The 104156-nt window shown below is 41.2% G+C and overlaps 1 protein-coding gene across 7 annotated transcripts; it reads left to right on the plus strand.

Moving 5' to 3' along the window:
* Positions 1 to 792: 792 nt before the first annotated feature.
* Positions 793 to 102413, plus strand: LOC119808869 (general transcription factor IIH subunit 2). Of its 7 annotated transcripts, none has more exons than XM_038321374.1 (17): positions 793 to 937; positions 4931 to 5016; positions 5466 to 5543; positions 5844 to 5880; positions 6072 to 6158; positions 8034 to 8084; positions 8428 to 8482; positions 11365 to 11470; positions 12462 to 12552; positions 12698 to 12785; positions 13206 to 13313; positions 15611 to 15674; positions 17576 to 17679; positions 18255 to 18357; positions 20195 to 20234; positions 23399 to 23510; positions 54759 to 54938. In XM_038321374.1, exons 2-17 carry the CDS (start codon positions 4961 to 4963, stop codon positions 54785 to 54787), a joined length of 1209 nt encoding a protein of 402 aa, XP_038177302.1. In that variant the 5' UTR covers positions 793 to 937; positions 4931 to 4960; the 3' UTR covers positions 54788 to 54938. The 7 variants fall into 7 exon arrangements, with proteins under 7 accessions (XP_038177302.1, XP_038177295.1, XP_038177301.1 ...); XM_038321367.1 differs by lacking the exons at positions 793 to 937; positions 4931 to 5016; positions 5466 to 5543; ... (8 more) ...; positions 15611 to 15674; positions 17576 to 17679 and adding exons at positions 56154 to 56253; positions 59658 to 59739; positions 60551 to 60602; ... (8 more) ...; positions 92923 to 93087; positions 100896 to 102413 and having other exon boundaries at positions 18256 to 18357; positions 54759 to 55326; XM_038321368.1 differs by lacking the exons at positions 793 to 937; positions 4931 to 5016; positions 5466 to 5543; ... (11 more) ...; positions 20195 to 20234; positions 23399 to 23510 and adding exons at positions 41811 to 43028; positions 46951 to 47030; positions 48481 to 48513; ... (11 more) ...; positions 92923 to 93087; positions 100896 to 102413 and having other exon boundaries at positions 54759 to 55326.
* Positions 102414 to 104156: the final 1743 nt, after the last annotated feature.

A 104156-nucleotide genomic window follows, 5' to 3' on the forward strand; every position in this document is an offset into this window, starting at 1 on the left:
ATTATAGGTAATTGCCCTTGTTTGGGAGGAGTTTTGGCTTCTTGTCATAAAGATGTTTACAGATCAGTCTTGTCATTCCTGGAATCCAAGAGAACTGCAGAAGGGAGTGAGTTAGCAGGAAAAATGTTTAAAAAAATGAAAGAGCCAGAAGGCATATGGTTAGAAACCAGGGGACGTGACTGGAGAGATGGCTCAGCTTTCAAAAGCCTTGTTGCTCTTCCAGAGGGCCTGGATTTGATTCCCAGCATTCACATCGCGGATAACGTCTGTAACTTCAGTTCCATGGGATCCGATGCCATATTCTGTAGCCCGCCCCAACTAGGCACGTACATAGTGCACAGACATTCAGGCAAAAACACCCACACACTTAAAATTTAAAAACAGACTCCCTAAACCGATGTATAACACATCCAGAACTTGTCGTTTTAACCGTTTGCAGAAATGGACCCCACAGTAGAAATCTTGGCGTCACCACTAAGTTAGTTTTTTAGCTACAAGTTCAGCTGCTCCGGTGCTCACACGGGCGGTCCTCAACCACACCAATATGCCTTTGCCTCCGAGGCTGCACGCGGTTTCCTTTATCCGTAGAGCGTTCCCCCATCGGCTGGCTAAACATTCCTGTTCTGGATGATTCCTCAGCTGTCTTCTCTTTAGAAGATACCCCTAGCCTTGTTCTCCTAGAGCCGGCACAGTAAGCTGGTGGGTACTATCCCTCCCCAGCTCCCTCATCTGGCAGGCGCTTCCCGCAGCCGCCGGAACGTTTTTTTGCGTGGCTCCAGCGCGCTGCGGAGGAATTTTGACAGCGCTCCCTGTCAACGCTTCCGGTGAGGGTCGTCTCCCCAGGGCCCGTGAGTGCACAGCTAGGGGCCTGCGCGGGCAGCACCGAGGCTTTGGAGGTTGGAGTGTAGACCGGAGGGACCTGGAGGAGAAGACCGAGGTGCGATGTCGGGGCTGGCCTCGGGGGGACCTGGAAGGCGGAGGGAGGGGCGTGTGCAGGGGGGGGCAACTTCCGCCTGCCCAGCCTGGCTGCAGGCCGAGGAAGGTTCTCGCTGCCTGGACTTACCGCATCCCTCTCTCTGCCCGTGTGTCCTGGAGCGAGCGTCCAGCACCAGAGCTGGTCATTTCTAAGAAACACGGGCAGGGATCGCCCTTGTCAATCATCCTCGTGCCAGGCAGGGTAAGGTGAGGCAGACTCTCGCCAGGTGCCATGCGCGCGGCGGCTCTCGTGTTTGCTGAAAGCGTTTCCAGCCCCTTCGACAGCAAACACTCCGTGGACTCCGTGGACCTACTTTTAGCTTTTCGGGGGGAAGGGGGATGGGTGTGGTGACTGAGATTCCAGGAACTGGATTAGTGTATCTGCAGTTTGGGGAGTTTTAACTCTTCCCCATTGTAAGAGTTTTAATTAAGTTGCCCTGTTAAATGCCCTTTTAAGAGCCAAAATTGGTGCAATTTTTATCTATTGGCTTTTATTTTCACAGAACGTCAAAGAATAATAAAGAGATAAATAATAAAAAGTAAATAGTATAATAAAATGTATATAAGCATAAAATAATATATAAAATGTAGTAAAAATAATAAAGAAAAATACAAAGTATTTTTGATGTGGTGGAACCACATTATAAAAGTTTAAAAGCAAGGTTATGCGAAGCGTGTGTGCACTCAATCCTATTTGTCCTGGGTTCACCGGCGTACTCCACTAGGCCCATCTCAAGCAGGATTTCCATTTTTAGTATTCGCATTAAGTGCAGAAAACAAGGTATCGGAATGTTGGTTTTTAGTCACTTTATTTCCTGCTCGAGTACATTCACCAGATAGATGGCCCCAAGATAGTGTTGAAATAGCTCATGTTGTGAAATACTGTCCCTTTAGGTTTTCAAGAGATGAAGGCTGTTAAATTGGGATAGAGGGAGACAAAGTGAAATAAAAGATAGGAGACAGGCATCTCCAGAAGCGGGATTATCCTTTATTCAGAGCAAGGGAAGGGTCATCAAGCTCTTTGTGGAAGTGGAGACTGCCCTGTGGCAGCTGGGCTTGAGAGGGAAAGGAGGGTATATCAGGGCGAGTGGTTCAGTGGATCATTTTCTGGCCTTACTTCTGCCCTTGCAGTTTCAGATAGGAACTGTCTGTGCTGGCAGTTAATCTTGGCATGGGGGCTTCTAGGCAAGCATTTGCCAGATAGATGTTTTTACCCTTTGTAGGCAAATTGTCAGGTTTTCTGAGACAAATGAATCTCTTACAGAGATAATAAAAGACTTCTAAATTAAGTGGGAAATAAACAGAATTTAAGTAATAACATTCGATTGTGGCAGGTTTCGGAAAAAAAAAAAAAAGTCCCTTGGAAGTAATTTCCAGCCCTCTAACCTATCAATAGATTCTAAATTCCAGAAGTCCATGTATAGGTCTAGATCTTTAGTGAGCAATTTTTTGGTGTGTGTTTCTTGTTTTTTCTGAGACAAAGTCAGCTATGTCTGTCACACACTGTCTTCAACATGGAGCTGGGCACACACCTTTAATCCCAGCACTTGGGAGACAAGAGGCAGACAGATTCTATGAGTTTGAGGCTAACCTGGTGTATATACTATGTAGCTAGCAGGGCTACATAGAGAGACCCTGTTTGAACGAAACAAAGTAGAGACCCTCCTGCTTCTGCCTCCTGAATGTGGGCCAGCTCACTCACCTCAGTTCTGTAGATTAAAAAAAAAGTTTCCAAGTCAAGTACTCATACCTGTAACCTCAGCACTTGGGAGGCTGAGTGAGTTCCCTCCTGCCCAGTAAGGCTACATAGTCTTAAACAGTCACCGCATTACCATGACCCCTCCATATGTATGTATATATTTTCTGTTTTTGGTGAAGATGTGTTGTGTGTGTATGGTTTATTTGTGTGTACCCTAGAAATTGATGTCTATTGTCTTTGTGTAGTTTACATCTTTTTTGAGATAGGGTCTCTTACTGAGCCTGGAGCATGTTGGTTTGCTAGACTGGGTGGCCATCAAGATCCTTTACCCTCCCCCCCATCCTGCCTCTGTCTCCTAGGGCAGGAATTACAGCTGTGTCTGTCTGTGAGTAGTGCTGAGGATAAGAGCTCAGGTCATTGAATCTGCAGGAACCTTCTTCCCCTTGAGACAAGGTCTCACACACCCCAAGCTGGCCTTGAACTCACCAAGACCCACCTGCTTCTGCCTTTCAAGATCTTTGATAAAAGGAGTTCATCACTGCCTTGAATTTGACACTTCTGTCTCCACTGAGTTACAAACCTGTGCCACCTTTCTCAAACTGAGGGCTTTGTGCATACTAGACAGTACTCTCTCAACTGAGCTACACCCCTAGCCTTTTTCTTTTCTGTAGAAACAATGTTATAAAAGGAGGATAAAGTATTGCTTGTAGTCCTCATTACCTTTGTCCTGGTGGTTGGTGTTAGAGGATATGCTTTTGTCCTTATAGGCATGTGGTGGGGAGGGAACCTCCCCCTGCAATCTAATGTCAATTTTTCACTTTTTTAAAAAGAGATTTATTTATTTATTACATATACAGTGTTCTGCTTACATGTATGCCTGCAGGCCAGAAGAGGGCACCAGATCTCATTACAGATGGTTGTGAGCCACCATGTGGTTGCTGGGAATTGAACTCAGGTCCTCTGGAAGAGCTGCCAGTGCTCTTAACCTCTGAGCCATCTCTCCAGCGCCCGCCCCCCCTTTTTGGAGATTGCATCTTGTTTTGTAGCCAGGCTGGCCTGGAGCTCATTGTGTGGGCCACACTGGTCTTAGACTTGCTGCTATCCTCCAGCCGAGATTATACTTGTGAGCTATCATCATCCCCAGCAATTTTGTCTTTAATTATTAAGGAAATAGATGTAATGTGAATATATATAGCAGAAGAGTCCAACTAATCTTAAATCTATCATGCAGATGAAATCATTTGTAATACTTACTATGTAGAGCAGACTGGCCCTCAAAATCATAGATCGGTGCTTTTGTCTGTGGAGTGCAGTGTTGAGATTAAAGGCATATACTACCATACCCATCTAATACTTATTGAATGATCAAAAAATTCCTTTTATATTTTTTCCTTTAATAGTTGAGATCATATTCCATATGTAATTTTGTGTCTCATTGAATTATGAGTTATAGCATTTACCAATTTATAAATGATAAATTTCTATTCTCCTACCCTGCCCCGAGACAGTTTCTCTGTGTAGCCCTGGTTGTCCTGGAACTGGATCTGTAGGACAGGCTGGCTTCAAACTCAGAGATCTGCCTGCCTCTGTCTGGGATTAAAGGTATACATCATCCCTGACTGGGTGATAAATTTCATTTTGCTTGAGAATTTTTTTTTCTGGTTTTTTGGGACAGGGTTTCTCTGTGTAACAGCCCTAGCTGTCCTGGAACTAGCTCTTGTAGACCAGGTTGGTCTCAAATTCACAGCGATCTGCTTGTCTCCTGAGTGTTGGGATTAAAGGTGTGTGCCACCACCACCTGGATAAATTTCATTTTAAAACATGTCCTGAGACAATTCAAGCTTACAAAAAGGAGAGAAAGAACAATGAATTGGTCTCTCAGCTGTAATAGTTGTTGATTATGGTTAATCTTATTCTTATTTCTCAGAATTCCTGTCAAGTGACATGTTCATGAAACAGTTTTTATTTTTTTACATGTTTCTTTTGTTTGTTTGTTTTTGCTTTTTTGTTTTTGTTTTTCAAGACAGGGTTTCTCTGAGCCTCTCCTGGAACTAGCTCTTGTAGACCGGGCTGACCTCAAACTCACAGAGATCCACCTGCCTCTGCCTCCTGAGGGCTGGGATTAAAGGCGTGTGCCACCACTGCCTGGCTAAAATGTTTTCTTATATTCTGATATTTTAACTTTGTCCTTAACTATCACATAATTAGATTCATTTTGTAATAACCATTTTTAGAAAACGTGTGGTTTGTTTACAGTGTTGAATAAGCACATATCATTACACAAGCATGGACGAAGAGCCCGAGAGAACTAAGCGGTGGGAAGGAGGCTACGAGAGAACCTGGTAGGTAGAGTGTAACCGTCGCATGCTGTGGACCTTGTCGCTTTCCCTTCCGCTTCAGTTCACAGGCACCTCATGGAGAACCGGATGGGTTACACATGGTAGACTTCTTTTGTGTAGCTTCTGCGTTAATCCCTTCGCACTCACTCCGTTTCTACCGCCTGTAGACAACTGTGAATCTGTGACCTATAGACTCACCTTTCTTGTACGTTTTATATAAATTTCAAAGCTCATGTATGTTTCTTTGTAATTGCTGTATAGTATCCCATGTACTATTCTGCTACATTTTTGTTTATACATTCAGCATTTGATGGTCATTTAGATCAGTTCCAGCTTTTGGCTATTGTGGATTGTACTGTTACAAAATTATATATACACATTTTTACACATTTTAATTTTTGGGGGTTAGTACTTTTAGCTTATCTTTTCAAACCAATAAATATCGATTACAGGGAAATTCTTAAAGAAGATGAAAGCGGATCACTTAAAGCCACGATAGAAGACATTCTCTTCAAGGCGAAGAGGAAAAGGTATGAGATGCCTCTGTGAAAGAGTTACAGGAGGGGAGATGGATTCCTGAAGCCTCCTGTCCGCTCCAGCCGTCTTTAACCCTTCCTTTTACCTGTGTGCTTAGTCGGAAGCTCATCCATAGTTGTCTGACCAGAGTAAAGAACTAGCAACTAGCCCTGCCCCCAGGAAAGTAGTTTTCAGAAATGGTCCGTGTGTATTCCAAATTTAATAATTCACTAAAAGGTACAGATTACTTGTTTTATTGGGTTTTTGGTAGCGTACGGTGTTGAAATGAAGTATTTTTTTTATGATTTTAACAGAGTGTTTGAGCACCATGGACAAGTCCGACTTGGAATGGTATGTTATGATTTTTTCCTTGACTTGTGCAGAACTAGTTTCTATCAGAGGAATATTCTGACTTGATACAATAAATGGTAAAACAACCACTTCTTAAAAATATATTTAAAATATATGGGATATTTGAATATTAAATGATATTTTTGCTTCTTCTCAAAAATGTACTTGGGAATTTCATTTGTATTTGGTAGATGCGCCACCTTTATGTGGTAGTAGACGGTTCGAGAACAATGGAGGATCAAGATTTAAAGCCCAATAGGCTGACTTGCACTTTAAAGGTAGAGTAAAACTATTTAAATCTGTGCTAAGTGTAGGGAAAGCATTTATATACACACATGTATATGTGTTTAAGGATGTAGGAAATGTTGTTTTGCTTTGTTTTTCCAACTAATAACAAATGCTAGCTATGTAGAAATGCTGCTAGGTCATTTTCTAAAGTGATTCTTTTACCCCAAGAACTAGTCTATAAATATGTTTTGAAATCTCCAACAATTTTTAAAAATTTTTTTTTTAAAAAAATATTTATTTATTATGTGTACAATATTCTGTCTGTGTGTATGTCTGCAGGCCAGAAGAGGGCACCAGACCTCATTACAGATGGTTGTGAGCCACCATGTGGTTGCTGGGAATTGAACTCAGGACTTTTGGAAGAGCAGGCAATGCTCTTAACCGCTGAGCCATCTCTCCAGCCCTCTCCAACAATTTTTAAAAATTATGTATGTACATTGGTGTTTTGTCTACATGTATATGTGTGTCGGATCCTCTGGACCTGGAGTTACAGACAGGTGTAAGCTGACATGTTGGTGCTGGAAATTGAACCCAGGTCCTCTGTAAGAGTAGCTAGTGTTCTTAACCACTGAGCCATCTCTCCAGCCCATTTTTTAAAAAATAACTATTTATTTATTTATTATGTATACAATATTCTGTCTATGTGTATGACTGCAGGCCAGAAGAGGGCACCAGACCTCATTACAGATGGTTGTGAGCCACCATGTGGTTGCTGGGAATCGAACTCAGGACCTTTGGAAGAGCAGGCAATGCTCTTAACCACTGAGCCATCTCTCCAGCCCATTTTTTTTTTTAAACAAAGATATGAGCTAGCAAGATGGCTCCAAATTGTTTGCAGTACAAGACTGACAACCTGAGTACCACTAGTTGCTCTTCCAGAGGACCCAGGCTCAATTTCCTGTGCCAATATGGCAGTTCATAACTGGCCATAACTTATTGTTTCAGGAATCCAGCACCATTTTCTGACCTCCACAGGCATCAGGCACACAGGTCATGCACAGGTACACATGCAGGCAAAACACCCATATACATAAAATAAAATAAAAATGGTGAAAGGAGAAAACTGACTAACTAGAAAGTTACCCTCTGACCTCCACATGTACACTATGGTTCTTTTTCTCTCTTTCTCTGTCTGTGTCTCTCTGAGACACACACACACACACACACACCATGATAATAAGAAATTAACTTGTTTTAAAAAAAGACTTGAAGCCATGAAATGGTGGCTCACACTGGTGGCATACACCTTTAATCCCAGCACTCAGGAGGCAGGCCAGCCTGGTCTGGTTTGAGACCAGAGTGAGTTCCAGGACAGCCAGGGCTATACAGATGAATCCTGTCTGAGAAAACAAAAACAAGATCGAAAAAACAAAACAAAATAAAAGACTTGAATAAGTAATTGTTTTGGTTTATTATTTCCCTAAATCACTGGTTCTTAACTTTCCTAATGGTCTTAGGTGACCTCTGTGAAAGTGTCATTTGCCCCAAACAGGTCACAACCCTCAGGTTGAGAACCGCTTTCTTGAGGCCTCTTATCCCCTGCCTCCCCAAAAGATTTTTATTCTCCCTTGACTTTTGAATCTGTGTTTTCAATTTAACAGATTAGATTAACAATATTCTAACTTATTTATTTAGGTTTTTCCAGACAGAGTTTCTGTGAGGTCCTGGCCGTCCTAGAGCTAATTATGTAGAACAGACTCAGAGATCTGTTAGTTAGGGCTGCGCAGTGAAACACCGTCTCACCAACACCTTCTATCTCTTAAAAAAGTGCTGCTTAATAAATAGATTCTACAGAATATTGAAATGTTCTTTATTGTTGTTATTTTGCCTTTATATAATATTTCCTTTTAATTTTCTTTTAACAGTTGTTGGAATACTTTGTAGAAGAATATTTTGATCAAAATCCTATTAGTCAGGTATGTAGATAAATGGTAGGATTCAAAACTAGATTCCCTGCTGCCAAATATAGTTTATTTTCAGAAGATGAGGCATATATTTTATGAGGTATTAAGGAAACCAGATCATGTGCCTGTTTTTGGTGTACTTGATAGTGAAGAACAAGCTAGTTCAGGGTTAGACATGTGCTGGGTTAATAGTGTGTAGTCAGTTCATACCCAAATTGTCAGAAACACCATGAGGAAAAAGTTCATGTGTGTTCCTTGTTTCTTTTGCAGTTACTAATTGATAGTTCATGTATTTCTTTATGAAGAGAAAATAATTTGTTATATTAAAATAATTATTTTTTGTTTTCATTTTGAGATTGGAATAATTATAACTAAGAGTAAAAGAGCTGAAAAACTGACTGAACTCTCAGGTATGTATAAAAGTATCTTTACAAGGCTCACGGACTTTCTTACCTAACTCTGTAATCTTCCCGTGTGGCTTGCTGATAAAGTGAAACTTTCCTCTGCATTTTAGGTGAACAACTTACTGTCTTTTTATTGAACTCTTGGGACTTACTGTTAATTGTTTCAAATTGAGTTCTGAAGTGTTGGATGATTGCACTGAAATACACATTCTTATCCTGAAAATAATAAGTTAGCCTAATTGTTAGCAATTCTTAAAATTAATATAATGTTGAAATTAAATGTCTAATTAAGAAAGCAAAAATTATAAAAATTGAATTGGGCTATTTATGAATAGCTATAGAAGTGGCTCAGAGTGCTTGTTCTTTCAGGGGATCTGAGTTTAGTTCTCAGCACTCACATAGGGACTCCCAACTGTTACTCCAGTTCCAGGGGATCTGACACCCTTTTCTGACCACATGTGCAGGTGAAACTGTCATACACATAAGTAAATAAATAAAAATTTAAAAAATTAGTGGCAGTTTCTTTTGCCTTTATTATACATGTTGTTACAAATTTGTATCACTGTTTTTTTGTAAAATATACTATCCCTTAAATTAGGTTCTCAGTCTTTTCTGTTAGTACACATAAGGAGATGGCGTACTTTGTTCACTAATAGTTCTTCCTCTAGCCACAAGGAATCAAATGTACATTTGCCAAAAGTGTGCCAGGAAATCAGCTGACAATAATCCCCACTAAATAGTCCTAGAGAATGTTAGGGATGTAGCTTAATAAATAAGACCCTGGGTTTGAATACCAATACCATAAGAAGCAAAACCAGGGGCAGGAGAGATGGCTTAGTAGTTAAGAGCATTGGCTGCTCTTCCAGAGGATCCAAGTTCAATTGCTAGCACCCACATTGGCCCATAATCATCTGTAACTCCAGTTCTTGCAGATGTGATGTTGTCTTCTGGTTTGTAGGGACACCAGGCATACACATGGTGCATAGATATACGTGTAGCCAAAACAGCCATTCACATGAAAAAAAAAAAAAACCCAAAAAACAAAAATGCAAACCAACTCAAAGTAATTTCACTGCAAAAAGGAAATTGGAATATATTCAAAAGTGGACTGATTTCTCATGTAATGTTTCTAGGGATGCCAACTTTGTCTGACTTTTTTCCCTTAAGAGAAGTGTTTTAATAACCCTAAATTTGTATGGCCAGTGTAGTCCATAGCTTCAGTGTAACTTCAGTAGGATTCCTATTGGCCTTACTCCTGATTTGTGTATCCAACAGCTGTTTGAGCAGCCAGGGAGATGAAATGTTTTGTTGGTTGGCTTAGATTACATGCTGTGCCCAAACAGAATGGGAGGTCAGCATCATGGACTCAATAGGATTATCATGTGATTGAGGAAGAAGTGTTCCTCTAAGGAAGAAGATAAGTCAACTTTCTTTTCTTTCTCTCCTGGCCTCATGTTCACAGCAGTATTCTATAGATGCCATGAGTGCACATGTTGAAAGATGACGTATCCTTTAGAGATCATAATAAGCCTCCTGGACAACTTCTCCCCTTACAGTCAGACCATTGCTGTAAGCCACACTGACACTGAGGTGCTCTGCATTTCCCCCGTGCCAACCAAACTGGATTTATTAATATATTGTGTGGGATGGTAGTGGGGACAGCAAATGGAGAACCAGGAGGTCTGGGTCTGGGTGTTGTTGGTACTCCTACCGCTAGGTAGGTCTGTGTCTTTCAACACATCATTTCACCTGTTTGAATTTTGTTAGAAAATGAAAGTAAACAGTTTATACGAGAAAAGACCAAAACCATTTCAAAAATAAGTCAGGTGCTATGCAGACCTGTATTCCCAATACTCAGGAGACTGAGACAGAAGAATTACAAGTTCCAGGCCACCTGGATTAGTGAGTTTGAAGTTCTCCTGAGCTGTGTAATAGGATCTAGTCTCAGGTCCTTAAAACACAGCAAAGCAAAGCAGGAAAAGGTGGGAAAGCCTAGCAGTTACCTGTGAGTTGGCCAAGGTGGTGTCGTGGTGCTTTGTGTCAGCTGTTGTAGAGTCACTGGTGGGGCATAGACAGTTCACAGTCTTACAAGCCTCTCAGATGCTGCAGAAGCAATGCGGCTGCTTATTGGTTGAATCCTCCTTGTGTAGGTCTTTGTGAAAGCTTGTTTTCTTCCCCCAAGAAAAATAAGGAATTATGATATTTTTATATGAATATTTACTTCACTGATATAAATTTATATCTCCTTGGAATTAATCTTTTATGTCAATAATCTTTCTAGAAACTTTTTTTTACTGTTGTTTTTTGACACTATGAAGCCTAGGCTGGCTTAGAACCTGCAATCCTCCTGCTTTCAGAGATGCTTAAATATGAAAATACTGATCTTACAAATGATAAAATATAGGGATACTAAGAATAAAAAATAAGCCAGGTAGTGGTGGTGCATGCCTTTAATCCCAGCACTCAGGAGGCAGAGGCAGGGGGATCTCTGAGTTCGAGGCCAGCCTGGTCTACAGAGCTAATTCCAGGACAGCTAGGGCTACACAGAAAAACCCTGTCTTGAAAAACCAAAAAAAAAAAAAAAAAAAAAAAATATTCACTATAGGTTAATATTAATTTTAAATGTATATTAATGGATAAAGATTTTTATCTCTATAAAGTAAAATATATAGTAATATATGTGAATAAATAATACACACACACACACACACATATATTCTTTTCAGTATGAAACGAAACTGTCTACCAGATATCTCTGATAAAAATGTAAACTGATAGAAATCAAAGGCATTCTGTTCTTTAAAATCATAAATTTGTAGTTTGGAAACAACATGCTTTTTAATATTTATATAGAGAATTTTATTGAAAGTTATTTTATTTTACTTTAGGAAACCCAAGGAAACACATAACATCTTTGAAGAAAGCTGTAGATATGACCTGCAGTGGAGAACCATCTCTCTATAATTCCTTAAGCATGGCTATGCAAACCCTGAAGTTAGTATTTTAAAATTTATTTTGTTTTTGAATATGTGTCTGTGTATGTATATGTGTGTGTGTACATGAGTACAGCATGCCAGAAGAGAGTGTCAGATCCCTTGGAATGGAGTTACAGGCATTTGTAAACTGCCCAACATGGCTGCTGAGACTTGAGCTTTGTGCCTCTGCAGGAACATATCTTCTTGTAGTTGCTGAGCTATTTCTCCAGGCCCCATTTCTTTCTTTGTTTCTTCCTTCCTTTTTTGCTCCTTATCTTCGCCTTTCCCTTCTTCTCCTTACCCTTCCTTCCTTTCTCAAGATAGTATTTTCCCATGTTGCCCAGGCTGCCCTCCAGCTTGCTGTGTATCTGAGGATGACCTGAACTCCTGATTCTTCTGTCTCCACCTCCTCAATGCTGAGATTACAGGCATGCACAACCGTAGCCAGTTTATATTGTTATTTATAATTGTTTCAGAATTTTTTTCTGTGAGTTGTATTGGGTTTCATGAAGCCTGTTTCAACAAGAGTTAAGTAGGAAAAAATCTGAAATGTCATGTATGATGTTTATTTTGATGTTGCTTATTTTTAATTTATATTTTATCAGTTAAAAATGTATCTGCAATGGATTTAGAAAAATACAACGAAATTCACAGTAGTGTACAAGAGTTTGAACTATATAGTAAGACTGTTGAGAGAGAGATTGAAATTAGAATTTTTTTCTTTTTCTTGTTTTTTTGAGACATGGTTTCTTTGTGTAGTCCTAGCTGTCCTAGAACTCACTCTGTAGACCAGGTTGGCCTTGGTCTCAGAGATCCGTCTGCCTCTGCCTTCTGAAATTTAGAATTGAATACCAAATAATAATTGTGAATTGACTATAACTTTTTTTAACATTTATTACCTCATTTTGTAGCTTAGATGTATAAACCATATGTATTCCTCATTTTGGATGAATTTTTAGCTAGTATAATTTGTTTGATTTTCTGTAATGTATCTTTGCCTCTCTTTATAGACATATGCCTGGACATACAAGTAGAGAAGTACTAATTATCTTTAGTAGCCTGACAACCTGTGATCCGTCTAATATTTATGATCTCATCAAGGTAGGACCTCAACTGAAGCTAGACACTAAAGAAAATGTTGTAGTAAATTTATCACTAGTTTTCAGAACACTATTTTTCAAAGTTATTATTCATAAATACTTTTCTTTTTCTTATGAAATATTTTATCTTTCTGGATCTTATGAAGACCCTGAAGGCAGCTAAAATCAGAGTGTCTGTTATTGGATTGTCTGCAGAGGTTCGAGTTTGCACTGTGCTTGCTCGTGAAACTGGTGGTATATATCTTCATTCTCCAATAATTATAGTTACTATGTAAGAAAAAATTTATTAATTAAGTAGGATGTTTTGCACTATTAAACTGAAACCATTTTATGTCTGTAGTTGAGAATATAGCTGTAATCTTAAGCATATTGATTTTACTAAGCAAACACTTAAAATGCACGGAACTTTCAGTAGGTCAGTGTTTAGAGTTATAGCTTTCAAAAGCTATAAACTTTGTAAAGACTGTAGCTTGACTTTAATTTTAGTTACTATTATGCCTAGAGAATTTGATTGAGAAATTTATTTCAATTATTTTTAAATGATAATTTGCTTAAAATGGTTATGAAATGTATATTTTCACATGATGAGACTTCCATAGACTGACAGAGAAGCTCTTGTCTTTATAACTGCTGTGTTTTGCTTTTGCTTGTTAGGCACATACCATGTTATTTTAGATGAAACCCATTACAAAGAGTTGTTAACACATCATGTTAGCCCTCCTCCTGCCAGCTCAAGCTCCGAATGCTCACTCATTCGTATGGGTACGTGTTTCTTCTGTGTCGGTTTACGTGTTTGCCTTTGGTTCAAACTAAGCATTCTGCTTTCATTTGTGCAAGTTATCATTTTAACATTTAAGATTTTTCTTACTTAAATCCTTTATAATAAAAAATTGCATGCTGAAGTGTGTTTATAAAATGAAGAGAATTGATAGTTACCTATAGTCATGTCATATGAAAACACTTCTGGCCTTCTTTTTTTAGCTAGGAAGGTACAAAGGTGTTTTATTTAATGAAAAGTACTTGTAAAAAATTTCTTAAATAAGTTACAAAATCTTTATTATATAATCAAAGTATGTCATACAAACTGCAAAGACGAAAGTTGGCAATGAGTACACCAAGTTACTCATTGATTCTCCCTCCCCCCAGGAAACAGGAAATGATTGGTCATAAAAATGATCATTTAATGCTTTTTGTTTTCTTTCTTTCTTTCTTTTTCTTTTCTTTTTTTTTTTTTTTTTTTTTTTTGAGACAGGGTTTCTCTATATAGCTAGCCCTGGCTGGCCTGCTTCAAACTCATTGATATCTGCCTGCTTCTTCCTCCGATGTGCTGGGTTTAAAGGTGTACATCACTATGCCTGGCATTTATAAGAATTTTTTGCTTTTATTTTCTAAAAAATTTATAATGAACACGTTATATTTGATGTTTTTAGAAGGTCTACATATATTTTTTTAAACATTAAAAAAGAATCTCCTTGCTTAATTTGCCTTTTTAAAATACCAGTGAAATGAAATGGTTTTCTACCTTTGTTTTGGCTGTATTTGTGAACTAGTAACTTCTTTTTCCTGTGGGTATTTTTTCTTCTGTTGTTTTTGTTTTTGTAAACTATGTTAATATATACTTAACTGTGTGTTGGAAAGATTGAGAGATTGAGTTAATATAGATGAAGCATTTAGAAATTTTTTCGTGTAAAGTGTATTTTAGATTTGCTAATTTATATATATGGGTACTTTATCTGCATGTACATCTGGATACCAGAAGATGGCATCAGACAGTTGTGAACTACCATGTGGGTTCTGGGAATTGAACTCAGGACTTTTGGAATAGCAGTGAGTGCTCTTAACCACTGAGCCATCTCTTCAGCCCTAGAATAAATTTTATTTTTATGTGCATTGGTATTTTGCCTGCATGTGTGTCAGTGTGAAGGCACCAGATTCCCTGGAACTGGAGTTACAGAATTGCTGGGAATTGAGCCCAGTTCCTCAGCCAGTATTCTTAACTGCTGAATCATCTCTCCAGCTCCTAGAATAATTCATGATGTAAATATTTAGTATATTTTTCAGTGATATGTTTGCCAGTCTTTTAAATTTAGTGATATATTTTTTACTCCATTTGAAATTTATTATTTAACTTATAGTTTATTTGAAATACTTTCTCTTCATGTATCTAATGCAAATAATTGACCTTACTTTAAAACAAAAACTCTCTATGATGCTCACACTGGCCTCAAATTCCAGGGTTCATGAAATCTTCCTGCCTTCGCCTCCTAAGTAGCTGGAACTGCTGGTGTGTTGTATTGCACTACCCTTGCTGTTTTTTGTGCATTTGTTTAACTATTTTGTGATGCTGGAGATTAAACCTCAGGCCTTGTACATACTAAATACATGCCATACATACTTAAGTTTTTCTTAAGTTTGTTTTTATTTGTAGATCCATTTTTCAGTTTTTTGTAATGATCTCTCTTGCTCTCATCTTTCTGGTTTCTGCTTTTCCTAAATTTGTATTCAAATTTTTAAATTATATATGGAAAGTAAATTAAATGAAAAGTTTGTGCATTTCAAAAAATTATTAATATTTTGAGAATTTCACGCACATATGCAAAATACAATTTATTTGGTGATATTTATGTCCTATTCTTCCACTAATTTCTTCCATATCTATTCCCTTAAATTTCAAAAATTTAAAATTTAAAACAAATATGTACTTAAAGAGAAACTATATCATGTAATGTATATTTATTTCTATTAGGAGCTATATAAAATGTGTGAACCGTTTCTTTTTAGATGCAGTATTAGTAAATTAAAATATAGATATACATTTTGGAATGTGAGGTCATATGTGTAGCTAGATCATTTCCCTTTTCCTCTACTTTTTCTTATACCTTTGAATTAGAGTTTCATCATTTTATGATTGGCAGATATGTACCTGAGAGGTAGGAAAGAGCTTTCATACAACTTTGTTGATTTCCTAGTAGGACTATTTTTAGATTCATAGTTCTAAAATTCTGTTCTTTGTCCATAAAAAGAAATTAATACTTTAATTTTTTTTTTAATTTATAAAGGATTTCCTCAGCATACCGTTGCTTCTTTGTCTGATCAGGATGCAAAACCATCCTTCAGCATGGCGTAAGTAGAGAGCAATTGTCAATGATATTTTAGCATTCAAAATTTATTCCTCTAAGTTTTAGCTTAGATAGAAGGTCTTAAAACACAATGATTTTTATAAACTAATAACATGTACATGGCCATAAAAAGAAATGATCCTCTTGTATATGTGTATCCTATGATAGTCGGGATATATTACTAAATAAAATGGCAAGGCTGGGTGGTGGTGGCGCATGCCTTTAATCCCAGCACTCGGGAGGCAGAGGCAGGCGGATCTCTGAGTTCGAGGCCAGCCTGGTCTACAAGAGCTAGTTCCAGGACAGGCTCTAAAAGCTACAGAGAAACCCTGTCTCGAAAACAAAACAAAACAGACAAAGACAAGGTAGAAATGTATACTACATTACCAGTCATCTTATTAAAGGTGGGGAGGGATACTGGCTCACACCTGTAATTCCAGGACTCAGGGAGACTGAGGCAAGATGATAGTGTTTACTTTGAGGTCACTCTGGTCTGTAGAATGAGATCCTGTGTCAAAAAGCCATAAAGAATAAATAAAATAAAAATGCAGATATGAGTAAATGTATATACTTGTTTATTCTAAGGATAAAAATTAATAGTGGGAATAGAAATTAAAAATACCGTTAACCTTGGTGGGTGCTTGGGTAACTTAGGGAGGCTCTTCTCAGAATAAAAAGGGAAAGGAAGGTTGGATAGAGCTAAATGCTTAACTATTCTGCATAAGACTGCACAAAGGACATTTGATAGAGCCCATAGTAATGGGGTCACATTAGGATAGTGGCTGATCTAGACCAGACAAGTGATACTAAAAACAAATTTTGAGTAGATCAGTAAGTATCTCAATTACTTTGTTCTAAAGCAAAGCTCTGAATGTTAATGGAGAAAAAAGTTAGCACCCAGAACAGCACAATTTATAGTATCTGAGAGCATGCAGAAATGACTGTGCTGATGTATTGTCATATGCCAGCCAGCACTTGGGGATGAGATAGGAGGATCATGGCAAATTTAAGGCTAGCTTGGGTTGTAAAGAAAACTGGGAAGAGAGGGAAGGAATAAAGGAGAGGGTGGGAAGGAGGCAGGGAAATTGGTGGTGGTGGTAGGGATTTCCCTAGAGAGAGAATATGAGATAATGAGAAAAGATACAGATAAAGAAAAAACAAAGAATGGAAAACACTAGAATCAGGAGATGACTATTAAAATAGCCAATGTAAATACACTTTATAATTCTCTAAGCGAAAGAGAACTTGACAATGTATTGAAAGACTTCTAGAAATGAAATCAAACTTCTAGAAATGAGGAATATAATGTCTGTGATGAAAAGTGCATTGGAGGGCCTGAAGAGATGGCTCAGTGGTTAAGAGCACATAACTTTCCTCCACAGGACCAAAGTTTGGTTCCTAGTACCTACATTGGGCAGCCCACAGCTGCCGGTAGCTCCAGGTCTGGGGGATCTAACACCTCTGGTCTCTGAAGGCACCTGTTCTCATGTGCACATACCCATTCACAGACATACACATACACACGAAATTAAAAATAAAATAAATCTTAAGAAAAGCACAGTGGTTGGTATGAACAGAGTAGTTAGTGCAGCAGAAAGGAAAAAAAAAAAACGATGAATTCAGAGACAGCAAGAGAAACTTCAAAATAAAGACAGAAAAAAGTCAAGCGTTAGTGAGCAATGATACATACATGTTTTCAAGTAAAATTTTACTCATTTATCTAATTCATATTTTTTAAGACCTGATCTCATTATGTAGCCCTGGCTGGCCTAGAACTCACTGTTAGACCAGGCTGGCCTTGAACTCACAGATCTCTGCCTGCCTTTGTCTTCTGAGTGCTGGGATTGAGTTACATACTTTCTTTAGCTTTTTTCACCTTTTAAAAATAACTGTTTTCTCCCACAGGCATTTGGATAATAGCACTGAGCCAGGACTTACATTGGGAGGCTATTTCTGCCCACAGTGTCGAGCAAAGTACTGTGAGCTTCCTGTTGAATGTAAAATATGTGGTAAGAGCTCCACTATTTTTCACTCAATACATTGGTGTTGAGTGACTTCCTATCTATATATCTGCTAAAATAAACATAGAGTCCTGCTTATTATGAATTTAATTTGTACATAGAAAGTAGAAGTAATCCACTTCTAAGAATAAACATATCATTATAGATGTTTCCTTATTCTCTTTCTGATAAGTATATTTTTTAAAAGCATCTTAATAGACAATTTTGGGCTCTTAGTATTATATATAAATAGAATAAGGAATTAATATAATTCTAAGACCTTTCATTTTTAAGTAAGCAAATTGTTTTCTAAGAGGGGGGTTGCATTTAGTGACAGAATAAATTCTATCCTGGAATCTTTTTTTATGGCTACAGGTAAAAAACACTCAAGGTCCTAAAAATACTGAGTGCTGAGTGTGTAGCATAGTGTCAGGTTTTTAGTGTGTGTGAAGCCCTAGATTTGATTCCTCACTAGAAAAATAGAAATAAAAACACTTGAAAATACCTTTTCTAAGTGTGTTGTTTGACTTTTCAGCTATTATCTTAATGAGGTTGTGCTTATTATTTCTGTCTTTATGCATCAGGTCTTACTTTGGTGTCTGCTCCTCACTTGGCACGATCTTACCATCATTTATTTCCTTTGGATGCTTTTCAAGAAATTTCTCTAGAAGAATATAATGGAGAAAGGTATATGAGTTTTGATTAATTTTTATGTTACAGTTGTAAACTAATATTTGAAACAGTTACTACCTAAAGTTATATTAATTTGTGCAGAACAACATCTAATATAGAAAATGACATGTAGAGTTCTCTGTGTTTCTAGAAATCTGTTTATTGTAGTTGAGAGTGATGTTGTACTGTTTGGGGGGAGTAGGGGTTGGGTGGGGCCTAGAAAAATGGCTCAGCGTTTAGGAGCGTGTACTGCTCATGGAGAGGACCCTGATTGGGTTCCCAGCACCTTGGAGCTGCCTGTACTTCCAGCTCTAGGAGATTCTAAGTGTTCTATCCTACATGGGCATCTGCACTCACCTGCATATATATACCCATACATATACATAATTAAAATTAATCTTTTCTCTTTTTTGGTTTTTTGAGACAGGGTTTCTCTGTAACTTTAGAGTCTGTTCTAGAACTCACTCTGTAGACCAGGCTGGCCCCAAACTCACAGAGATCCGCCTGCTTCTGCCTCCTGAGTCCTGGGATTAAACACATGCACCACCATTGCCAGCTAATATGGCTGTTTTGTAATAAATTCTGAGAACCTGTGGGCAGGGTTGATGCTATGCATTGATTTTAGGGCCTTGTACCTGCTGAGGTTGTATTCTACCACTGAGGTATATGAGGTGTATACCAGCCCCAGTTCCAAGAACTCTTACCTCTTTTTTTTTTTAATGTTTAAATGCTGTGTGTTTTCAAATTTTAAACAACAGATACAACATTAAATTAAAATTACGTCAGCTAAACATAAGCCTCAGTCATTCAAGACTGTCTCTGGATCTTTTTCTTTTTGCAAATGTGTGGGGTCATACTTTGTAAGTAATTGTTTTTTTTTTTTTTTTTTTTTTGTTTTTCAAGACAGGGTTTCTCTGTAGCTTTGGAGCCTGTCTTGGAACTAGCTCTTGTAGATCAGGCTAGCCTCGAACTCACAGAGATTTGCCTGCCTCTGCTGGAATTAAAAGCGTACGCCACCACTGCCCGGCATAATTGCTTTTTAAAATTGTTTTTATTGAGCTACACATATTTCTCCATTCCCCTTCCTTCCTCCCCTAAACTCTTAACTCTTACAACCAGTCCTGGAAAACAAAGCCACAGGCATCCATTATATGTAACAAATTCCTTGGTGCCCTCTAGGATTCTCTGCTATTCACTGTATTTTGGAGAACTGAAAAATAATAATTCAAATATTTTCTGTAGGGATCAAATTCTCATAAAATTTTAGTTCAGAAAGCATGTGTTTATTTAATCATAATGAAAATAATAACTAAGCTTTGGGTTATGTGATGACCTGGGACATATTGTATAATTTTTCTTGTTGTTCTGAGGAATTATAAACAGGGTTTATTAGATATACTGCAAGGGACACAGACTAGACTATAACAAGAGTTCCGTAACCCATACTATATGTTTAAAAGAACTATTGACTTCTTTTTTTTTTTTTTTCCTCAACTATTGACTTCTTAAAATGCTCCCTAAAAGTCATGTGTAAATACAATTACTTATTAAGGGATTCTAGGTTCTAAGATTTTGCTAAGTCATTTTATTTATTTATTTATTTATTTATTAGATTTTATTTATTATTTTTTAACATAGGGATATTTTGTCTGCCTGTATGCTTACAGGCTAGAAGAGGGTATCAGATTCCATTATAGATGGTTGTGAGCCACCATGTGGTTGCTGGGAATTGAACTCAGGACCTCTAGAAGAGCAGTCAGTGCCCTTAACCACTTAGCTACCTCTCCAGCCCGCTAAATTACTTTAATGAGTGAGAGCAAGTAATGATTGCCAAACTTTTTTTTTCCCCCAGGTTTTGTTATGGATGTCAAGGGGAATTGAAAGACCAACATGTAAGTTCATTGGCTTTATCAGCATTAAGTAATACATTAGAAATATTGAGACAGTGACACTGTAATAAGTTGTAAATAGATTGGTGAGGGTCAGGCTTGTATCAGGTTGTTCCCTATAAGACAATAAGAAGAAAGAGTTAAAATGGGAACAAAGTGGTTTAAATAAGTCTGTCATTCTCATTCTCACTTACTGCAGGGGATTTTAATACCGGTGCTTCAGGTTTTCAAGCTAAAGCACCTTTACTTTAGAAATATTGTACTATTATACTTTAGGATCTATTATAATTTATTTTGAAATTAGAACTATGGTTCATAAACAAAACATTGTGCTAATAAGAAAATACTTTAAACTTTTTTTTTTCTGATGACAGAGCCAGGTGTAGTGGCATGTGCCTATAATTTCAGCTATTGGGATGGTAAGGCCAAGAAATACTTGAGCTAAGAATTCAAGGTCACCCTGGGCAGCATAGTGAACTGTCATCTTAAGACATAGCAGAGTTTAGAGCTGAGCTCACAGGCTTGTGCTCCCATGTCCTGCTTGCTTTCACAAATAGGTACCATAGCAAGTGTATAATAAGTGTATAATGTCATAGCTGTTCGTTCAGGAGGCTGAGGCAGGAGGGTCTGAAGTTTAGGACCAATGTGGGTAATGTAGTCCCATTTCTCAAAAATAAATAAGTAATAATAAAGAAAACAAGTAGAAAGAGAAATGTTTTTTTTTTCTTTTCATTAAATTTTATACCCTTAGTACCAGTGGAGCAGGTCAGTGGTAGAGCACCTACCCATCATCCATCAAAGCCCTGGCTTTGAAGCCCTGCACCGAACAAAAAGGGTTTGCATTTTCTTTGTCATTAGTAGCTTTGTTCTCACCAGAACCATGTTAAAAAATCATTTGGTGGTATTAAAATTTATTATTATTATTGCGTGTGAGAGTATAATGTATATGTAAGAGTGTGAGCACATGTGCCAAGTGCATGTGTGGAGGTCAGAGGACAACTTCTGGGAGCCATTTTTCTCCTACAGTTCTTATATGGGTTTTGGGGATCAAATTCAGGTTTGCATGGTGCTTTATGCTTTGAGCTCCATCCATCCATCCATCCATCCATCCATCCATCCATCCATCTATCTTTAAATAAACAAGTACAACCTTCTCTGTCCATATAATGCTATGTATGTATGTTTTCTGAGCTGACCACTAGTCCTGGATAGCCCATTGGGAAGACCATTTCTCCCACTCTCAGTGTTCCGTGGTTGCTTATAGTTCTTTGTGTTGTTGGGTTGATGTGCCATGGTCTTTCCTACATTCATGTTAGCATGTCTTCAGGTGTCCTTGTTCAGCTAATGTTTAGTCAGTCACATTAGTGAGACTTCATGGGTGTAGCTTTTTTAAACATTTCTAGGAGATAGAATCTCACAACATACTCTCTGTTCCTCTGGCTCTTAGAATCTTTCTATGCTCTCTTTTGCAATGATTCCTGAACCTTAGGTGTAGGAGTTGTATTGTATCAGTTGGGATTGGGTTCCATAACTCTGCATTTTGATTGGTTGTGGTTTTCTGTAATGGTCTCTTATCTGTTGCAGAGAGAAGTTTTTATAGCTGGAGAGTTCTCTGTCCTGCCTGATCCTATTGGACCGGTTTCTCTCCCGTCTCTGGTCTCCACAGCCACTTACAAAATAATCATTTGGAGGCTTAATATTAATTATAACTATTTGTTGGTCAATGGTTCAGGCTTCTTACTGGCTAGCTCTGCATATAAATTAACCCATTTCTAATAATCTGTGCATCGCCACGTGTCCCATGGCTTACCAGTAATGTTCTGGCATCTTACTCCTCCTATGACTGCTGGCATCTCCACAACTCCTCCTTTTTCCCTGTCTCTCTGCTTGGATTTCTCATCTAGCTGCATTCTGCCCTACCAGAGGCCAAAGCAGCTTCTTTTTTAACCAGTGGTAATAAAACATATTTACAGCATACAGAGGGGCATCCCACATCATGTTTCCTTGATGATGTTTCCAATTATCTGTGGATATAAGGACAAATATTTAGAATTAGTTAGTGTTTTTGCTAGTTTAGTAAGCTGGTGATTGTATATTCTCCTCCAAGATTTAACTAACTCTGGTAGACTACGTTTCTAGTACCAGGCATAATTTCTCTCTTGTTGAGTGGCCCTTAAATCCAATTAGAGAGCTGTTGATTACTACTAAAGTATGCATGCTACTATTACACCTTAGGGCTGTCGTGCCTTGCTGGTTATTCTTGCATCGCTGGGTAGGACTGTTGGTTCTTAACAGTGCCATGAAAACTGGGTTGCTGAGGATTAGCCATCATGCTACCAGAAGGTGCTCCATTGTCAGTTTTACTATACTTTTTTTTTTTTTTTTTTTTTTTTTGGTTTTTCGAGACAGGGGTTTTCCATTGTCAGTTTTAAAGAACACATCTTAGTGATTTGGAATCTGTTGTTGCCCTAGAAATCTTAGACCAAAGTGCAAGGATCCCCATATGTAATGTTGACAAAATAATGTATTTTTTATATGTCTTATATGTTTCATTTGACATACTCTTTGTTTTTGTGCTTTGCTTTTTTGAGATAGGATCTTGTAGCCCAGGCTGGCTTGGACCTTGATTCATAGGCTAGGATGACTTTGAGTTTGTGATCTTCCTGCCTCCACTTCCCAAGTGCTTTAATTATAGGTGTGTATCTACCCTCCTTCCCAGATGTTTGCCGTATTCCTTAAAGGTTTAATGGGGGAATATAGCTTTTGTAATTGAGAGTTCATTCCCTAAGAATAACTAATCTGTAGTAAGTTTTTGTGCTTTTCTTTTTATTTTAATTGTCAGATGCATTCAAATCTAGTACTGGTTTTAGATTCATGTGTCTTCCCCAAGCTGTAATTTAAAAGCAAGTAATTGTGACTGTCCTATAATAGAATAGACTTTAAGGTCTCAAAACAGAGTAGCTCCTTACTCCTAAGGGCCAACGAGGAAAATATGTATTAGATTTGAGAAAACTAATGTATTTAATACATTGGAAGTAATACAGTGTATAGGTATGTAGGAAAAATTGATAAGACTAGAGAGCAAGGCTTCAAATGACTTCTGGCTATGCTGCACTTAACTTTTGGAAACTAGCTTGGTTCATTCACTTTTCTCCTTTTCATTGCAGGTCTATGTTTGCACAGTGTGCCGAAACGTTTTCTGTGTGGATTGTGATGTTTTTGTTCATGACTCTCTCCACTGTTGTCCTGGCTGTATTCATAAGATCCCAACTCCTGCAGGTATTTGATTCCAACATGTAGGACACACCCTGAGTGGGTTAAGAAAGCCTGTAACTTAAATAAAATGATTCTTTGAATAAATCAATTCTCTAATTAAAACATGAAAACACTTTGAAAGAAGAATCTGACTTAAGAAACTTTTTGCTATGAAAGAATATTTTTATTTATATTCTATCAGAAATATGTATATAAATTCAATTAATTTTGTTTTATTTTGAGTCTTATTTTCAGTTTAACTCAGTATTATATATAAATTACTTACAGTGATTAATGTCATAGTCTCAATTTTTTGTTTTTAGATTTTTATTTAAATGTTTGTGTGAGTGTATACATGAGTTTATGTTCATTATAACGTGTGTAGATGCCCACAGGGGTTAGAAGAGGGGTCAGATCTCCTGGAATTGGAGTTAAAAGGCATCTGTAAACTGCGCAGTGTGGGTACTGGGAACCAAACCCAGGTCCCGTGCAAGAGCAGCAAGTGCTTTAATCACTGAGCCATCTCTCCAGCTCCAGAGTATGTTCTTGAAGTAAAAAAAAAAAAACATGCACACAGACAGACAGACAGACAGAGACACACACACACACACACACACACACACACATATGTGTTCAGAGTCATACTAAATGTACCAAGGTAATTGATGTTTCTCTCTCAGGATTCATATTCATTGAGGCTAGACTCAGATTCTTTTTTAAAAATTTATTTTGTTTTATGTATATTGGCTTTTGCCTGCATGTATGTCTGTGTGAGGGTATAAGAAGCCCTGGAACTGGAGTTACAGACAGGTGTGAACTGCCATGTGGGTGCTGGGAATTTGTGGTGATTTGAAAGAAAATGGCCCCCAAAGGGAGTGGCACTATTAGGAGGTATGGTCTTGTTTGAGTAGGTGTGGCCTTTTTAGAGGAAGTGTGTCACTGTGGAGGTGGGCTTTGAGGCCTCATATATGCTTGAGTCATAGCCAGTGAGATAGTTCACTTCCTGTTGCCTTTGGATCAAGATGTAAGGACTCTGAGCTCCAGCACAATGTCTGCCTGTGTACTGACCCCTCCCCCCCCCCATGATGATAATGAACTAAACCTCTGAACTGTAAACCAGCCCCAGTTAAATGTTTTCTTTATAAGCATTGCCTTGGTCATGGTGTCTCTTTGAATTGAACCCCGGTCCTCTCGAAGAACATTTTGCTCTACTGATTGTTTTGTGTGGAACCGATTTCTGTTACAGATAACCTGGTAACTATCTTTTTTCCTTGTCAACAGAGCTGTTAGCTACTTGTAAGACATAGTTCTAGCACTGTCAGAGTATTCTCTACCCCTACTCCATACTTAGAAAGGCCTTGAATGTCTCCTCTTGAAGTCACCAGAGCTAGCCACAGTAAACCCAGCACTTGGGAGGTAGAGGCAGGTGGATCTCTCTGAGTTCAAGGCCAGCTTGGTCTACAAAGTGAGCTCCAGGACAGCCAGGGCTATTACATAGTTAAACCCCTCTTGAAAAACAAAACAAAACAAAACAAACAACAACAGCAACAAAAAACTCAACAATAAAAAGAAAAAGAAAGAAAGAAAGAAAGAAAGAAAGAAAGAAAGAAAGAAAGAAAGAAAGAAAGAAAGGTCACCAGACTGTTTTAGAGACTGTGGAAGATAGTTTTTGTTCTGTTTCATTTAGGTCTTTTTTTTTTAATTTTAATTCTTTTCTCATACATTACATCCTGACAGCAGTTTCCTCTCCCTCTACTCTTCCCAGTTCCTCTCTTCTCCCCCAGATCCGCTCCTTCTTGGTTTCCCTTCAGAAAAGAGCAGGCCTCCCAGGGATATCTACTGAATACAGCATAACAAATTACAAGACTAGGCACAAACCCTCATATCAAGGCTGAGTGAGGTAACCAGAATAGGAGGAAAAAGGTCCCCAGAGCTGGTGAAAGAGTCAGAGACAGCCCCACTCCCACTTTGAGGAGTCCCACAAGAGCGCTGAGCTACACAGCCATAACGTTTTTGCAGAGGACCCAGGCAGACCCATCAGGCTCCGAAACTGTTGCTTCAATCTCTGTGAACCCCCTTGGGTTCTGCTTAGTTGATTCTGTGGACCATGTTCTAATATGTTCTAGATCCTTCTGGCTCGTACTTCCTTCTCTGCTTCCATGGGGTTCCCTGAACTCCACCTAATGTTTGGCTGTGGGTCTGCATCTCCTCCCATCAGTTGCTGGATGCAGCCTTTCTGATGACAACTGGGCTAGGCACTGATATAAGAGGATAGCAGAATATCGTTAGGAATCATTTCGTTGACTTGTTTGTTTTTTTGTTTGTTTGTTTTTGTTTTTGGCCGGTTGTGTTTGGTTCTGTCTAGGTCTCTGGGCTATCCAGCCAGTGCTAGGCATGGGCTCCCTCTCATGGCGTGGGCTCCTAGTCTTTTTTAGCTTTCTGAAACCTGGAGTAGAAGATAGACAACTCTGAAAAGAAGGGATTCAAGGGACTCTGAGATGGTGTCAGGAGTTTGTGATCATCATAAAGTACAAAAATCTAAAGTTAGTATGTTCCATACTCTCCCTACAGGAAATAAAAGGACCAAAATAATCTTAATTCATCTAATTCTACCCTCAAATAAGTTGTTATATATTTCATTTTTTTTCTGTTTCACAAAACATTACTATTTGTTTTTAATCAGTTACCATTTGTTAAGATGCAATAAAAAAATTTACCACTTTCTTGGCTCTTCGTTTTTTTCTTTCATTTGAGGTCCATTTAGGATCATTTTTCTTTTCCTTGAATTACATTTTTTTAGAATATAGTACCATTCACAGCCTTGAACACATGGGCACAGGAGACCACTTTCTAAATATAACCCCAGTAGCACAGACACTGAGAGCAACAATAAATGAATGGCACCTCCTGAAACAGAAGCTTCTGTAAGGCAAAGGGCACAGTCAATAAAACAAAACGGCAGCCTACTGAATGGAAAAGATCTTCACCAACGTCACATCAGACAGAGGACTGATCTTCAAAATATATAAAGAATTCAAGAAACTAGACATCAAAATACCAAATAATCCAATTAAAAAATGGGGTACAGATCTAAACAATTCTCAACAGAAGAATCTCAAAGATGGACAAAAGATACTTCAAAAGCTGCTTAGCATCCTTAGCCATCAGGGAAATGCAGATCAAAATGCCTGTGAGGTACCATCTTAGACCAATCAGAATGGCTAAGATCAAATGAAAACACCAATGACAGCTTATGCTGGAGAGAATGCAGAGTAAGGGGAACACTCTGCCATTGTTGGTGGGAGTGCAGACTTGTTTAGCTACTTTGGAAATCAGTATGGCAGTTTCTCAGAAAATTGAGAATCACAGTGTAGTTTATGTCATATTTTTTTTTTTTTGAGTGAGTAAAGATAGCATAAGCAAAAGGAAATACTGGGAACTAGTAGAAATCATGAAGTCCATATACAAGATCAACACAATTTTTAATTTTTAGTAGATTGGCCAATAAAAAAGAAGACCAGATTACTAACATCAAATAAGATGAAGGCTGGTGAAAAAGCTCAGGCAAGGGCCACTAAGCCCGTGACACAAGTGCAACCTCGGGCCCACGAGGTGGAACAGGGAAGTGATTGCTACAAATTGTCATCTGGCCGCACATGTGACATGTGCATACACACAAACACACTGAAAATGTAGGGAAGAGTTAACAGAAGTAAAAGATGATCCAGGTGAGATGGTACACTCCTGTAATTCCAGGGCTTGGGAAGCTGAGACGAGAGTTGCCTCAAGTTCAAAGCCAGCTTGAACTACAAAGCAAAACCTTGTCTCAGAAACAGACCAAACCAAACAGGAAATGGGAGCTATTCTAAAATGTTAGAATTCACATATTTACCCTCCAAAGAAATACTCATTTCCTAAAACAGTGCAGTGACACATGTCTTTAATTGCCAGCACTTGGGCAGCAGAGACATATAGTCCTTTGCCAGTTTGCAGCCAACCTGATCTATACAGTTAGTTCCAGGACAGCCATGGCTATGTAGACAGACTGTCTCAAACAGGACAAAAAAAAGTCATTTCTTTCTATTCTCTCTCAGGTTCTGTTATAATCCTTTTAAGCTGAGAAATTGTTTGAACTAATATCTCAATAAAATGGGATTTTTGAGGGGGGATATGTTGTGTTTTCCCCCCTTCAATACCTGGTCACATATACATGCTAGGCAAGAGCTCTGTCATTGACCTACATCCTCACCATTCCCCTCCCTTTATTTTAAAGAGACTCAGTATGGGCTGGGTCTAATCCCAACACTGGGGAGGCAGAGTCAGAGGCAGGTGGATCTCTTGAGTTTCTGGCCAGCCTGGTCTATAAGAGCTAGTTCCAGGACAGCTAGGGCTGTTACACAGAGAAACAGTGTCTTGGGGGAAAAAAAAAAAGATTATTAATGAGGTTAGAATGGTTAAACAGCAGTTTCAGGAATCCTCCTGCTTCTGCCTTCCCAAAACTAGGGTTATGGGTGCATGCATTATATCCAGCATTTTTTTTTAAAGATTTATTTATTATGTACACAACATTCTGTCTTGATGTATGCCCGCACGCCAGAAAAGGGCATCAGATCTCAGTACAGATGGTTGTGAGCTACCATGTGGTTGCTGGGAATTGAACTCAGGACCTCTGGAAGAGCAGCCAGTGCTCTTAACCTCTGAGCCATCTCTCCAGCCCTATATCCAGCATTTTTATGTGGGTTCTTGGACTTGGAGCTAAGGTCCTTATGTGCGTGTGCGCACACACACACACACACACACACACACACACACACACACACACACAAAGTTCGAGGTCAGCCTGGTCTACAAAGTGAGTTCTAGGACAGCCAAGGCTACATGGAGGAAATTCTGTCTGGAAGTTTATTTATTTATTTATTTGTTATGTATCCTATATTCTGTCTGTGTGTATGTCTGCAGGCCAGAAGAGGGCACCAGACCTCATTACAGATGGTTGTGAGCCACCATATGGTTGCTGGGAATTGAACTCAGGACCTTTGAAAGAGTAATGCTCTTAACCACTGAGCCATCTCTCCAGTTCCCCACGAAGATTTTTTTTAAAAAAATTGTTAGAATAAAAACACAAACTAAAAATATATTTTAATTGTAGATGTCTGACAAAGGAATGATCTAAAATATAGAAAAAATATAGAAAATTACCATAATTTAGTAATATAAAGGTAAATAATTTTGAAATGAGTACGATGGGACTAGGAGTCTTGAGCATGTGGCATGTGCTGGTAATGGGTGGCTGTGCAGGTGTGTGGGCAGCAGTGGGGGCACCCTCTTCACTGGTACAGAAGCCCTTAGCCCTCTCTGCTCAGTGTACCAGGTGTAGGAGCCCACTTCTATAAAGTCAGCTAGGATTTTTGGAAAGGGATCCTCAAGGTCAAAGGAAAGTCAGATGAAAGAAACAGAAGAAGACAGGATAGAATTGGTAGGTCCATCTCGTTATGCTGAAGCAGCCAAATAGCCCAGAGTTATTTTAGAACTTGTTTATGTACAAAAGCAGAACAAAGCACAGCACAGACGGTCACTCAGTATCTAACCACAAGACCATTTCTGTCCTTGAGTGAGCAGCCTCCTCTCTAATATGTGTTTGCTGCTTGGAAGCAGCCTTACTTTTTATCTTGGTGTTTTTGGAATTTGTTGTCAGCTGTAAGCAGTCAATTTTTTGCCACACCGTTTACATGAGCATGTCTCTCTGTAGTATCATCTCTGCCCATGGTCATGCACACCCCTTGCCCTCTGCAGGAGCTGTTGGCTGGCCGTAGACCAGAGAACAACGAAGGAAGGTGGCCCTTGCCACGCCTCTCTTAGAAGTTTTTTTCTTTTTTCGGAACCCAAAGTTCTGAAACTGATCCATAAAAAATGTACTGGAGGCTAGAGGCAGAGGTTGCCTGCCTCATCTCCTCCAGGATAACAAAGTCAGTAGACAAAAACTGACAATAATGACAGACAAACAGGTACTGGTATTACTTAAACGTTTTAGGGATATGATCACATAAACAACAACACAGTAACAGTCAAAAAACAGACTGAGACAGTATTTATTTACATATTTTTAAAAAAATTTAGACTTATACGCCCTTCTGCAGGGAACCAGTGGCACACATCCTTTACATATTTTCAAAACCAAAGCAATTGTTGTCCTTTTTTAGTACCCCAACCATAAAAATATTTATAAATAAATGTATAAATCTTAAACATTTAACATCTTAAACACAGTTGTTGATGTCCTGTCTTAACGTCTCTAGCTTTTAAAGTATCTTTAAGTAAATTTACAGACAGCTGTTTGTTGTGTTTTTGGCCCATATTTACTTTTTACATTTATATTTAAGTTACTTTTTAGTTTACAATTATATTTGAGTTATTTTTTATTTATTTTTTTACATTGTGCAGCTAACCTTTTTTGTATTTACACCACATGACTGTTGATACTCCCAGAATGTATTTACTGTGCTCTTGGAATCTGGGTATCCCTACAAAGATATCCCTCCCCAGAAAGCCCCACGTTGGGTGCTACCTGTAGGAGCCTGCTTTTACAAACTTAGCTAGGGATTCTGGATGGGGGATCCTCAAGGCCAAAGGAAAGTCAGATGAAAGAAACAAAAGACAGGATAGAACTAGGAGGTCTATCTGGTCATTCTGAAGCAGCCAAATAGCCCAGAGTTTGTTTTAGAACTTGTTTATATACAAAGGCAGAAGAAAGCACAGCACAGGTAATGGCACCATTGACATTCCAGGATTCCACTGTGGTGGAAAAAAAAAAAAAAAAAAAAAAAAAAGCTGTAACTCACAAAGAGGAAATCTACAAAGTATTCCAAGTCTTAGACAAAGATGGGAGTCATTTCTTAAGTGCAGCAAAACTGGGTCAAGTCAGGACAAACTAAGGAGAGAACTACCAGGTGAAGTCTGAATGATTGGAGGGGTAGGTAATGATGGAGACGGATGAGTCAGCTGGGAAGAAATCACATGACAGAAAAATGGAGACTGACTTTCAACTAACTGTATTCCCCCCAGAAGAATCAAACTGAATCTTTTACTTGAAATGAAAAAAACTCATTTATTCCTTCTGTTCTTATATTAGCATCATTGAATGTCAAAGATCTGTCTGCATATATAAACTCTGTGTAATGGTGGGTAGTCCCTGCTTCCAAAGCTACATGCAAGTTTTACAATATAAATATTTGGAATAGCTGGATGATGAGGAAACTCTTGGTGGATGGACTCTTTATAAAGTTCTGTATTCAGGCTGCAGAGTTGGCACATGGGGTAAGAGCACTTACTGTACAAGCAAGAGAACTGGATCAGATCCAAGAGCACCCAATTAATCCAGATGTTGCCCCACAGGCTTGTAATCCCAACACTGCAGAGAATGGAGACAGGAGATCTGAGGGGCTTGTTGGCTGCTATCTCAGCTTTATGTTCAATTAGATAATCTGTATTGAGAGAATAAGGCTGAGAGAGAGAGAGAGAGAGAGAGAGAGAGAGAGAGAGAGAGAGAGAGAGAGAGAGAGAGAGAGCAGGATGCCCACCTTCTAGTTTCCATACGTGTAAAGTTATGACTACCCCATGCACATGTGCACATATGCCACACATATCCACCAAAAGGTCTCTTTGCTAATGATCAATACATAAGACTGACCAGCGTTTGTGCATTTAGCTTAGTTACGATGTATTAAAGTGGAAAATTTTTAGTGGAAAATATAAATAACATTTGTATTAAAGTGGAAAAATGAAATGGAAAAACAAATACAAAGCCTGTTTAGAAGGATTATGGTCCAGTACAAATTGTCATAGCTGGTTTACTAAAAATGGACACATATAAAAATTGGTTTACCTCAGGATGATATGCAAAAAATAGTGAAGGATAAAACTTTAACTGATTTTATTAAGTTGATTATCTTCTTTTTTTGTTTAAGGTTTTTTCTTTTTATTGATATTTATTGAGCTCTACATTTTTCTATGCTCCCCTCCCTGCCTCTCCCCTCCCCCTTTGAATCCTCCCCCAAAGTCCCCATGCTCCCAATTTGCTCAGGAGATCTTGTCTATTTCTACTTTCCCATATAGATTAGATCTATGTAAGTCTCTCTTAGTGTCCGCATTGTTGTCTAAGTTCTCTGGGATTGTGGTTTGTAGGCTGGCTTTCTTTATGTTTAAAAACCACCTATGAATGAGTACATGTGATAATTTTCTTTCTGTGTCTGGATTACCTCACTCAAAATAATGTTTTCTAACTCCTTCCATTTTCCTGCAAAATTCAAGCTGTTGTTATTATTTTCTGCTGTGTAGTACACCATTGTGTAAATGTGCCACATTTTTCTTATTCATTCTTCGATCGAGGGACATTTAGGTCATTTCCAGGTTCTGGCTATGACAAACAAAGCTGCTATGAACATAGTTGAGCACATGTCCTTGTGGCACGATTGAGCATCCTTTGGATATATACCCCAAAGTGGTATTGCTGGGTCTTGTGGAAGGCTGTTTCCTAATTTTCTGAGAAATCAGCACACTGACATCTAAAGAGGTTGTACCAGCTTGCATTCCCACCAGCAATGCAGGAGTGTTCCCTTTTCCCCACAACCTTGCCAGCATAAGTTGTCATCAGTATTTTTGATCTTGACCGTTCTTTCAGGTGTAAGATGGAATCTCAGAGTTGCTTTGATTTGCATTTCTCTGATGACTAAGGATGTTGAACATTTCCTTAAGTGTCTTTCAGTTATTTTAGATTCCTCTGTTGAGAGTCCTCTGTTTAGGTCTGTACATCATTTTTTTTTAAATTGGATTATGTGATCTTTTGGTGTCCAATTTCTTGAGTTCTTTGTATATTTTGGAGATCATATCTCTGTCTGATGTGGGGTTAGTGAAGATCTTAAGTTGATTGTCTCCCAACTAGAGAATATAAGATTAATATTTATAGCTTAGAATGGAAACTTCTTTAGTGTCGGTATGGATGGCTGTGCTGTAGTCCACAGTCACAGTACAGTTCATCTTTGGGCTGGAAATTTGGCTATAGCAGCCCTGGAGTACACCATGGGATAGGACTTTTGGCTCTAGTCCTAGCATTGACCATTGTGCCTGGGCTTTGGCCCTAGAGGTTCTTAGATGTCACTACAGGACCCTGCTTACCACCATTTTAGAGTTCGTGTGAAATTGGCATTTTGGCTCCAGCTACTAGCAGACTCACAGAATTAAGCACATCACTATCTGGTCACTCTTGTCATCAGTGTGTGGCGGTCCTGTTGTCACCTGCCAAGTCTAGGTTACCCTTTCGGTAGACTCACTTTGAAATCAATACGAGGCACCACCAGTCTCCACGGCTTAGATTCATGAAGACTCACACAAAACAAGGCGACCAGAGAGTTGGAGAAATATGAGAAAGCTGTTAGAGAAGTCTAATAAACATATGCACAAACACAAAAAAATAAAAATAAAAAATGACACAACTCCCCATCATAATACCCATTCAAGCCCCCCGATCCCCGTATAATGGAAGCCAAAGCCACAGAAAGCTGGAATGTCTTTTATGAGAATTAATGGCCATACAGAAGTCTCAACAGGATGGATGAGTTAATTACATCTAAACTACAAGAGAGTCTCCAAAGGGAATGAAAATTTAGCAAATTGGAGAAAGTCCAATATATGAATGGAAAGTGCAACAAGGGAACTGAAACATTAAAAACCAAGTAGGAATACCGAAAGGGAGGGAAATGGTCAAATAATAACCATATCAGAAAACATCATCAACAGAAGAAACTGAAGGGATGGGAAAACAGAGGGGAGGCAGTTATGCAAACAGATCTATAAGGAACAATTAAGGAACATGAACAATAGCTCCATGAAATCTGGAATTTATTCCTGAGGGGATACCTGAGAAGGAGCAAAAGGAATAGAGCATTTAATGAAATTATATAAGAAATGTGATGGGGCTGGAGAGATGGCTCAGTGGTTAAGAGCATTGCCTGCTCTTCCAAAGGTCCTGAGTTCAATTCCCAGCAACCACATGGTGGCTCATAACCATCTGTAATGGGGTCTGGTGCCCTCTTCTGGCCTGCAGGCATACACACAGACAGAATATCATATATATATATAATAAATAAGTAAATATTAAAAAAGAAATGTGATAAGCACAGAGAATGAAGTAGACATCCAAACACAAGAAGCATTCAGAATATGAACCGATGCAGCCAGAGAAGGAATTCAGCACACATCTAGTTAAGATTTCAGAAATATAAAGAAATAATATTAATGAGGTATGAAAAAACAACTCATGAAATCAGGAGCATCTAAATAACAGACCATTCATCTGCACCCATAAAAGCCAGAGAAGCATGAAATGATGTATTTCAAGTTCTGAAAGTAAGTTACTCTGAACCAAGAGTGCTATACCCAGAAAAGTTAACTTTCACAATTGATGGAGAATAAGGATATTTCAAGACAAACACAAATTGATGCTATTTGTGACAGTCAAACCAGCACTGCAGGACACTGTCAAAGGATTGCTGTAGAGCAGTGGTTCTCAATCTTCATAATGCTACAATTCTTTAATACAGTTCCTTGTGTTCTGGTGACCCCAATCATAAAATTACTTTCATTGCTACTTCATCGCTATAATCTTGCTACTGTTATGAATCATAATGTAAATATTTGATTTGTGGGATATCTGATATGTGACTCCCATAAAAGGGTCAATCAACCCCAGAGGAGTTGTAGATGGAAGTTTCTGGCCCACCTGGTCCCAAAGCCATTCAGTCCCAAATAAACATATAGAAGATTATATTAACTATAAACTGTTAGGCCTATTAGCTCAGGCTTATTATTAACTAGCTCTTGCAACACAAATTAACCCCTAATTCTTTTCTATGTTTAGTTATATGACTTGGTAGTTTTTCTCAGTAAGGCATTCTTGTCTTGCTTCTTCTTGCATCTGACTGGTGACTGACTCTCAGCTTTTCTTCTTCTCAGAATTCTCTTAGCCTGGCCACTCTGCCTATACTTCCTGCCTGCTACTGGTCAATCAACATTTTATTAAGCCAATATGAGTGACAAATCTTTACAGTGTTCAAGAACTTTATTCCATAGCAAGGGGTTGTGAGCCACAAGTTGAGAACCACTACTATAGATGCAGGAAAAAGAAAGACAGCCCCTTCTATGGCAGCACATGGAAGCATATGTTCCGTGTAAGAAACAGATTAACAGCAACAAATTGGGAAAGAATCAAAACATGTCCATCATGGCAAAATAACAAATTTCCAAAACTAATAGGGGAAAAAGAAAAGAAATAGTAATCCAGCAAACTAAAACATTACCTAGCTAGTTCATAGGCAATAACAAACCCTTTTCAATAATAATTTTAATATAAGGGGAGTCATATCACCAATAAAAATATACAGACTCAATGAGTGGAATAAAGAAAAAGGTCTAGGGCTGGAGAGATGGCTCAGAGGGTAAGAGCACTGGCTGCTCTTCCAGAGGTCCCGAGTTCAATTCCCAGCAACCACATGGTGGCTCACAACCATCTGTAATGAGATCTGGTGCCTTCCTTGCCAGCAGTACATTGTATGCTTAATAAATAAATAAATCTTAAAAAAAGAAAAAAGGTCTGTCAGGTGTAATAGTTCACAACTTTAAACCCAGCATTGTGGAGGCAGAGCAGGCAGATCTCTTTGAGATCAAGGCTAGCCTGGTCTATGTTGAGAGTTCTAGGCCCTCCAGGGTTAGAACAAAACAAGATATCAGTAATTAACTACCCCTTTGTACCATTGTATGAAATATCTGATGGTGGAGCAGAGGAACTGACTACTTGGCAGACTGAATTAGTTCTTCATTTTCTCCCCTCGTGCCATTCCTCCCCACTTCATCCTTGCATGCTGAGTTTTCTCCTTTTCGGGACTGAGTTTCCTGTAAAATCAGAGTGCTCAGCCTGTGGTTTCTTCTGGCTTGCTTCGTGGCTTACTACTATTTAGTTTCTACCTTCCAAAACTGTGTTAAAATGTTCTGTGTGCTGATGGTTACTTTGCTGTTTCTTAATTTGTATGCACTTATAATTTAAAATCTCTTCAATAATACGCAACAATTTCCCATAGTAAGAAGCTCAATTTATTTAAAGCCTATAAAGAAGAAAGTGTACTCACAAAATTTCTTGGCATCAAATGAATGTTTTCTATGCCAGTTGTCCAGTTCTCTGTGGACACCAGCAAGGTGACTCGTGATTTCAATTCTAGTACTACCCAGAGACAGTTTATGCCAAAGGACTATTCCGAATGAGCTTTCAGCTTCTGGCTTCAAAGCACTTCATTTTCTGAAGTGCTTCTCTGATATCTAGCCCTTTTCCAGGTAAATCTTACAGGTAAACAGATTCTTTAATCTGTTATCCACAGAATAGAAGGCATGAAAACATTCAAATCACACAAGAGACTGTTTATAGTCAGAGGACCACATAGTCTAGGCTGGCCGCAAACTTGCTATGTTAGCCAGAGATAATCTTGAACTTCTGATCTTTTTGTCCCCACCTCCTGAGTGCTGGGATTGCAGGTGTATGCTTCCTCACCTGGTTTTTGTTGGTGTTAGGGATTGAATCTAGAAGTTTATTCGTGTTAGTCAGTCTACCAGATGAGCTATACCCCCAGAGCCTTCATTTGATTTTTTTTCTCTTCAGTACAGGACATGGAACCTAGGGCTGCCCATGTGCTAGAAAACTTTAGCACTAGACTTCATCAGCAGACCAAATTTTGCCTGACCTGCTTTGAAATTGCCCAGTTGTTAAACCAAGGATCACTACCTATGTGAGGATAGCCAATAAACTGAGAAATCAACACCGAGGCAAATGGCATCAATCTTGGAAGAAACAGTCAATTCTGGAAACACATGAACTTAAATAGTATCACAGGAGAGAATCACGAAGATATTATTACTGGCTGGAAGAAAATTAGATGAGGGGTTGAGGAGATGGCTCAGTCTGTACAGTGATTCCTGGGCAAGCATGAGGATCACCATCATCTATGTAAAAGCAGGGCGGGGCAGGACAGGGCCTCTGAAATCCTGCACTGTGGAGGTGAAGGCAGGATTCACTGTGGTGGGTCCATGGTGTAATACCTTCATAGGCAGGAGTGGAGAGAATCACCATGTAGAGTCCTTTCCAACTTGGTTTTAATGCCCCTTTGGTTACCTGCCTGACCCAGACAGGATCACTAGACTGGAACAGGGGAAACTGGTGATGGACTTGGAGGTTGATTGGGTCTCTCAGATAGTTCAATGAAAAGTCTTTGCAGAGGACTTGAATGCCGGGAGTGATTTGAGAAAGGAATGGTTAGATATTTCTGCCAACTGCTGGTCTCCGAGCCTGGGAAACAGTAGGGGAGAGCTTCCAAACAAAATCTCATATAGGGGTAAATCCCTCCCTACATAGAGTACAGTGGGCTGAAGCAAAGCAAAGGAAGGAGGCCTCTCCATCCTTCACTGGTCTTTTGTTAGAGTTTCTTTTAACATCCTGTTTATTCTTTCTACCTGACCATAACTCTGAGGTCTATGTGCACAATGAAGTTTTCAATTTATGCCTAAATCTTTGACTATTTATTGAGAGGTTTTGACTGTGAAAGTCAGACCCTATTGCTAGGGGAAGGCCAAATCAGAGATCTGGTTCCTATAGGAGCCTTTTAGATTTGAGCAGTTTCAGTCTGGATGGGGAACACTTTTACCCACTCTGAAAAGATAAAAATCAGCAAGTACTTTTGATCTTTCCCTAGCAGACTGGATCTTGGTGAAGTCAGTTTTCCCGGAGTTCACTGGGGTGTTTGTTTCACTTTTACCCCTTCCTAGGTAAGGATTCTCTGTTTTGGTTTTACTTGAGCCCAAATCTGGCATCTGGCTGAGACATCCCTCATTAGGCTGTCCAGTCTAGGTATAACATACCTTGGTTTGAGCATCTCAGAAAGTTGTGTGGACCCCAGATGAGTAGCCCAGGGAAGGTCAGTTACCAGAGTCCTGCCAGCTGTTTCTGGGAGAATGATCTTTCCCTCTGGGGTCCTCCATCAAACCTGTGGGTTTGAGCTGTCTGTTTCTTCTTTACCATGGGATCTGAAGTGTGTCATCAGAATATGAACAGGCCCCACTGGTCTTAGGGCCATCTGTTGACAGCCAGGTAAGTGACCTGACAGTAGAGGACAGAAATTCATAGGGGAAGCCAAAGAGCCTCTAGCAGGGTTTTAAAATATTCTTTTCCCAGTGGTGAGAAGCCCTCTTCCTCTGTAGATCACACCATGAACATGGCTGGTCATAAAAGCATCCTGACTGGCAGTCTGTGTACGTGATCAAGAGCCTGGGTCAGGTTAATAAGTTCTGATCTCTGGGCCTGGGCTCGAATTCTTTATGTGAAAGACCCACTGCAGCGCCCGCGGCCCTGGTTTCATCTTTCGTCTCCTGACAGTCATGGACGAGTACCTCTGTCATCAGGCAAGAGGGTCGTTGAATTGATGGCAGTGGCTTTCTCAACCTTGACTTGAGGGTGGGCCAGGAGTAGAGCCTGCTACTGGGTCACAGAGTCATTAGGCAGCCAGTATTCTGGGGCTCCTCAGAGGAGGGCCTCAGCCATGTCATGAGGTGCTGTGAGTGTAAGATCTTGACCCAGAGTTAACATGTTTGCTTTCTTTCATTAAACCAGCAGTAACCACCACAGCTCTTGGACAGATGGGCCTTCCTGTGGCTGCAGGGTTCTGTCGTTTGGACAGGTATGCCAGAGGGCATTTCCATGGCACCAAAGTCCAGATTGAAGGCTTGGTGCCCCCCACTTGGTGCTGGTGTGTAGAGGCCTTGCTCTATCCACAAACTGGTATTCAGAGACAGCAGCATAGGGACTCCCAAACCTATCTCGGTCACTAGAGTTGGGATCTGAAGGATCCTACTCTGAGATAGGCTCCTTTTATCTCTTTTTAGCTGGTAGCCAGGGTGGGTAGCCTCTGATGTGCAAAGTTGGGCTTTCTTAACTGACATTCTGTAGCCCAAGGTCTTCAGTTCTGGCAGCATGCCCTCAGTGACCCTTTTATAACCTATTTACCCAGGAAACCTCTGGCAGAAGAACTACAAGTCTGCATTTATTGTCTTTAAGTCCTTGGGACCGCCTGGTCCAGGTGTGTTGCTCACTGTCACCTCCCAGTGAGTTTGTCCATTTAAAAAAAAAAGATGTGTGTGATGGCACACACCTTTAGTCCCAGTACTCGGGAGGCAGAGGCAGGCGGGTCTCTGTGAGTTCGAGGCCAGCCTGGTCTACAAGAGCTAGTTCCAGGACAGGTACCAAAGCTACAAAAACAAAAAACAAACAAAAAAAGATGGGTTGGCTCACTTCTGCTAATGGGAGGCTGAAGAATGCCTCTTTTAGGCCCAAAAGAGTGTGCAGTTATTTCTCTGGAAGAGTCTGACTCATGAGAATCCAAGGTCCCAGGTTTCTTCATAGGCAGGAGAGGCACATTCCAGGTGACTGGCAGGGTACCAGGATGCCTGTCTCTTCAAGCCAGGCAATATAGACTGAAAGTTCCTCTTTGTTTTCAGGGTCACAGGCTATTGTTTAATCTGGATGGAGGTAGCTGAACAATTATAGAAGCTTCATGTTGGGCCAGTCCTGGGGGGTTGGTTTCTTCTGATCAAAATTTTGCTGGTCATCTGTAAGTCTAGTTTCATCTCATCATCAGAGGTGGTGACGGTGGCTTTCCGTTTATGTAGAATGCCTTGTTCCCATCACTTCTCTATTGTGAAATACCCTGTAAGCTACCAGCTGGGACCAACTAATACTCTGTGTGTGTGTGTGTGTGTGTGTGTGTGTGTGTGTGTGTGTGTGTGTGTATTAACTTTTATCACTTTTCCCCAATATGTGGGGCCTAAAAGGAACAAAGGAAATGTTTTTAGTATCTTTCTTTAATCCTTCTAAAGGGACCTAGCGAAAATCTCCTTGGTCATTGTTGGACAGAAGGAAAAATCTGTTTTGTTCAGGCCATGTTGCCTGCAGCAATGTCCCTCCCAAAAAAAGGGTCATTTTTTTTGTTGTTGTTTTTTGTTGTTGATTTTTAACGAGAATGGTGGTTTTATAGATCATTGGTTTAAAAGGAGACATCAATTCATAAACGAGAAAGGAGTGGAACTTCTCTTTTCCTTCAGACTCTGCCCAGGGAAATTTTCTCCCTTCTTTGTGGCTGCTTAAAGCAGGCGCAGAGCACAGCAGAAGAAATGCTCATCTGGGCAGAACTATTTTCCCCTTCCTGTGTGCATTCTGCTTAGTCATGGGACCCTGGATGAGAGGACCGGCCTCTCTCGACCTCCACACAGGGACCAACCCTGACCATGAGCAGGAGTCAAGTAACAAAACAAGCAAGTGTTCCTGCTCCCAGAGTGGGACAGTGGGGTTTTTTTGGGTTTCTCTGGGTAACCTGGCAGAGCCAAAATGATTTGGGTTCCCAGTAGCACAGGTGTTAAGCCAGGGATTCTCACACTAGATAAAGCTAGTGGTCAATACAGGAATACAAAACTGACAGAAATACACAGAAAGAAACATAGAGACACAGTAAAGACAACCAGGGGTGGCCACCACACACCCATACACCTAAACAGACAGCATCCAGGGACGTCTCACTTAGATCCTGCACACTGGATCAGCAGTTGTGTTGAGCTCTCCTGTGTGTCCAAATGGAAGGTTCCTTAACCAGACTAACCCCTGGGAGTTGACAGACCAGGCTACTTTCTAATTTGCTTTTTTTTTTTTTTTTGGCTGGAGGTGTCAGATCCCTCTTAAGAGTTAGGCAGCAACTGATCTAAGAGAACCCTGGGGATCTGGAACATTTCAGGTTGCACACCCCCTAGAAGCCTCCTGACTGTTGTACTCTTCCTTGCCCCAAGGGGTTCTGAGACCCCCCAGTGTCTCCAAATCTGGTCTCTGGGATCTCAGTGGAACTTCCAGAAATGTTGTGGGGGCCTTCACCAGAGAAGACTACTCGAACATGGGTTTAAGTCAGTAGAAAGTCTTTATTAGCTGGGCAGCAACTAGACTGGGTGTTAGGCATCCAGTGTAGCACTGAGCCTTTTTTAGAATGAGCTTTTAAGCATAAAATCCATGTTCTGGGTTGACATACTTCAGTTAATAAAACATCCGAAAGTGGAACAACAAGAGTTAAAAAATTTAGAGACTTTCCCAGAACTATATGGACTTTGCCTTTGTTTTGGTTTTGTCTACGAGCTGGGATGGGCTTTTGTTGATACAACTCTGAGTCATTTCTGTTCCTGTAAGTAACTCCTCACTCATTTTCCTGTAAGGAACCCCAGTAAAACTTACTGGTTCACCAAGTTGGACTTTTCTTTTTTTAAAGACAGAATTCACCTGTATAGCTCTGGCTTGCCTGGAATGTGTTTTGTAGATCAGGCTGCCTGCCTCTGCCTCCCAAGTCCTGGGACTAAAGTTATGCACCATCATCTCTGGCCCCAGGTAGGACTTTGTATTCTTATTTTTGGCTGTGTCTGTGTCTCCTTACTTGGGGTGAGTAAATGTTTGTTCATGTCTCCCAAAAAATAGTGTCACAAAAAGCTATGACAGTCTTAAACTGTTCAAAATGAAATCCTGCTTTATGGGACTTACTCTTCCTCCTGGGTCCTGACTAGCATGCTAATGCAATTCAGAGCCTTAACTGGTGGCTTCCCTAACTGTGCAATTTGAGTTTTAGTTCCTCAAATATTTTCTTGGTTTCTCATTAAAGGGCTTCTATGGGATTCTGGGCCAAAACAAAAGAATCAGATCAGGAGATAACCATCCCCAAGATTCACCTTGCTGAAGGAGAGAGCTGACCTCTGCTATATGGCATGTGTGCACCTCACTACAAACACACACAATAAGGAAAATCTAATAAGACATTTTTAATAAAAGACAGAGGAACATAAGGATGAGGTGGGAGAGGAAATTGTTCAGATATGAATGAAGTTAGTGTGACTACTGGTTCTTGATTACTGTGATACAATTGGAAAATAACCCTTTTAGGCAGCTCATGTGTTTGACTATTGTCGTCCTGCTTCTAGTGCTGCTTGGGCAGTTTGTGAAACCTTTAGGAGGCGGAGCCTCACTGCAGGAAGTGAGTACTTCTGGGTTTATAGCCTGGCACAGCTTCTTATTTTCTCTGCTTCTTTCCTGAGGATGCCATATGACCAGAAGCCTCTGCTCCCTCTACCACACCTTCCTTGCTTCGTTGGAATTTATGCCTTCAAACTGTAAGCTGGAATGGACTTTGTCTCTTTTAAGTTGCTTCTGTCAGGGCATCTTATCCCAGCAAAAGGAATAATGCAGCTTGTGTTGGCAAACATGAAGTAACTAAGCAAAGCTGCCAAGCCATGGCCAGTTCCTTCTGTAAAGAGGAGGAACAGGAAGCTAGTCCTGGTAGGGCTTCAGAGGGATAATTCCTGGGGGATTTTATATAGTAGTGATAAGGAGTTTGTTTATTTGTTTGTTTTTTAAGTCTTATTAAGTATTGTTAAATGTGATCATTTCTACATGATTGCCAGTTGTACCTTTAAATGAAAAGGTGAACTTCACCTTAAAGGTCTATCATTTGGCACACACTCAGGAGACTGAGGCAGGATGATATCAACTTTGAGGCTGATTTGGGCTTATAACAGGACTCTGTCCCCAAAACAAAACGGAAACAAATGGAATAAATTAAAAACTTTAGGTTGCTGAAGTTTTTGCAGAAATATAGGTAGTAGACAAATTCCAAACTAGATGAGACAGATCAAGGTAGAGTATGTGAAATGTTAGAAAGAGAGTCTGTTCAATCTACCCAAAGGTATTAAACTAGGATAATTGAAATGCTGAGAATGCAGGCAAGGGTCTGTGGTTAGTGAGCTGTTTGTTTTATGCCTTTGGTTTAAGTAATGATTCATTTCTCAGAAGTTCTCCAAATGAATGAACTTTATATGTGACCCAGTAGTTGAGGAAATAAATGAGAGAGGCTGCTGTAGACTAACTTGGTCATTTGCTCTGAATTGTGTGGAATGATGACCTGAAGATCAATGCCATCCATAAGGAAGGAAATAATGAGAACAGAAAGATCTCAAGTCTAGTAAAAAATTAGACATGATACCCAAAAAGGAGGAAAGAGATGGAGTTACTTCTGAAATTTCAAAATATGATAATTTATGCCAATGTTCCACCAATTTATAGTCTGTTCCACCAACTCCTCAGATTGTCAAAGCACCATAGTAAGTCTCTCATTTGTTGAATTAAAGGAAACATTCTGGGGGGCTGGAGAGATGGCTCAGTGGTTAAGAGCACTGGCTTAACTTCCAGAGGACCAGGGTTCAATTCCCAGCACCCACATGGCAGTTCATAACTGTCTGCAACTCCTGTTCCAGGGTACCCAATACCCTCATGGAGGCAGAGACCTTCTGATGACACCAAAGCAGAATCCGCAGTCTCTTTACAACAGTTACGCATGGTGGGAAACGCCCATTATCCCAGCATTCAAGATATGGAGGGTGAGAACTGTTGTGGACTCCCTTAGGTCCCTGTGTCAAATGCACATATCAAAGAAACAAAATACCCAAGTAGGCAGTTGCTCTGAGAGTGCCATGCCTGCTGCTGTCTTTACAGTGTACTAAGAAACTTCTTTTCTTTCTAAATAAACTAAAACAATGAAGAATGTGGTGTAATGAAGGTCTTGGGCTTGAAATGAGGACCTAAGAGCATTTGTAGTGATCTGGATAAAATAGTCGGAAGGTAGTGAGAAAACTTTAATGGTGTGATTAGACCATGGCGCATAACATATTGCCATATCTAAACCTGATAATTAGAAGCAAAGGACAATTAAATTGTCTGTATGAAAATGCACTTACAGATTTTAGAGTGAAAAATGCCCACACTTGAACAGTAATGTGTACACTAGCATTATTTGTAAAATCTAAAACAGTATAATCAAATCAAATGAATGGATAACTATGAGTGGATAAATAAGATACTGTCTGTATGAGTATGGGGAACTTACAACTGGTCACACCTCTGGAAAAAAAGACTGTCCTATAGCCGCCATAAACTGCCTCTGAGCTGTTCAGTTGCAACCTTATGAGCCACTTCCCTGTCTGTGCCAAGAATGTTGACTGACTTAGTTTTATGAGGTCTTGTGAAGTTAACCACAGTTGCTATGAGTTCATGGGTTCAACGTCCATGTCATATTCAGAAAACATTTTACAGCTTTCCTCCTTGTTTTTAAACTCTTATTTTCTTTCTGTCCTCTCATCCATGATGTTCCCTAAGGTAAGGTTGACATAGCTGTCTCATTGAGGGCTGATCATTCTCAGCTACTTATCCTGAGAACTTTGACCTGAGGAGTCTATACATGACTTCTACCCTCTGCAGAAGGAACTTCTTTGACCAAGACTGAGAGCAGCACTAATCTATGGGAATAAACATTAATATTCAGAGAGCAGCTTGGCAACATAACCACAGAGCAAAGCATCAGTAATATGTTGCTGCCCTGGTTGGCTTTGGAGGTCAGCTTGATACAGCCTAGAATTATCTGAGAGGAGAAGCTCAGTTGAGGAAATTCAAGGATCAGATTGCCCTGTGGCCATGTCTGTGGATATTGCCTTGACTGTTACTGTTGAAGGGCCCACTGCGGGCAGTTCTATCCCTAAGCAGCTGGTCATGATTTATTTAAGGCTAGCTGATTATAAGGTGGGCTATGAGCCAGCTAGCATGCAGCGTTCTTCACAGTGTATTATAACAAATAATAAAAATGCAGAGACAGATATTGGGGTTCATCATGAAGATCAGAAAAGCAAAGCAGCCAACCATTAGAGAGACCTTTTACCTCTACCAAATCTTCAGACCTAAGGGACAAGATCCAGATCCTGTCTCCAGGAATCCTCAGACTTCATATTCCATTGAGTTCCTGTCTTTTCCCCTTTATATTCCTATCTCCGCCCAGCCATATTGCTTCTGTTTCCACCTCCCTAGTGCTGGGATTAAAGATGTGTGATCCCAAGTGGTGGGATCACCTTTGTGTGAGCTCTGTTTCTCTTCTAGACAGATTCAATCTTGGGCGGCCCAGGGTGGCCTTGAACTCACAGAAAACACTCTGCCTCAGTCTCCGGAGTCCTGGGATTAAAGGTGTGTGCCACCACTCCCTGGCCTAAATGGCTGACTAGTGTGACTGCTTTGCCCTCTGACCTTTAGGCAAGCTTTATTTATTAAAACACAAAGAATACTACTATATATCCCTTTTTGTCTAAAATAAAAGGGCTATAGCTAATATAAGAAAAACTATATGCAATAAGTACAATAACTATATGTAATATATGCAGGCAATAAATACATCAGCAGTGTCTAGTCCATTTGCATCTGACAAATTCAGAGAAAATACTCCATTATCTATCCTATCTTGGTGAGTCCAAAGTCTTGAACCTAATTTACTTACTATTGTAACTTTCTTTCTGCATCTGGTAAACAAGGAAAACTGTAACTTTCTAGTCTTCAACTCCCTCAAGACCCAGGAAGGAAATAATATTAACTGAATAAGCAAGAAGTACAAGCAAGTGACTTCCAAAAAAAGAGTAATGACAGAAACAGCTGTCTGTCTGAACAGTCACCCAAAATTCCTCTGCAATGTTGGGGCATCTATCTTTGGCCTATTGGCCTATCCTATCCTACAGACTTTTCTGTGAAGCAGAGTATTCTGAAGGGCTGTCCCTCCTTGTCCTGACAATGTTTGGCAATCACTTTCTTTTGTGTCCTGCTTGTTCAATTAGGGCAGCATACTGTCAGTCTATGCTGTCCTTATTTGCCTGTGAAGTGAGTTCCTTATTTGGAGGTAATGTTGTGTGCAGTAGCAAACAGACCTGCCTTCAGGTTCCTGCCTTGAGTTTCCTCAATATTGGACTGTAACCTGGACTTGTATACTAAAATAAACCTTTCCTTCTCGAAGTGGCTTTTGGCTCTTGGTCATAGAATTTATTACAACATCATGAAAAAAAAAAGAATTAGAAAAAAGATGAAAAAAATTAGAAAAAAGTAATTAGAGCAGTTCTCCCCTAGGGTATTCTGCCTTGTGGTGGGGCATGGCTTCAATCTCAACACTCAAGAGGCATGGCTCAGCAAGTAAAGGCACCTGTCTGACGACCTGAGTGATCCCTGGGATACACTTGGTAGAAAGAGAACAAGTTGTCCTCTGACCTTCACACAGTTGCCATGCATCATGAGTGTTCATTCTCTCTCTCTCTCTCTCTCTCTCTCTCTCTCTCTCTCTCTCTCTCTCTCTCTCTCTCTCTCTCTCTCTCATACACACACACACACACACACACACACACACACTTTCAAAATGTAATAAAAATGCATTAAGATATCTAGCATTTGAGAGACTGAAGCAGGAAGATTACCATATGTTCAAGGCTAGCCAAGACTATATAGCAAGAGTGCAGTAAGCTCAGGGACATTGGTACTCTGTTAAGGAGCTGGTACATGCTTTCCTTTTTATTCCTATTTTAGAAGAACTTAAAAATTAATCTCTGAAAGGGGGAAGGATGCCAATGTACATTTAAGATGCTCCCAGAGTATATTTGTTTATTTATTATTCTTTTTTTGGGGGGTGGGGAGTGGGGGTTCGAGACAGGTTTTCTCTGTGCTGCCCTGGCTGTCCTGGAACTTGCTCTGTAGACCGGACTGGTCTCAAACTCAGAGATCTGCCTACCTCTGCTCCCAAGGGCTGGGAATAAAGGTGTGCACCACTACAATTGGCTATCACAGAAGATATTTAAATTCTCTTGGTTACTTTTGCAAACTAGTGATGGAAAGTTTCAATTTGATTCAACGGGGAAGCACTGCTTCATTGTATACATGAATCTGAATTATCTAAGACTGAACTGAAAGTTGCAGTTAATAAAATAACCACTAGGAGGGGCTAGTTACAGGAGAAAAACAAGACCTAAAATGATAAAATTTTAGGATTTACTTGGATTATTCTTAATAACCCCAATTTACAAAACTAATGTACTAGATACCAGATTGAGATAAAGTTGAACAAAACTTGGCTAGGTTTGTTGATTCCTGGAGAAATTACATATCATGTTTGAAATTTTTGGTAAACTTCTGTTCTCAAAGTTACTGGGGTTGGATGGGCAGATGTCTGGAGAGAAGGAGTTAATTTATGTGTGGTTTGAATGATAGCAGGTTCTTTGGGAACTCCATGGCCATTGTCTGGTGGGTTCTGATGGAGCCGCACAACCTTAGTTCCAAGGAAGTATCAGTCACATACTTGTGAGTTTGCTGGAGCCTCTTGTCAGAGACCATGACTTCCACCCCGGATGGCCACTGGGATAGTGGACTCAGAGTCATCAAAACTGCTGTTGGCAGATCTTTTCCCTTGGAAATCAGTTTTCATTTTGTAAGCAGACTTTTCCTGTTACAAGAGACACGAAATTCTGCTATGTGACATCTCATTGCAGGAAGCCACCTGAGGAAGACGCAGGAACCTGACCCTACTGAAGGTAAAGGACCTCAGGTGACCACTAGCCAGAGCCAGTGCATGACATCCGTCAGAATCCTTAAAACTATGTGTGGCTGACTCAGCAATTCTGGTTTCAGGCCATTATTCTGAGGCAATGTTGAAGCTTGGAGAAAAGGTTTTGTTTTGGATGTTGGAATGTTTGCTTATGAAGAGAAAAATGGCAGTGGCCTAAATGATCTGCTGTAGGGGAGTAATTCGTCATTAAGAAGTGTTACTGAATTAAACAACAACAGCAAAACAAACAAAACCAAAAGCACTGCACGGAAAAGAGATTGCCTTGCAAACCTGAGTTCAGATCCTGGATCCCGCTGTGGAGGGAGGCTGGAGAAAAAAACAGCTTCCAAAAGTTGTCTGACCTCCAAAGGAACACTGTGGCACAGGTGTGCCACACTCAGAAATCACAACTATGCTCACACAAAAGGTGTTAAGGGAAAATCAAGGTTTCCTTTTTTGGGTTCTTAAGTCTTGTGAATTAAAATATGTACAGAATCAGAAGGAAGCTCAGGGATCATTTATTAGAGTTTCACAGAAAACAATGGGGCAGCAAGCTATAAATATGGCAGCTGCTGGAAGGAGAGAAATGGAGAAAAGGAGAGAAAGTTATGCTTTTGAGTTAGGACCCAAGAACTCAGACAAATTCAGCAGTGGAGTTCAGTAAGCAGCTGCATGGACTGAGACCTTCACAAATGCAAACTCTAAAGCAGCAGGAGCCCATGCTTAGGCCTTAGGTCAATATCCAAAGAATAATAGGAAGAAAAAGGAAAAGTTACAGGTTTAAAGAATTTTACTTTTTGTTTGTTTTTACGTATTTCGTCTGTATGTCTATGCAACCAGGTGTATGCCTGGTGCCCACGGAGCCCAGAAGAGGGCGATAGATCTCCCTGACCTGGAGTAACATATCATTGTGAGCTGCCATGTGAATTCAGGAATAGAACCCAGGTCCTCGGGAGAATATCAGTGTTTGTAACCATTGAGCCCCCAAAGCTACAGCTTTTGAACTAGAACTGAGAAAACTGGGGAGGCTTAGCAGAAAGACATGATGGAAGATCCATAAATAACAACATTATCCTTTGAGGAGATTATTGTCCTTTCATATTCTTAGCATATCTTCAGGTGAATCACATTTCCTGTGGAGTGCTCTCTTGGTTGGGTAATTGACATGCCTGTTGGATTAGCTCTTAAAGGAGGAGACAGTAATATAAAATATTCTAATCTTTGGATAAGATCACAATATCATAAGAGCAGGGAAATACAAAAGGAACAACTCAGATAAGGGAGTAAAAAATACTCAAGTCCTGGTTTCAATGCTATCTCAAGTAGCTAGCTAAACAATGTATAAGTAGTAGTGGGGAAATAAAAACAGTTTATTCTGGAAGGGAACCCAGAGTCTTGTGTCTCCACCTACTATTGCTCACCTTTCTACTTTCTAGGTCTCTGTGATGTTCATGGCTGTGCTGGCCGAGGTAACTCGTGTGTGTGTGTGTGTGTGTGTGTGTGTGTGTGCGTGTGCGTGTGTGTGTGTGTGTGTTCTATCCTAGTATGCAAAAGGCCTTGGGCTCAATCTCTAATACCCAACCTAGACACTGAAAGAGCTCAGGGCTTGGTTAATCCAAGCCTGATAGCCAAAATAGAGAACCTGAGCTCATTCCCTAAAAACCACCCCAGTACACTGCAGATTTATATTTGCTCATGGTACAATGTAACTTTTAGCTAAGAGAAAAATAGTTCATAAAATAAATTCTGTAGCACCTATAACAATAATTATGTACCCGGGTCAGAAGAATAGGGAATAGGGTGGAGGAAGAGGCTCCAAAGTGATGAAGGATTCCCCTCTGTATGCTGTGAATACCATTGGTTAATAAAAGACTGCTTTGAGCCCATAGCAGAACAGGGCAGAAAGAGCTAGGTGGGGGGGGGGGGAAACTAAAGTGAATGCTGGGAGAAAGAAGGGCTGAGTCAGAGAGAAGTCATGTAGCCCTGCCAGAGACGGACACCAGAACTTGACCTGGTAAGCCATGGCCTTGTGGCGATACACAGATTCCTAGAAATGGGTTAAATTAATATGTAAGAGTTAGCCAATAAGAAGCTAGAGCTAATGGGCCAAGCAGTGATTTAAATAATACAGTTTCTGTGTGATTATTTCAGAAGTCTGGGCGGTCGGGAAATGAACTAGCAGCCTCCTTGTAACACCAAAGATTAACATGAAAGGTACCAGCAGTGAAGGACTGGAAGCCCTTACCCACCTGGGCTTCATTCCACCAAGGGAGCATGATCAAGAAGAGCTAGCTTTGTAAGAACACTGGGAAAAGCAGATACTGTACAAATATTTTGTGAAATGTCATGCAGCTCTATCCCTTTCTTCTCTTGGATCCGGGTCATGATCATACCTGACATCATTCCTAGCTGGTCAGAATCTCTCCTGTAATAAACTATCTCCTTCATGTAACTCTCCGTGTGCTCTCTACAGCCATGGTAAAGTAGTATAAGAGCCCTGGAATCCTAGTGGCTGCCTACCAGACTCAGATCCTCGCCTGCAATAGTGGGGCATCTGGAGTTTGTAAGCCAGGGTGCAGTGAAGCCACCGAACTGTGTAGTGAGGAGGCTGCGGGCAGGCCTGCTTTTCATCCTGCCCAGCTCCCGGCCACCGGCTAGCTTATACCCTGAAATAACATCACACAAACTGTATTCTTTTAAATACTGCCTGGCCCATTATTTTCTGCCTCTTACTCACATCTTGATTAACCCATATATAATAATCTGTGTAACACCATGAGCGGTGTCTTACCGGGAAGTTTCTAGCATATGTCCATCTTGGGCTGGAGCTTCATCGCCTCTCTGTCTCCCTGAGGAGAGGCACGGTGGTCTGACTAACTTAGGAGAGGCGTGGCATCTGACTGAGCCATCTACCTCACTTCCTTCTTCCTGTTCTGTCTACTCCACCCACCTAAGGGCTGGCCAAGGCAGTTTCTTTATTAAAACAGAAGACCCTCCCACATCATTTCCCCTTTTTCTGTTTAAACAAAAAAGAAGGCTTTAACTTTAACAGCAAAATTACATATAACAAAACAGTTATCAAGTAAGAATTACAGTTACAGTATTTATATCTACTTTGTCTTTTATCATAACTAAGGAAAACTACAACTATCTATCTATTCTTCAACTCCTTCAAAGACTCCAGAAGAACACAATATTACCTAGGTGAACAAGAAGTAAGCTACTTCTAAAACTCTAGAAATCAGAGACATCTTGCTGCCTAGACAGTCACCCAAAGTTCCTCTGTACCGTTGGGGCATCCATCTTCAGCCTTCAGGCCCATAGTTTCCAGCAGACATTTCCATGATGCAGGAAATTCCAAAGGTAGTTCAGTCAGTATCTGCTGTGTCCTGCACAATGTCTCACAGACTCTTTCATGTATGAGGAACCCTGAAAGATCATCTCACCTTTAGGCAAGTTCATCAGTCCTCTTTCTGTGGGTTCTTTGTGTCCAGTTTATGCCAACAGTCCAGGCAAGAGCAGTTTCTTACCCAAGTGGCTATCAAACTTCATAAGGATCCTTTTCGATGCCCATCTTCCTCTTGAAGTAGATTGGTGCTGCCAGGAGCTGACGTGTCTCATTGTCATGAAAAGCCTTAAGTTATTAAAACATTTAAGTGGAATATTCTGTCTTTGAAAGATTTTAGGGATGCCTATCTAACTGAAATATATCTCTATATATCTAGAAAATCTAACTAACTTGACAACAAGCTTGACTATTATTGATGATTATCCATTAACAACCTATATTTCCTAATTATACATTACATTTTAAAATGAACTAGACAATCACAATACCTTATCAAGATCAGAAATACATATAACAAGATTGACCTTAAATTAATATCAGTAACCAAGATTCACAACAATCCAACTTATTTATATCTATATCATCTCCCCCTTTAAATGTAAAAGAGCATTTATAAACAATCTTTGGAACATGGGCGCAGTTATTTCTCTCCAACTGCTTCCTGCTGAATGGGGACGCTGTTAATCAGATCTTTCATGGTGTAACCTGTGTGCCAGGTTCATCTCAGTCATCAGTTGGGTGAAGTAATTTTCTGAAGGTGTTCACAGCAACCTTTCAGGAGGTTGTGGTCTATCATACCATATTGGGATAGAAGCAATCCATACGGTCTCATTTTCTGTAAAAATAAAAGAAGAATCTCTTTTCCAAAGTATCACATCCTTAGATCCAAATTCTGAAGTCAAGGTATTTTCAAAATATCTATCTTGGATTAGTTCAGCAGCATTTACAAACAAATATCTTTTAGCAGCTGTTGTTCCTTCCTCAGCATTCAAACAATCCAAAGAGAGCATAATAACATACAGTATCAAGGTTCTCCGTATATTTTCCATCTTTGTGCAGCTTTGTTTTAACCTCTGTTTCGTTTATTTTTACTTTTACTTTTTGAGACAGGTTCTCTGTATATCTTTGTCCTGGAATAACTCTGTAGACCAGGCTGTCCTTGAATTCTCAGAAATCTGTCTGTCTCTGCCTCCCAGGCATTGGGATTAAAGGCATGTGCTACCACACCTTGAAGTCACAGAGGTCAATCTCTGTCTCCCAAGTGTTGTGATTAAAGGTGTGTACTATCACACCCAACTACTTTCTTTCTTTCTTTTTTACCCTAAGAACTTTAACCTTTAGCATGCATATATTTTTAACACAGTGTAAATCATTTAGAAGTTTTCTTTGTTTTTCAATCTCTCTTTACTGTATCTCTCTTTTTCTGACCATATGAGCCTTTAAATTACTGAGCAATATGAGTAGAATTCAAGCCGCGGCTTTGCCAGCTTGATCCATCCCATTCCTTAGCTTTCCAGCCTCATGGCAGAGGAACCGCTGTAGCCATTTTTATTGCCACAACTCTATGGTGTTTCAAGGTCCCTGCCAGCAAGCAAGCTGCAACAGTGTTAAACAACAATCAAAAGCTCCATAGTCAGGACTGCCTGCTTGAAAGAGTCAGAGTTTGCCCTGGCAGGATGGCCCAGAAATCTGGCATTTTAAAACAGCACAGCTTTTTCCCTGCTACGGCTGAAAACTGAAAAACACACGTTCAGACCCGAGAAATTGCTGCTACCAAGAAGCCATGCTTTACTCTATTCTTTCCCAAGCTTTTTCAAGCTTTCTGTGGATTCAGTTATCCACATTGGTTATCCACGTTGGGTGCCATTCTGTAGCAAGGAGCTCGGCGGGCAGGATCCCGGCTGCCGGCTAGCTTATGCCCCAAAATAATTACACGGAAACTGTATTCTTTTAAACACTGCCTGGCCCATTATTTTCTGCCTCTTACTCACATCTTGATTAACTCATATCTAATAATCTGTGTAACACCATGAGCGGTGTCTTACCGGGAAGTTTCTAGCATATGTCCATCTTGGGCTGGAGCTTCATCGCCTCTCTGTCTCCCTGAGGAGAGGCACGGTGGTCTGACTAATTTAGGAGAGGCGTGGCATCTGACTGAGCCATCTACCTCACTTCCTTCTTCCTGTTCTGTCTACTCCACCCACCTAAGGGCTGGCCAAGGCAGTTTCTTTATTAAAACAGAAGACCCTCCCACATCAGAACTGGACCACTCGTGGGAGAAAGAAAAGTTGATTTGGGAAAGCAAACTGCTAGGTATTCCCTTGGAGGGCAGAGAATAGCAGCATGGGGAAAGCCTTGTCAATTTTAAGGGGACAGGTTGTAATGAGAGGAGAGGTGTGGGCCAGAGCAGCCTGGGAGTTCATGCAGGCTGTTTGGGTTATCAGGAACTAGATGTCTTTGTCTCAGAGAGATGACTGTTGGGGGCAGGTGGATAGGGAAGTAGTGGTTTCCCGGTAAACAGAAACTTGCCTTTTGAGATTCCTGAGGAAAGCTGAGTTTAGCTTCTGTTTACCTGGCCAGAGTCCTACCTGGGTTAGGCTGTTGATGCTAACATAATCATTTTGGGGTCCTCTTGGACTTAACAGAGTTTAGATGGAGAGCACGAATCCTGAAAACTGCTCACAACACAACAGTTTCAAAGAACTGAGTAACTTTATGAAATTGTCTGTACCAGCCTATGGAATTATGTATATATTTTTTTCTAACATGCATTGTAAATATATGCCCATGTCACAAAAATGATTTCATAATTAACGTTTGGCATTGGTCTTGGTGATGCAAACCTGTACAGCATTCTGTAAACTAAGGTGGTCTGAGTTGGGTGTTCCAAGAGGCTCTTGGCCTCTTATTCAAACAACTGGAAATGAAGGCTCATGGATTTTTAAAAGAAGCAAAATAACTGTCCAGAGCAAAGTGATGTTACAGATTTAGAGAGGGATACACTGTCAGATCGACAAATGGCCGTGAGGACGAGAGTGCTGAGGGGCCCTGATCCGTGTTTGGAGGCTTTCGTTCATAGGGCTGAAGAAAACGTTTGGTCACCCGTAGTGAGAATAGTTCTCTATTTTGGCTGAAAGGCTTAAACTAACCAAGCCTTTAGTTCCTGAGCATGTCCTTTCCCATAATGCATCTGACTTTCTTCTTATGCATACTAATTAAGCATAATTTACATAAATGTTTACTTGAGGACAGTTTTACTTCCTTGCACATGCCCCAAACCAGTTCAGGCAAGATCAACCTGTTCATTCTTCCTTCCCAATACATTGTTGATACACTTGATTAGAGATTGTCTAAACTTGATTATTGCCAGGAGTGCTTCAGAGATGAGAGAAGTTCAGTGCAGGCTGGTGTTGTACCCGGCTGCTTAGTCACTGCTTGGCCAATCACTTAAGCATATTGCTAGCTAGCTCTTTTATCTTTGGTTAACCCATTTCTATTATTTTATATTTTTCCACGAGGATGGTGGCCTACCGGCAAGGTTCCAACTAGCAGCTTGCATCTTTTTCCTCTGGTGGCTCTATGGTGTCTCACGATTCTGCCTTTTTTTCTCTATATATCTTTTTACAGCCTGGCTATATTCTGTTAAGCCATTGGCTGAAAGCAGCTTCTTTATTCATTAACCAGTAAAATCAACACATATATAGGACTTCCCACACCAGGCTTGAGTCTGAAGGAGGGGTGTGTGTAGTATATATAGGTTATTGCAAGAGAAAAACGTGCATAACCTAAACCTAACAGGGTCTATGGCTAAACAATATCCTATAATGCCTGCTCAAGTTCTAGGCTGGCATGGGGTACACGACATGATTCTATTTCAAAATAGCAAGCGAAAAATAAAAGGAAGCCTTTATAAATGGAACCAAGTCTATTTGTCTTGTCCATTGCTTGTCCTCATGGTCTGGCCCACTTGCATAGCACACAAGTAGACAGCGATTATTTCTTGAGTAAACAGATGAATGCTGATGTATTATAATTTCCCAAACAACTTTCCTTTCGTCTTGACAATCCAGGTATTTCTTCAATATATTCTGCCTTCTTTAAAAGCTGAGAACATGATCTGTGTTTAAATATTTTATTACTTTCATTTGGTTGTGTGGGGCAGGGACAAGAGTATGTGTATGGCCGTGTCCGTGTGGATGGAGGTCAGAGAACAACCTGTGGGAGTCAGTTCTCCTTCCACCATGTGGGTCCAGGGATTGACTACAAGTGTCTTTACCCACCGAGCCTCCCCTTGCACCCTGAATTCAAGCTTTTTATACGAAAAACCATCCTTGTCATCACCATCTGCTTTCCTTTTCCTTTTAGAAAATGGCCGCTCACCGGGAGGCCGCTGAGGAGCGAGTTTCTGAGTTTGATTATAATTTTCTCCCTGAGCTCTCTGCTCTTCTCGGTATGGATGTGGGTCAGCTTGTAAGGAGTCAAGAAGAAGAAGAGCATAAGTTACGGACGACAATGAAGAAAGGTTTTAACCCACAGATGCGCAGTGAAGCCAAACGATTAAAGACTTTCGTGACCTATGACACATTCAGATCATGGACGCCACAGGAGATGGCAGCTGCTGGGTTTTACCATACTGGGGTGAAACTTGGGGTTCAGTGCTTCTGCTGTAGCTTAATCCTCCTTGGTACCAGCCTAAGGAAAACTCCCATAGAAAACCACAAGAGATGGCGTCCAGGATGCGCGTTCCTTTTGGGCAGAGATGTTGGGAACATTGGCAAGTATGACGTAAGGGTGAAGAGTCCAGAGAAGCTGAGGGGCGGCAAAGCAAGGTACCAAGAAGAGGAGGCCAGACTGGAGTCCTTTGAGAACTGGCCGTTCTATGCCCATGGGACATCCCCACGTGTACTCTCAGCAGCTGGCTTCATCTTTACAGGTAAATGGACTCCATTTTTTGAGGTGTTTCAGTAAAATTTAAAGTTCAGTTTCATGGTTTTATTTGCAATATTTGTCAATTGTTAACTGTTGTATCAGCTATAAACCTATTTTATTAAAATTCAACAACTAGTATAGAATCACTAGCTTGCTCTATATGTGTTGAAGGAGAAGCGGGTTGCTTGTTCTTCCCGGCCAACCAGCTAGCGTAACCCCCAAAATAATCACACAGAAATTTTATTAATTAAATTACTGCTTGGCTGATTACCTCTAGTCTCTTATTGGCTAACTCTCACATCTTGATTTAACCCATTTCTATTAATCTGTGCTCACCACGAGGTCGTGGCTTACCGGGAAAGGTTCAGCGTGTCTGACCTGGCAGCTCCGTGGCGGCTCTCACTCTGCTCTCTTTTTCCCAGCATTCAGTTCTTCTCTGCCTAAGTTCTGCCCTATCAGGCCAAGCAGTTTTTTTTTTATTAATTAATCAATGAAAGCAACATACAAACAGAAGGACCTCCTCCACCATATATGTATAAAATAAAAGGTTACTTTTCTTTAAATGTGGACATTAGAAAATATTGCCGTGGCTTGAGGGTGTAGCTCGGTGCTAGCCTCCTTAGCTAGCATGTGCATGTGCCTGTGTGAGAAGACCATGGCTAGAGGGTAGAGGGCCAATGTTCAGAGGGGGTCATTTACAGCAGTGGGGTTCTGGATGTAGATTCAGCCTGAGAGGTCATACGGAGTCCATCTTGTTTCGGTACAATGTGATCATCTCTAAGACCCTCTGGTGCCATTGCTGGCCAGTCAGAACATGTCACTGCATTGTAGGTAAAAGGGACACTGTGCAGTGTTTCTCCTGCGCTGGATGCTTGGGAAACTGGGAAGAAGGAGACGATCCTTGGAAGGAGCATGCCAAGTGGTTCCCCAAGTAAGTGAATAAATATTTTATGATTAAAATCTTCAATTTTTTAAAAGAGCAAAATAAAATTAGAGACAAAGAGCTACATTGTTGGAGTAGTCCCTTGAGTTCTGATCTTTCTCTTGTTCAGTATAGGATCACCCAGAATTTTTCAGGCAAGGAAGAGCTGGTCACAATGATAAGTTTGAATCACATGAATTTATAAGTGGGTCTCTGTGACTTTGAGGCCTGCCAGGTATACAGAGTGAGTTCCAAGACAGCCAAGGCTTTTACACAGAGAAACCCTGTATCAACCCCTACTCTCAATTTATTTCTCTTTCATTTTAAAGCATTTTTTGGTTTGATTTGTTTCATGTGTGTACAGTGTAAGTGTGGGCGCATATATGGACCACAGGTTGACCTAGCCTGTCTTCCCTCTCACTCTGTACCGTGCTTGAGACAGAATCATTGAACTGAGCTCATAGATTGGCTAAACTAGCTGGCAAGTGATCCCCTAGGACCTGCCTGTCTCTGCTATTGCAAGGCTAGGGTTAAAGTTATGTGTGACCATACTTCTTCACCTTGGCGTGTTTACCAGGGAGTCAAACTCTAGGTCACCATGATTGTTTTTTATAATTGCACACCTGCCATTTTAAATTTTATCTTTCTCCTCTGTATACTTTAAATTTTATATTTGTTTGTTTATTTATTTATTTATTGTATATATAGTATTCTGCCTGCATGTCTGCCTTCATGCCAGAAGAGGGCACCAGATCTCATTATGGATGGTTGTGAGCCACCATGTGGTTGCTGGGAATTGAACTCAGGACCTCTGGAAGAGTAATTAGTTCTCTTAATCTCTGAGCCATCTCTCCAGTCACCTCACCATGATTGTTTATTCCAAATACTAAGATAATGTCTTGTCAAGCAGTACTTCCTGGATTTACCTTAACTAATAAGTAAGTTACTCTATACAGGGGTGGAAAGGGCGCATAAATGAAAGAAAGTAGAAATGTTTAAAGCATTGTAAGCAGTTTCACATACCGCAGAATATGTACTGAATGAAAATGCTTGCTGGATGCAGTGGCTCACACTTGTAATCCCAGCTCTAGGAAGGTGGAAACTGGAGAATTAGGAGTTCAAAGCCACCCTCTGCTAAAAGACGAAATGTTTTAAAAGCAAGTTGACTTATTATAATATTTCTAAAAGGACCAAGAACCTCAGCCCACTGTAGTCCACCCCAGGTGCTGTGTGCTACATGGGCTGCTTTTAGGCCCAGAACAATGCATGGAAAGGGTGAGAAGTGGAGCCAGAATCCCTGGCCGCCACAGACATTGAATGGAGACCTTTTGAGTCATGTGATTGAGTTCATCTTCTCATGCGATTAGAAGGGACCAGGGCATTTCACCATCCCATTGATGAAAGAGCTCTCAGCCCACTCCTTACCACACCATCAGAAAGAAACATTAGTTGATGTAGGAGTGTTTCTATCTATCTGCTGTTTCATTGGTTAATTAATAAAGAAACTGCTTGGCCTGATAGGTTAGAACATAGGTGGGTGGAGTAGACAGAACAGGATGCTGGGAGTGAGGCAGATGCCTCGGGCAATTGCCATGCCTCTCCTCTCTGGGTCAGATGTGATGGAGCCAGCCACCAGGTCAGACATGCTGAATCTTTCCCAGTAGACACCACTTTGTGGTGCTACACAGATTATTAGAAATGGGTTAATCAAGATGTGAGAATTAGACAATAAGAAGCTGGAACTAATGGGCCAGGCAGTGTTTAAATGAATACAGTTTGTGTGTTGTTATTTCGGGGCATAAGCTAGCCAGGCAACCGGGAGCCAAGCGAGAATGCAGCCCGTAGCTCAACACTACAGTTAGTGTCAGTTAGAGGAATACTGTTTAATTTTCAAAGTAGCTTAGTTTTTATGGAAAAGGAATGTCTTGCAGGAAGCTGTCCAATATGCTTTGTAAAAAGTCAAATATCTGTGTAGTAAGGAGCTGCAGGCCGCGTTCCTGCCACCTGGCTCCGGGCCACCTGGCTCCTGCACGGCTAGCTTTATACCCGAAATAACAACACACAAATTGTATTCTTTTAAACACTGCCTGGCCCATTATTTTCAGCCTCTTACTCACATCTTGACTAACCCATATCTAATAAACTTTGTAACACCACGAATGGTGTCTTACCGGGAAAGATTCAGCACGTCTGACCTGGTGGCTGGCTTCATTGCATCTCTCTCCCTAAGGAGAGGCATGGCGGTCTGCTCAGAGAGGTGAGGCAGGGCAATTGTCTGAGCCATCTACCTCACTTCCTTTTTCCTGTTCTGTCTACTCCACCTATCTAAATTTTGCCCTATCAAAAAGCCAAGGCAGTTTGTTTATTAGCCAATGAGAATCCTCCATCATATCTGTTACTTCAAAAAATTATCATGATCTTTTTGTTTGGTGGGTGAAATATGGTACAACGAATTTTCGTATTTTCTCTTTACTATTAGAGACTGACCTGCCATGGGAACTAGGCTTATCCCATCAGAAAGGCCAACTTCTCCCCACTCTGTCTCTGTTCCAGTCTTTCTGATGCTTTTTTTTTACACCTTTGTGTTAAGAAGATGACACAGTGCTGTGGTGTATGCTTACAGCTGAAGCCGCCCCTGAGGCTGAAGATGGCTTCAGGCCAGGAGGTTATCATTAGCCTGGGCCACACAGGGACACCTCATCATAAAATAAAAACAGAAGTAATCTGAAGATTCAGTTGTAAATAACCACATGTGATGTCACTAATATAAATAAAAAACAATGGTGCTTCTCATGAGAAAAGTTTGGAGTGAATTTTCTAACACAATATATTTTGATTATACCCCCGTCACCCCTCCAGCTCTTCCCAGATCTTCCCCACTTCACCCCTCACTGCTCAGCCAGCTTTATGTTTTCTGTGTTTCAACACAGACACAGACATACAGACACACACAGACACACACACAGACACACACACACACACACACACACACACATACACATGGAAACCAAAATAAATAAATAGCTAGTAAGACAACCAAACAAAACCCCCAAATGAAAGGAATGCCCATAAAAATAATATGGAGTTTATTTTGTGTTGGCCGACTCTTCCTGGGCCTGTCCTGTCCTGGAGTGTGGTTGTTATACCCAGTGACACGCCACTGGAGGAAAGCCATTTCCCGTCATCAGCAGCCATCATTTGCAGACAGCTTCTTGGTTAAGAATTGGACTCTGTGTCTACATCCCCTCTCAGTCCTGGTTTGGACCTGGGCAGGACTTGTGCCTACTATTGGGGCAAGGTTTTTTTGTTTAACAGTTTTACTGATGTATAAAGTCCAGTGGTTTGATAGGTTTTATCAAATGCTCATTGTGCTTGAGAACACCTCTATTTATTGGGATGTATTTTAATTATAGGTGTGAATTTCTTCGAAGTAAGAAATCCTCGGAGGAAATTGCCCAGTATAATAAAAGCTATGAGGGGTTTGTCCATGTTACGGTAATTCACAGCAGCAAACTCTTCCCACTGGTGTGGATTCATTGAGGAGTTTTATTTTTTCATAGATTTCATGCTCCTGCATCTCATCCGCAGACGCAAAAGTCTTGCTCAGCTGCAACCATGTAGACGTGGTTTTTCAGGCTGACTTTGGGTGGCTTCTGCTGCTTTCTCCATCCTTCTCTCTGATTGAGCCCACTGCCCTCCCTTCCTTCTGCTGCTTCTGCCTGGATGCCCGACCCAGTCTTCTGTCCTAGTACCTGGTGAAAGCAGGACTCTCAGAGCTGGCTCCTGCTTCTGGTTGTCTAGGTTCTAAACTAGTAGGGACTTCCTAGTGACAAGCAGTGGGAAACTTAGCTCAAACAGAAGCCAAAGGAGAATGTAATGGCTGATGACCCAGAGGCTGTGTCTGCAGAGAGCAGGGCTGAAAGTCTGGGCACAGTTTTCTCTGAGGGAGAGTTGCTCAGTTGGAAAGGTCCCTCTGAGGGGAGCGTCCTTCCTGTGGCTCAGTTCCCCCTAAGTCAAATGCATCTCTGTGAGTGACTGCAGTTCTGTTGCTGAGCTGCATGTCTGGTGAGAGTGACCCTGAGAAAGCTCCCATTTGCACAGGTAAGCATTCGCTGCTGGTCTGTACTGCATAAAATTCCCCAGATCAATAGAAATCAAACTAAAGATCTGCTTTGCCAACACTTCTGCTGCTCTAGTGAAACGTTGCTTTAGTGCTTGGGGGGAGGGGAGTCCTTCTGTTGCAGCTCACAGACAGATGTATATTTTATAAATAAATCAGTCAGTAACCTGAATTTCTTTCCCTCAGGGAGAACATTTTCTGAATTCCTGGGTCAGAAGAGAATTACCTATGGTGTCAGGTAAAACCTTAGGCACATTCAAAAGCTTTGCTTCTTTCTTTTTTCTTATTTTTTTTGTGTACTCTCTCATTTTTTAGTTGGCTCATTTTCTCCTTTAAATTTTTTTCATGTGGCCAGGCGGTGGTGGTGCACGCCTTTAATCCCAGCACTCGGGAGGCAGAGGCAGGTGGATCTCTGAGTTCGAGGCCAGCCTGGTCTACAAGAGCTAGTTCCAGGACAGGCTCTAGAAACTACAGGGAAACCCTGTCTCGAAAAACCAAAATAAATAAATAAATAAATAAAGAAAGAAAGAAAGAAAGAAAGGAAGAAAGAAAGAAAGAAAGAAAAAAAAAAAGAAAAAAAAGAAAAAAAATCTACAGAGCCAACTGGTCAACCTCTGTGTTCAATAAAAGACAACCAACTATAGGTTGACCTGTATACAGTATTAGTATATATTAAAAAATCAGTAAAAGAAAAAATAAATTATACTGCATACCCCATTCTTATTTAAATAAGAAAATTTTTAAAATTTTAAAATAAAATTTCAATAAATTGTATCACCATCCCTGTTCTTATTAAAGAAGAAAAATTTAAGAGGCCAGCTGGTCAATCTCCACAGAGTCAACTGGTCAACCTCCATGTTCAGTAAAAAGGCAACTAAGTGGTTGACCTATATATTAAGAAACAAAGTTCAGTCAGGACATATCTGGTTGACCCACGTCCAAGAGGAAGAAAAGAGCAGCTAAGTCCAGCCATATCTGGTTGACCCAAAGGGCAGGTTTTTTTTTTTTTTTTGCCAAAAGAATATATGTATTGAGCATTTTAAGAGCTAGTAAGGGCACACACTTAATCCCAGCATGTAGGAGGCAGAGACAGGCACATTTCTGTGTGCTCAAGGCCAGCCTGGTCTACATATTGAGTTCCAGGCTAGCCAAAGCTAGATAGTAAGACCCTGTTTTCAAAAACCACAAACAAACTAATAAGGGTTGGGAGTACCAAAGGTCTTTAGAGAACAAAGACTTGAGCTCTGTCTCCAGAATCCATGTGAAAAAGCTACGTGTGGCAGTATGGGCTTATGATCTCAGCACTGGGAGGCAGACATGTCCATCCTTAGACATCCATAGCCGGACAACCTAGTTGGCTTAGTGAGTTCAAGGCAAATGAGGGGCTTTCTCAAAAAGAGGCGGGGAGTATTGAAAAATAACAGTGAACATTGTCTTCTGGTCTCCACTTGTATGTGCCCACAATGCACATGTACCCACACACATACAGGTACCTGTACACACATGGAACCCATACACATACATACACCTGTCAGTGGTGGGGAGGTGGAGGAGGAAGAGGAGAGAGAAACTAAGAGCTGAATATGCTTCTTGAAATGAGTGATGGAAAATGATCAGAGGAAGGAAGCAAAAGAGAAACTGAAGTGCTAGCCTGCTCCTCCCAGAGAACACACATCGTGGTACTAGGGAGCTATTCCCTATTATTCCATGGTTTGATAGAAGTAAAAAGTAAAATAAAATAAAGACATCTAGACTGTAAAAATATTTTTCTTAATTATTCTTGGATTGTATCTTTTATTCTTTTGTGCTTTTCTAACCATTCTCAGTTATTTTGATGCAAGCACAGTACATCAGATCCTTCCACCTACACACACAGCTAACTTGAACTTTTCAAATGCTGGTCTGTTTTTTCTTTCTCCCCACAACTTCCAAGCTTACTGCAATGACAGTGTCTTTGCTAATGAAGAGCTAAGGCTGGACACTTTTAAGGACTGGCCCCAAGAATCACCTGTGGCTGTTGAAGATCTGGTCAGAGCAGGTCTTTTCTACACAGGTGAGTCAGTATTAGTGTCCATCAGATGCTCTGGTCCAGGTTTTGCATTTTCCTCCACTCAGCAGTCTCTACTCTCATTCCTTCCTCACAGATCCCTTGGCTGTCTCATAAGACCTTCAGTTTCCCACAGGTCCCTTGGTGCTCAGTCTCCAAACTTGAAGCCTGAGGTCTGGGCTGACAGTGAGCGCTGTAGTCTGTTTGGGATAATTATAATGACTTTTTGTATATACACCCTTCTTTTCCTTGTATCATGACCTCAATACCCCAGAAGTTTCCAGAAATTGGTGCAAGAGAATTGTGCTTACATTTCTTTTTCTTATGTGTGTTTGTGAGTGTGGTGTATGTTCATTTCCTTAGTATCAACCTATGAAGGATCTTCCACAAGTTCCTCATCTCTCTTTGGCTGCTGCCCCTCAGAAACTCCACTTGGTAATATATGAAACTCATTCCCCTCAGCTGGGTCACTGCCTAAAGTAGTAGGAGAGGAAGGAAAAGATACAATGCCCTCCCTGGTTATATTGCCAGTGTTTTTCTGACCAGGTACACTCCTAAGTTGAGATGGAGTTTTGTGTAGCTCTGTCACTGTGGTAACATAATACTGTATCATTGTCAGAGCAGTTCAGAATGTGGATTGTGGAGACACTTTACCTAACAGATGTATTCCACTGGCATGGATGGTCTTTTTACCTCACAGTCTTAACCCTTTGTCCCTTCTTTATTGCGTCTCCTCTCGCCAGCCTTCATCAGGTCTTGTGGGCAATGTGCTCCTATTTTTAGTGAAATAGACCTGGCAATAACGTGGGAAGAGACAAGTAATTCTTCACGATCTCACAGAGAGCCCCTAAACTTGCTCCTGTGTTTCTCCACCTCTGATCCTCATGTGTATTCTTTCTCATTCATTCTTAAGCAAATGCTTATTGATTGCCTGTCTGTGAGAGTCCACCGTGTCATCATTGTCCAAATCAGACAGAAATCTCTACTCCCATGGAGCTTCTGTTCTTTGAAAATGTCTTAGAATGACAGGGCTGAGATGGTCAAAATACAGAGTGCACAGGAGCATTCAGTGACTGTTGCTGGCCACCCCATTGGAGGACCGAGAGTCCCTTTTGAACTGTTGTCTCTAATGACCCATGCATGACTTTGCCACACAATTCAATTGGGGATGCAAATAGGGTTTTACTCTCAAGACCTTGAGTTATTATCTGCATGTGAATTGATACACATGTGTTGGAGTAACACTGACCACATTTTCTTACTTCTAGGCATAAGGGACACTGTCCAATGTTTCTCCTGTGGCGTATATATGTGGAAATGGGAGGAAGGTGATAACCCATTAGAAGATCACACAAGGTCTTATCCCAAGTGAGCAAGATGAATTCCCTAAACTTTGAGTGTACTTCAGCAGTTATTTCGTCATTGCTCTCAAACCTGCTTTATCTGCATAATTCCTGCCCACTCCACCGGTTCCCACTATGAAGGACACATACTTTATCTTCATCTCTTTCCTCCCATGACATCTTCCCTGTCTAGCTTTCCTCTCATAGTTAGACTTGGTTTTTACTGGGTCAATATATATGTTGTTTTTGTTTGTTTGTTTGTTTGTTTTGGTTTTTCAAGACAGGGTTTCTCTGTGCTGCTTTGGAGCCTGTCCTGGAACTAGCTTTTTTTTTCTCAGCAGATTATTTTTTTATTATTTTACAAATAATACCAAATCAAAATTTCCACTTCTTCCCCTCCTCTTGCTTCCCTCCCATTCCCCCACTCCCCCTCCCCATTCCCCCACTTCCCCTCCCTCCTCCCCCTCCATTACTAAGGGTACCTAAGGGAAGGAGGGAAGTCCAAGGCCCTCCCCCCTCCATCCAGGCTTAGGAAGGTGTGCATCCAAATAGAATAGGATCCTAAAAAGCCAGTACATACAGTAGAGACAAATCCCAATGCCATTATCATTATCATTGGCTCTTCAGTCTGCCCCAATTGTCAGCTACATTCAAAGGGTCCAGTTTGATCCCATGCTCATTCAGTCCCAGCCCAGCTGGATTTGGTGAGCTCCCATTAGCTCAGGCACACTGTCTCAGTGGGTAGACCAACCCCTCATGGTCCTGACTTCCTTGGTCATATTCTCCCTCCTTCTGCTCTTCAACTGGACCTTGGGAGCGCAGTCCAGTGCTCCGATGTGGGTCTCTGTCTCTATTGCCATCTGTTGCCGGACGAAGGTTCTATGGTGATATTTATGATAGTCATCAGTCTGACTATGGGACAAGGCCAGTTCAGGGAACCCTCTCCTCCACTGCCCAGCGTCCTAGCTGGGGTCATTCCCATGGACTCCTGGGAACCCCTCTAGAGCCAAGCCTCTTGCCAACCCCAAAATGGCTCCCTTAATTAAGATATCTTCTTCCCTGCTCTCATATCCACCCTTCCTCCGTCTCAAGCATCCCACTCCCCAAGTTCTCCCCAACCCTCCCCTTCCCCCTTCTCTCTCCCCCTTTCCCTTTCCCTCTACTCTACTCCCACCCCCATGCTCCCAACTTTTGCCTGGCAATATTGTCTGCTTCTAGTTTCCAGGAGGATCTATATATGTTTTTCTATGGGTTCACCTTATTACTTAGCTTCTCTAGTGTAGATGGAGCGGCAGGGCTGTGTCTCGCCACCTGGCTAGCTTTACACCCGAAATAATTACACAGAAACTATTCTTTTAAACACTGCCTGGCCCATTAGTTTCAGCCTCTTATTGGCTAATTAACCCATATTTAGTAATCCATGTAGCACCACAAAGTGGTCACTTACCAGGAGAGATCTTAGCCTGTGTCCATCTTGGAGAGGAGAGGCATGGTGACTGCCTATCATGACTGCCTGAAGCGTCTGCCTCACTCCCAGTATCCTGTTCTGTCTACTCCACCCACCTATGTTCTGACCTATTGGGCCAAGCAGTTTCTTATTAATTAACCAATGAAAGTCCTCTATCATTTTCCTCACTCTAGGATTGCAAACTATAGGCTCAATGTCCTTTGTTTATGGATAGAATCCACTAATGAGTGAGTACAGAACATATTCATATTTTTGAGTCTGGGTTATCTCACTCAGGATAGTGTTTTCTATTTTCATCCATTAGCATGCAAAATTCAAGATGTCATTTTTTTTTAACCACTGAGTGGTACTCTAATGTGTAGATGTGCCACACTTTCTATTCTTCCATTGATTGAGGGGCATCTAGGTTGTTTCCAGGTTCTGGCTATTACAAATAATGCTGCTATGAACATAGTTGAACAAATGCTTTTGTAGTATGATTGGGCATCTCTTTGGTATATTCCCAAGAGTGGTATTGCTGGATCCTGAGGTAGGTTGACTCCCAATTTCCCGAGAAACCACCACACCAATTTCCAAAGTGGTTGCACAAGTTTGCATTTCCACCAGCAATGGATGAGTGTTTCCCTTACTCCACATCCTCTCCAGCATAAGCTATCATTGGTGTTTTTGATTTTAGCCATTCTGACAGGTGTAAAATGGTATCTAAAAGTTGTTTTGATTTGCATTTTCGTGATCACTAAGGAAGCTGAACATGTCCTTAAGTATCTTTTGGCCATTTGAAATTCTTCTGTTGAGAATTCTCTGTTCAGTTCAGTACCCCATTTTTTAATTGGGCTATTTAGAATTTTAATGTCTAGTTTTTTGAGTTCTTTATATATTTTGGAGGTCATACCTTTGTCTGATGTGGGGTTGGTGAAGATCTCCCATTCAGTAGGTTGCCTTTTTCTCTTAATAACTATGTCCTTTGCTTTACAGAAGCTTCTTAGTTTCAGGAGGTCCCATTTATTCATTGTTGCTCTTATTGTCTGTGCTACTGGGGTTATATGTAGGAAGTGGTCTCCCGTGCCCATGTATTGCAGGCTACTTCTCACTTTCTCTTCTATCAGGCTCAGTGTGGTCTGATTTATATTGAGGTCTTTAGTCCATCTGGACTTGAGTTTTGTGCATGGTGATAGATATGGATCTATTTTCGTTCTTCTACAGGTTGACATCTAGTTATGCCAGCACCATTTGTTAAAGATGCTTTCTTTCTTTCATTGTATAATTTTAGCTTCTTTGTCAAAAATGAGGTGTTCATAGGTTTGTGGATTAATATCTGGGTCTTCAATTTGATTCCATTGGTCAATGTCTCTGTTTTTATGCCAATACCAAGCTGTTTTCATTACTGTAGCTCTGTAATAGAGTTTGATGTCAGGGATAGTAATGCCTCCAGAAGTTCCTTTGTTGTATAGGATTGTTTTGGCTATCCTAGGTTTTTGTTTTTCCAAAATAAAGTTGATTATTGTTCTCTCAATGTCTGTGAAGAATTTTGTTGGGATTTTGATGGGGATTGCATTGAATCTATAGATTGCCTTTGGTAGAATTGCCATTTTTACTATGTTGATCCTACCAATTCAAGACCATGGGAGATCCTTCCATTTTATGGTATCCTCTTCAATTTCTTTCTTCAAGGACTTAAAATTCTTGTCAAAATGTCTTTCACTTTCTTGGTTAGAGTTACCCCAAGATACTTTATGCTATTTGTGGCTATCGTGAAAGGTGATGTTTCTCTGATTTCCCACTCCGCTTCTTTTTCCTTTGCGTATAGGAGGGCTACTGATTTTTTTTTAGTTGATCTTGTATCCTGCCACATCACTGAAGGTATTTATCAGCTGTAGGAGTTCTCTGGTAGAGTGTTTGTGGTCACTTATGTACACTATTATATCATCTGCAAATAATGAAAGTTTGACTTCTTTCTTTCCAATTCAAATCCCCTCGATCTCCTTATGTTGTCTTTATTGGTATTGCTAGAACTTCAAACACTATATTGAAGAGATATGGAGAGAGTGGACAGCCTTGTCTTGTTCCTGATTTTAGTGAAATGGCTTTGAGTTTCTCTCCACTTGACTTGATGTTAACTGTTGGCTTGCTGTATATTGCTTTTATTATATTTAGATATGATCCTTGTATCCCTAATCTCTCCAAGACCTTTATATAAAGGGGTGTTGAATTTTGTCAAATGCTTTTTTGGCATCTAATGAAATGATCATATGGTTTTCTCTTTCATTTTATTTATATGATAGATTACATTGATAGATTTTCGTATGTTGAACCAACCCTGCATCTCTGGAATGAAGCCCACTTGATTATAATGGATGATTTTTTTGATGTGTTGTTCTTGGATTCAGTTTGCCAGTATTTTACTGAGAAATTTTGCATCAATGCTCATGAATGAGATTGGTTTGTAATTCTCTTTCTTGGTTGAGCCTTTGTGTGGTTTTGGTATCAGGGTAACTGTAGCTTCATAAAAAGAATTTGGCAATGACTCTTCTGTTTCTATTATGAGGAACACATTAAGGAGTATAGGTATTAGCTCTTGCAAGTTATAATAGAATTCTGCACTAAAACCATCTTTCCCTGAGCTTTTTTTGGTTGCGAGGTTTTTGATGACAGCTTCTATTTCCTCGCAACTTAGAGGTCTAAATAAATTGTTCACCTGGTCTTGATTTAATTTTGGTATATGGTATTTATCTAAAAACAAGGTCCATTTCTTTTATATTTTCCAATTTTGTAGTGTACAGGCTTTTGTAGTAAGACCTAATGATTCTCTGAATTTCCTCAGTGTCTATTGTTATGTCCCCCTTTTCATTTCTGATCTTGTTAATTTTAGTGTTCTCTCTCTGCCTTTTGATTAGTTTGGATAGGGATTTGTCAATCTTGTTGATTTTCTCAAAGAACTAGCTCTTTGTTTCATTGATTCTTTGGATTGTTTTGTGTGTTTCTATTTTTTGATTTCAGCCCTCAGTTTGATTATTTCCAGTCTTCTACTCCTCCTGGGTCAGTCTGTTTCTTTTTTTTTCAGAGCTTTCAGGTGTGCTCTTAAGTCTCTAATGTGACCTTTCCCCATTTTCTTTATGTGGACATTTAGTGCTATGAACTTTCCTCTTATCAGTGCTTTCATAGTGTCCCATAGGTTTGGGTATGTTGTGTTTTCATTTTTGTTAAATTAAAGGAAGACTTTAATTTTTTCTTTATTTCTTCCTTGACCCAGGGGTGGTTCAGTAGTTGACTGTTCAGTTTTCATGAGTTTGTAGGCTTTCTGGGGGTGAAATTGTTAAATTCTAACATTACTTCATGGTGATCCGATAAGACATAGGTGGTTACTCCAATTTTTTTTTTATCTGTGGATGTTTGCTTTGTTACCAAGTATGTGATCAATTTTTGAGAAGGTTCCATGAGGTGCTGAGAAGATTGTATATTCTTTTGTGTTTGGGTGGAATGTTCTATAGATGTCTGTTAAGTCCATTTGATTCCTTACATCTGTTAGTTCTCTTATTTCTCCGTTAAGTTTCTCTTTGTTTGACCTGTCCATTGGTGAGAGAGGAGTGTTAAAATCTCCTATTAGTGTGTGGGGTTTGATGTGTGATTTGAGTTCTAGTAATGTTTCTTTTACATATGTGGGTGCTTTTATATTAGGGGCATAGATATTCAGGATTAATACTTGATCCTGATGAATTGTTCCTGTTATGAGTATAAAGTATCCTTCTCCATCTCTTCTGATTGATTTTAGTTTGAAATAAATTTTGTTAGATATTAGGATAACTACACCTGCTTGTTTCTTAGGTCCGTTTGCTTGGAAAACCTTTTCCCAACTCTTACTCTGAGGTAGTGTCTGTCTTTGAGGTTGAGGTATGTTTCTTGTAAACAGCAGAATGTTGGATCCTGTTTTTGTATCCATTCTCTTATCCTGTGCCTTTTTATAAGTGAATTGAGTCCATTGATAGTAAGTGATATTAATGACCAGTGGTTGTTAACTCTGGTTATTTTTTGGTGGTAGTGTTTGTGTGTTTCCCTTCTTTGAGTTGTGTTGGTGGAGGGTTTTGAGTTGTGTTGGTGGAGATGTCTGTGCTATTGTGGGTGTTGTTGGCTTCCATGGGTTGAGGTTTTCCTTCTAGTACTTTCTATAAGGCTGGGTTTGTGGATATGTATTGTTTAAATCTGTTTTTGTCATGGAATATCTTGTTTTCTCCATTGATGGTTAAAGAAAACCTGGCTGGGTATAGTAGTCTGGGCTTGTATCCATGGTCTCTTAGTGTCTGCAGCACATCTATCTAAGACCTTCTGGCTTTCATGATTTCCATTGAGAAGTCAGATGTAATTCTGATAGGTTTACATTTATATGTTACTTGACCTTTTCCCTTTGCAGCTTTTAATATTCTTTCTTTATTCTGTATGTTTTGTTTTTTGATTATTATATGGCTAGGGGATTTTTTTTGATCCAGTCTATTTGGTGTTCTGTAAATTTCTTGTACCTTCATGGGAATATCCTTCTTTAGGTTGGGAAAGTTTTCTTCTATAATTTTGTTGAATATATTTTCTGGGCCTTTGAGCTGGAATTCTTCTCCTATTTCTACCCCTATTATTCTTCGGTTTGGTCTTTTCATGGTTTCCCAGAATTCCTGGATGTTTTGTGTTAAGAATTTTTTGATTTGCCATTTTCTTTGATCAATGAGTCTATTTCCTGTATAGTATCTTCAACGCCTGAGATTCTTTCTTCTATCTCTTGTATTCTGTTGGTTATACTTGTCTTTGTAGTTCCTGTTTGTTTACCCAGATTTTCCATATCCAGCCATCTCTCAGTTTGTGTTTTCTTTATTACCTCCATTTTGGTCTTCAAGTCTTGAACTGTTTACTTCACGTGTTTGATTGCTTTTTCTTGGGTTTCTTGGATATCTTTTAGGGATTTATTAATTTCTTCTAACTTTTTGTTTGTCTTCTCTTCCATTTCTTTAAGGGAGTTTTTCCACTTCCTGTTTAAGGGTCTCCATCATTTTCATAAGGTTACGTTTAAAGACGATTTCTTCTACTTATTTAGGATGTTCAAGTTTTCCCATTGCATGTTCCCTGGATTCTGGTGTTATCATGTTGCTTTTCAGGATGTTGGAGGAATTCTTGCATTGGTGCCTGCCCATCTCTTCCTTCAAATGAGGCCGGCAGAGACTTGGCATTTTGGTCCAATCTTTGCTGTGGCTGACTGTGTACTTGAGAGTTTTTCTTAGTCTGCCCTCTCTTAGGTCCCCTCAGCACTGGAGCAGGCTCTCAGATCCCCTCTGCCCTGAAACAGGCTGTGTTGGGTTTTCCAAGGACCTTGCAGATGAAAAGGCGGGCTTGGGGTGAAATGGGGTAAAGAAAGCCAGCAGCAGGGAACTCACCCTGCTGGTTGGCTTAGGGAATTAGAGGGGGCCTGAATTCAGTCCTCCTGGAATGTCTGGCTGTGTGGCCACTTACTCACCTCTCTGGATCCCCTTAGCACGGGAGCAGGGTCTCTGCAGGGTTCTAAGGACCTTGCAGACAAAAAGGCGGGCTTGGGGGCAGGGTGGGATGGTAGAAAGAAGCCCCAGCGGCAGGAACATCCCCACTGGCTCTCCAGACCCCTCAGCCCTAAAGCAGGCTGTGTTGGGGAATCCAAGGACCTTGCAGATGAAAAGGAGTGCTTGGAGGCAGGGTGGAATGGGTAAAGAAAGCCAGCAGCAGGGAACTCACCCCACTGGATGGCCAGAAAAGCTTAAGGAATTGAAGGGGGTCTGGATTCAGTTCCCACTGGAACTAGCTCTTGTAGACCAGGCTGGCCTTGAACTTACTGAGATCTGCCTTCCTCTGCCTCCTGAGTGCTGGAAGTAAAGGCATGTGCCACCACCACCCGGCAATATATATGCTTTTAAAGACGGGATCTTGCTATATAGCTCATATCATTCCAAACTGTCTATGTAGCCCAGTTGAATTTGAAGTCATGGCTTCCTTCATCAGCCTCTAAAGTGATGAGTGTCCAGGGTGTGCGTGGCAGTTTCATACTGTTTCGATTCCTTTGATTAGAAACTACTTTCCCCCTCCTGTTTCTTCTAGAAGCTTTTAGAATTTTCTATTTCCAATATCTAATATTTTACACATAATATTTCTTTTTTTGAAAAAAATTTTCTTTTTCCAATGCTGGGAATGGAAGCAGTAAATTGGGCTACTCCCATCCCCTTTCTGTGCTTCAAGTTTATTTTTACTCATTTTCTACACATAAGAAACGCTCTAGAAATTTTGTTCGGTTGCAAGAAGAAATTTGTTATTTTTACTAAGTAATTATCAAGAATGTTTTCAGAACTAAATACCAGTGCAGAGTTAAAAGTGAGTGTTTTGACTGGACACAGTGGGGCACACCTGTAGTCCTAGTTCCCAGAGAAGACACTGTGTGGTTTTGTTTCATATGAAATCATTTAGTACGAGTGACTTTAAAACCAGTTTATTTTTAAAGTCAAGCAATTTTCAGTTAATACAGAAGAACACAGTTGAAGATGTCTTTTGGTATGGCAGCTTTTGCAGGCTCAGAGAGCGTAGCCGCATGGAAGCCCGCTGTTCTGTTTGGTTCCACAGGTGCCCTTTGTACATCCAAAGCATAAGTAAAGTTGTGCTATGTTATTTTGATGCTAGAAGAATTTAAGTTTAATTTGTTTAACTTTTAAAGACAACTATCTGTTTGTGAGATAGAATGGTGATAGTAGGACAAATTCTTAGACATATTCTTCTAAAGGCTGTTACTATATATTAATTTTAAGTAATAATGGGTTTCATTTTGACATTTTTATACACGTATACAGTGTATCTCAGTTATGTCTACCACCACCCTCCTGTTGCCCCCACTTGTCTTCCTTTCACTCCCACAAACCCCTCCTCTTGGGAGCATGTGTTGGAGGCCAGCTGGGACTCCATAGTGAGAGCCCATCTAAACTTCCTTAACTAAGACTGTTTCATTCTCATTGTGAGTTTGAAGATGCATGAGAGCAAGGCTCACTGTTTCTTTTTATTTGTATGTAGTAGGTAGTAAATTGGGAAGACAGAGCCTTCTTAATCCTTGGGCTGATAAGATGCAGTCTAGTTCCATTTAGAGCTTTTTCTAAAAAAAAAAAAATAATCTATCAACTCCATCTTTATGTGAAAATTTTTTTGCTCCTTCTGCCAAATTTTTATTTTAAATTCCCAACTGTCTTTATGTTAGTACTCAGAATATTTTCATGTGGTGGTTTAGATGAGAAATGTCTGCCATAGCTCATATATCGGAACCCCGGGTCCCTAGTTTGTGGCATTGCTTGGGAAGGTTATAGAACTTTTAGGTAGAGGAGCCAAGCTGGAAGAAGTAAGTCACTGGAAGTGTGCTTTGAGTGTGTATAGCCCTATAACACTTCCAGTTAGCCCTCTCTGTTTCCTATGTTTAGTGGATTTTTTTAATCTTTGGGGGCCCACCAGACAGCTCCCCAATAAATACATGGAGACTTAGCTTTACTTGTGAATGCCTGGCCTTAGCTTGACTTGTGTCTAGTCAGCTTTTCTAACTTAAATTATCCTGTTTTCATTTCTCTTTAACTATGTTTTGCCTCTTGGATTTTTATCTTTGTTCTATTTTCTTTCTTTCCTTCTTACTCTGTGGCTGGCTGTGTTGCTGGCCCAATGGCATCTTCCTCTCCTTTTCCTTTTTTTACTCCTCCCCTAGATTTCTCCTATTTATTCTCTCTGCCTGGCAGACTTGCCCATTTCTTTCTCCTGCCTTGCTATAGGCCATTCAGCTCTTTATTAGACCAATCAGGTGTTTTAGGCAAGCAAAGCAACACAGCTTTACAGAGTTAAACAATGCAGCATAAAAGAAAGCAACACAGTCAGGTTCCTGGTGTGGGGTGTGGCTAGGGCACAGCAGAGGCTGAGTGGGAGAGACTTGTAGGTTCTTTCTGTACTTCTTCCTGCTGTCTTTCTCCTGGAGGCCAGATGCATGTGGCTATAATGTCCACCCGCTCAAATAAACGGAAGCATAGGGCATGATTCTTCAGAGGTTGACTTGTTTTATTTTGCATTGTTTCTCAGACTAGCTTAGAAATATGAACACGTTTTTAGTTCACTTGTTTTTTGGCACATAGTATATAGTTTAATAAGCATACAATAATTTATCTGTGCTGTTGATTTAATGTTTGAGCTATTTTGAGTGTTGCCTTATGGATATTCGCCTATGTATTTTCTAATGCTCATATGTCTTTCTCGAAGACACAGAAGAAAGTATGGAATCTTAGTTGTACTGATACAAATTCCCACTAACATAGATAAGTTTACACTGCTCTGAAACTTTTCAACTTGATAGTGTATCGTGGGTGTTGTGGTAAAGGCGTGGGCTCAAGCAAGTCTGCCGAAAGAAGGCTCAGAGACACTTTGAGAATGAACTTAGCCTTTTGCAGCTGCAGGGGTCTCCAGCCTTGATGGATTGAAGCACTTCCCCTTCACCCAGGGCATTTTTATTTTTCTCAATATTTACAATTATGCCAGTTGATCTCATATGCTCAAAAACAACCCGATGAAGCTTCTAAAAATACAATGCCAAGCGCAGTCTTGATAAAGGGTTTCTCTCCCAACCTTTGTATCTTGGGAAGCTCTCAGACAAGATTCACATAGGGCAACAAAAGGTATCTGTTTCTTGGAGTTGAAATATTCACCTCTGTCCTTTGCAACCCTGCTTCTCGTCAGTTTCAATGGTTTTTCTCATTGTTGCTGCCATCTCAGTGATCTGGTCAACACTTGCTTGTAACTCATTCTCATTTGTTTCCAAGTGCTTTTTCTCCAGTGCATGCTGAAGTGCTTCAAGGATGTGCAGAGATGTACCACGGAAGAGCCGCCTGCTGTTGTTGAGATGTGCCATGCTAACCTTGACGGTGGCTCTTCTGACTGCGGTACCACATCCCCATCATCATTTTTCTATCCTTAGCACTCTAAACCTTTGTTTCAGGTACTTGCTCTTTCTTAGTTTCAGTGCAGACTGGTGTACTTCCAAAGATGTCAGCTCTTTGTCCTCTTGCTGGATTCTCACAGCTGGCATGACTGTGGTTGATGTCTTGCAACATCACTAAGTTCTTGATTTTTTTCCTGATGCTGCTATTTTGCTTCCATTCACTCGCTGAGAGTAGTGAGTTGTCTGATCAGTGGGAGACTGCTGTATTTTCCCGGTCTCTCGACCTTTCAACAAGGGCTTGGGTGTCAGAAAGTTTCTTCCCTACTGTGCAGCTCCTTTCTCAGTTGTAGAGAGGAGCTCCGTGGCGCATGGACGGGGCGGGCAGGGGGCAGGTCCCCGGACTCACTCAGGAGTGTGTTATTTCACTCACTTGGTTTCGGTACCCCTCAGCTGTCAGTGACAGCAACAAGGACCTTCGAGATTGAGGTACCCAGAGGACTGTTCCTATGCCCTTGCTCTGCCTCTAGGGAGTGGATGCATAGCCCTGGAAAGACAGCAGAGGTGACTGAGAAGCCCACACTCTGACTCTATTCCAGGCTGAGATAAGTCTCCTGGTTTTGTTTCTCTGTTGTCTCTCTGTCCCCTACTTATCTACAGAGATGGCATTTTCTCTTTTTTCACTCTTAGAAATTTATTTATTTGTGTGTGTGTGTGTGTGTGTGTGTGTGTGTGTGTGTGTGTGTGTGATGGAATGCCCTCCATCACTGTACCCTGTCTCTTGAGTCTCTCATTGACCTGGAGCTAGGCTAGAGTCCATCAGTGCTATGTGGGGAGCAGGAAACCTGGAGTGGAAGTACATTATTGACAGCTACAGGGTCATGTCAAGCATCTCAGTGCCTCAGACCCTTCCCCTGGAGTGTGGATGTTGACAGTGTGTTAGTGTGTGCAGAATGCATCCACTGATGCTTCCTCCTACCTGATGTTTACAGCCCAAGGCTGCTTTCCTTCAGAGACCACACAGACTAGCTAACCCTCCTCCTCTTCCCCATGTGGTACATAATAAAGGGACTGAGTTTCTGAGTTAAGTAGGTGCTCACCAGAGTGAGCACACCCACCAGCTTCCAGCTTTCCTGTATCTGTGTCATTTCTTCACCCCTGTGTTACCCCAGTTAGGTGTCCAGGACCAAGCCATTTGACAGTGCAGGCTACTAGTTTTGGGTCTCTATGTTCATTTTATCTGTTTGTATAGACAGGCATTAACTATATGCACTCCCCCACCCTGTGCTCCGTATATTCTCACCATCACTTACGAGCCACATGCACTAAGTTTTGGAAAGTCGAAGTGTGAATATATTATTTATTATTATTATTATTGTTATTGTTGTTGTTGTTGTTTGTTTAAGACAGGGTTTCTCTGTGTCATCTTGGCTGTCCTGGAACTCACTCTGTAGACAGACTACCTTAAACTCACAGTCTGCCTCTGCCTCCCAAGTGCTGGGATTAAAGTTGTTAGCCACCACTACCCAGCTGTGAAAGTCTTATATGATAAACACTCAAAGAATCAATGAAAATGTTAGCTTTCTATTTCATTCTTATTTTTGTGCCTGTGTTTAAAACCCAATACAAACGCTTACTTGCATGGAACTATTTTTTGACTTTTCTCTCCTCTGCTTAGCTGTGTCTTTCTCCAAAACCTAAAGTCCTCTACTGAAGTGATTTCAGCCCTTCAGAGCGACTCTGCACTTCTGGAAGCCATGGTAATGGACCTGCCCCTTCTCAGACTTGGCAGTTCTTGATCCTGTAGTTGAACACTGTTTTTAATAGCAATTGCCCATTGTCAATATAGGATTAAACAAATTCTACAAATCTTTACTGAGCAACTACGATCTGATAGCTGAATATGGGGCTTCACAGTGAACAGAAGACACACCTAGCATTACCTTTCGAAGTATCAGGATTGTAAGCTTGTGTGCCAACATACATAGCTGAGTTTTTATTATTGTGTTGCTTTATTTTTTGTAGTTCAAATGCAGGCAAGGACTCTGTAACTGACCTACATTGCTGGCCTGTAGATGTGTTTCCTTAACAAAAGCAATATGTAGCAAAATTGTAATCCAGATAATAGTTTGAACCCTACATTGCTCAAGGATGCAAACTACCAACTGAATAATCACACACATGTCCTCACCTGGAGGTGGTAAGGTAGTATAATATGGATGTCCCCCCCCCCCCCCCCCCGCCCGCTAGAAGAACTAAAGCTTGGCATGATGCCCCATGCCTGCAAACCAGAACTCTGGAGACTGAGGCAGAAGTTGCCATGAGTTCAAGGCTAGCCATAAGTTTAAGGCCACCCTTAACTATGAGTCTCCTTATTAAAAATAACAAAACAGGGGAAGGAAATCAAAACAAAAGGAAAAATAACTTGGGTTCAATTTCTTGTATTTGTAATTTTAAAATGACATTGAAGTCACTGAAGATGTAGCTCAACTGGCAAAATGTTAGCCCAGTATCCATGAAGTCCTGAGTATCCTCAGCACTGATCAAACTGGATGTGGTGGAATACCTGGAGTCAGCAATGGGAGGAGGAGGCAGAGGGATCAGATGTTCAAAGTCCTGGTCAACACATACTAAGTTTGAGGCCAGTCTAGGTTAAACAAGTCTCTGTTTGAAAACAGAAACAAAAATAAAAAGCAAGACATTGAAGCCAGGTGTTATGATTCATGCATTTAATTCCAGCACTTGGGAAATAGAGGAGGAACACTGTAGCCTATGTTAAACCTTCTCTCAAAGAAGAGAACAAAAAAAATTGTGTGTATGTGCATGCATGCATAATAACCTTTCTCTACCCCAGTATGTGGCATTACATATGTAGTTGCTAGTAACAACTAAGGATGGAGCCGATATGCAATGCTTTTTGCAGGACCATTTTTGTTCTAGACGCTACCATTTTGATTATCCCCATAGCACTCACCCATAGAGAGGATGTGTATCCCGTGCATGCACCATCTAGGAACACACTCTTGCAGATGTGTGAGATTCACTCTTTCACATCTGGAGCACTCTTCCTTCAACCAGCACCGAGTATAGGCTGTGTTTAGGAGATGTTGAGTTTTGATTGATTGTATTATCAATTTGGTTGATAATATTGATTATATATCAGTGAGAATATAATATCCAATATTGATTTAACACCCAGTTTTGATTTAATAATGGATTTATCGTTCAAAGGACAGCACAGGGGAACGCAATCGTGAGGACCCAGCGGCAGTTCACTCCACCATGGCCGGTGAGCACTGGAAAGCAACATGGGATTCTGTGTTTGTACCTAGGGATTTGAAAGGAAAGTGTATTTGTGATTGTCCAGGGAGCTGCTAGAGAGGAGAGCACAGGCACGGAGAGTACTGTGGAGGAGAGAGTGTCAGCATTCCTGTGACATCTTGAGAATTAAGGACTAATGACAGCAGTCCTTGTGTCAGGGCCCAACCAGGCAGCGTTAAAGGCCTCATGCAGCAAGCGGGGTTCCTGAGATCTTAAATAGGAAGTTGGAATGTCAGAATATTCTTGATAAGCACACATTATGTCTAAGTCCCCAGGTCAAAGAGAACACTTGGACACATGACCTCGCATTCTGATGCTATGAAAAGGTCTGAGAGGATCTAGAGGGAGATCATGGACATTGGAGGAAAGTCCTAATCTGTCCCTAGCAAACAGGCAGAACAATGTAACAGACACCGCAGCTTTAGGATTGAGAGGTTTGACTGCATCTCCTACGGGGTCTTCCTCCTTCCCTCCACAGATGTTGCTCCAAGTGAAGCCCAGGGAAGTGAATGTCCATCCAATGGTGCCGCCCTCCTCTCCACAGACCTGGCTCGCAGGGAAGCCCAGTGGTTTCAAGAGGCAAAGAGTCTGAGTGAGCAGCTGAGAGGAGCCTACACCAAAGCCACTTTCCGCCACATGGATTTGCCAGAGGTGTGTTCCAGCCTAGGCACTGACCACTTGCTTGGGTGTGATCTGTCCATCATCTCAAAGCACATCAGCAGGCCAGTGCAAGAGGCCATGATGCTTCCTGAGGTCTTCACCAACCTCAGCTCTGTCATGTGTGTGGAGGGGGAGACCGGCAGTGGGAAGACAACCTTCCTGAAGAAAACAGCTTTCCTCTGGGCATCAGGATGCTGTCCCCTGCTGAACAGGTTCCAGCTGGTCTTCTACATCTCCCTGAGGTCCACCAGACCAGACCAGGGGCTGGCCGACATCATCGGTACCCAGCTCCTTGAGGCAGGAGGATGCATTAGTGAAGTGTGCCTGAGCAGCAGCATCCAGCAGCTAAGGCACCAGGTGCTGTTCCTGTTGGATGACTACCGTGGGATGGACTCACTGCCCCAAGCCATACAAACACTGATTACCAAAAACTACTTGTCACGAACCTGCCTATTGATCGCTGTCCATACAAACAGGGCCAGGGCCATCCGCCCATACCTAGATACAATCCTAGAGATCCAAGGTTTTCCCTTCTATAATACTGTCTCTCTACTACGGAAGTTCTGCTCACATGATATAACCCGTGTGGAAAAGTTTATGGTTTACTTTGGAAGGAATGAAGATTTGCAGGGAATTCACAAAACCCCCCTCTTTGTGGCAGCAGTCTGTACTGACTGGTTTCAAAATCCTTCTGACCAGTCCTTTCATGATGTTGCAGTTTTCAAGTCCTATGTGAAATACCTTTCCTTACAGCACAAGGCTACGCCTGAGCCTCTCAGGGCCACTGTGTCCTCGTGTGGCCAGCTGGCCTTGCGAGGACTTTTCTCATCTTGCTTTGAGTTCAGTAGTGAGGACCTCACAGAAGCAGGAGTCGATGAAGGTGAAGATCTGACCACCTGCCTGATGAGTAAATTCACAGCCCAGAGACTGAGCCCAGTCTACCGGTTCTTAAGTCCTTTGTTCCAAGAATTTCTTGCTGCCGTGAGGCTGACTGACCTCCTGAGTTCAGAAAGAAAGGAAGACCAAGATCTGGGACTTGATTATTTGAGACAGATTAACTCACCCTTGAAGGCAATGAGTGTCTACAACAATTTTTTGAAGTATGTCTCCAGCCAGTCTTCATCAAAGGCAGCACCAAGAGTTGTATCTCACTTGCTTCAGTTGGTGGATGATAAAGAGTCACTGGAGAACATGTCTGAAAATGAGGATTATGGGAAGCTCCATCAAAAAACTCCTCGGATGATGAAGTTAATTAAAGAAATGTGGCAGGTATATCCTGAAGCTTTTTCTTCATTTGTCTCAGAACATCTGCTGGGTGTTGCTCTAAACTTCGCTTATGAAAGCAACACGGTCACTGCATGTTCTCCAATTATTTTGCAATTCCTTCGGGGGAGAACACTGTCTCTGATAGTCCTGAATTTCCAGTACTTTGAGGACTACCCAGAGAGCCTGCTACTGTTGAGGAGTGTAAAAGTCTCCATAAATGGACATAAAATGCCACCAATAGTATTTAGTTACTCAGTCATGGAAAAATGTTTTGAAACATTAGAGCCACCAACAATAGATGAAGACTATGCTCCTGCCTTTGAACATATGAAGGAATGGGCAAAAAAATTAGCTGAAAATGAAGATAATGTGAGGAATTTTATGAACAGCCAACCCCTGCATCCACCCGACATCAGTGCTGGCTATTGGAAACTGTCACCCAAGCGGTACAAGATCCCTAGGCTGGAAGTTGCAGTGGCCAACATGGATCCCGCAGACCAAGCACTGCTCCGCGTCCTAATGGAAGTCTTCTCAGCATCACAGAATATTGACCTCCATTTGACCCACAGCAGTGGCTTTCTTGAAAGCATCCGCCCTGCTCTGGAACTGCATAAGTCCTCTGTCACCAAGTGCTCCATGTGTGGACTGGAGCTCAGCACAGCAGAACAGGAGCTGATTCTTACCCTGCCTGCCCTGCAGACTCTCGAGGTCTCAGGAACAAACCAGTTACCAGGTAACCCTGAGTGTCACGTAACCATTCTGGCTGACACCGTGTTTTCTCGTTCTGAGTTTTAGATGAATGATAGATGCACAAGATCATAAATGTGTCTTGAGAGAAGAGATCTAAACACTGTCACTGTCTGGGGCAGTGTATAAATCAGTGGAAGTCCCTGAATCCTAGGATGGGTTTGAAGTCACTCAGACAAAACTAGGAAACAGTTTCCATCAGTATTTCTTCTCCCAAGTTTGTTAATAAGGGAGTTTGGATTGCTTGTGATCGGTAAATGATGGCCTGTGTGGAAGACGATGCTGGAGAATCATCTGCACCCTGGCTGCCTGAAGAAGGAGGGAGTTTAGCTCTGTAGAGGTTTTTTTTTTTTTTATAGAAGTAAATATTTATGTCTTCTAAGATGACTGCACTGGTAAACCTGTGTGTCACACGATCCCTCAGAGAAGTTGAATGACCCCTTCACAAGGGTCGGTTGCCTAAGATCATCAGACATATCAGACATTTGCATTATGGTCCATAACAGCATCAAAATTACAGTTAGGAAGTAGTAACAAAAATAATTTTATGGTTGAAAGTCAGCACAACCTGAGGAACTGTATTAAAGGGTTGCAGCATTAGGAAGGTTGAGAACCACTGCTCTAAGCAGTGTTTGATTTTTTAATAGACTTTATAATGATTTTTAGATATTGATTTTATTTTATTATTATTTTAGTTTGTGTATATGCGTTCATGTTCATGTATTTGTGGGTGCTTCAGAGGCCAGAGAGAATGGCAGATCCTTTGGCACGTTTTTTACAGGCTGTTGTGTACTGCCTAATGTGGGTGCTGGAAATTGCAAAACAAGAGCTCTCGATTGCTGAGCTGTCTTTTTAGCTCCTAGACTTGACTTATCTCTCCTTCCGTTCATTTCCATATTTTTATACCACCGTAAATATCTGATTTGTAAATTTTGTAGTTGCTATTAGCAAAGCTTTGATCATCAGCAGCCTGCTATATGCTCAAGTATGCTTTGCTCTGTCTGTGTCATCCTTCTTCTTCCTTTCTTTTAAACGTAAATTCTTTTTTTTTTTTTTTTTTTTTTTTTTTTTTTTTTTTTTTTTTTTGGTTTTTCGAGACAGGGTTTCTCTGTAGCTTTGGAGCCTGTCCTGGACCTAGCTCTTGTAGACCAGGCTGGTCCCGAACTCACAGAGATCCGCCTGCCTCTGCCTCCCGAGTGCTGGGATTAAAGGCGTAAACGTAAATTCTTTATTGGATCTTTGGGAATTTCACAATATGAACCTCAACTTGCTTACCTCCCAGTGCTACCATTTGCCTACCACCAAAACAAACCCGTAGTTACCATTTTTGGGGGCCGCCAACCAGCTCCCAAATAATGACACAGAGACTTATTATTAATTATGAATGCTTGGACTTAGCTTAGACTTGTTTCACTAGCTCTTATAACTTAATTTAACTTGTTTCTATTCATCTACATTTTGCCTGGGGCTTTTAACCTTTCTTTCATTCTATATGTTTTACTTTTCTGCTTCCTCTGTGTCTCACTGGCTGACCCCCCATGTCTCCCAGTTGTCTCCTGTTCTTTCTTCCTCAAACTTAAATTCCTCCTCCTTACTCTCCCTGCCTGGAAATTTTGCCTAAATAACCTTCCTCTCTATTGGCCATTGAGCTTGCCTTAGGCAGGCAAGGTAAATTAGCAATACAACTTTATATAGTTAAACAAATGCAACACATCTTTACATAGTTAAACAAATATTTTGCAACACAAACCAAACCAAAATAAATGAGCCATAGAGAAAAACAAAAAACCAAAAGAAAAAAACAAAACTACACCAAAAAACCCCTCTTTATTCCTCCATCTCTCCCACCTCTCCAACACTTCTTCATTTGTCCTGGTGGCACTGGGAGCCGCGGTGTCACCATTATCCCTTTTGTCCAGTCAGCTCTACTTGCGAATGTTCATTACTATGAGTCTGGTCCAAGGCCTCTGGTTTCTGGTACACCATCACCACTGGTTCCTCACTGAAAACTCCTCTCAGATGTCCTGCAACCACCTTGAATCACGGAGAGCCTGTGGTTATCACTACACAGGACCGATGGGGTAGATGTTAGGGTGGGCTAACCCTAGGTGAAGCTGGGTGGTAGTTGAGCTGGTCAGTCCAGGTCACTGGGGGTGACCACCTCAGGTGAGGAAAGGAGCCAGCCCTCCATGTCCATGCCATCAGGGTCAGCTCTCCCATGTTTTACTTGAGGGATGGGGCCATCTCTGCAGACTGCAGGGGGGCAGATATCCCATGAGGGTTAAGGCCAGCTCTCTTGCCGCAGCATCTGGTGAGGACAGCACCCATTATCCCAGGGCCAGCAAAGGGCAGGCCTGGGTCAGCATGGCTCTGTGATTCCATCATGCATGGTTCCAATGGCTCTTTGAGGCATTTGGGCCATATACAACACAGACCCAGACATGGTCCTCAGCAGCAGCTTGGGCCTGCACCACATATGGGCTCTGGGTAGAAGCACAGGGCACTCAGTTCAGGATGGCTCTGGTGGTGGAATGGCTCCTGGACACCAACAAGGCCATAGGTTGCAGCCCTAACCCCACGTTTACATGTAACTTTGGTGGCAAAACAGACCACGACAGTGGTGGGACCATGGACCCAGACATGAATCTTGGCAGCAACCTGGTCTGGATGTCAGCATTGCCCCAGGTGGCGGTGCAGGCCACTCAGATTAGCATGGCCTCAGGGCATGTGTCACCCTTGGACACAAATTTGGCCCTAGATCTTGGGCATCCATGTGGCCTTCAATGGTAACAGGAACCTTGTACATCAACACTGACCTTAACTGAAGTAGGGCCATGAACCTAGACATAGCCCCTAGCTGCAACCCTGACCCAGCCCACTCAGATCTGCCTGTCCCCAGCTGCAGCCTGTCCCTTGGCCACTGACATGGACTCAGGTGGCTGACCTGACCCCTGGCACTCACATGGTCCTTGGTGGCATTGTAGGCCACAGACTTCAACACAGACCCTTATTGTAGAGGGACCACTGACCCAGACATGGTCCTTAGCAGCAACACGTGTCTGGATGTCATCATGACACTAGGTGACAGCACAGACCACCCAGACTTACATGTTTCTGGTGGCAACTCATTCCTCAGACACAAATATTCACCCAGACCCTGGAAATCTACATGGCCCTTGGTTGCAGCAGGAGCCACAGACATTGTCTCTGATGTTAATTGGCATTAGATAACCATTTGATGTGCTCTTCTCTAGAGAAAACGATTTCTCCCATTACCAACATCACTTAGTTTTCTGTAGTTCTTTGTGTAGGGTTGAAGCCTTATGAGTTTTCATTTAATTTGAGTACTATTTTCTATACTTTTACTCTATATAGGTTCCTATCTTTAAAGCTGACTTACTTATAGGCAACAGGTAAATGAATTATTACGATTATAAATACTACTACTTTGGTTTTTTGAGACAGGGTTATTCTGTGTAGCCCTGAATCTCCTGAACTCACTCTGTCAACAGGCTGGCCTTCAACTCACAAAGATCAGTCTGCCTCTGACTCCTGAGTGCTGGAATGAAAAGTGTTCACCACCACCGCCCTGTAGGATTTTATTTCTTGACCCATTCAGTCAGTCTGCATCATTCAGTTGGAGAATTGGGCCATTAAAATTTGAAGTGTGTGTTGAAGTTATTATTGAAGTGTGTGTGTTGACCTCAGTCACTGTGTTTTTGCGTTCTGGTGTTGTTTGTGTTCTCAGTTGTACTTTGTAGTTTATTAATTGTATCTTCAAGTTTCTTCCCATGTTCTTAGCTGTGCTTATCCCTGTCTTCTGCCTGAAATATTGCCTCCTTGTTCTATTTAGGTCTAGTTTGCTGGTTATAATTTTTAGGCTGCTTATATCATGGAAAATGTTTTCCTACTCAACTACAGCAGATAGTTTTGTGTTGCAAGGAGCTGCTTGTTCAGTCCAGCCAGCCAGAACTGAAATAATCACACAGAAACTACATTTATTAAATCACTGCTTGGCCCATTAGCTCTAGCTTCTTATTGGCTAACTCTTACATCTTAATTTAACCCATTTCTATTAATCTGTATATTGCCACATGGCAGTGGCTTGCTGGGTAATGTTCCCAGTGTCTGTCTCAGGCAGAGGATCCATAGCGTCTCTCTCTGACTCCTCCCTTCTCTTTCCCAGAATTCAGTCCAGTCCTCCTTTCCTACCTAAATTCTACCCTATCAACAGGACAAGGCAGTTTCTTTATTTATTAATGGTAATCATAGCACACAGAGGGGACTCTCATATTACCTTCCCTTTTCTGTTTAAACAAAAAGGAAGGCTTTAACTTTAGCATAGTAAAATTACATATAAAAAACAGTTATCAAGCAAGAATTACAGATACAATATTTATATTTACTTTATATTTATATCATAACTAAGGAAAACTATAACTATCTATCTATTCTTCAACTCCATGAAAGACTCCAGAAGGATATAATATTACCTAAGTAAACAGGAATGCATTGTAAGCAACTTCCAAAACTCTAGAAATGACAGAGACATCTTGCTGCCTGGACATTTACCCAAAGTTTTTCTGTACCATTGGGTCATCCATCTTCAGCCTACAGGCCCATAGTATCCAACAGACTTTTCCATGATTCAATGTTGGGGAGGCTGACCAATCCCTTGTCTGAGGGGCGTGGCCGCTCCAGGGTGGGGGGGGGGAGGGAAATACCTTTAAAAAGAACCAGGTTTTGGAAAGCTCCTCCTTCTGGTTTCCCTGCTCTTCGCTGGAACCTTGGCTCTGTAAGCTTACCCCATTTCCTTCCTTTATTAAAGCTGATTAATTAAGGCTGGTTTTGATTATTTCCCATTGCCATCCGACTGCCACGCTTCAATTCAGGAAATTTCAAAGGCAGGTCTGCCTATATTGGCAGTTTGCCAGTCATTTTCTACTCTATCCTGCAGAATGTCTTGCAGACTCTTTCGTGAAGCTTGAACCCTAAAGTATCTTCTCACCTTTAGGCAAGTCCAGCAGTCATTTCTCTGTGGATCCTGCATGCCCAGTTCATCTAAAAAACTCCATAAGGAGCTATTTCGATGCCCATCTTCCTCTTGAAGTAATTGGTGCTGCCAAGAGCAGATTTGTCTAATTTTCATAAAAGTCCTATGTTATTAAAATATTTTAAATGCCTTATTCTGAAATTCTCTGAAAGATTTGAAAAATATCTAACTGAAATATATCTCTAAATATCTAGAAAACCTAACTAACATTACTATAATCTTGACTATTATAGATGACTATCTATTAACCTGTATTTCTTAAGTATACATTACATTTTTAAATAAACTACACAAACACAATACCTTAATCAAGAACAGAAATAAACATATAACAAGATTGTCCTTAAATTTGTATCAATAAACCAAGTTCCATAGCAATGCAAATCTCTATAGCATATCCCCCTTTAAATGTAAACAAACATTTATAAACAATATTTGGGAATATGGGCATAGTTTTGTTCAGATGTCTTCCTGCTGTTTATTGGGCAAAGTATTTTCTCTGTGGGGGTGTTCACAGCAACCTTTCAGGGGATCTTGTTCCATGAAACCATATTGGACTGGAAGAAATCCACAGGTTCTCAACTTCTGTGTAAACAAAAGAATAACCTCTTTTCCAAAGCAACATATCCTTAGATCCAAATTTGGAAGTCATGATCCCTTTATAATATATATGCTGGTTTAGCTTAGCAGCCCATAAAATAAAATGTTTCTCTCTACTTAGCTCATTCACAGTCAAAAAATTCAAAGATAATATACACAATATACAGTAATATAAATAATACAGATTCTCTGTGTATTTCCATGTTTATGTGGCTTATTTTCCTTTACTCCTTTTAATCTTAACATTATGACTCTCTATACTCTTTTTCATCTCTCTTCCAAGTCTATGTACATTTATCCAAAAGTATGACCCACTTATATGGCTGAATCAGAAAAATCTCTCTTAAAGGAGTTGTGGCAAGCTGCCAGCAAACAGCAAGAAGCTGCATTAAACTCTTTTTTTTTTTTGTCTAGAATTTCTTTTCAAGCCACCTCAAGTTTTACGTGGATTTAGTTGGCCACATGGGTGTCAATTTGTTTCAAGGAGCCTCTTGTTCATCCTGGCCACTCAGAACCGAAATAATCACACAGAAACTATGCTCATTAAGTCACTGCTAGGCCCATCAGCTCTAGCTTCTTATTGGCTAACGCTTACATCTTAATTTAACCCATTTCTAAAAATCTGTATATTGCCACGTGGCAGTATCTTATCAGGTAATGTTCCCAGTGTCTGTCTCAGGCGGAATATCCATGGTGTCTCTCTCTGACTCCACCCTTCTTCCTCCCAGTATTCAGCCCATTCTTCCCTTCCTACCTAAGTTCTGCCCTATCGACAGACCAAGGCAGGTTTTTTTTTTTTTAATTCATTAATGGTACTCACAGAACACAGAGGGGAATCCCACATCAGTTTTGCTCATTAGTCTAGGTTGGATGTGTTTTTTTAAGACTTGGGAATCATTGCACCAGGATCTTCTGCCATTCAAAACTTCCAATGAGAAATCAACTGTTATTATTATGGGTCTTTATATGTGACTTGTGTTTTTTCTCTTGATGCTTTCAATATCTTCTCTTTTTTTCTGTATATTTAACATTTTTTTCTTTTTTGTTTTATTTTTAAAGACAGGGTTTCTCTATGTAACAGTTCTGGTTGTCCTGGAACTCACTTTGTAGACCAGGCTGGTCTCAAACTCACAAAGATCTGCCTGACTCTGCGTCCCAGGTGCTGAGATTAAAGGTGTGCACCACCTCCTGGCTATGTATACTTAATGTTTTAATTATGTTATGCCATGAAGAGTTTCTTTTCTGATTCTCTATATTTGGTGTTCTCTGTGATTCTTGTATCTTTTCTTAGCTGGGAAGTTTCCTTCTGTGATCTTGTTGGAGAGCTAATCTATACCATTCATCTGGAATTCTTCTTTCTCATCTAATCCTAATCCTAATTAAAAAGGTTGGTCTTTTCTTGGTGTCCCACATTTCCTGTATGTTTCTTTTCTGTTTTTATTTTCTCCACATATTCTTAGCTTCTTTCATCTAGATCCTTTACTTCATCTTCAAGTCCTCAAATTATAAGTGCTACTTGATTCATTTTACTTGTAAGTTTTTCCATTGAGTTTTCTAGTTCAGTTATTGTGTTTTTCAATTTCATATACATTAACTTGAGTTCTCATCAGTGTTCCTCTTTATTGAATTTTATTTTTCAAATCCTGGATTATCCTCATTATTCTCTTAGCCTTACGTTTCTGTTTTCTTAGGTATTACTCAGGTGTTTATGGTCTTTCTTTTTAAGATCATTGAGCTGTGTCATCTTTAAGAGGTGTCATCATAAAAATATAGTCTTTAAAACTTCTCAAATTCTCCATAAACTTCTTGGTGAAGTTTATGGTTGTTCTTATAACTTCTGTGTCCTGGGGTTCATCCAGGTCAATCTCATTTCTACAGGATGGTAGATTTGGCAGTCAGAGACTACTGTCTTGATCTTTCAGTGTTCATATCTTCGTGATGAACTGTCTTTTGTTAGTTTTGTGTCTGATATAACAGGCTATGTGGATTGAATCGAGCCTGATGTTGGTTGGATATGGCTCATGTGGATCCAGGACTGGGTTGGTATGGAAGATGCTCTATCTGGTCCAAGACTGGAGCTGGGAGTGTGTGTGAGAGTTGGGGTGGGTGTGAGGATGGGAGCATCAGGCAAACTCACCTAGCTAGAACCTCGAGGAAGATGTGTAGGACCTGGCCTGCTAGAGAAGTTTGATGTGGTGTGTGAGTGGCTTGAAGGTTGGGGGCGGGGAAAAAGGCAGAGTGGGTCATGGCATAAGCCTGGATGTTGGTAGTGCCACAGGCAGGAGTGGATAGACTAGGGCCATGATTTGGATGTGGAACCCAGGCTAGATCTAGGGCGTTAGAAATGGGTGAGTGGAAGGGAGATGTCAGACTTACTTGGTACTTGACATTGGAAAAGGATATGCAGCATATGGTTTGGTAGAGAGGTTCTGAGTTACATTTTTTTAAAAAAAATGTTTTATTATTATGTATACAGCATTCTGCCTGCAAGCATGCCTTCAGGCCAGAAGAGGGCACCAGATCTTATTACAGATGGTTGTGAGCCACCATGTGGTTGCTGGGAAATGAACTCAGGACCTTTAGAAGAGGAGGCAGTGCTCCTAACCACTAAGCCATCTCTCCAGCCCTCTGAGTTACATTTTTATATATGTTGGAATCCAATTGTATTCTTTTGCATGTGCAAAACCAGTTGTTCCCACACAGTTGGTTGGAGAGCTCTTTCATTTATTTTGTGAGTCTAGAGAACATCACAGGCATTCCTCTATATATGACCAGCAGATGCAGGATCTTCATGGATGTGCTTCTTAATGTTAAAATCTCTGAAAAGTTTTCTTATGAAATGATCTAAAAATCAAAGCACAGTTGAGAACTCCCACTTGGTACTCTTGAGTGATGAGAATTGTGTGCTGCTTTCCAGATCAACTCTTCACTAACTTGGACAGGTTCCCGAACCTGAAAGAACTCTCTGTGAGATTAACTGGCAAACCGGATGTGCTTTCAGTCATCCCTGGAGATTTACCAAACCTCAACCACATGGAGAAGTTATCCATCGAAACTTCCACAGAGTCTGACATCTCCAAACTGGGTAAGGATGGTGCCTGGATCTCCCAGGTCGTGTTTCAGCTGGAAAGCTCCTTAGCTAATAATTGTTAGAATCATTAAATCATCACTAGCTAAAACATCTGTGGTCCTGACATCATGAACCGTGTCCTGGGGAAGGTGCAGGAACAGCGCTCTTCCTCATGAAGGGGCAGACATTCACTTGTAACCCCGAGGACTTGACACGACTGTGACTGTCCTGAGCTCCTCACAAATGCTGACTCCCTCTCATCCCCTTGTGAAAGGAAGCACAATGATTATTGCTGGTTTCCAACAGGGAAATTGAGGTCAGCGACTGCTCAGGTTTGTCCAGCTGAGGAAATGCATCCTCAGAAGAGAAGATTTGAGTCCACGGCCTGAGCTTTAAACTCCCAACATACTTCCTCTCCACGGCAGTTTGTGGGGTTCTTTTTTTTGCTGTTGTTTTAGTTGCAGATCTGCCTGCTGATGGAGAAGGAAATCTGACATGGAGTCACCTGGTTCTTTTCTCCATTTCCCTCCATCCCAGGCTCCTGTTGGTGGACAGCTGTGCAGCCATCTTTCTAGAAGATGTCACTTAGCAAATGACTCAGGCACCATCAGATCCTTAATTTGGAAAACCCTGAACACTGAGTGCTAAAGAAATGTAAAAATGGGACCAGAGTGAAGCATGGGAGTTCATGCCTGTAGCCCCAGAATTTGGGAGGCTGAGGCAGGAGGATTAATATCACATCAAAGCCAGTTTATTTCCATAAGTGAAGTTATTTTCAGTCTACCAGAGATACAATTTGAGACCTTATCTGAAAATAAACAAAAGAAACAAACAAAAATATTTTGCAGGTTGGGAAGATTGATCAGCAGAAAAAGGTACTTGCTGCCAGGCCTGATGACATCAATCCCACAGATCCATATGGTGTCAGGGCAGTGTGCAAACACAGACACACCAGGGTGCTGATGCTGCAGGTGAAATATGGAGAGGAGAAAACTGACCCAGAGAGGGCCAGGAACTCGCCCAGGTCATCTGCTCTCCAGTCGGCTGCAGAAGCTGAGCACACGCCCACTGTGGCCTGAGCACTGGATCACCGCGTCACTGCCTGTTTAATTGGTGTGGCTGGGATGATGGATTGAGAAGCCAGTTTGGATAGGAATTGTAACCTCTAATTTCTGAAAATCCTTCATCTTTTCCAGTTAAATTGATTCAGAACTCTCCAAATCTTCATGTTTTCCGTCTGAAAGATACTTTCTTTTCCGGTTTTGAGTCTCTCATGACTGCACTTGCTTCCTGCAAGAAACTCAGAGAGATTGAGTTTTCCGGACCATGCTTTGAAACCATGCCATTTGGTAAGAACTATACAGTGTTGACTTCAGATGCTCCTGTGTACAGTCATTAAATACTCTAGAGTTCAGATGCAACTGATGCCAGAGAAACCGTGACAGCAGTGACTTCAGTGAGGCTTTCCCAGCAGTGAAGTGATCTGTGTCTACAATGTAAACATTCCCTGTGCCTAGTCATAGTAATTCAGTCGGAATATCACATCACCTTCATCACTTTGAGATGCTCTTATTTTCACAGTATTCCTCCATGACACAGGAAACGTATCTGAACTAACTAAATTTATTTTCCCTTTCCTAGTCACTATTTTGCCAAATTTTGTTTCACTGAAGATATTAAATCTTACATGTCAATATTTTCCAGATAAGGAAACATCAGAAAAGTTTGGTAAGTTTATAAAACAGTGTTTCTTAAAGTGTTCTTTATCCTCCCTCCTCGTCCTCCTTCAGTGAACCCACAACAAAGCGAGCTGTGTACAGCTATCCCTTGACATCCACGGCAGCTGGGTCCAGGACCTCTGCTGATGTGAACACTAGAAGATCCTCCACTTTGTGGTATAAAATGGTGCAGTGTTTGCCCATGACTCCACATGTCCTCCATATACTTTAATCCATCTCTCAACTGCTTACAGTGGCTAATGTAATGTAAATGCTATGTAAACAGGTGTTACTCTGTGTTGTTCTGAGAATAATGATGGAGGGAAAATGTCCGTACATGTTTGGCACAGACACGATTTTTAAAAATTAAACCAGTGGTTGGTGGAATCTGCTGATACAGAGGGTTTGCTGTACCAGCCATGCTGGTCCTTGGGAGGACACAATAGTGATGCTCAGAATCACCCCCAGATGCCATTACTGTGGGTCCCACACATCCTTACACTTGATCTCGTTAAATGCAATGTTCTCAGACTCACTAGCTTCTTAGGAGAGAATTTGGTCATGATAGCACTGTGCCAATTCATTTGTTCCTCATTTTCACCAAAGGAAGAGGCAACAAGATCTCTGAGTTTGAAGCCATCATAGGGTACAGAGCAAGTAAAAGGAAAGCCAGAGCCAATCAAAAAAACCTGTTTCCAAAAACCAAAACACAGGGGAAAAAAGGAAAAAAAAAAAAAAAGGAAGGAAGGAAGAAATGATTGTGAAAATAGTGTTTATGGGAAACACTCTAAAAGGTTAAAAAGAGGGGACATGGTTGCTGTGGATACAGAGCCCTAACTTCACAGCTCTGCTCAGCCTTTACTGTGTGTTACGAGAGCCCGGATGTCTTCTTGCTTCTTTCTCTCCATTTCTGTAGAGACAACATGTGTATGTATGTCCGCACGTGCACATGCTATGTGTCCCTGCATGTCTTTTGTTTGTGGGGACAGTGGATACATAATTCAATGTGCTCAAGTAGCAGGGACAGGATCAGGGAACAGGGTGACTAGCATGTATCACACAGTATTGTGCAATCAGACATGGAGTGTAATGAGAGCCAGGTCTCCTCACTACTGAAGAAAGAATTTACAAGCATTGAAAGGGAGGGTGGGGCAGCCAGACGGCTCAGCTGGTAAATGTGTCACATCAAGTCCAAAGACCAAAGTTAGATCCCTGGGGCTCACATGATGGAAAAAGAGAAGCAGCTCCTGTAAGTTGTCCTTTGACTCCACAATGCTGTGACACGTGGGTGCCCATCCACCAAACGCAAATCTTACCTAAGTAAATGAATATAAACAGAAAAGAACAGGGAGGATGAGCACCCCAGGGAAAGGCCAAACCCCAGGGTGCACCAGACCCAATCAGGAGGAGGCAAGTGTCCAGATTCCTGTGTCCAGTCTGAGAGCTGCCCCTATCTCATGAAGATATTTCCTCCTTTTTAAAATTTATTAGCTTATGTGGGCTGGAGAGACGGCTCAGTGGTTAAGAACACTGACTGAAATTCCAGAGGATCTGGGGGTTCAATTTCCAACACCCACATAACATTTCACAACTGTCTGTGTCTCCAGGTCCAGGGGACCCAACACCTCACAGGGGCATACATGCAGGAAAACACCAATGCACATGAGATAAAAATAAAAGAAATAAATTTACTAACCAACCAGGCAGTAGTGGTGAATGTCTTTAATCCCAGTACTTGAGAGGCAACAGTAGGTGAAGAGTTTCAGGCCAGCCTGGTGTACAAAGAGAGTTTCAGGATAGCCAGGGCTACACAGATTTTGGGAAAGCCAAAGATTAATCTGGAATATTACTTCATATTAGTCTTCTAATTAGTTTCTGTGAGGCCACAGAAGTAGAGACTGAGTGATCATGTGATCTACAGAGTACACGCTAAGGAAGATTGGATGAGGGGTGGAAGGCTGTCAGAGTGGTGGACCATGCTTTAGTGAGGAGGGTGGATGTCCTCAGAGTGATGGCAGGAGGCAGGATGGCAGGGGAGGGGGCTGAAGACACTGTGCAGCTAGGAGAGTGACCTGCAGTGGAGGCCGCAATTAAGAGAGAGCAGAAAAGGAGACAGCCTGGACTTGTGTTGAGAGACAGGTTAGGGAGGGTGGAGGAGCCAGCTGCAGAGAGCAGCAGGAACAGCTGTGTGCTGACCCCTTCTCTTTTCCATGGAGAGGAAGTGACCAGGAGGGTGGGGCTCTAGACTGAAGATGTCCAGGTCATAGCTGCTCACGATGGGACAGCTGCTGAGGATGGCTTTGTGGTGTCTCCCACAGCCCAGGCTCTGGGTTCTCTCAGGAACCTGGAGGAACTGCTCCTTCCCACTGGGGACGGGATCCAGCAAGTGGCCAGACTGATTGTCCGGCGGTGTCTGCAGCTTCAGCGTCTCCGAGTTCTTGTCTTTCACCACACCTTGGATGACGACAGTGTGATGGAAATCGGTGAGTTTCCCTCCGGGAAAGGGTTTCCCCTGTGTGGAAGCAGTGGCATCATTGGAGCTGTCTGCGGCAAACGTCTAGGATGGGAAAGTCTTCCAAACTGTTCCTCATGTCCACAACCAGTGTTTCCTCTCGTGTCCTCCAGCCTCAGGTTCATCCTGGTCGGACTGGCAAGGTCAACAGCCTCTTTTTTTTGAGGGGGTATAGAAGCCATCCACCTGTGGTTTAGTTTTCTAGTGTTCGGAATTGAACACACACACACACACACACACACACTGGACCAGTAAATCTGTGCTCTGACACCTGGTGTTTCAGGCACCTGGCAGATGCTGTTGGTCAACTGAATATTGACAATATGTAAACAAAGTGCAACACGCTGGAGCGTAGAACTGGATCCATTTTCCTGTTCACATTGCTGAAAATGTTGTTATCCAGTAAGTGCAGGGTCAGTCAGATGCTGACCCAGACCTTCACCCGAGCCCAGATGCCCAGTCTGTGGTCATTGTCCACTGCGCCCCCAGTTCCTCCACAGATGACCCTGCACTGCTCTCCTTCCCCAGAGATCCATTAGCCACGAGACTTTTCATGTAAGGGGATCCTATGCCATAGGCGCTGTCCGTGTTGTCTGAAAATGTGTCTGTGCTTTATATTCATAGTAACACATGTGAACAGAGGACGTTTATTTCACTGTGTCATTACTCCATTTCCTGACCATGTCTGCACTCTGTGTGTCCGTTCAGTGGACACGTGAGTTGTTTCTAACGTTGGTTTCTGTGAATGCTTCTAAGAACATTCTCATACAATGTACGTGTTTAGTCATTTCTAGGGGTGGAGTTTCTGAGATACCTCACATAGACTGAATAAAACCACACTTTTGGTTAGTTCTATCATATGCTTGCAATTCAACATTTGGGAGGCTCAAGAATTTCCTGGTTTAAGGTTAGGCTGGGTCACATGAGACATTGAGCACAGACAAATCAGCAAAGGAGCAAAGATCTCCGTGGTGTTGTGTCCGTTTTCTCCCTCCACAGAAGTTGCTTCACATTCTGGCTGCAGAAGGTGTTGTCCATCCCTTACATTAGACACTGATGGTTCTCGTGGGTAAGAAAACCCAAAGCTTTAGCTGAGGAGGATCTTTCAGATTGACCAGCATCCGAAAGAAAAAGACAGAATTAGGAGAAAGAAAATTTGCCCCTTTTTGATATGGATTTCAGAAAGCTAGGCAGACCCCACCAAACCTAATGGAGGCTTGGCTTGTAGGCCCTGCTCTAGGAATTCTGGGAAGAAAAGCTTGTTGTCTTAAGGTGACCCCATCCTCCTAAGTGTTGTCTCCTGGCCAGGTCCCTTACCTGCCCCACATGATGAACCCTTAAAGGAGGAGCTAAGGGCATTCTTCCCTTTGTGGGAGGTTCCATTCTTCATGCTGTGATTAATCCCAGAGGGTGTGTCTAAGTCACCAGCTGTGGGGCATGAGATGCAGCTTAGCAGTACTCATTTAGATTGTGTGAGGTCCTGAGTTCAATCCCAACTACCACAAAAAGTCATTCAATCAATCAATCAATCAGTCAATCAGTCAGTCAATCAATTAAACTCTGTTACCTTGTCTAACTTCCTTATAGTTCTAGTTTGTCTTTCTGTCTCCAAGCTGGGTGCACAGCACATGCAGGGCTGTGAGATCTTTCTGGTAGACCAGCTCTTTACTTGTGGTGCGACTCTTGCCTTACTCCCGCTTTCTGTAAATTAGCATGGGTGTCCTGAACCCTTTCCATGTCTTTCTACTTCCTTTTACTTTTCACCTATCTATGCCGCACCATTTAAGGTTGCCTGTACAGTTAGTGGTTAGATTTTGAAAATGCAGTGTAGGCAGGAAATAGTAGTGTATGAGTTCAGTCCCAGCATTGGAGAGGAAGGCAGATCTCTGTGTGTTCCCGGGAAGCCTGGTAGCACTGATAATAAAAGCCCATAGACAGATATTGGGGTTCAAGATGACGATCAGAAAAACAAAGATTCCAGCCACTGGCTCTTACTTCTACCTCAGAACAAAATGGGTGGTCCTGTCTCCATGAATCCTAGACAGAGACTGAGCCTGACTCCTGTCTCCTTCCATCTCATATTCTTCTCTAGTGCTGGGATTAAAGGCATGTACCACCACCACCCGGCCTCTATGGCTGACTAGTGTGGCTGCTGGGATTAAAGGTGTGTGCCACTACTGCCTGGCCTCTATGGCTGACTAGTCTGTCTTCTTTGCCCTCTAATCTTCAGGCAAGCTTTATTTATTAAAACACACATAATATACCACTATATTTCCACTTTTTGTCTGAAATAGAAAAGAAGGCTATAACTAATATAAGGAAAACTATATATAAGAATTAAAAAAACTTTATATAATATATATAGGCAATAAATATATCAACAACGTCTAGTCCATTTGCATTTGATAAATTAAGAGAAAATACTCCATATATATCCTATCTTGATAAGTCCAAAAGATTGTACCTAATTCACTTTCTATTCAAATTTATATTATCAAATTATCTTTTATGTCTCTTAATCTTTTATACTTTACACCTCTTTGGTGAGATTGTTTTCTGAGTCTGGTATGCAAGGAAAACTTTAATTATCTAGTCTTCAGCTACCTCAAAGACCTGAAAAGGAAATACTATTAACTGAGTAAACAGGAAGTGCAAGTAAGCGACTTTCAAAATATGTGAGAAATGATAGAAACATCTGGCTGCCTGGACAGTCACCCAGAGTTCCTCTGCGATGTTGGGGCATCCGTCTTTTTTTACCTATGGGTATAGAATATTTGACAGACTTTTCCGTGAAGCAGATATTCTGAAGGGCTGTCTAGCCTTGTCTTGATAATATTTGGCTATCATTCTCTTTTATGCCTTGCTTGCATAGTTAGGACAGCATACTCTCAGCCAGTCAAGGTAAGGACACTTTCTTGCCCAGTGACCTACTTTTGCACTAAGAAAGTAAACTCTAGGGGCTGGAGAGCTGGTTTAGTGGTTAAGAGCACTGGCTTATCTTCCAGAAGATCTGAGTTCAATTCTCAGCAACCACATGGTGACTCACAACCATCTATGGTGATATCTGATGCCCTCTTCTGGCTTGTAGGTGTCCATGCAGATGCAACACCATATACATAAAATAAAAAACAAATACTTAAAAAAAAGAAAGAAAGTAAACTCCATAGTCGGGTGGTGGTGGTGCATGCCTTTAATTCCAGTGCTCAGGGGGCAGAGACAGGTGAATCTCTGTGAGTTCAAGGCCAGCCTGATCTACAAGAGCTAGTTCCAGGACACACTTCCAAAGCTATAGAGAAACTTTGTCTCAAAAAAACAGAAAACAAACAAACAAAAAAAGGAGAAAGTAAACTCCATGCGGAATTTCTTTGATGCCTATCATCTTCTCTGAAGTACATTGGTGCTGCCAGGAACAGACATGTCTCATAATCATAAAAAAGAGCCTTTGTTATTAGAACAGTGTAAATGTCATATTCTGTAGATCTTTGAAGTGTTTGAAGATGACCTGTTTATCTAAAACATATTTTTGTTTGACCTTGAAAGCTTACCTAATGTGACTACAAGTTAAATTGTAATAGGCGATTACCCACTAAACTACATTTTCTTATTATCCCAAGCAGTTGGTAATAGTAATTTTCAAGGACTAGAAATTTGTATCACATTGTTAAATGAATTATATATGTACAATACCTTGGACAAGAATAGAAATGTAGGGCTGGAGAGATGGCTCAAAGGTTAAGAGCACTGGCTGCTCTTCCAGAGGTACTGAGTTCAATTCCCAGCAACCACATGGTGGCTCACAACCATCTGTACTGAGATCTGGCGCCCTCCTCTGGCGTGCAGGCATACATCGAGGCAGAATGTTGTATACATAATAAATAAATCTTAAAAAAAAGAATAGAAATGTATGTATAGTATGTTCTAACAAAATTAATCTCAAATTTGTATCAATATATATGGCGCCTGCACCACCTGGAACTGCGATTGGGCAAGGGTCTTGGGATTAAAAAACACACAGAGACATGGGTCACTCCTGAAACAAGAATGCCAATTTTATTGTGTCCCAGGGCAGCTTATAGTCAGCTCTCCTTGACTAATGGCCATGCCCTAGCTCTCAGGATTTTTCAGCTGCAAGCCCACCAGAAACCACCCCACAGTTATCAGGAACTCCTGAGGGTCTCTTGCTCAGAGCAGCTGCAAGCAGAGGAAAACCAGTTGTTTACTCCAGGAGGCAAGGGGTCATAGGAAGTTCAGGGTCTGAGGGCCCATAGCCCCCAACAAATATACAAAATTTATATACAGTCTACAAAAGTCCGAGCCAATGTAAAACATTTAAAACTAGTAGTTGCTTTTAAGAGTAGATTCAATAATGTACCTTTTTATATTATATTCACATCTTCCCTTTTTTCTTTTTAGAGTAGATTCAATAGCCTACTCGTTGAGTCTGTCATATCTATATCCACTTTTTTCTCTTCAAAGCAAGAACTTTGAATTTAATTTCCTTTTTTACCAATAACAGCTTGTTACCAATTCCCCTAAACAATGACAAATATCCATAACCTAATAAAAGACCAAAAACTACCCACACCACCTCTTGGGAATGTGGGCATGGTGTTCTTAAATTTACTTCCTGCTGTCTGGGGGCAATGGCATCTTTAGGGGATCCTGAAAAGAAAAATTTGGGTTAATTGTCAAGTCCTGGGAGAGATAGCTATATCATTTGTTGTTCAGTCTCTGCGCAATGGGAAAGTGCAGGGCTTGTCTCAAGTCCTGGCTAGAGTAGTCTGTGAGGCTGAATCATCTCAGCTAGCCACCTTGAAAAGCCTATCTTTAGGTGGTGTTTTTCAACTTAGCGGTGTTATCATAGTCCTGGAGGAATCATTGTTGTGGGGCCCCATCCTTATTTGGAGACTTCAAAGGTCACTGTTAGGTATGGTCATGGTTCACTGCAGAAAACTGATACTCAGATCTGAAATCATGCAAAGGAAGCTAAATGAAGTCTTTTTCTAGAATTAGTTAGTATTCTACATAACCATTAACATCATGACAAAAACTTTAAATACCTATATATTAATCTTATAAATATTGACATAATATTTATGCCTAAGAAAAGTTGTTAAAGATTCAAAATAAAACCAAAATATTATGAGATTAGTGGCAATAAAATAGTCCTTAATTTTTTTTCTGTCCCATATTAGCAACCTGATCTACACAGCAAGTTCTAGGATATCCAAGGCAGCATAGTGAGACCCTGTCTGAAATCAAAACAAAATAATTTAGCCAGGTGTGCAAGTGATTATGTCTGGAATCCCAGTTCTGGGAGGCTGAGGAAAAAGACCAAGAGTTCAAAGTCACCCTGGCTTCAAGACACCCTGTGTACAAAATAACCACTGTGTGTGTGTGTGTGTGTGTGTGTGTGTGTGTGTGTGTGTGTGTGTGTATGTGTGTTGGATTTAAGACCTTTTTATAAAAGCTGCATTTTTCTCTCCTTAAGATTTGTACAACATTAAGCCAGGAAGTGGAGGTACACACCTTTAATCCCAGCACTCGGGAGGCAGAGACAGGCAGATCTTTGTGAGTTTGAGGCCAGCCTGGTCTACAAGAGCTAGTTCCAGGACAGGTTCCAAAGCTACAGAGAAACCCTGTCTTGAAAAAACAAACAAACAAACAAACAAACAAACAAATTTGTACAACATTGGATTTTATAGCTTCTTTCATCACTGTTTAATATAAATTGATATTTTTTTAAAGATTTATTTTATTTATTATGTATACAGTGTTCTGTCTGTCTGTATGCTTGCTGGCCTGAAGAGGGCATCAGATCTCATTACAGATGGCTGTAAGCCACCATGTGGTTACTGGGAATTGAAGTCAGGACCTCTGGAAGAACAGTCAGTGCTCTTAACCTCTGAGCCATCTCTCCAGCCCCTAAATTGCTATTTTTTTTAAAAATCTTTTTTCCAGTATGCTATGTCAAAACCTTTGTAGCAATTGAATCTCACATAGATTTGGGAGTCAATAATCCCAGGCCCTCTCACATTCTCTCACACTCTCTCACACTCGAGCAGATTTCTTTCCCTCGCAGAACCCAGCACTGGTTGCCTAACACATGGTAGGAAGTCAATAAATATCTGTTAACCTAATATGAAACACTTAATTTTTGGATCTGGACATATGGCTCAACAGATAAGAGTACTGGCTGCTCTTCCGGAGGACTTGGATTTGATTCTCAGCACCCATGCAGCTGCTGCTCCCAGCCACCTGTAACTCCAGCTCCAGGGATTTGTCGCCCTCTTCTGACCTCTGTGGACAATAGGCACGTTCGTGGTGCCCTTAAGATAGGGTACAGGCAAAATATCCATAAACATAAAATTAGAAATTATTTTTGAGACAGATTTTTCTCTGTAACTTTGGCTATCCTGGTATTCTCTTTGTAGACTAGGCTAACCTTGAACTCACAGCGATCTGCTCGCTTCTGCCTCCTGAGTGCTGGGATTAAACATATGTACTACCATCCCTAGAGATAATTTTTTTTAAAAAAATGCCTACCTTAATAAGACTCTTAAAACCATTGTTTGTTTGTTTGTTTGCCTGATTTTTGTTTCCCTACTGAGATAGGTGGGAGGGAGGGGGGAGGAAGGGAGAGACGGAGGGAGGAAGGGAGGGAGGAATAGAGGGAGAGAGAGAGAGAGAGAGAGAGAGAGAGAGAGAGAGAGAGAGAGAGAGAGAGAGAGAGAGAGAGAGAGAGAGAATGTGCTATGGCAGTATATAGAGGTCAGATTTCTTGGTTCTCTTCTACAATGTGGGTCCACGGATCAAACTCAGGTCATCAGTTTGCCTAGAAGATGCTTTACCTGCTGACCATCTCACTGTGGCAATGGTGTCCATCTTTTGATGCACAGCTGACAGGTTACTCCTGGACAGTGTTTAAACTCAAAGCTAGGAGACAGCACTTACACACCATAGAATCAGATAAGTGTACAGTGCAATATCAGTGCAATATGGAGAATAAAGGAAACCAGGGGACAACAGGCCATGGATTGGGGTGGCCCGAGCTTTCCTCTAGTGCTTCTGGAAGAGTCTTCATACATGGAGTGGGAATAACTCCTGACGACCACAGAAGTCCCTGTTCAGCACACAGTGGAGACACTTTCTCAGGGCCTGTGTCTTCAAATTGAGCTCCTACTTGATTCTGGGTGAAATATTCCCTGACTTTCCCTTATTAGGAGGAAGTGGGTGGCAGCTGGACTAGATCTTCACTCCAGAGGCCCAGGTTCCTGGTGACTGAGAACTCACCATGTGTTTGGCTCCATTTCCTTCAAAGCCCGTGCTCTCTGTAACCAGGGAGTCTCTTCTGGGCATTGGTGGAGGGCACAGAAGTAGCCAACGAGAGGACAGCTTTTAAGACTGTCACCTTCCCTTCTCTGCAGAAAGGGAGACGCTGTTGGCACAGTTTCTCAGTCTCCTATGCTGTAACCTGTTCCACAGCTGTGCCCTGGCCTGACTATGTCCTCTGTGAGACCAGAAGAGAAGCCCACATTGCCCTGACAGCCAGAGTTCTGTGCTCAGCTCCCCAAATTCTGCTTCCTCCAAACTGCTTGTGGTTTGACCAGGTGGTTCCCTGTCAACCAAGCAGCTCTTTAGTGCTTTCTAAGAACAGCCTCTAAGACATCGTGTTCAGAATGTCCCACTTTCGTCGTCGGGTGTGGGAGTGGTACCAATAACGTGTCACCATTATTGAAGTCCTTAGGATTTTGTTTTCATGAATGTTTTGTTTTCCAGCCAAGGGAGCGACTGGTGGAGGTTTCCAGAAACTTGAGAACTTAAATCTTTCAATGAATCACAAGATCACAGAGGAAGGGTACAGAAATTTCTTCCAAACCCTGGACAACCTGCCAAACTTGAAAGTGCTGAGTATCTGCAGGAGTCTCCCAGAACGCATCCAAGTTCAGGCCACCACTGTCAAGGCTCTGAGTCAGTGTGTGTCCCGACTGCCCAGCCTCACCAGGCTGGAGATGCTCAGTTGGCTCCTGGATGAAGAGGATCTCAGGGTGATTAATGCTGTGAAGGAAAGACACCCTCAGTCCAAATGCTTGACTATCCTCTGGAAGTGGATAGTGCCCTTCTCTCCTGTCATCCAGAAGTAGAAGATGGAGCTGAAGGCTACTGGCAGTTCTAAACACCCAATATCCTACTACATTTTACTCTTGTTGAGTATGGTGGTACACACCTGTGCTTTCATATGATGTGGGATTCCCCTCTGTATGCTGTGAATATGTTTTATTACCATTGGTTAATAAAGAAGCTGCTTCCAGCCTATTGCAGTGCAGAATAGAGCAAGGCTGGAACTCTAAGCAGAGATAGAGGAGAAAAGAAGGCAGTGTCAGAGAGACACCATGTAGCTGCAGAAGGAAACACATGCCTGGGAACCTTACCAGTAAACTACAATCCCTGTAGTCAAATACAAATAATGGAAATGGTTAATTTCAGATATAAGAGCCAGCTAGCGATATGCTTAAGTGATTGGCCAAGCAGTGTTGTAATTAATATAGTTTCTGTATGATTATTTTGGGTCTGGGTGGCCAGGAACAAACAGCCTCTGCCTACTTTCACTTTTTGGGAGACTGAGGTGGGAGAATCATGAGGTTCAGGCCAGCCTTGGTTATACAGGAAGATCCTGTCTCAAATCCTAAGGCATAACTCATATTAAAGGATATTCATTAGCTATGTAAGCTGATATTTTTTAAAGCTTGCATATTCATCACTGAACATATGATGCACTATGATACGCAGTCCTTGTATGGTCCTCCTGTCTATTGAAAGTCTGCAGGGCCCCACTGAGCTATGACAAGCAGACCTTGGCAATCCTTGTATGATCCGTGTGTCTGAAGACTAGAGCTAGTCAAGTTCATTCCTAGAACCCTCCATTGTCAAGGTCAACAGGAAAGAATGGGGAAAGGAACATGATCTGTGTAAAAGTCACTACGTGGATGGAGTATTTGATGGAGGTAAGAAACGGTCAGTTTAAGGATGAATCAGTCCCACACACGATGAAGCAGAAGTTGACTTTACCACAGGATGCAGATGACTCTTTCCAGAGATGTTGTCTTCTGTGCACTCACCAGCCTCGGTGTGGCCTTGCTTGCTTACACCATCTCTCATCCATGGCCAACATGAGGAAGACATTGGACTTAGAGAAAACTGCGTTTGTTCCAGAGACTTTTGAGTGTTTTACATGTACTGTAATGGGCTTAAGCTTTTCTTTCTTTTTTCTTTTTGTTGTTTTGAGACAGGGTTTCACTATGTCACTATGTAACTTTTTTTTTTTTTTTTTTTTGGTTTTTCGAGACAGGGTTTCTCTGTGGCTTTAGAGCCTGTCCTGGAACTAGCTCTTGTAGACCAGGCTGGTCTCGAACTCACAGAGATCCGCCTGCCTCTACCTCCCGAGTGCTGGGATTAAAGGCGTGCGCCACCATCGCCCGGCTCACTGTGTAACTTTTAATGACATGGAACTGAATACATAGACTAGGCCTACCTGGAACTCACAGAACTCTGCCTGTCTCTGCTTCCTAAATATTGGGATTTTTAAAACAATAGTTATAAATACATTAAGGATTTTATGGGTCTGTTAACTTGACTATGATAGTGATTTATCATTTCATGTTTATAAGAATCTCATGTCTGTACTTGTATTGGTTCAACTTAGATATCATGTGCTTTTAATTTGTCTGTTATAGCTCAATAAACCTGGAAAAATATTATTTCCAAACAGCTTTTTATATTTTTAAATCTTTGGTTATATCTGGGTAGTGATTTGGGAAGTATTTTTACTTTTAATTCTATTAATTAATTCTATTTAATGTGTGGTTCCATGCATGTATGACTCAGCTAAACCCTTACGTGCATGCTTGAGCCTGTCATTCTGCATATGACATAGCCACTCAAGCCCCTGTGCACCTGCGCTAGGCATGTTTTAAAAGCTGGATGTGCCATCTTCTCTCTCTCTCTCTCTGCACACCAATTCCCCAGGCCTGTATGCACCTCCTCTAATAAACTCCTATGTGGGTTTGTTGTGTGTTCCATGTTTCCTTCTCACTCATGCCCATGCAATTTCATGTAGCAACAGGGCCCAAAGGCTGGCTAGGCATTTGCCTGAGTCCTGATAATACATGTGTAGCCATAGGGCCCTGGGGCTGGCTAGGTATTTGCCTGAGTCCTGAAAACACATTGTGTAGCCATAGGACCCTGGGGCTGGCTAAACATTTGCCTGAGTACTGACAACACGTACATAGATTTAGGACCCTGTGGCCGGTTAAACATTTGCCTGGGTACTGACAACACATGTGTAGCCACAGGACCCTGGGGATGGCTAAACATTTGTGTGAGTCCTGAAAACACATGTGTAGCCATAGGACCCTTGGGCTGGCTAGGTATTTGCTCCAGTCCTGACAACACATAGGTAGCCATAGGACTCAGGAGTTAGCTATGCCCTTGCCTGAATCCTGACAACATAGGTAGCCTCAGGACCCTGGGGCTGGCTAGGCATTTGCCTAAGTCCTTACAACACATGTGTAACCATAGGACCCTGGAGCTGGCTAAACATTTGCCTGAGTCCTGACAAAACATAAATAGATATAGGACTCGGACTGGCTAGATATTTCCCCAAGTCCTGACAAAACATAGGAAGCCATAGGACCCTGGGGCTGGGTAGGCATTTGCCTGCTTCCTGACAACACATGTATAGCCAGACATTGGACCCTAGGGCTGACTAACCATTTGCCTGAGTAATGAAAACCCATGTGTAGCCACAAGACCCTGGGGCTGACAAGGCATTTGACTGAGTATTGACAACATATATGTAGCCATAGGACCATGGGGATGGAAAGGCATTTGCATGAATCCTGACAACACATGCATAGCCACAGGACCTGGGGCTTGCTAGGCATTTGTCTGAGTCCTGACAATACATGTGCAACAAAAGGATCCTGGGTCTGGAAGGTGTTTGCCTGATTTGTGACAACACACAGGTAGATATAGGAACCC

This window comes from Arvicola amphibius, chromosome 3 (assembly GCF_903992535.2).
Source record: "Arvicola amphibius chromosome 3, mArvAmp1.2, whole genome shotgun sequence".
NCBI classification, from domain to species: Eukaryota; Metazoa; Chordata; class Mammalia; order Rodentia; family Cricetidae; genus Arvicola; species Arvicola amphibius.

What these genes read in the sequence shown, in the direction of transcription:
- LOC119808869 (XM_038321367.1), top strand. An exon ending in CATGCCAAGTGGTTCCCCAA is followed by an intron (nt 56,254 to 59,657) that starts GTAAGTGAATAA and finishes TTTTAATTATAG; the next exon opens with GTGTGAATTTCTTCGAAGTA. An exon ending in CTTTGAAACCATGCCATTTG is followed by an intron (nt 90,236 to 90,527) that starts GTAAGAACTATA and finishes TCCCTTTCCTAG; the next exon opens with TCACTATTTTGCCAAATTTT.